Raw genomic sequence first — 122794 nt, 5'->3', positions numbered from 1 at the left:
GTCGGTTTTTGACAGCAGATGATGTGTCATCCTTTATTAATGAGTCGGCTGCAGAGTAAATGTCAATTGCTGAGTAAGTAACCTGAGGAATTTCCGAATTCTTCCGATGAAAATTCAGTCGAAAAAAAGAAATTCTTGCTAGTTATGTTGGGATCTTAGTGCAAGACGCTCCTTTTATTTTCATCGTGGACAAAAGAATATCCTCTTCTAGACCAACTTCCTCATTGAGATTTTCACAATCTCAATGTTTTAATGATCCTTTGTGGGAAACTGCAGGATAAATGAGAAGAGTGGCAAGCTAGATTCAGTTCAGTTCAGTCGCTCAGTCGTGTCCGACTCTTTGCGACCCCATGAATGGCAGCACGCCAGGCTTCCCTGTCCATCACCAACTCCCGGAGTTCACTAGGGATCATTGAATTCTCATAAAGTTAAAATATTTTCATTTTTTTCTTTCGCCAGCATGTATAGACAGTCTGAAATATGAATATCATCTCTGATAAATTGTCCATGATAACAGTAGGTAACACTTTTTTTGTTGTTGTTTTCATTTGTTTCAGACAAAAATGGCTAGTGTCCCAGCAATTTTTTTTAGCTTCATATATTTTTTCAAGAAAACTTGCTTTGGAGAATGTAAGTTGTAGCCATTAAAAAAAATTGTTTTGGGGTACATATTTACATATCATATATTGTCCTGGATAGTGTTAAGAAGATATTCAAAATCATTAACATAGGGACAGAATTTTGCCACAAAGAAAGCATTGCAACTGCTTGACAAAAAAATATCTAAAAATGCATGTGCTTGAAAAAATTATCTATTGTAGGACTTTCCTGATGGTCCAGTGGTTAAGAATCCACCTTCCAATACAGGGGGCACAGGTTCAATCCCTGGGCAGGGAACTAAAATCCCACATGCCACCAGGTACCTAAAACCTGTGCTCTGCAACAAGAGAAAGTCCAAGCAAGACCCAACACAGTCAAAAAAAAAAAAAATTGTGTACACAATAGAAAGCAGTAGAGCTCACAAGATGGTTTCATTCATGCCTTTTTTTTTTATTAAATATATATTACCAGGTAGTGTGTTAGGTGGGTGAGAAAGGCCAAAGAACAAGACACAAATCCTGCTTCCAAGTAGCTTACAGTCTGGAGAACTAGCAAACTGGGGCCTTTTATGCCATGGGATAAACACAAAGCCAAAGTGCTATGGCATTATGTGGGACAGCTAACCCCCTTTTTGATGACCAGGTAAGCCTGTGTGGGGAATGTGACATCAAGAAAGTGAAGCACACAAGATAAAGAGTGCTTTCTAAACAAAGGGAAAAACATACAATATCCCAGGAGATCAAAAAGGCTAAAAGTGTTTTAGTATGACCAGAGCATATTGTGGGGGTGAAGGCAGCAAGTACTGAAAGATGGAATTCCTTCATTATATTGGTACTGTTGTTAGACTAAGAAAATTGCTATATTAAAGCACAAGATATATAGAATAATGCAGTCTTAGATTAGGAAGAAGTTTTAGACTTTAGTCCCAATGTATTAGACATACTTTTGACACATCATTGATAGGGAGGTCACTATCTCTTAGGTAGCTCATTGCATTGCTGGACATCTTACTCATTGATTTAATAAGCATTTCTTTAGGATGTCTATGTGTCAGACCTACGCTAGGTGTTAGAGCTATAAATTCTCAACAAATGAGATGTGTAGTCTATCCACGTGAAGTTTTTAGTTAGAGGTTGTTCTTCAGTTGTCAAGTTGTGGCTGACTCTTTGCAACCCCATGGACTGCAGCACACTAGGCTTCCCTGTCCTTCACTGTCTCCCGGAGTTTGCTTAAACTTAGTTAAAGGTGATACAGACAAATCGTCAAATAACTGTAATACAGAGTGATAAATGCTATTTTAAAATTTATTTAAAAAATTATTTCAGAAACTATTTCATTTTTTTTCTATTGGGGTAAAAAATACATAACATAAAATTTAGCATTTTAACGATTTTTAGTGTAGAATTCGTGGCATTTATGTTCACAGTGTTGTTCACAGAATTATCAGGTGCAATTTTACATGCTCAGAAAGTATCAACTCATTTAAATCATAAAAACCTTAAGAAACACATATTGTTATGTTTAAAAATTTTATTGAAGTATGCTAAGTAACTTCAGTCGTGTCCGACTCTGTGCGACCCCATAGACGGCAGCCCACCAGGCTCCCCCGTCCCTGGGATTCTCCAGGCAAGAACACTGGAGTGGGTTGCCATTGCCTTCTCCATTATTGAAGTATAGGTGATTTGTAATGTGTTTAATTTCTGCTATACAGCAAAGTGATTCAGTCATAAATATTCTTTTTCATATTCTATTCCATTATGGCTTATCACAGAATGTTGACTATAGTTCCCTGTACTATGCAATAGGAACTTGTTTATCCGTCCTGTATATGTTTGCCTCTGCTAATCCCAGGCTCCCAGTCCTTTGCTCGTACACCTCCCTCACCCTTGGCAACCACAAATTTGTTATTGTATCAGGGAGTTTGGTTTTGTTTTGTAGATATTTTTGTTTCTGTAGTATTTTAGATTCCACATATAAGTGATATCATCTGACATTTGTCTCTCTGAAGTACTTCACTTATAGTTTGGTAATCTCTAGGTCCATTCATGTTGCTGTAAATGGCATTATTTCATTCTTTTAATGGTTGGGTAATATTCCATTCATACATATATTGCATACACACACACACACACACACACACACACACACACACCCATCTTCCTTATCCATTCATCTGTTGATGGACAGTTAGATTGAATCCATGTCTTGGCTATTACAGATAGTGCCTCTGTGAACACAGGGGTGCATGTGTCTGCAAATTAAAGTTTTGTCTGGATATATGCCCAAGAGTGGGATTGTTGATCATACTGCAACTCAATTTTTAGTTTTCTGAGGAATCTACATACTGTTTCCCATTGTAGCTGCACCAATACACATTCCCAGTGTAAGAGGGTTCCGTTTTCTCCACACCCTCTCCACCATTTATTAGTTATAGACTTAGTAATGATGGCCATTCCGACTGGTTAAAGATAGGTTAAAGGTACTAATGAGTGTGATTTTGTTTTCTGTATGAATGTTATTGGGAAGATATATGGTTTTTACCTTTGACTCTTTTTCTTACATTTCTTCACTTTTCTATCAGTCCTCATTTGATTGATCTTTCCTATAATTCAGAAATTCAAATGATGCTAATGGTGCATGAGAAGCATTACAAGAGAAAACCAAAAGGATGCTGCAAATAAAATCCAATGTTCAAGAGTGGAAAGATAGACTTTATTAAAATGTAAATAAAGGACAACTGAAAAAGAAACTTGCTACATAAAAATCAAGGGATTAAAAGCACTGATATGCCATTAAGACACGTTATCATTTGAGCTTCCCTGGTAGCTCAGTCGGTAAAGAATCTGCCTGTAGTGCAGGGAACCCAGGTTTGATCTCTGGGTCAGGAAGATCCCCTGGAGAAGGAAATGGCAACCCACTCCAATATTCTTGCCTGGGAAAACCCATGGACAGAGGAACCTGGTGGGCTGCAGTGCATGGGGTCGCAAAGAGTTGGGCATGACTGAGCGACTAACACTTTGGAAGAATCATTTAAAATGTCTAAGAAAATGAACAGCACCATTAGCAAAACGAATGAAGGAGATGAACAGGCAACTGACCACCAAAACCAAACAGACCAAAACACAACAAAAGTGCCAAAACTGTGTAGTAGAAATATTCACACTGCCATCTATTCCTGTCACATATTTGATATGGTGATCTGTATGCAACCAGATCCCAGCATGAATTTGGGTCTCAGGAAGTGTAACTTGCCTCTATCTAAAAGTCAAAGTCTTAAAATTGAGTTTAAACCTGGGAATATTGATATAAAAATTTGACTTCTAAATTGACATTAACTCCTGTATTCTGGAGCTTAATGTTTATTTAGCATGGTTGCATGTGTGCAACAACTCCTAGGAATCCTTCCACTGAAGGACAGCATTCCCCAAGACGGTCTTAATAACTCTCAAAATACATACGTGTCAATCTGAACATTGTTGTGAGAATGTTTAAATCTACTAGCAGTTCACGAATTGAAAATTAATAGCATCTACCTCACAGAATTCCTGAGAGGATTATATAAACTATTACATGTGAGTCGCTAAGTGCTTGGTACATTGTAAACAGTACTTAGCGTTAGTTACTACTATTATTAAATTAATACTGTTAATAAAAATATCTCATTTTCATTTTCACTTGTTATATGGACAAGGACTAAATTATATTTTTAACAGCATTTTACCAGACATAGTGTGCATTCTTAATACATATTTGTAGAATTATTCTTATGCTAGTCGTGTGATAGCTATTCTTAGGATAGCTAGTGTGGTTTCACTAGCTACAAGGAGCAAATTCACTGTATGCAACTCCAGAGGGGTTCCTGCTGGTTTTTGACTAGGGGGAATGTCAAGTGGTCTTGCCTAGAAAATCCCATGGATGGAGGAGCCAGATGGGCTGCAGTCCATGGGGTCGCGAAGAGTCGGACACGACTGAGAGACTTCACTTTCACTTTTCACTTTCCTGCATTGGAGAAGGAAATGGCAACCCACTCCAGTGTTCTTGCCTGGAGAATCCCAGGGATGGGGGAGCCGGGTGGGCTGCCGTCTCTGGGGTCGCACAGAGTCGGACACGACTGAAGTGACTTAGCAGCAGCAGCAGCAATGAAGTGACTTAGCAGCAGCAGCAGCAATGTCAAGTGGTGTGGAGCTTTCTTGAGGGGAAAATGGGAGTTCCTCTGTGAGGGATGGTGATGGAATTTACTTGTTTCTTTCATGCCAGTATGTGAACTGAGGTGAATTTAATTAGAGATTGTTACCTAGTTTTAACCTAGCCAGCCATCACCAGATAATCATATGTCTTGCAAAAATAGCTGAGAAAATATTGCAGATCAGTTACAGTTGTAAAGATACAAGGGCAAGCACACACTGTTGATTGTTGGACTCATCTTCCTAGCCTAAATATCTCCTTAGCAGTTATTTTTATTTATTTATATGACTGCATTGGCATTAGTTGCAGCACGTGGGCTCAGTAGTTATGGCACATAGGCCCATATGCCCCTTAGCCTGTGGGGTCATAGTTCCCTGGCCAGGGATGGAACCCGCATGCCCTGCCTTGCAAGGTGGGTTCTTAACCACTGGACCACCAGGAAAGTCCTCTCTTTAGTAGTTTTTAAAAATTCACTTTTATGTCATCCTTTTCGGGTTCAATTTTTGTATATTTTAAAACACTGGATTGGATTAAAAGCTATAATACTCTATTGTAAAAACACACATGATACATATAATTAAATGATATACTCATACTTTTAGCTCAAGCTTAGGGGCATCAACTCCTGATTTGTAAGGGAATGTCCTGGGTTTATTGTGTTTTCCTATGTCCTAGGGACCCCCCTCAGTCCCAAGGAGAACCAGGAATATTAGTTACTCTACAATATTTTATTTTAATAATAGGGATGCATAATCAAAAAATTACAGAGACTACTGTTTAAACCATCTTTTCACCATCCTTCAAGGGGTAACAATGGGATACAATAGGCCCAGTTAAGACTGATGAGTCTGATCACTTCTGGAAACTTCAAACATAGCCTAGTAGGACAAAACGATCCCCAGAATAATGCACTGTTCAAACCCTGAGTTAACTGCCCTCAGTAATTTGAAAAGACTGAGTACAGAGCTGTTTGTCTAGTAATTCCAAACTGCAAAATTGGAGGGTCACTTATGGTCACTATTAAGAGCAACATCTGCTCAGAGTAAAAGAATTAAAGTGATGCCAGGCCTTTTAAGATATCCTGTCAAGAGCCTATGGTTATGATCACAAGGAAAAGATATCTCAGTCCAGAATTTTCTCTTCTTGCTAATGAGGGGAAGCCCCACTGGTAAGGTACAGAGGCACTTCACCTGCCCAACATTTACTCACAGCTTCAGCATAGATGGAAAGCTCTGCATGTATAAATCCCATTATCTGAGAACTGCCATTACTTACAAGCTCCTGTAGCAGTGCTAAAGTAATACTCCCTGACAAATATTTTTTTTCAAATTCAGAGGGTATAATTCTGTAAAAATTCATTTTTAAGTGTGGCCGGTAGAATTTCAATTCATCTACCTAAGGAAACTTATATGTTCCTGGATAATTAAGGAGTCTAAAGGAGTAATAGAATAATTATATTAAAAATCAAAAGATATTTTAATTATTGAAAAAAGTTTAATTAAAAATCTACAAACAGAATAATAAAACAGAAAAGTATACTATGTATATATGTCAATTTACATTTAGCCTATTCAAACTGCAAGTGTAATTAATTATGAACTCAAATTTAAAAATGCAATAGTTAGGGAAATAGCAATAATTTATTTTACTAAAATGGTAATGACTATCCATACCATGTTGATGCTGAACAACGCTGTGATGGTTAATTTTATGTCTCAGTGTGGCTAGACTGTGGTGGCTGGTATTTGGTCAAACACTAGTCTAGATATTGTTGCAAAGGTGTTTTTTAGATGTGATTAACATTTACAGTCAGTTGACTTTAAGTAAAGCAGATTACCCTCTGCAGTGTGGGTGGGCTACATCCAACCAAAGGCAGACAGATTTTCCAAAGAAGACTGCAATGTAGATATTCTGCCTGATTTCCCAATGTCAGACTTAAGAAGGCAGCAGCAAGTCCTGAACCTCCATCCTGCCAGCAGGCCCTATAGATTTTGGACTTGCTAACCACCAAAATCATGTAAACCAATTCCTTAAATTTCTCCTCTATCTGTCTTTACCCATACCCTACTTCCTTACTTGTTGCTTCTGTTTCTCTGGAAAACCTTGAGTAACACAAGCAGATTTGAAATATAAAATCACTTGGCTTCTCTTTTAAGATCCCTTCACTATGTGGAAATTCCTAGATATTTGGCAGTATATACAGTGTAACTCTCAATCATGTTAAAATACATTTACATTTTACAATCATGTAAAAATACATTTACAGCATAAAAATATTATGTTTTTTAATATTACAGCTGAGGGAAATTGGTGGTTGCTTTAGTTGAGAAGTAAAAGATCTAGATCATTTATTTAGTACATAGAAGTCAACAATTTAACATAAGTGATTTAAAAAACTGAATTAGTTGAATAATCTGTTTTGTTTCTTTTTCTTCTTCTTTTTTTCTGTTTGTCTTCAGACCAAAAAAAAAAAAAAAAGCCAGAATGCACCAGTTCTTTGGTTTGTAGACATGTTGTTAATTACACTACAGATAATTTTGTACAGGACTTTAGAAGGTATACATGCATCCTGTTATGTATACAAGGTATATTTAAAAATAAAATCTCCTAAAAGAGATTAAAATTTCCTAACTCTACCTTTTTAAGTTTAACCGTTCTCATCAATTTCCCCAACTATTGACTATGACCATAATATAACATTACAGGCTATTTGAAACTTTCCTTAATAGCATTTTGTTTCTGAATAATGTTGAGGGAACTCTTAAAGAGAACTACTGGCATTTAAGGAAAATACCTAATATCTGAAATGTTTAATTCTTTAAGTGTACTCTAACTAAAATGACAATCTAGAATATTAGATAACAAGACTCTTGATACATGCAAAATAATTTTTATTTTTTTTTATTTTTTATTTTTTTTCAAAATAATTTTTAAATCACTTAAGTTTTGCTTTTTTTTTATTGCTACCCTTCTATATTATAGTACATCTTTTGAATTAAAAACACATCAAATTTAGATAACAGGTAAAGCATTTAGAAGCCTTAGTAATTAAACAGATAAGAGTTACATTTAACCATAATCTATTTCTTTATTGTCATGTTGGAGAATTTCTCTTGTACATCAAAGACAATTAAAATATTGTCAGAAGAACAGAAATTAGGTACAATGGATTACATGCTATCAGCTGACGTGTCCCTGATGGGTTCCAATTTGGATATCCTGTCAATAAAAACAACATTTAAGAGCTCAATTTAGTTTCAAGGAAAGGAAGTAATTGAATAAATACTGAAAGATTTTGATACGTACTTTGAGATTTATCACGTTCTTTATTACCTAAAATAGAAAAAAAAAAAGTATACATTAAACTCATTCATTTGCTTTTCTGGCTTTCTGAATAAGATAGTCAACTCAGAAAATTTAGCTTGGTTTTTTAATTTAAGAAAACTGAAGCTTCCTCTGAAAATCCCATAGTACTTAAAAATCTGTATGATGCTCCCTGCCAAAGATGTCATGTCAACAAATATTTCAAGAACATCTCACATATTGAAGGCAAAAGGCCTGAAACAGACAAAACTATATACAGTACTGAACTTTATTTTTGACACTGCCATATCCATTTAAAGTCCCTGAAAAATACCATATTTCCTTCATATTGAAGATTTGGATATGAGGATTCTGCAGTTTCTTATGAGTTTATTTCATTTATTTTTATTCATTTATTCACGTTTCTGTGTCTATTATGTATTAACCATGATTCTAGGCTTTGGAAATAATGGTTATTAGAAAAAAGTAAAGGTCTTTTCCTTATAGAAGCATCAGGGGAGAAAGTCTATCATCAACTTTAAAATGGAATAAATGAATATAGGAGATTAAAATATACCATCAGAGAAAGTGATTAGTATGATAAAAAGGGTCAAGAGATAGAAAATAATGAGGAACTTAGTTATGGTCATAGCTAAAATTTATTGAGAGCCTACTTTATTTTGGGAAGATCCCCTGGAGGAGGGCATGGCAATCTACTCCAGTGTTCTTCCCTGGAGAATCCCATGGACAGAGCAGCCTGACTGGCCACAGTCCAGAGGGTCACAAAGAATTGGACACGACTGAAGGAATTTAGCATGCATGTGCTTTATTTTGGTCCCAAATCACTCTGTATGGTTTATCATATTTAATCCTCTTAGTCACCTCCTGTGTTAAGCCATCTGATTCCAAGGCCTATTCATTTAACCATTATGCTGTATATCTGCCCCTCAAAAAGGAAGTAAAAAAGATAGAAGTTGACTTTCTATAGAAATGATGAATAAAAATCAAGTCATAGGACTTAATAAGTGGAACACAACAGATATAGTAGTGTTAAAAATAGAATGTTATTAAAACTTGGATAAAACAAAAGTTTGCAAATCCCCTCAAAACCTGAGTATCATAAAACATTTATTTTTATTTTTTTTGTGTGTGTCTTCCCCTTTATTTATTTATTTTATTTCTAATTTTATTTTATTTTTAAACTTTACATAATTGTATTAGTTTTGCCAAATATCAAAATGAATCTGCCACCGGTATACATGTGTTCCCCATCCTGAACCCTCCTCCCTCCTCCCTCCCCATACCATCCCTCTGGGTTGTCCCAGTGCTCTAGCCCCAAGCATCCAGTATCGTGCATCGAACCTGGACTGTCATCTCGTTTCATACATGATATTTTACATGTTTCAATGCCATTCTCCTAAATCATCCCACCCTCTCCCTCTCCCATAGAGTCCAAAACACTGTTCTATACATCAGTGTCTCTTTTGCTGTCTCGTACACAGGGTTATTGTTACCATCTTTCTACATTCCATATATATGCGTTAGTATACTGTATTGGTGTTTTTCCTTCTGGCTTACTTCACTCTGTATAATAGGCTCCAGGTTCATCCACCTCATTAGAACTGATTCAAATGTATTCTTTTTAATGGCTGAGTAATACTCCATTGTGTATATGTACCACAGCTTTCTTATCCATTCATCTGCTGATGGACATCTAGGTTGCTTCCATGTCCTGGCTATTATAAACAGTGCTGCGATGAACACTGGGGTACACGTGTCTCTTTCCCTTCTGGTTTCCTCAGTGTGTATGCCCAGCAGTGGGATTGCTGGATCATAAGGCAGTTCTATTTCCAGTTTTTTAAGGAATCTCCGCACTCTTCTCCATAGTGGCTGTACTAGTTTGCATTCCCACCAACAGTGTAAGAGGGTTCCCTTTTCTCCACACCCTCTCCAGCATTTATTATTTGTAGACTTTTGGATCGCAGCCATTCTGACTGGTGTGAAATGGTACCTCATAGTGGTTTTGATTTGCATTTCTCTGATAATGAGTGATGTTGAGCATCTTTTCATGTGTTTGTTAGCCATCTGTATGTCTTCTGTGGAGAAATGTCTATTTAGTTCTTTGGCCCATTTTTTGATTGGGTCATTTATTTTTCTGGAATTGAGCTGTAGGAGTTGCTTGTATAGTTTTGAGATTAGTCCTCTGTCAGTTGCTTCATTTGCTATTATTTTCTCCCATTCTGAAGGCTGTCTTTTCACCTTGCTAATAGTTTCCTTTGATGTGCAGAAGCTTTTCAGGTTAATTAGGTCCCATTTGTTTATTTTTGCTTTTATTTCCAATATTCTGGGAGGTGGGTCATAGAGGATCCTGCTGGGATGTATGTCAGAGAGTGTTTTGCCTATGTTCTCCTCTAGGAGTTTTATAGTTTCTGGTCTTACATTTAGATCTTTAATCCATTTTGAGTTTATTTTTGTGTATGGTGTTAGAAAGGGTTCTAGTTTCATTCTTTTACAAGTGGTTGACCAGATTTCCCAGCACCACTTGTTAAAGAGATTGTCTTTAATCCATTGTATATTCTTGCCTCCTTTGTCAAAGATAAGGTGTCCATATGTGCGTGGATTTATCCCTGGGCTTTCCATTTTGTTCCATTGATCTATATTTCTGTCTTTGTGCCAGTACCATACTGTCTTGATAACTGTGGCTTTGTAGTAGAGCCTGAAGTCAGGTAGGTTGATTCCTTCAGTTCCATTCTTCTTTCTCAAGATCGCTTTGGCTATTCGAGGTCTTTTGTATTTCCATACAAATTGTGAAATTATTTGTTCTAGCTCTGTGAAGAATACTGTTGGTAGCTTGATAGGGATTGCATTGAATCTATAAATTGCTTTGGCTAGTATACTCATTTTCACTATATTGATTCTTCCAATCCATGAACATGGTATATTTCTCCATCTATTAGTGTCCTCTTTCATAAAACATTTAAAGAAGTTAGTAAACATCTGTAAACACACACACACCACAACAAAATAGTTTTACAGAAATTTCCCCCAAACATTCAAAAAATAAATAATGAGAATCTTACACAAACTGCAACCAAAATATTAACAGAAGTATCGTTCCCAACTTTTAACTTCTTTTATGAGGTTACTACAAACTTGAAGTCCAAATCATATGAGGATATATGGAGATGGGAAATTATAGGCCAGTCATAAGTCTGAAATTAAATCCAAAAACTATAAGTAAAATGTTAACAAGAATTTAGCCTTCTATAAGGGAAACTTGGGAGCTCCCTGAAAGCTCAGTTGGTAAAGAATCTGCTTGCAATGCAGGAGACCCTGGTTCTATTCTTGGGTTGGGAAGATCCACTGGAGAAGGGATAGGTTACCCACTCCAGTGTTCTTGGGCTTCCCTTGTGGCTCAGCTGGTAATCTGCCTGCAATGAGGGAGACCTGGGTTCGATCCTGGGGTTGGGATGATCCCCTGGAGAAGGGAAAGGCTACCCACTCCAGTATTCTGGCCTAGAGAATTCCATGGACTGTATAGTCCATGGGGTCACAAAGAATCGGACACAACTGAGCAACTTTCACTTTCAAGGGAAACATCATGACTAAGTTGGATTTATCGTTGGAATGAAAGCATAGTTTATAATTGGATTCCTGACCTATCACTTAACTCCCAGAATCTCTATGAAACATAAATTTCACTAGTTAAGTTGTATTTATTAACAGATACACAGCTTTTTGTCTGTCAATCACAGTTGAAAAAAGGTTTAAAAATAACAAAAAGAGAATAAACAAAACGGAAACAGGTTACAAAATATGATAAAAGATCAGATCAGATCAGTCGCTCAGTCATGTCCGACTCTTTGTGACCCCATGAATCGCAGCACGCCAGGCCTCCCTGTCCATCACCAACTCCCAGAGTTCACTGAGACTCACGTCCATCGAGTCAGTGATGCCATCCAGCCATCTCATCCTCTGTCGTCCCCTTTAAATTTAAAAAAAACATATACCTACCTCTTTACAATAACTTGGAAATATTAGTAAAATGGGTCAATTAAAACATAACATTATCCAAAGAGGAATTTGAAGCACATGTAATTTTTCTTTAAGTTACATAATATTATGTCCAAAACAGTTTCCAAAAAGAAAATAAATCATTTGATGTAGTTTATAACATTAAGATATTAAAGGAAAAACATTTGGGATCATTTCAAGAGATGCAGAGAAAAAATATCTGGTAAAATTTAGCATTTATTCAAGATAAAAGCTCACAGTAAAATGAGAAAAATAAAAACTTTTATGATCTGAAATGAGGACTAATTAAAACAATCTCAAATAAATATGCCCCCTGGAGAAGAAAATGGCAACTCACTACAATATTCTTGCCTGAAGAGTTCCATGGACAGAGGAGCCTTTTGGGCTATAGTCCATGGGGTCGCAAGGAATTGGACAAGACTGAGCAACTGACAAATAGCTCTGAAAAGAAGAGAAGCGAAAAGCAAAGGAGAAAAGGAAAGATATAAACTTCTGAATTCAGAGTTCCAAAGAATAGCAAGAAGAGATAAGAAAGCCTTCTTCAGCAATCAATGCAAAGAAATAGAGGAAAACAAGAGAATGGGAAAGATTAGGGATCTCTTCAAGAAAATCAGAGATACCAAAGGAACATTTCATGCAAAGATAAGCTCGATAAAGGACAGAAATGGTATGGACCTAACAGAAGCAGAAGATATTAAGAAGAGATGGCAAGAATACACAGAAGAACTGTACAAAAAAGATCTTCACAACCCAGATAATCACGATGGTGTGATGACTGACCTAGAGCCAGACATCCTGGAATGTGAAGTCAAGTGGGCCTTAGAAAGCATCACTACGAACAAAGCTAGTGGAGGTGATATGGACAATCACAATTCTTATGAGTTTGTTTATTTCATTTATGTTTATTTCATTTATTTTTATTCATTTATTCATGCTTGTGTGTTTATTATGTATTAAGCATGATTCTAGGCTTTGGATATAATGGTTATTAGGAAAAAGTAAAGTTCTTTTCCTTATAGAAGCATCAGGGGAGAAACTCTATCATCAACTTTAAAATGGAATAAATGAATATAGGAGATTAAAATATACCATCAGAGAAAGTGATTAGTATGATAAAAAGGGTCAAGAGATAGAAAATAATGAGGAACTTAGTTATGGTCACAGCTAAAATTTATTGAGAGCCTACTTTATTTTGGGAAGATCCTCTGGAGGAGGGCATGGCAACCTGGAATTCCAGTTGAGCTATTCCAAATCCTGAAAGATGATGCTGTGAAAGTGCTGCACTCAATATATGCCAGCAAATTTGGAAAACTCAGCAGTGGCCACAGGACTGGAAAAGGTCAGTTTTCATTCCAATCCCAAAGAAAGGCAATGCCAAAGATGCTCAAACTACCACACAATTGCACTCATCTCACACGCTAGTAAAGTAATGCTCAAAATTCTCCAAGCCAGGCTTCAGCAATATGTGAACCATGAACTTCCTAATGTTCAAGCTGGTTTTAGAACAGGCAGAGGAACCAGAGATCAAATTGCCAACATCCGCTGGATCGTGGAAAAAGCAAGAGAGTTCCAGGAAAACATCTATTTCTGCTTTCTTGACTATGCCAAAGCCTTTGCCTGTGTGGATCACAATCAACTGTGGAGAATTCTGAAAGAGATGGGAATACCAGAACACCTGATCTGCCTCTTGATAAATCTGTATGCAGGTCAGGAAGCAACAGTTCAAACTGGGCATGGAACAACAGACTGGTTCCAAATAGGAAAAGGAATACGTCAAGGCTGTATATTGTCACCCTGTTTATTTAACTTATATGCAGAGTACATCTTGAGAAACGCTGGACTGGAAGAAACACAAGCTGGAATCAAGATTGCCGGGAGAAATATCAATAACTTCAGATATGCACATGACACCACCCTTATGGCAGAAAGTGAAGAGGAACTCAAAAGCCTCTTGATGAAAGTGAAAGAGGAGAGTGAAAAAGTTGGCTTAAAGCTCAACATTCAGAAAACGAAGATCATGGCATGTGGTCCCACCACTTCATGGGAAATACATGGGGAAATGGTGGAAACAGTGTCAGACTTTATTTTTCAGGGCTCCAAAATCACTACAGATGGTTACTGCAGCCATGAAATTAAAAGACCCTTACTCCTTGGAAGGAAAGTTATGACTAACCTAGATAGCATATTCAAAAGCAGAGACATTACATTGCCAACAAAGGTTCGTCTAGTCAAGGCTATGGTTTTTCCTGTGGTCATGTATGGATGTGAGAGTTGGACTGTGAAGAAGGCTGAGCGCTGAAGAATTGATGCTTTTGAACTGTGGTGTTGGAGAAGACTCTTGAGAGTCCCTTGGACTGCAAGGAGATCCAACCAGTCCATTCTGAAGGAGATCAGCCCTGGGATTTCTTTGGAAGGAAAGATACTAAAGCTGAAACTCCAGTACTTTGGCCACCTCATGTGAAGAGTTGACTCATTGGAAAAGACTCTGATGCTGGGAGGGATTGAGGGCAGGAGGAGAAGGGGATGACAGAGGATGAGATGGCTGGATGGCATTACTGACTCGATGGATGTGAGTCTCAGTGAACTCCGGGAGTTGGTGATGGACAGGGAGGCCTGGCGTGCTGCGATTCATGGGGTTGCAAAGAGTCGGACATGACTAAGCGACTGATCTGATCTGACTGATCTGAGCGACTGACCCTTTCACCTTTTCATCAAAGCAAATATTCATAATTTAAACATTGTTTTTAAAGCGTGGTATAAGAGAATGGTGCTACTGTTACAGCTTATGTGCGACAATGCACTGGAGAATTAACTGTTAATATTGTTACAGCATATAACTTATGTAAAGATTAGAAGAACAAAGCTTGCATTTTTTACAGATAACATGATTGTCATTATGGAAAATCCTAGAGAACCAACTTATTTGAAATAATAATGAGATTCAGTAAGATTCCTGGATAGTACAGTAATATTAAAAAATAATTTATATTTCTATGAATCAGCAAAAAATCAATTAGGAAATATAACTTAAAAATCAATCACCATGATGTGAGAGCCAGACATCCTGGAATGTGAAGTCAAGTGGGCTTTAATAGCATCACTACAAACACAGCTACTGGAGATGATAGAATTGCAGTTGAGCTATTTCAAATCCTAAAAGATGATGCTGTGAAAGTGCTGCACTCAATATGTCAGTAAATTTGGAAAACTCAGCAGTGGCCACAGGACTGGAAAGGGTCAGTTTTCATTCCCTAAGAAAAGCAATGCCAAATGAATGGTCAAACTACCACACAACTGTACTCATCTCACACGCTAGTAAAATAATGCTCAAAATTCTCCAATCCAGGCTTCAACAGAACGTGAACTATGAATTTCCAGATGTTCAAGCTGGATTTAGAAAAGACAGAGGAACCAGAGATCAAATTGCCAACATCTGCTGGATCACTGAAAAAGCAAGAGAGTTCCAGAAAAACATTTATTTCTGCTTTATTGACTATGCCAAAGCCTTTGACTGTGTGGATCACAACAAACTGTGGAAAATTCTTCAAGAGATGGGAATACTAGACCACCTGACCTGCCTCTTGAGAAATCTGTATGCAGGTCAGGAAACAACAGTTAGAACTGGACATGGAACAACAGACTGGTTCCAAATAGGAAAAGAAGTACGTCAAGACTATATATTGTCACCCTGCTTATTTAACATATATGCAGAGTACATCATGAGAAACGCCAGGCTGGAGGAAGCACAAGCTGGAATCAAGATTGCCAGGAGAAATATCAATAACCTCAGATATGCAGATGACACCACCCTTACAGCAGAAAGCAAAGAAGAACTAAAGAGCCTCTTGATGAAAGTCAAAGAGGAAGAGTGCAAAGTTGGCTTAAAGCTCAACATTCAGAAAACTAAGATCATGGTATTCAGTCCCATCACTTCATGGCAAATAGATGGGGAAATAGTGGAAACAGTGGCAGACTTTATTTTGGAGGGCTCCAACATTATTGCAAATGTTGACAGTAGCAATGAAATTAAAAGATGCTTACACCTTGGAAGGAAAGTTATGATCAACCTAGACAGCACATTAAAAAGCAGAGACATCACTTTTCCAACAAAGGTCCATCTAGTCAAGGCTATGGTTTTTCCAGTAGTCATGTATGGATGTGAGAGTTGGACTATAAAGAAAGCTGAGCACCGAAGAATTGATGCTTTTGAACTGTGGTGTTTGAGAAGACTCTTGAGAGTCCCATGGACTGCAAGGAGATCCAACCAATCCATCCTAAAGGAGATCAGTCCTGGGTGCTCATTGGAAGGACTGATGTTGAAGCTGAAACTCCAGTACTTTGGCCACCTCATGCGAAGAGCTGACTCATTTGAAAAGACCCTGATGCTGGGAAGGACTGTAGATGAGGGGAGAGGGGAGAGCAGAGGATGAGATGGTTGGATGGCATCACTCACTCAATGGACATGAATTTGAGTAAGCTCCGGGAATTGGTGATGGACAGGGAGGCCTGGTGCGCTGCAGTCCATGGGGTCCCAAAGAGTTGGACATGATGGAGCGACTGAACTGAACTAAACTTAAAAATTCCATTTATAATATAAACACATATAGAACACCAAGCAATCTAATTTGGGATGTAAGACCTTACTGAGACAATTTCAAAGTATAAAAGATATAAATGAAAGTGAAAGTTGCTCAGTCATGTCTGACTTTTTGTGACCCCATGGACTGTAGACCATCAGACTTCTCTGTCCAAAAATTCTCCAGGCAAGAATACTGGAGTGGGTTGCCATTCTCTTCTTCAGGCCATCTTCCTGACCCAGGGATTAAACCCAGGTCTCCTGCATTGCAGGCAGAATTTTTTATGTGTGAGCCACTAGGGAAGCCTAAAAAAGATATATAAAAAGACCCAAGTAAACAGTCTTTATTAATTGAAAAGTTCAACACTGTAAAGTTACTTCTTTCAATTTATCTATAAACTCAAAGTAACTCCATTCAGAATTTCAAGGTCGTCTGTAGAATTGATAAGCTTATCCTAACATTAATTTCCAAGAGCAAAGGGCCAGGAATAGGCAAATGATTTTTGAACAATTTGGAAATGGAATGAATTGGGGGAATAGCTCCTACCAAGTCTTAAAGCTTATTTATTGTAGACTTGGCAGTTTTTAAGGTGCTATCTTGGAGACCCACAGAATACAGCTGTCTAAATCTCCAGGATGAAATCATGTGTGATGGACAAAATCTCTCATCAAGCATAAAATATAAATAAAATTATCTTTTACTATTCTTATTTTATTATTATTAGGAAAACTATGTGTAAGAGCATGAGACCTTTGCAAAAGGAAAAAAGACCGAAAGGTTCAGATTTCAGAACAGAAGATCCATAAAGAGGAGGGTTGATGTTACGAAGGATGCTCTTTTCTTAGGGCCATTTGTTGATTCTGGGCCCAGGCCTAGGGCTGAAAATCGGCTTTGTCCAGGAAGAAGTCACTTCTTGGTAAACAGAGAAACCAGCAGAGCATTTATTGTCCTTAAAGAACTAGAGAGATAAAATTGGAGAATTGAGTCGTTCAAGATCCAGGTGGGAGGTAGAGGTGGAGGAAATAAGCCCAAGACATGCCCATTTTGTAACTTTGAAACTGTGAGAGGTAAGGGGCTAAAAACCTAGGCTAAATGCCTTTGGAAATCATAGTAGATATTTCAGTAATTTCTGTGTGTTAAAGCAATGGAAAAACAGTGGGGGGAAAAAAAGCAGTAAGAATTGGAATTCAAAAACCACTAGGTAAAGGCAACAGAGCCGTCTCCCACTGCAAAGCCTTGGAAGTCTCTATTCTTGGAACAGAGCAAACAGAGGCAGACCACGCCTTAGGTAAATTCTAAACCAGCTTTGACCAAGTTGTGTTTGGATTAAGAGGAACCACCCTAACTCTATCTGTTCAGTAGAGGAAAAGATAGAACTCTCCTTTTTTTGTTTCATACCATATTATTAGGTATTTAACTTATTAGGCACATCAAGTGTTTCCACAATCTACTGCTGTGGGACAAACTTCCAAAACTTAATGGCTTAAAATGGTTAACAACTTACTATTATTTCTCACAATTACCTGGGTTAGCAGATTCTACTAGGGAATTTCTCTCCTATATTTAGTGTCATCAGGGTTCAAGGATGTGGCTACATTTAGCTATTGCTCACATTTGCGGCTGAAACAGAAGGATGCCCTCTCCTCATCCAAGGCCTGACCTGTTCAGTGGGAAAGCATGGATTTTTAGATATGCTGGATAGCTTTCAAAAGAGCAAAAGCCAAAGCTGCCAGTTTTCTTAAAGGTGTGGCCCAGAAGTGGCACAACATCAAGTCCTTATTCAAGGAGAGGAGAAATAGTCTGGGCTTCTTGATGGGAGGAGTGGTGTGCATCGACAGCAGGGAGGAATCACTTACGGTCATATTTAGGGACATCAAGAAACAGAGCATGTTACCAAAACGAAGAGAAAAAACAATCTTGAAACTAGAAAGAGACTCACAGGTGATCTGGATGCTGGGGTTTTTAAATAGGGAATTTGTGTGTGTAATAATGGAGCTGACTGTGCCAAAAGGGGACTAACCAAAGATACGGTAGAAGAGAAAGGCAAGAGCCAGATCACACTTGGGTTTGTTGGCCTCAATGCATAGAATCTGATTTTCCTTAGTTGCAAAAAAGAAGCAATTGAAGAATTTTAAGAAAAGTGATTTTATCTGATATTTTCTTTTGTTTTCTGTCCCTCGCCCCCCGCCCCGGCCCAGGGGGCAGTGAACCACCTTGGAATAGAGTAGGAAGAGAAGTGGGGAGGCTGCACTAGTTCAGGCAAGAAATGGCAGTAATCTGGATCCTGGTAAGGAAGAGAAAGTGAAAGAAAAAGACGGTATCACTTTATCTTTGAATGTTGTAGACTAGAAAACTTAGCAGTTTACAAATATGAACCACTTTGAATGAAATCTCATTTTAGAGAGACCATGCTTTCAATGTAGTCCTATTTTTTTTCCTTTTAAATTGGAGTATAGTTGCTTTCCTAGCATCAGTCTTTTCCAATGGGTCAGCTCTTTGCATGAGGTGGCCAAAGTATTACAGGTTCAGCTTCAGTTCTTCCAGTGAATATTTAGGGTTGATTTCCTTTAGAATTGAATGGTTTGCTCCTGCAGTCCAAGAGACTCTCAAGAATCTTCTCCATTGTTGTGCAGAAGCTTTTAATTTTAATTAAGTCCCATTTGTTTATTTTTCCTTTTATTTCCAATATTCTGGGAGGTGGGTCATAGAGGATCCTGCTGTGATTTATGTCAGAGAGTGTTTTGCCTATGTTCTCCTCTAAGAGTTTTATAGTTTCTGGTCTTACATTTAGATCTTTAATCCATTTTGAGTTTATTTTTGTGTATAGTGTTAGAAAGTGTTCTAGTTTCATTCTTTTACAAGTGGCTGACCAGTTTTCCCAGCACCACTTGTTAAAGAGATTGTCTTTTCTCCATTGTATATTCTTGCCTCCTTTGTCAAAGATAAGGTGTCCATACTTGCATGGATTTATCTCTGGGCTTTCTATTTTGTTCCATTGATCTATATTTCTGTCTTTGTGCCAGTACCATACTGTCTTGATGACTGTGGCTTTGTAGTAGAGCCTGAAGTCAGGTAGGTTTATTCCTCCAGTTCCATTCTTCTTTCTCAAGATTGCTTTGGCTATTTGAGGTCTTTTGTATTTCCATACAAACTGTGAAATTATTTGTTCTAGCTCTGTGAAAAATGCCATTGGTAAAATTAAAAGCTTCTGCACAAGAAAGGAAACTATAAGCAAGGTGAAAAGGCAGCCTTAAGAATGGGAGAAAATAATAGCAAATGAAGCAACTGACAGAGGACTAATCTCAAAAACATATAAGCAACTCCTGCAGCCCAATTCCAGAAAAATAAATGACCCAATCAAAAAATGGGCCAAAGAACTAAACAGACATTTCTCCAAAGAAGACATACAGATGAAACACATGAAAAGATGCTCAACATCACTCATTATCAGAGAAATGCAAATCAAAACCACAATGAGGTACCATTTCACACCAGTCAGAATGGCTGCGATCCAAAAGTCTACAAGCAATAAATGCTGGAGAGAATGTAGAGAACAGGGAACCCTCTTACACTTTTGGTGGGAATGCAAATTAGTACAGCCACTATGGAGAACAGTGTGGAGATTCCTTAAAAAACTGGAAATAGAACTGCCTTATGACCCAGCAATCCCACTGCTGGGCATACACTTGAGGAAACCAGAAGGGAAAGAGACACGTGTACCCCAGTGTTCATCGCAGCACTGTTTATAATAGCCAGGACATGGAAGCAACCTAGATGTCCATCAGCAAATGAATGGATAAGAAAGGTGTGGTACATATACACAATGGAGTATTACTCAGCCATTAAAAAGAATACATTTGAATCAGTTCTAATGAGGTGGATGAAACTGGAGCCTATTATACAGAGTGAAGTAAGCCAGAAAGAAAAACACCAATACAGTATACTAATGCATATATATTGAATTTAGAAAGATGGTAACAATAACCCTGTATACGAGACAGCAAGAGACATTGTTGTATAGAACAGTTTTTTGGACTCTGTGGGAGAGGGAGAGGGTGGGATGATTTGGGAGAATGGCATTGAAACATGTAAAATATCATATATGAAACGAGTCGCCAGTCCAGGTTCGATGCATGATACTGGATGCTTGGGGCTGGTGCATTGAGACGACCCAGAGGGATGGGATGGGGAGGGAGGAGGGAGGAGGGTTCAGGATGGGGAACACATGTATACCTGTGGTGGATTCATTTTGATATATGGCAAAACCAATACAATATTGTAAAGTTAAAAAATAAAATAAAATTTAAAAAAATAATAAAAAAAAATAAAAAGAATACATTTGAATCAGTTCTAATGAGGTGGATAAAACTGGAGCCTATTATACAGAGTGAAGTAAGCCAGAAAGAAAAACACCAATACAGTATACTAATGCATATATATGGAATTTAGAAAGATGGTAATGATAACCCTGTATGCGAGACAGCAAAAGAGACACAGACGTATAGAACAATCTTTTGGACTCTGTGGGAGAGGGAGAGGGTGGGACGATTTGGGGGAATGACACTGAAACATGTACAATATCATATAAGAAACAAATCACCAGTCCTGGTTCCATACAGGATGCTTGGGGCTGGTACACTGGGATGACCCAGAGGGATGGTACGGGGAGGGAGGTGGGAGTGGGGTTCAGGATGGGGAACACGTGTATACCCATAGCAGATTCATGTTGATGTATGGCAGAACCAATACAATGTTGTCAAATATATATATATATATATATATATATATATATATATATATACACACACACACATAAAATAAATAAATAAAAGATTGGAAAATGTAAAAAAACAAAAAAAAAGTCCATTCTGCCTTGAAAAAAAAAGAAAAAAATTTTAAAAATTAAAAAAAAAAAAAAAAGAATCTTCTCCAGCACCACAATTCAAAAGCATCAATTCTTCAGTGCTCAGTTTTCTTTATTGTGTAACTCTTACATCTGTACATGACTACTGGAAAAAACCATAGCTTTGACTAGATGGAGCTTCGTCGGCAAAGTGATGTCTCTGCTTTTAATATGCTGTCTAGGTTTGTCATTGCTTTCCTTCCAAGGAGCAAGCATCTTTAATTTCATGGCTGCAGTCACTGTCCATAGTGATTCTGCAGGTAAAGAATCCACCTGCCAATGCAGGGGAAGGAGGCAGCAGAGGATGATGGTTACATAGTATCACCAACTCAGTGGACATGAATCCGAGCAAACTCTGGGAGATAGTAGAGGACAGAGGAGCCCTGCATGCCACAGTCCATGGGTTTGCGAAGAGTTGAACACGATGTAGGGGCAAACAACAGCATAGTTGCTTTACGATGTTGTCTTAGTTTCTGCCATACAGCAAGGTGAGTCAGCTGTATGTTTACATATATCTTCTTCTTTTTGGATTTCCTTCCCATTCAGGTCGTCAAAGAGCATTGAGTAGATTCCCCGTGCTGTACAGTAGTTTCTCATGCATTAGCTATTTTGCACACGGTGTCAAGAGTGTATATGTCAGTCCCAATCTCCCAATTCCTCCCACCACTGCCCCTTTCCCCCTTGGTATCCATACACTTGTTCTCTACATCTGTGTCTCTATTTCTGCTTTGCAAATAAGATCATCTATGAAAATAAAGATAAACAAATGGTACCTAATTAAACAAAAGGCTTTTGCACAGCAAAGGAAACTATACACAAGACGAGAAGACAACCCTCAGAATGAAAGAAAATATTTGCAAATGAAGCAACTGATAAGGTATTAATCTCTGAAATATACAAACAGCTCAATATCACAAACCCCAAACAATTTTTTTACTTGCAGTATGACATGAATATGGAATCATACATAGCTCATAATTGGAAAGATTGATGAGCTATTACAAAGTGAATACACCTAGATAACCACAGCATAGGTCCAGAAAGTCCTCTGGTATACTTTTCTAGTGACTAACTCCTCTTTCCTCTCCAAAGGTAACCACTATCCTGACTCTAAGCGTAGATTAGTTTTGTACAGTTTTGAACTTTATAGAAATGGAATAATTTAATATGCATTTTTGTGTCTGTCTTCTTTTGTGGCACCACATCTTTTACAGTTTTTAAATTATCTCTTCTCTTCACCCCCTTCACTCAGTCCTCAAACAGGAATTTATGCTTATCCTTAAAAAGTAACTTTGTACTGGGAACTCGTCTGCTCTGAGAATCAAAAATTTATACTTAAAATAAGTCTTTGTCTTGAGAACCAAAAGACTGATGAAGGAAGGAAAACATGTCGGCTGTAAATCACAATTAGTTTGGACATTGATTCAGGTATTACTTCTGAGTGAGTCACTATTTAATAATAACTAGTAAAAGGAGGTAAAAGGGAAGCAAACACAACTAAGAACAATATGCCAGTCGATAGCATTTTGGGTGTAGCAGCGTACGATCTGTTATACCTTACTCCTTCTAGTCTTTTAGACTGAGAGAAAATAATCAGTGACAAAGGGAGGGATCATCTGGAATGAAATATGATCATTTATGACAAATGCTTTGTATCATCAAACAGCAGCAATCAAATTTTATCTTCTAACATTGAGCCTCCAAATTTAAAATTATAATGAATTTCTGGGAACTTTGTTTTCCAAAGAAAATGCCCTGATTATTTTGTTTCCTGTTTTCTTACGGCAGAGGTTGTTTTCACAAGTATCTCCTTGACACATAGAGCAGGGTGTTCCATTCGTGTAAGGGGACATATTTGGATAGTTTCCTCTGTAAAAAAAGAGACACAGTGATTAGCTAAGTAGTTATTAGTGTCTCTAATTTTGTTATGCATTATGCAAGTTGTTTTGGTCCCTAACCATGAATGTTGACAAGGAAAATAACAACAATGTAGGTCCCAATTTTGTACTTTTTTCTTTACAAAAGAAACTATAAACTATTAAAGTAACTATTAAAATTACTCTTTGGAGGGTGTCCCCAATCCTTCTAGCAGTTATATTCTTGAATATTCTCTAGGACACAAATAAATGTGAATGCAATATAATTATGTATGTAACAGCCATAGAGATTTTGCTATAAACACTAATTATCTCTTGATTTTTTAATGGAATAAGGAAGTTTGAATTGCTCATGAAAACATATGTTTTATAGTTTAATTTAAAAGCACAGTATTATAGTATTTTGAGATACACCAGAAAGATTTGGCAGTTATGTTGCCGAATTTTCAGTAATATAAGCTGAAACACGCTAACAAGGCTCTCTTTTTTCTTTTCCCACTTCCATGTTTGTGGAAGACTTTAGAAAGTGTTACTTATCCAGAGTACACAAAGAAAAACATAAGAACATGAATCGTATTCTTTTAAAGAATATGCCGCAATTTATTTATTCATTCAACTGTTGATGGACATCAGGTTGTCCCAGTTTGGGGAAATTACTAATAAAGTTACTATGAATATTTTGATCATTCAGACATGTCTTTATATGGACATACATTTTCTTGGATTTATACCTAGGAATGGAATGAATAGATCACACAGTAGGTGCATATTTAACTTTTAAAGAAACTGGGACAAAGTTTTTTATAAAACAGTTGTAGCACTTTATATTTACACCAGAAAGTGTGTGAGAATAACAAATGTTTAGCCATTCTGATTATTGTGTAGTGGTATTCACTGTGGTTTTAATTTTGTATTTCTCTAATGATTATTGATTTTTTAGCAATTTTTTTATGTGCTTATTTGCCATCTATGGATCTTATTAATCTTTTGTCCATTTTTCTATTGAGCTTTTGGTTTTCCTAGCTTTTAAATCTTTTTAAAAAAATTAATTTATTATTTTAATTGGAGGCTAATTACTTTACAATATTATAGTGGTTTTTGCCATACATTGACTTGAATCAGCCATGGGTATACATGTGTTCCCCATCCTGAGCCCTCCTCCCACCTCCCTCCCCATCCCATCCTTCAGAGTCATCCCACTGCACCAGCCCTGAGCACCCTGTCTCATGCATCGGATCTGGACTGGTGATCTATTTCACATATGATAATATACATGTTTCAATGCTATTCTCTCAAATCATCCCACCCTCGCCTTCTCCCACAGAGTCCAAAAGTCTATCTTTATATCTGTGTCTCTTCTGCTGTCTTGTATATAGGGTCATCATTACCATCTTTCTAAATTCCATATATATGCATTAGTATACTGTATTGGTGTTTTTCTTTCTGGCTTACTTCACTCTGTATAATAGGCTCCAGTTTCACCCACCTCATTAGAACTGATTCAAATGCATTCTTTTTAATGGCTGAGTAATATTCCATTGTGTATATGTACCAAAGCTTTCTTATCCATTTGTCTGCTGATGGACATCTAGGTTGCTTCCATGTCCTGGCTATTGTAAACAGTGCTGTGATGAACATTGGGGTACACATGTTTCAACTCTGGTTTCCTCGGTGTGTATGCCCAGCAGTAGGTTTACTGGGTCGTATGGCAGTTCTATTTCTAGTTTTTTAAGGAATCCCCACACTGTTCTCCATAGTGGCTGTATCAGTTTGCATTCCCACAATGTAAGAGAGTTCCCTTTTCTCCTCTCTAGCATTTACTGTTTGTAGACTTTTTGATAGCAGCCATTCTGACTGGTGTGAGATGGTTCTAGGTATTAAATCTTAAGAGTTCTTCCTACATACTTCGTACAAGGTCTTTGTTTCACAAAGACTTTCTTCCAGTCTGTGGCTTCTCTTTTCATTTTCTGACCAGTATGTTTGAATAGTGGTCGTTTTTAATTTTAGTGACATTCAAATTACCAAGTTATTCTTTTATGGATCATGCTTTTTATGTGGTAGCTAAAAAATCTTTGGCTATCTGAAGGTCACAAAGGTTTTATGTTTTTTTCAAAAAGTTTCACAGTTTTTGCCTTACAATTGGATCTATGATCCATTTTTAATTAATTTTTGTAGATTGTATGTTTTGTAAATCCAAGTTTACTTTTGTTTTTTATATGTAAGTGACAGAGCACCAGTTATTGAAAAATCTTTCTTATGTTGCATTGCCTTGTACATTTTTGAAAAGTCAGTTGAACATATGTGGTCAACCACGTGTCGGGTTATTTTTGGACTCTATATCCTATTCCACTGATCTATTTGTCTAACTTTACATCAATATAACTATATCATGATTTTAATAATTCATGAAAACAATAGTGTTACCTACTTCAGATTTGTTCTAGTTGTTTTAACTATTCTAAGTCCTTTGTATTGCCTTATGAATTTTATGATCTGTTTGTCAGTTTCTACTACAAAAGCCTGTGGGATTTTTATTGGAATTTTATTGAATGCATAGTTCAATTCAGTGAAAAATTACATCTTTACAATCTTGAGTCTTTTAACCCATTAATTAGGTGTAGTGCTCTAGTTATTGTCTTTGTTGTTAATAATTTCTCTCATGACTATTACATAATTTTTAGTATATTAGGTTTTCATGTCTTCTGCCAGATTTATCCCTAAATAATTCATATTTTTGATGCTATTATAAATGGTATTGTTATTTTAATTCAATTTATGATTGTTCATTGCCAGTATGCACATGTAATTGTTTTGCATATTGATCTTGTACACTGAAAAATTGCTAAACTTACTTATTAGTTGTAGAAGAGTTTTTATAGATTCCACTGAATTTTATATATAGAACTAGAGACCAAGAAGTCAGTAAAGAATGGTCATATCTGGCTTGTGGTCTGATTTTGTGCAGTCAGTGAACTAAGAATTGTTTTTTTAAAATTATTTTTATTTTAAGGGGTTATTTAATTCAAAACAGAACAAAGATGAATATGTAGCAGAATGTATGTATCATGCAAAGCCTAATATATTTACTGTCTAGTACTTTACAGAAAATTTTTTTAGTACTGGTATAATGTTACATATAGGCTTTTCATAGATAAACTTTATTAGATTTAAGACATTCCCTTGTATTTTTAATTTACCAAGAACTTTCATTAAGAATGAATGTTTGACATTTTCTCAGTCTATTGAGATCAAATAATCTTTATTTATAGGTTGATTAATATGGTGAATTACACTGATTTTAGAATATTAAAACAGCCCTATTACTGGAACAAACTCCCTTTGGATAAGATGTATGATTCTTTTATTATATTGGGTTCAGCTGCTAAATTTTGTTTAGAATCTTTGTACCTATGTTCATAAGAGATATTGAATAAGATCTAAATAGATATTTCTCCAATGAAGAATGCAGATGACCAACAGGAACATGAAAAGATGCTTAACATTGCTAATTATTAGAGAAATGCAAATCAAAACTGCAATGAAGTATCACTTCACACCAGTCAGAATGGCTATTATCAAAAATCTGCAAACAATAGAAGCTGGAGAGGGTGTGGAGAAAAGGGAATCTTCCTACAGTGTTGGTGGGAGCAAAAATTGGTACAACCACTACAGAGAGCAGCACAGAAGTTCCTTAGAAAACTAGAAACAGAGCTTTCATATGATCCTACAATCCCACTCCTGGGCATATACCTGGAGAAAACCATAATTCAAAAAGATAAGTGCCCTGCAGTGATTTTTGCAGCACTATTTACAATAGCCAAGACATGGAAGCAATGTAAATGTCCATCAACAGATCCATGCATAAAGAAGATATAATCTATATCTATATCTATCTATCTATTAATGTCTGTCTATCTATATATCTGAATCACTTTGGGGGGCAACTGAAACTAACACAACATTGTAAATCAGCTATACTTTAATAAAAAATTAAATTACTTCTGTACAGATTAGAAAAAAAGAGAGATTTCTCTGTAGTTTTCACTTTATTTCTCCTTTGTAATTTGTGTGTCTTGAAGGACTATTGTTAGCTATAAAATATGCAATATCTGATATTAACATAGATCCTGCTAACTTTCTTTCTATGAATGTTAGCATAGTAAAACTTTTCCCATTCTTTTACTTTTAATCTACTTGTGTCTTTTAATTTAAATATACTTCTTGTAGGCAGAATGTAACTGGTTCTTGATTTTTATCCTATCATCCAGTCTTTTTCTTTTTATTTGGATATTTGTATTTACATTTGATGTGATTATTAACATAGATTTAAGGCTATCAGATCTTATTTATTCTATTTGTCTCATCTGTCCTTTGTTCTTTTTTTTTTCCTTTTTCTGCTTTCCTTTGGATTAATGGAATTTTTTTTTTTTAGATTTAATTTTACCTGCTTTGTTGGCTTATTTGATTTTACTGTTGTTTCGTTATATGAGTAGCTACTTTAGGGTTTATAGTATGCATCTTTTACTTATCACAGTCAAGTTAATTCCTCTTAACATCTCTATTTTCTCCTCTCAGCCTTTATGCCATCATTATCACAGATTTTAACTTTACCTATGTTATAATCTTTACAATACATTTCAATTATCTTTGGTTAAATAATTATCTTTTGAAAGGCAAAAATAAGGAGAAAACATCCTATGTATTTACCTATATAGTTACCATTTCCAGTGGTTCAAACATCTTTATATCACTTTTATTTTTGAAAAAATATCTTCACAGAATATAATGTCCTTAGACAACAGGTTTTTTTTTTTTTTTTTCCTTTCAGTATTTAAAGATATTTCTGTCTTCTCTCTTGCATTGTTTCCAGTGAGAAATCTGGAAATCCTTATCTTTGCTCATCTGTATGTAACACATCTTTATTTTCTGATTGCTTTTAAGATTGTCTCTTTATTATTGGCTTTGAAAGGTTTCATTAGAAAGTGGTCCTTAAGTATGCAAAGTTTTGGGCCATATTTCTTCAAAAATTTTTCTGTCCCTTCCTCATTCAGGAAATCAATTCCCTTTAAAGTTATGTCACAGCTAACTGATGCTCTTTTATATCACTTTTTTTTTTTTTTGCTTTTTCGGATTCTTTTTTCCCTCTGTGTATCCTGCCTTGGGTGGTAAAAATAAGTGTTCTACAATTTCTCTGGTATTTATAAAAACTGTACTCTACCCCAAACTTTTAGGCCATCTATTTGTCATTCTTGTTTTTACTTGTTACTGAGAGGGAATGGGAGAAAATACAAAAAGAGGTATACACATTTGTATCTCTCCATGGCAACTTTCACAAATATTATGACCTTTTTGCCAAACCTGTATATTTATTCTTAGCCTATATTTTAATCTTTTCTGCATTTTATTTTTACATTTTGTTAAAGAGTTGGATTATTAACTGACTTAATCTTATTCCTTGTACAGATATGCTGAATTTGAGGTCCAGAATTTTATTTTTGGATACTCCCATTAGGCTTTTGTTTTATTTTATTTAGATATGCAATTTCCAGCAAGGCAGCCAAAATTTTATGGTACTCTTTTCTTAGAAGAATGTGCCTCTCACTCTCAATCATTTAAATCATTTACTCATTCAAGTTATATTAGCATCTGCCAACCTATTTTGTGTTCAGTATTTAAATATTACTGTGGCAATGTATTTTATAATATCTATTTTCTTACTTAAGAAATGATCTCCATCATTTCCTCTCTCAAGATTAAATCATTCATGATCAGCATAATTTTTCACACATTCTCTTTTATCTCTTTTTTTTGATTAGAATTATAGAGGGAGACTGTGCTTATGAAAAATATACTTGTGTCTTTCATATAGCATCATACTTTTGGAAACAATCATTTAACATATATTTCAACTTAAAATATTTTTAAAGCAAAATAACTTACGCAGGTGCATAGTTACATACAAGTAGTGCACTGTCAGGGCTCCCAAGATTTGGACAAACTGCAACTGCACAACCAACTTTATATGAATAGGCCCAAACTACCTATAAAGAAAGGAATTTTAAAATAAAATATGCAAAACGACTCTACACAATCAGCACATTATGGGAACAGGCGTAATTTTTGCCATGCTACAAAAAAATGAATATACTTAAATATTTATTGTCTGTTTTTTCCTTAATTTCTAAGATTCAATTTAATTTGTTAAAGCTGCATTCATGAGGCTAACTAGGTTTTCCTCACTGACTGTTTTCATAAATCAAAGTGTCATGGCTCACTGATCCAGGATCGCCCAAAGCAGATGATCCTCCTTCTTATGAATTGTCAGAAGGTCAATGGTAGCCTAGCTGCTACATCATAATGCCTATGTTCATTCACTTCACCTCATCACATGATATGCATTTTATCATCTCACGTCATCACAAGAGGAAGAAAGGTAAGTACAGTATAATAAGATATTTTGAAAGAAAGTGAGGTCATAGTCAGGTAACCTTTATTAAAGGATATTATTATCATTGTTCTAATTTATTAATAGTTATTGTTACTCTCTTGAATGCATGTGTGCTAAGTCACTTCAGTAGTGACTCTTTGGACTGCAGCCTGCCATGCGATTTCCCGGGCAAGAATCCTGTAGTTGGTTGCCATGCCCTCCTCCAAGGATCTTCCTGACCCAGAGATTGAACCCACGTTTCTTACATCTCCTGCATTGGCAGGTGTGTTATCACTAGTGCCACCTGGGAAGCCCATTGTTAATCTCTTACTGTGCTTAATTTATACATTAAACTCCACCATAGGTATATATGTGTAGGAAAAACATAGTAGGGTTTGATACTATCTGAAGTTTCAGGCATTTACTGTGTCCTTTACAGATAAGTGGGAAGAACTATTGTATTGAATTCTGCTTCTTAGCAGGATACCTGACATTTGAGTCCATTATCTCAGTTTTCCCATCAGAAGCCAAACCACATTCTTTGCAAACATCGATCCTGAGAAGAATTTCTGCTCTTAAACAGCGTTCTGTTATTGGACAAAGAATGATTAGAAGGGAGGCAGGAAACTGCTAATTTCTCTGTTCTGTGCACCTCTGAGAAAAATGACTTGTTTTAAGACACTATATGTTCATTCAACTTGAGAAGATGAGTCAGTTTGGAGAATAAAGCTGGCTTTTTCTGTTGCCTATAGGGGCCTTTCTAAGAGTTCAGTGCCATGTCTAGGATTAGTTTAGCTAAAAAGTGACTTCCTCTTCTCATCAAAAACTCTCACCCAAAATTACCAAAAGAATTGGAAAATGATAGGAAATAATGTTTTTCGAGATACTGAACATCAGGCAACAATGAGTGATGCCCCTGAGAGTTGGAGGGAAAAGATGGCTCAGCTTATTGTACTGAGTGAGTTTCCAGGCTGTGGCTGGGGGTTAGGGTGGTGGAGAAGCCAGGAGAAGCTTGACTGAGTCACAGAGTTGAACGACAGAGCTGAGTGTCTGGGGAGACCAACAAGCAGGGGTCCAGGGGGGGTGAAAATCTTCTAGGGACACAACTGTGGAGGTCTGTAGGGGGTCCTCACCATCAGTTCATCAGAGCGCTAATCACAGCACACATGTGAAAAAATCACCCCTGGCCTGGAAAGGCATTGCCTATAAAAACTAGAGGGAGGGATACAGAAGCTTACACAGGGCCAGCAATTGGAATAGTGGGCCGGTTCCCACTAGTAAGACTGGAAAATTTCATAATTTCTGGGGCCATCCAGTACAGTGTACAGAAGAAACCTGCCTCACTGATGAGAGAGAATTAGCTCAAGACTAACTACTACTTTAATTCTATCTAACATGTTTCAAAAGCAGAAACCAAAAGGGACAGACAAATTCCAAATAACCATATCCCAGAAGACCGTTAAGAATACTTCTAGGTATATAAATAAATCCAGCATTCAACATTTACAAACTTGGCAAGATTTACAAACTTGGAAATATACCCAGCATGAAAAGAAGCAGGAAAATTTAACCAATAATGAGGAAGGAAAGTCAGTCAACTGTGGGAAAACTTCAACTGGCCTTCTACATGGGCAACTGGGCTCTGGGAAGAGAAGAGTTAAAGATAGATGGACATAGTTTTAAAAGAATGACTACAATGGAATATTACTCATAAAACAGAGTGAATTTGAGTCAACTGTATATTAGCACATATATATGTAATCTAGAAACATGGTGCTGATGAGCCCATTTGCAGGGCAGCAATAGAGATGCAGACATACAGGACAGACTTGCGGACACAGCAGGAAAAGAAGAGGGTGGGACGGATTGAGAGAGCAGCACTGAAACATGCTGCTGCTGCTGCTAAGTTGCGTCAGTCGTGTCCGACTCTGTGCGACCCCATAGACAGCAGCCCACCAGGCTTCCCTGTTCCTGGGATTCTTCAGGCAAGAACACTGGAGTGGGTTGCCATTTCCTTCTCCAATACATGAAAGTGAAAAGGGAAAGTGAAGTCGCTCAGTCGTGTCCGACTCTTCGCGACCCCATGGACTGTAGCCCAGAAGGCTCCTCCGTCCATGGGATTTTCCAGGCAAGAATACTGGAGTAGGGTGCCATTGCCTTCTCCGAGCATTGAAACATATGCATTAGCATATGTAAAATAGTTAGTAGGAAGTTTTGCATAACACAGGGACCTCACCCCGGTGTGCTGTGACAACACAGAGGACTGGGGTGGGGATTGGGGTGGGAGGGAGGATCAAGGGGAAGGCAATTATGCAGACTTATGGCTGATCTATGTTGCACAATGAGACCAACACAACACTGTAAAGCAATTATCCTCCAATTAAAAGATAAATTTTAAAAATGGCTAACATTTTTCCAAATGTAATTTAAACTATAAACCTAAACTGCCAAGAAGCTCAGTAAACTGCAGCACAAGAAACATGAAGAAAACTGAAAATTTTTGAATTTGCTTGAGACTTGTAATAAAGGAAAAAATTTAAGGCAGTCTGGGAAACCAAGACACATTACATACAGAGGAATAAATAAAAGAATTACAGTAGATTTCTTGTTGGAAACAGTGCAAGTGACATGATAATGGAGTAAGATTATTAAAGAAAAAAAACTTATTACATAAAATTCTATTCCCAGTAAAAATATCTTCCAAATGAAGGTAAATTTTCCAGATATTTAACAGAAACTCTAAAGAAAGTGCTAAAAATTTGTCTTATGATTAAAATATGCATATGTAAGAATTAATAAAATCTGAGATATTTACCTGTGTATAATGGCCACAAACTTGGGAACATGATCTTGTATTAAAATCATAAAATTTTCTTTCATCATACCACATATTAATAGCAAATTTTGCTGCAGATATGGTTAATGGACCAAGCCAGAGATTTTCTCCAGCATATTGAAACGTTGGATGGCATTTAAATGATTTTGATGAACAGGAATTGTGGATGAATTTGCACTTTTTTGCCCATGCTTCAGCAGTCTTAGCTAAAGCTTCATCCCAACTCTGAAAGATAAAAATAATTTACATTGAACTGTGTAGATTTGTCTGGGTTAAAGTTATTCTAATGACTATAATAAATTAATTTTTATGTAATTGTTTTTACTGAAACAGAGTTTTTAGTATTTATTATGTTCACAATTATTTCTATTTGGTTCTGTTTCAGAAGCAATTATTTAGTACCCACTGTATGTCAGTTCATTTTTGTACTTGCACCTAGCAGATGGCCTGGTCCAGTGAGACACTCAAAAAATGCAACTGAATGTGATTTAAAGAAGTTGGAGTTCACAGTCTAGTAATTGAAGAAGGTTACACAGACATATCATAAGTAAACTATGAGAATACATAATTAAAAAGAGAAAAAGTCTCTTAGCACACTAAGAATAGAATTTCCTTAATTTGATCAAAAGTATCTACAAAAGAAAACCAAAATCCTACAATAAGCATTAATATATAGTGGTAAAATATTGAAAGCTTTCCCTTAAGATTGAGAATGAAATACAATGTCTCATTATTTCTGCTTAAAATTGTTCTGGGTTTAGGCAGTGTAATAAAAAGGGGGAGATATAAATATATAAGACAAGATATAAAGTGTATAATGATTGAATTTTTGCATTATTTACAGATGGCATGCCTGGGTACATAGAAAATTCAAATGAATATAAAAGCAAACTTATAAGTAGTAAATTTATCAAAGTTGTCAGATACCAGGAGGAGGAATAGATACAAAATTGTATTTTCATATACATTCCAGAATCCAATAGCTTCAAAAATATCAAATATATATAATTAAATCTAATAAATAATATAAATAATTATCTACAAACTGAAAACTACAAAACATTGCTAAGAGAAATATTAATAGACAAATAAACGGAGAGATATTAAATATTCATGGGCTGGAAGATTCCATACATACTTAAAAACATTGAATGTATTTCTAACGAAAATCTAAGTAGGTTTTTGAAGGGGTTGCAAAATGATTATAAATTATTTATGAATTCAAAGAACCTACAATAGTGAGTTCAGTTCAGTTCAGTTCAGTCGCTCAGTTGTGTCCAACTCTTTGTGACCCCATGGACTGCAGCACGCCAGGCCTCCCTGTCCATCACCAACTCCCAGAGTCTACCCAAACCCATGTCCATTGTGTTGGTGATGCCATCCAGCCATCTCATCCAATGTCGTCCCCTTCTCCTCCTGCCCTCAATCCTTCCCAGCATCAGAGTCTTTTCAAATAAGTCAGCTCTCCACATCAGGTGGCCAAAGTATTTGAGTTTCAGCTTCAACATCGGTCCTTCCAATGAACACCCAGGACTGATCTCCTTTAGGATGGACTGGTTGGATCTCCTTGCAGTCCAAGGGACTCTCAAGAGTCTTCTCCAACACCACAGTTCAAAAGCATCAATTCTTCAGTGCTCAGCTTTCTTTATAGTCCAACTCTCACATCCATACATGACTACTGGAAGAACCATAGCCTTGACTAGATGGACCTTTGTTGGCAAAGTAATGTCTCTGCCTTTTAACATGCTCTCTAGGTTGGTCATAACTTTCCTTCCAAGGAGCAAACGTCTTTTAATTTCATGGCTGCAATCACAATCTGCAGTGATTTTGGAGCCCACAAAAAGAAAGTCAGCCACTGTTTCTGCTGTTTCTTCATCTATTTGTCATGAAGTGATAGGACCAGATGCCATGATCTTAGTATTCTGAATGTTGAGCTTTAAGCCAAATTTTTCACTCTTCTCTTTCAGTTTCATCAAGAGGCTTTTTAGTTCTTCTTCACTTTCTGTCATAACGGTGGTGTCATCTGCATATCTGAGGTTATTGATATTTTTCCTGGCAATCTTGATTCCAGCTTGTGCTTCTTCCAGCCCAGCATTTCTCATGATGTACTCTGCATATAAGTTAAATAAGCAGGGTGACAATTTACAGCCTTGACGTACTCCTTTTCCTATCTGGAACCAGTCTGTTGTTCCATGTCCAGTTCTAACTGTTTCTTCCTGACCTGCATACAGGTTTCTCAAGAGGCAGGTCAGGTGGTCTGGTGTTCCCATCTCTTGAAGAATTTCCCACAGCTTATTGTGATCCACACAGTCAAAGGCTGTGGCATAGTGAATAAAGAAGAAATAGATGTTTTTCTGGTACTCTCTTGCTTTTTCAATGTTCCAGTGGATGTTGGCAATTTGATGTCTGGTTCCTCTACCCTTTCTAAATTCAGCTTGAACATCTGGAAATTCATGGTTCACGTACTGTTGAAGCCTGGCTTGGAGAATTTTGAGCATTACTGGCATGTGAGATGAATGCAATTGTGCAGTAGTTTGTGCATTCTTTGGCATTGCCTTTCTTACGGACTGGAATGAAAACTGACCTTTTGAAGATGGCGGAGGGATAGGATGGGGAGACCACTTTCCCCCCCACATATTCATCTACAGATCATTTGAACGCTGAGCTAATTCCACAAAACAACCTCTGAACCCTGGCGGAGGACACAGGGCACCCAGAATGGCAGCCCATTTTATTTGAAAGCAGTAGGACAAAAAATCAAAATAGAGACAAATTAGGGATGGAGACCTGTTCCAGGGAGGGGTAGTGAAGGAGGAAATGTTTCCAAACACCAGGAAACCCTCTCACCAGTGGGTCTGTGGGGAGTTTTGGAATCTCAGACAGCAACATAACCGGGAGGGGGAAAAAAAAACAACACTTCACAGATTAGGTGCCTAACTGCAACTTCCAGCGGAGAAGTAGGCCAGATGCTTGCCAGCAAGTAGGCCAGTCTGCCACCAGCAAGCAGGGGCTGAACAGGGATGCGCGGGCTGCATTGCTTACGGTAAGGACCGGGCCTGAATGCCCTGAGGAACATTTGAGGGAGCTAAGGGAGATAGCAACCCAAACTCTGGGATAGCCAGAGAGAGAGAGAAAAAAAAAGAGAGAAAAAGAGAGAGAACTTTCCCATGAAAAGCTCTAACCTAAGGCACTGCCGGCCCACTCACAGAACAAAGGACTGAGCGAATACCAGGGGAAAGCTAGCTGGCTGTGGACCGGCCCATGCCCCGGCAGAGGCAGAGAGGCAGGCGGGCAACAGCCAGAGCTAGGGGGAGAAGGGCAATCTCAGCCCCAGAGACAGCATCCCCTACCAAACTGCGAGCAGGCTCCCGGTTGCTAACCAAGTCTTCCTGGGATCCTGGACGGTTGGAATCTGCCAGGTGGCTTGCAGCCAGAGATCAGCATCCCAGAAGAGACACACAGAACACCAGAGACGGCACTCCTGCTGCGCACCCAGGAAACCAAGCAGCTGGCACCGGGGAGGTGATAAGACGCACCACCCACCTGGGGAGAGTGGGCTCACCAAGCACCTGGTAGCCTGAGATGCTTGGACCTGGGAAGGGCATAAAACTCAGGTCCAACCGAGTTTGTGCTTTTGTGGAGTACCCAAGAACCTGAACCTGAGCAGTTTACACCTGAGAAGCGTACACAACCCAGGGCCCACTTGAGATAGTTCCCCTGCAGGGAAACCTGGAACCTGGGCAGTTTAGACCAGGAAAGCACACACGCCATGAGCAGGGGCAAATCTAGTGTGGCCCAGACTCTGTGAGCAGTCCCCACACATGCCAGTGATATTTGTTTGCAGTGTTCCGCCCTCCCCACAGCACAACTGAACAAGTGAGCCTAAATAAGTGACCACTTTCACCCCCTTGTGTCAGGGCGGAAATTAGACACTGAAGGGACTTGCAAACAGAGGAAGCCAAAATATAGAAGAGGGAACTGCTTTGGAAGGTGCAACAGATTAAAACACTGTAGTTAACACCGAATACCTAGGAAGGGGCCTATACACCTTGAGAAGAAGTATAAGCTGGAACAAGGAACTATCTGAAAATGAACTGAGCCCCCATAGCCCTCAACAGCTCTAGAGAAATACAGTAAAATAGATATATATTGCTAGTAACATGTTTAATTTAAAAAATTTTTGTTTTATTTTTATGTTATTACTCCTTTAATTTTCATTTTTATAACCAACTACTACCTTGTAAAAAAAAGACCCTATTTTTAAAGCAAATTTCATATATATACTTTTATAATTTTTGTGATTTTGTTTCATTTTTTTAATATTGTATTTTTGAGAGTCTAACCTCTACTCTAGATTTTTTAAGCTTTGCTTTTTTGGTATTGGTTATCAATTTTGTACCTTTAAGAATTCAATCTTCGGTACCCATTTTTACTTAGGAGTGTGATTACTGGCTTGACTATCCTCTCCCCCTTTTGACTCTCCTTTTATCTGCCAGGTCATTTCTATCTCCTCCCTCTCCCTTCTCTACCCAACTCTGTGAATCTCTTTGGGAATTCTGGGCTGTGAAGAACATTTAGGGAACTGACTACTGGCTAGATCTGTCTCTCTCCTTTTGATTCCCCCTCTTCTCCTCCAGGTCACCTCTATCTCCTTCCTCCCTCTTCTCTTCTTTGTGTAACTCTGTGAACCTCTCTGGGTGTTCCAGACTGTGGAGAGCACATAGGGAATTGATTACTGGAAAGATTGCTCTCTCCCCTTTTAATTCCTCCTCTTCTCCTCCTGGTCACCTCTATCTCCCTCCTCCCTCTTCTCTTCTCCATGTAACTCTGTGAACCTCTCCAGGTGTCCCTCACTGTGGAGAAACTTTTCATCATTAACCTAGATGTTTTATCATCAGTGCAGTATGGATGGAGAAGTCTTGAGGCTACTGTAAGAATAAGACTGAAAACCAGAGGCAGGAGGCTTAAATCCAAAACTTGAGTAGTCCAGAAAACTCCTGACTCCAAGGAACATTAATCAAGAGTTCATCCAAAAGCCTCCATACCTATCCTGAAACCAAGCTCCACCCAAGAGCCAACAAGTTTCACAGCAAAAATACCAAGTTGATTCTCCAAATGCAGGAACATAACCCTAAGCATTAAAATACAGGCGGCCAAGTCACACTAAACCCACAGACACCTCAAAACTCACTACTGGACATTTCATTGCACTCCAGAGAGAAGAGATCTAGCTCCACCCACCAGAACACTGATGCAAGCTTCCCCAACCAGGAAACCTTGACAAGCCACTCGTCCAACGCCACCCACAGGGAGGAGCTTCCACAATAAAGAGGTACCACAAACTTCCAGTATAATGAAAATCCACCCAAAACACAGCAATATAAACAAGATGAAAAGGCAGAGAAATATTCAGCAGGTAAAACAACATGATAAATGCCCACCAAACCATACAATAGAGGAGGAGACAGGGAGTCTACCTGAAAAAGAATTCAGAACAATGATAGTAAAATTGATCCAAAATCTTGAAAACAAAATGGAGTTACAGATAAATAGTCTGGAGACAAGGATTGAGAAGATGAAAGAAATGTTTAACAAGGACCCAGAAGAAATAAAAAAGAGTCAATCAATAATGAATAATCCAATAACTGAGATCAAAATCACTCTGGAGGGAACCAACAGTAGAATAACTGAGGCAGAAGATAGGATAAGTGAGGTGGAAGATAGAATGGTAGAAATAAATTAAGCAGAGAGGGAAAAAGAATTAAAAGAAATGAGGACAACCTCAGGACCTCTAGGACAATGTCAAACGGCCCAATATTTGAATCGTAGGAGTCCCAGAAGAAGAAGGCAAAAAGAAAGGCCATGAGAAAATACTTGAGGAGATAATAGTTGAAAACTTCCCTAAAATGGGGAAGGAAATAGCCACCAAAGTCCAAGAAACCCAGAGAGTCTCAAATAGGTTAAACCCAAGGCGAAACACCCAAAGACACATATTAATCAAATTAACAAAGATCAAACACAAAGAACAAATATTAAAAGCGGCAAGAGATAATTAACACACAAGGGGATTCCCATAAGGATAACAGCTGATCTTTCAATAGAAACTCTTAAGGCCAGAAGCGAATGGCAGGACATAATTAAAGCGATGAAAGAAAAACCTCCAACCCAGATTACTGTACCCAGCAAGGATCTATTCAAATATGAAGGAGAAATCAAAAACTTAACAGACAAGCAAAAGCTGAGAGAATTCTGCACCACCAAACCAGCTCTTTAACAAATGCTAAAGGATCTTCTCTAGACAGGAAACACAGAAAGGGTGTATAAACTTGAACCCAAAACAACAAAGTAAATGGCAACGGGATCATACTTATCAATAATTGCCTTAAAGGTAAATGGGTTGAATGCCCCAACAAAAAGACAAAGACTGGCTGAATGGATACAAAAACAAGACCCCTATATATGTTGTCTACAAGAGACCCACTACAAAACAAGGGACACATGCAGACTGAAAGTGAAGGGCTGGAAAAAGATATTTCAGGCAAATGTAGACCAAAAGAAAGCAGGAGTGGCAATACTCATATCAGATAAAATAGACTTTGAAATAAAGCCTGTGAAAAGAGACAAAGGACACTACATGATGATCAAAGGATCAGTCCAAGAAGAAGATATAACAATTATAAATATATATGCACCCAACATAGGAGCACCACAATATGTAAGGTAAATGCTAACAAGTATGAAAGGGGAAATTAACAGTAACACAACAATAGTGGGAGACTTTAATACCTCACTCACAACTATGGATAGATCAACTAAAGAGAAAATTAGCAAGAAAACACAAACTTTAAATGATACAATGGACCAGTTATACCTAATTGATATCTATAGGCCATTTCACTCCAAAACAATGAATTTCACCTTTTTCTCAAGTGTACATGGAACCTTCTCCAAAATAGATCACATCCTGGGCCATAAATGTAGCCTTGGTAAATTTTAAAAAATTGAAATCATTCCAAGCATCTTTTCTGATCCCAAAGCAGTAAGATTAGATGTAAACTACAGGGAAAAAGAAAAAAAAACTTAAAAATACAAACATATAGAGGCTAAACAACACGCTTCTGAATAACCAACAAATCACAGAAGAAATCAAAATATGCACAGAAACAATGAAAATGAAAACACAAAACCCCAAAACCTATGGGACTCAGTAAAAGTAGTGCTAAGGGGAAGGTTCATAGCAACATAAGCGTACCCCAAGAAACAAGACAAAAGTCAAATAAATAACCTAACTCTACCCCTAAAGCAAAAAAAAGAAGATATGAAGAACCCCAGGGTTAGTAGAAGGAAAGAAATAATTAAAAGTAGGGCAGAGATAAATGAAAGAAACAAAGGAGACCATAGCAAAAATCAACAAAGCTAAAAGCTGGTTCTTTGAGAAGATAAATAAAACAGACAAGCATTAGCCTGACTCATCAAGAAAAAAAAGGGAGAAGAATCAAATCAACAAAATTAGAAATGAAAATGGAGAAATCATAACAGACAACACAGAAATACAAAGGATCATAAGAGACTACTATCAGCAACTATATGCCAATAAAATGGACAACTTGGAAGAAATGGACAAATTCTTAGAAAAGTACAGCTTTCCAAAACTGAACCAAGAAGAAACAGAAAATCTTAACAGACCCATCACAAGCACGGAAATTGAAACTGTAATCAGAAATCTTCCAGCAAACAAAAGCCCAGGACCAGATGGCTTCACAGCTGAATTCTACCAAAAATGTAGAGAAGAGCTAACACCTATTCTACTCAAACTCTTCCAGAAAATTGCAGAGGAAGGTAAACTTCCAAACTCATTCTATGAGGCCACCATCACCCTGATACCAAAACCAGACAAAGATGCCACAAAAAAAGAAATCTACAGGCCAATATCCCTGATGAACATGGATGCAAAAATCCTTAACAAAAATCTAGAAAACAGAATCCAACAAGATATTAAAAAGCTCATATTGTGACCAACTGGGCATTATCCCAGGGATGCAAGGTTTCTTCAATATTCACAAATCAATCAATGTGATACACCACATTAACAAATTGAAAGATAAAAACCATATGATTATCTCAATAGATGCAGAGAAAGCCTTTGACAAAATTCAACATCCATTTATGATAAAAACCCTTCAGAAGGTAGGAATAGAAAGAACATCTGTTCAGTTCAGTTCAGTCGCTCAGTTATGTCTGACTCTTTGCGATCCCATGAATCTCAGCATGCCAGGCCTCCCTGTCCATCACCAACTCCCGGAGTCCACCCAAACCCATGTCCATTGAGTCGGTGATGCCATCCAACCATCTCATCGTCTGTTGTCCCCTTCTCCTCCTGCCCTCAATCTTTCGCAGCATCAGGGTCTTTTCCATAGAGTCAGCTCTTCGCATCAGGTAAGCCCACAGCAAACATTATACTCAATGGTGAAAAACTGAAAGCATTTCTCCTTAAATCAGGAACAAGACAAGGCTGCCCACTCTCACCACTACTATTCAACACTCTCACTGTTCGCAGATGACATGATCCTCTACATAGAAAATAAAATAAAAAGTAAAACTCTCACTGTTTGCAGATGACATGATCCTCTACACAGAAAACCCTAAAGACTCCACCAGAAGATTACTAGAGCTAATCAGTGACTATTAAAATTGCAGGATATAAAATAAACACATAGAAATCCCTTGCATTCCTGTAACTAACAATGAGAAAACAGAAAGAGAAATTAAGGAAGCAATTCCATTCACCATTGCAACAATAGAGTGCCTGATGAACTACGGAATGAGGTTCGTGACACTGTACAGCAGACAGGGATCAAGAACATCCCCATGGAAAAGAAATGCAAAAAAGCAAAATGGCTGTCTGGGGAGGCCTTACAAATAGCTGTGAAAAGAAGAGAAGTGAAAAGCAAAGGAGAAAAGGAAAGATATAAACATCTGAATGCAGAGTTCCAAAGAATAGCAAAAAGAGATAAGAAAGCCTTCCTCAGCGAACAGTGCAAAGAAATAGAGGAAAACAACAGAATGGGAAAGACCAGGGATCTCTTCAAGAAAATTAGAGATACCAAGGGAATATTTCATGCAAAGATGGGCTCGATAAAGGACAGAAATGGTATGGGCCTAACAGAAGTAGATGATATTAAGAAGAGGTGGCAAGAATACACAGAACTGTACAAAAAAGATCTTCATGCCCCAGATAATCACGATGGTGTGATCACCGACCTAGAGCCAGACATCCTGGAATGTGAAGTCAGGTGGGCCTTAGAAAGCATCACTACGAACAAAGCTAGTGGAGGTGATGGAATTCCAGTTGAGCTATTTCAAATCCTGAAAGATGATGCTGTGAAAGTGCTGCACTCAATATGCCAGCAAATTTGGAAAACTCAGCAGTGGCCACAAGACTGGAAAAGGTCAGTTTTCATTCCAATCCCAAAGAAAGGCAATGCCAAAGAATGCTCAAACTACCGCACAATTGCACTCATCTCACACGCTAGTAAAGTCATGCTCAAAATTCTCCAAGCCAGGCTTCAGCAATATGTGAACTGTGAACTTCCTGATGTTCAAGCTGGTTTTAGAAAAGGCAGAGAAACCAGAGATCAAATTGCCAACATCCGCTGGATTATGGCAAAAGCAAGAGAGTTCCAGAAAAACATCTATTTCTGCTTTATTGACTATGCCAAAGCCTTTGACTGTGTGGATCACAATAAACTGTGGAAAATTCTGAAAGAGATGGGATTACCAGACCACCTGACCTGCCTCTTGAGAAATTTGTATGCAGGTCAGGAAGCAACGGTTCGAACTGGACATGGAACAACAAACTGGTTCCAAATAGTAAAAGGAGTACGTCAAGGCTGTATATTGTCATCCTGCTTATTTAACTTATATGAAAGTACATCATGAGAAACGCTGGGCTGGAAGAAGCACAAGCTGGAATCAAGATTGCTGAGAGAAATATCAATAACCTCAGATATGCAGATGACACCACCCTTATGGCAGAAAGTGAAGAGGAACTCAAAAGCCTCTTGATGAAAGTGAAAGAGGAGAGTGAAAAAGTTGGCTTAAAGCTCAACATTCAGAAAACGAAGATCATGGCATCTGGTCCCATCACTTCATGGGAAATAGATGGGGAAACAGTGGAAACAGTGTCAGACTTTATTTTTTTGGGCTCCAAAATCACTGCAGATGGTGACTGCAGCCATGAAATTAAAAGACGCTTACTCCTTGGAAGGAAAGTTATGACCAACCTAGATAGCATATTCAAAAGCAGAGACATTACTTTGCCAAGAAAAGTCCATCTAGTCAAGGCTATGGTTATTCCAGTGGTCATGTATGGATGTGAGAGTTGGACTGTGAAGAAGGCTGAGCGCTGAAGAATTGATGCTTTTGAACTGTGGGTGTTGGAGAAGACTCTTGAGAGTCCCTTGGACTGCAAGGAGATCCAACCAGTCCATTCTGAAGGAGATCAGCCCTGGGATTTCTTTGGAAGGAATGATGCTAACGCTGAAACTCCAGTACTTTGGCCACCTCATGCGAAGAGTTGACTCATTGGAAAATACTCTGATGCTGGGAGGGATTGAGGGCAGGAGGAGAAGGGGATGACAGAGGATGAGATGGCTGTATGGCATCACTGACTCAATGGACGTGGGAGTTCACCCAGATGGACAGGGAGGCCTGGCATCCTGCAATTCATGGGGTCACAAAGAGTTGGACACGACTGAGCGACTGAACTGACTGAAAGAAACAAAAGACCTATATATAGAAAACTACAAAACACTGATGAAAGAAATTAAGGACACAAATAGATGGAGAAATATACCATGTTCATAGATCAGAAGAATCAATATAGTGAAAACGAGTATGTATCCAAAGCAATCTATAGATTCAATGCAATTCCTATCAAGCTACCACTGGTATTTTTCAGAGAACTAGAACAAATAATTTCACAATTTTTATGGAAATACAAAAAACCTCAAATAGCCAAAGCAATATTGAGAAAGAAGAATGGAACTGGGGGAATCAACTTGCCTGACTTCAGACGAAACTACAAAGCTACAGTCATCAAGACAGTATGGCACTGGCACAAAGACAGAAGTATAGATCAATGGAACAAAATAGAAAGCCCAGAGATAAATCCACACACCTAGGGACACCCTATCTTTGACAAAGGAAGCAAGAATATACAATGAAGAAAAGACAATCTCTTTAACAAGTCGTGCTGGGAAAACTGGTCAACGACTTATAAAACAAACTAGGACACTTTCTAACACCATACATAAAAATAAACTCAAAATGGATTAAAGATTTAAATGGAAGACCAGAAACTAAAAACTCCTAGAGGAAAATATAGGCAAAACACTCTCTGACATAAATTATAGCAGGATCCTCTATGACCCACCTCCCAGAGTAATGGAAATAAAAGCAAAAATAAACAAATGGGACCTAATTAAACTTAAAAGCTTTTGCACAATGAAGGAAACTATAAGCAAGGTGAAAAGACAGCCTTCAGAAAAAGAGAAAGTAACAGCAAATGAAGCAAATGACAAAGAGTTAATCTCAAAAGTATACAAGCAGCTCATGCAGCTCAATTCCAGAAAAATAAATGACTCAATCCAAAAATGGGCCAAAGAACTGAACAGACATTTCTCCAAAGAAGACATGCAGATGGCTAACAAACACATGAAAAGATGCTCAACGTTACTCATTATCAGAGAAATGCAAATCAAAACCACAATGAGGTACCATCTTAAGCCTGTCAGAACGGCTGCTATCAAAAAGTATACAAACAATGAATGCTGGAGAGGGTGAGGAGAAAGGGGAACCCTCTTACATTGTTGGTGGGAATGCAAACTAGTACAGCCACTATGGAGAACAGTGTGGAGATTCCTTAAAAAAATGGAAATAGAACTGCCATATGACCCAGCAATCCCACTGCTGGGTATACACACTGAGCAAACCAGAGTTGAAAGAGACACGTGTACCCCAATGTTCATCGCAGCACTGTTTACAATAGCCAGGACATGGAAGCAACCTAGATGTCCATCAGCAGAAGAATGGATAAGAAAGCTGTGGTACATACACACAATGGAATACTACTCAACCATTAAAAAGAATGCACTTGAAGCAGTTCTAATGAGGTGGATGAAACTGGAGCCTAGTATACAGAATGAAGTAAGTCAGAAAGAAAAACCCCAATACAGTATACTAATGCATATATATAGAATTTAGAAAGATGGTAATGATGACCCTATATGCAAGGTATCAAAAGAGACACAGATGTAAGGAACAGTCTTTCAGGCTTTGTGGGAGAAGGCATGGCTGGGATGATTTAAGAGAATAGCATTGAAAAGTGTATATTATCTTATGTGAAACAGATCGCCAGCCCAGGTTCAATGCATGAGACAGGGTGCTCAGGGCTGTTGCACTGGGATGACCCTGAGGGATGGGATGGGGAGGGCGGTGGGAGTGGGGTTCAGGATGGGGAACAAATTTACACCCATGGCTGATTCCTGTCAATGTATGGCAAAAACCACTACAATATTGTAAACTAATTTGCCTTCAACTAAAATAAATAAATTAAAAAAAATAGAAAACTGACTTTTTCCAGTCCTGTGGCCACTGCTGAGTTTTTCAAATTTGCTAGCATATTGAGTGCAGCACTTTCACAGCATCATCTTTTAGGATTTGAAATAGCTCAACTGGAATTCCATCACCTCCGCTAGCTTTGTTCATAGTGATGCTTCCTAAGGCCCATGTGACTTCATATTCCAGGATGTCTGGCTTAGGTGAGTGATCACACCATTGTGATTATCTGTGTTGTGAAGATCTTTTTCATATAGTTCTATGTATTGCCATCTCTTCTTAATATCTTAATATCACTTGGCATAACGTCCTGCAGATTCTTCCATGCTGTCACAATTGGCATGATTTTCTTCTTAGTTTTTTTTAAGGCTGAATAATATTCCATTCTTTGTGTATATAGGCTTCGCTAATAGCTCAGTTGGGAAAGAACCTGCCTGCAATGCAGGAGACCTTGGTTTGATTCCTGGGTTGGGAAGATCTGCTGGAGAAGGGATAGGCTACCCACTCCAGCATTCTTAGGCTTCCTGGTGCCTCAGCTGGTAAAAAATACACCAGAAATGCGGATTTTTCTTTATCCAGTCATTTGTTGATGAACTCTTTGTTGTGTCCATCTCTTTGTGACCCCATGAACTGCAACATGCCAGGCTTCTCTGTCCTTCACCATCTCCCAGAGCTTGCTCAACTCATGTCCACTGAGTCAGGAATGCCATCCAACCATCTTGCATCACGTGGCCAAAGTGTTGGAGCTTCAGCTTTAGCATCAGCCCTTCCAATGAATATTCAGGACTGATTTCCTTTAAGATTGACTGGTTTAATCTCCTTTCTGTCAAGGAGACTCTCAAGAGTCTTCTCCAGAATCACAGTTCAAAAGCATAAATTCTTTGGCTCTCAGTCTTCTTTATGGTCCAACTCTCACATCCATACATGACTACTGGAAAAACCATAGCTTTGAATAGACTGACCTTTGTCAGCAAAGTAACGTTTCTGCTTTTTAATGTGCTGTGTAGATTTGTCATAGCTTTTCTTCCAAGGAGCTGCTGCTGCTGCTAAGTCACTTCAGTTGTGTCCGACTCTGTGTGACCCCATAGACGGCAGCTCACTAGGCTCCTCTGTCCCTGGGATTCTCCAGGCAAGAATACTGGAGTGGGTTGCCATTTCCTTCTCCAATGCATGAAAGTGAAAAGTGAAAGTATAGTCGCTCAGTCGTGCAGGACTCTTAGTGACCCCATGGACTGCAGCCCACCAGGCTCCTCTGTCCATGGCTGCAGTCACCATCTGCAGTGATATTGGAGCCCAGAAAAATAAAGTCTGTCACTGTTTTCATTGTTTCCCCATGTATTTGCCATGAAGTGATGGGACTGGATGCCATGATCTTAGTTTTTTGAATGTTGAGCTTTAAGCCAACTTTTTCACTCTCTTCTTTCACTTTCATCAAGAGGCTCTTGGGTTGTTTTTATATCTTGGGTTGTTTCTATATCTTGGTTATTGTGAATCAATGAATATGGACATGCAGCTATCTCTTCAAGATCGTGACTTTTTTTTTTTTTTCGATTTTTTGGGGGAAGAAACCCAGAAGTTGGATTTTGGACCATATGGTAGTTTTATTTTTAATTTTTTGAGGAACCTCCATACTTATCTCCATAGCTGCAGCACAATTTTAAATTCCCATGAACAGGGTACTGTGATTCAAATTGTTTTACAACCTCACCAAAACATATCATAAAATTTATTTGTGTTATTATTAATTATCAGCATAACAAATGTTTGTAGGTAAGAAGAACAATAATCTGAATATAAAAGCCATTAATTCAACAAAAAATAGGGATGAAAAGATAGCAAAAGGATGCTAAATCTATTTATAATAGCAAGAGCATCAGTAGATATCCTCTTATTCTTCACACTAGTAAAGCAATTATCAGATGAATGACTTTGGGAGCTCTTGTTCTAATGCCTGTCAGTGAGCTAACTGAGTTTGGGGGAACCCCTTTGCCCAGAGAGACAGGCTGAATCCTAATTCATTTTCTCTACAACCTGTGTGAGTATGAAATTAAACGTTTTGTTTCACTAAGCCACTGAGATTTCAGGGTTTATTTCGTACCAAAGCCCAGCCTAGCCTCTTATAAAACTTACTGCTGGAAGTGGGGTGCAGCCATTATAAAAATCCAAATTCATACCACTTGAGACCTAGGTAGGAGGGATCCCTGCTCTTGGTCCAAACTTAATAGGACATTGCATATTACACACACACACACACACACTTTTCCTCATTTTAACCATAGCACAGGTTTAATGTGACCCACAACACTGAATATCTGCCTCTTTTGCCACATGTTTTAAAGCAAAAGGCTTCTGTATCTGAATGGTAAAAGGCTTGTGAATATTGTTGCTGATGACACTAGAGACAGACACCACTTCAGAGTCCAAGAAAGAGTTGAACCATGGAAGTGCTTAGGTTAAAAGATTAACTTGTCAAATCTTTCATTTCAGCATGAAAGCAGTAAATCCATGAATAATATAATATTGCTTGGAAGTACTACTGAAGATCTGTTTCATCACTTCTCCATATTCCCTGATTTCAGTTATAAAGGAGATATTTTGCAATGGTAACAAATTTCTATTACTGTTGAGTAGGGATATGTGTAGTTCTTTTTGTCACCTAAGTGAAGAATGACATCAGTTCTTCACATTGGCCACTAGATGGGCATAAGCACCAGAATGGTAAATAATCTTGTATTTATAAAAATATTTAAGAAGACAATTAAATTTCCAAAAACATTAAAAAATATTTAAAATACTTAAAATTGAAGACCATTTATTATAACTTTAACCCAAACCCTATATATTATATCTATAAAATTATAATTTTAATAGAAAGTTTTGATGATTTCAGAAGAAATGAAAATTTAAATAACATCAATGAAAATGAGCAAAATTATTCTGACCAAATCCAAATCTGAGCAGATTAGATGAAATCTCTGAAACCACATATTCTTTACTAAATGAAAATTTAACTACTGAGCCACCAATGACATGTGGGCTTCCATTTTTATACTTCTTCTAGGTCACAAATGTTAGTGGTGAGTTTGCCTGAACTATGTTGGCAACTACAGTTAGTTGGCAAGCAGTGAGACTATTAATGGCAGGGGAATGATGGCAATCCATGTGATTCAGAAACAAAATATCTGAAAAAAATGTGATCTATTATTCAGGAGGCAGATCATAAGTTGAAGCTGACGCTGAGGTCAGTAAACTGAACATTGATAGTATTTGGCGGTTGTTCTGTAGGTTCAACAAGTTATCAGAAAACACTGGCAAGTTTGGAAGAAGAAAGAGAGAGTCAGGAAATGTGGGGCTTTTGAGGAATGGAAAAGAAACTGCTTCTATATAGTATATATAATAAGATTTTAAAAAGACTTTGAGAGACCAATTCTGTAAAACTTTCATATGATTAAAAAGCCTCAGGGCAAAAAGCAGTCTATGACTCCCAGGAAATCCTCTTAAGTTTTTAAAAATTGCTTTAGCAAATGGAACAGGTTCAGACTGTAGCAATTTCCCCAAAATTCATGTTTCAAGGATATTGCCATTAAGATGAAAAATAAAAGCACCAGGGTGAGAAACCAAAGAAAGATTCAAAAACTTCTCCAAGCTGCACTTTAAGCATGAGTATTGGTACTTGGAACTGATTGGAGGAATAAGGCCAAAAGACCTTCAGAGTTCTGGAGACAGATGTATTCCCAAAGATATTGTGAACCTGTTATGAAAAAGCAAACGAATGCAAGGTATCTTAAATGACACTCAGACCTTACTGTGGGCAGAAAGCAGTCTGAGAAGGCTATATAGCCCTCAAAAGAGCAGAATTCCCAAAGTCCACTTCAGATTGGTTCAAGGAGAATGATGGATAAGGAAGGATATTTTCAAAGAAGATAGAGACCACAGAAAACAATGGGCAAGGGAACTCCTACCACCTCTAATCAAATAACTTTTCTGGCTTCCTGTATAGCAGATCTTCTAACACCTGCTCTAAAGATTTCAGAATTGCTCTGAACCAGTGTTTGCTGTGTGGTTCCCACTTGTTCGTTTTCTGAATGGATAAATGTTAGCTATAGTCTGGTCTATGTGTTATCATTGCATACTGTTTATGTGCGGGACAGACAGTCACTAGGCCAAGAGTATCCACAACGATCCACCACCCGCCTTGGCCCCACCAAACCTGCGTAAAAGGGAACTAAGTCTAGGCAAGCGACAGCTTCAAGTTTCCTTTCTCATGCACCTTGGAAGAGACAGCTCGGTCAAGGCGTAATTTTTAGATGCATGCTGAAAGTTCCAGATTGAGTTCATACAAATGAGTCCATGAAACTCATTGCCCAGATACCTTGGGATGAACCAGAGAAGAAAGATCCTAGCCTAGATTCTTCCTCACCATGTATTTCATGTCGGCTGCTGGGGGCGAGACGTTGGTCCGCGCTTCATTGTGCAATCTGAGGCACTCCTCTATAAACCTATCATTCGTGATGGAGGGAGCTTTGGGTGGCGATTTACTGGCTACCAGACAGAGACCTAAGGTCCACAAATAGCTCAGTTTCTTCCTGAGAATCATGGTGCGACTCAGAAAACGCTCTGCTTCGCAGACTCGTAACGGCTCAGTCTATCCGACTTTCCCAGCCCCTGGCTTCCTGCCTCTTCCGCCGGCTCTGACTTCCGGCGAGGGCTTGAGACCGGTGTGCGCATGCGCGCAATAGGGGGCTCCACGCAGAGGGGCGCGACAGACGGCCAGTTCGCCTGTACAGAAAGTCCTAGGCTGCAGGATAAAGCCTTGAGTCGCTTTGTGGTGCAGTTTTACCCATTCAAGCACCCATTCAAGGTGCTTTCTGGGGATCCAATCCGGAATCACTGCAGAGGGGGCCTGGATTGTAAACCAGATTGCAACACGCAGGCAACACATCTATGGAAAGGGGCAACATGTATAGGATGCCGACAGTGGACCGGGCCTGTGCAAGCAAGGCCCTGTAGAGTGGTCGATTCACAGATTCAGCTTCGGTGTGGCTTTAAAAAAGTTCATTGTTTGGTATAAACTTCAGCATTTTATTGTGCGTTTCCTTAGAGACTGGCAACAAAACTCGAATAGGCATTTTAAATACTTGATGACATACAGATCCTAATTACCATGTCAAACACTTAATTATTTAATAATTTGCTTCTGTTTTCTCAGCTGAAGAGACTCACTGCCTCAAACGATGAACATAGGCATGTGGAACAGTGGACAAAATCGTTCCTTTTTTATACGTAAATGTGGAACAGAGCTACCGTTTAGAGGCTAGCAAACTTAAGTTAAAGGACTGCTTTGGTTGGGATGCTGAAGACTAGGACAGAATACAACTGATTGCTTGTTTTATCTACGTTGTAATAGGAATCAACTTCATTTGGCATAGTGTTTTAAATCCATTATATGTCATACTGTTATTCAATAAGAAACCAGCATTTTATACCGTGGCCTTAGATGATATTTAACAATATTTCTGTGTTTCAAACAAGTGTCTTTATTTGATTATTTGAGGTTGTTTATAATGCCATTTAATTCAAGTGAACACATATATTTACATTTACTGATATTGTAGTCAGTTGACTTTGCCACTGAAAGAAAAAAATTGGTACAACTAGTTATTTGTTAAAATAGAAAGCAGAAAATTAAATTATAAAATAGGGGAAAAGAAAGGATTCTAATGAAAATTTAACAGAGCAATAGGTGGGTTTTTAAGCTTTTTTTTTTTTTGGTTATTGATTACATTACATTTGTGGTCAGAGAATATGAACTATGTGATATAAAGCCTTTGCTGTTGGAACACAGATGAAAAAATAGATAAAGAGAATAACAAGTCAAGAAGTATCCGCATATACGTCCCAGAACTTGTGTATAACAGAGGTGGCATTTCTGATGAGTTTCGTGATAAGGACTTAAAAAATTTCTCATATAATTACTCATCCCAGGTGGTGCCCGTGGTAAAGAAACTGCCTGCCAATGCAGGAGACATAAGAGACACAGGTTCAATCCCTGGGTCAGGAAGATCCCCTGGAGGAGGAAATGGTAACCTACTCCAGTGTTCTTGCCTGGAGAATTCCATGGACAGAGGAGCCTGGTAGGCTACAGTCTATAGGATCCATAGGGTCGCAAAGAGTTGGACATGACTGAAGCGACTTGTTATGCAGTGTGTGTATATTGAAAAATATAAGACTTAATCTCTTCCTTACACAAAAACAAATTCCATATTAAGCCTTAAATGTGAGAAAAACCTCTACAGGAAATAAGAGAGTATTTCTGAATATTTCTAGAATCTTATATCATGCCTCTGTGTATATTTATCTTCATATTCAAACACTTAAATAATATTCTTAACACAGCATCCAGAGTGATTCTGTTAAATGTAAATCAGATTATGTCACCCCACTGCCCAAAACCTTCCACTTTATGACTCCCATGGCACTCAAAGCAAAATCCCAAGTCCTTACATTAACCATCAAGATCCTGAACAATGCATCCCAGCTCTGATCTCATCTCCTACTTCTCTCCCCTTCGCTGTCTCTATTTCACACAGTTTGGCTCCTTTGTTGTTTCTGGAAAAAGCTAAGATGCTCCTGTACCGGGGCATTTGCTCTTGTTTCTTTTGCCTAAATTCTTTCCCCAGAAAGTTACATGACTCGTTTATAACCTCTATTAAATATTTGCTCAAAGAAAGTGAAAGTGAAGTCGCTCAGTTACGTCCGACACTTTACGACTCCTTGGGCTATAGCCTACCAGGCTCCTCAGTCCATGGAATTTTCCAGGCAAGAGTACTGGAGTGGGTTGCCATTTCCTTCTCCAGGGGATCTTCCCAACCCAGGGATTGAACCCAGGTCTCCCACATTGCGGGCAGATGCTTTATCATCTGAGCCACCAGGGAAGCCCCAAAGTATATCTTATCAAAATATACTTTAGAAGGTAGTTTTGCATTACCCATTCTATACCTATCACTTCCTATTGGTCTTTTTTTCTGCTTTATATTTCTTCATAATCCATATCCTCACATTTTATGATGTAATTTATTTATGAATATATTATTATCATCAGTTCAGTTACTCAGTCGTGTCCGATTCTTTGCAACCCCATGGACTGCAGCATGCCAGGCTTCCCTGTCCATCACCAACTCCCAGATGATGTCATCCAACCATCTCATCCTCTGTCCTCCCCTTCTCTGCCTGGCTTCAATCTTTCCCAGCATCAGGGTATTTTCCAGAGTCAGTTTTTCACATCAGGTGGCCAAAGTATTATTATCATGAAAGTGAAAGTGAAAGTGAAGTCGCTCAGTCGTGTCTGACTCTTTGCGACCCCGTGGACTGTAGCCCACCAGGTTCCTCTGTCCATGAGATTCTCCAGGCAAGAATACTGGGTTGCTGTTTCCTTCTCCAATTATTATCATATTCCCCCTCAATTGAATGGGTAGGGATTGCTTGTTATTATTTTGTAACTACTGTATGCCCAGCATTTCAACAGAGGAGTTCAATATTTCATGAGAAAATTAATAAATGAATCCTTTAAGACTCAAATTAAATATTAGCTACTTTTATGAAGTCCTCTAGTTAGAAGGAATCTCCTGTTATTAAAACAGGTAAGCTTCCTGTATCTTATTACTTTATTTCTCTTTTCCCCTCTGCATTAGTCAGAGTTGTCCAGAAAAAACAGAACCAATAGGACAACCTCTCTTTACACATACACATACACACAGAGATTTTAAAGAACTTCTCTTTACACACACACATACACACAGAGATTTTAAAGAACTGGCTTACACAATTATTGGGGCTGGCAAGACCCAAATCTGTAGGGCAAGCAGACACGCTTAAGATTCAGTAAGAGTTGATGTTGCAGTCTTCAGTCTGCTAGAAACTCAGGCTGAATTTTCATACTGAGCTCTGGAGGCAAAATCCAATCATCTTTGGGAAACTAGGTGTTTGCTTTTAAGGCCTTCAACAGGTTGGATGAGGCCCATCCATACCATGAAGAGTAATCACTGTACTCAGAGTCTATTAAATGTTAATCACATCTAAATGCTATCCTCATGAAACATCTATATTCATGTTTGACCAAACAACTGGTCACCACTGTCTAGCCAGGCTGACACATAAAATCAACCATCATACTTTCTTATTCTTCTAAACACTTCATGTGCCTATCTTATTACTTTATTCTTCTTTCTTCCTCACATACTGGATTCAATCAATTTACAAATCCTGTTGGCTCTACGTTTAAAATAATCCAAAAAAAAAAAAAAAGCTCAATATTCAGAAAATAAAAAAAAAAATAATCCAAACACTTCTTCCCATGCTATGGACACCCAACACCTTGGTTAGAACCACAATCATCTCTTACTGGAATAAAGGTAGCAGTATCCTTTTTCTCGGCATCTGTGTATTCATTCTTGCTTCATCAAAATTTATTTTCCATAGAAAAGCCAAATTACTCCTTTTAAAACATAAGTAACTAAGTAAGTGTTAGTCGCTCAGTCGTGTCCAACTCTGTGACCCCATGGACTGTACAGGCTTCTCTGTCCATGAGATTCTCCAGGCAAGAATACGGGAGTGGGTTGCCACTCCCTTCTCCAGTCATCTGTTGATGGACTCATTGTTGTGTCCTTCTCTTTGTGACCTTGGACTGCAGCATACTAAGCTTCTCCATCCTTTACCATCTCCTAGAGCTTGCTCAACTCGTGCCCATTGAGTCAGGAATGCCATCCAACTATCTTGCATCATGTGGCCAAAGTGTTGGAGCTTCAGCTTTAGCATCAGCCCTTCCAATGAATATTCAGGACTGATTTCCTGTAGGATTGACTGGTTTAATCTCCTTGCTGTCAAGAAGACTCTCAAGAGTCTTCTCCAGAACCACAGTTCAAAAGCATCAGTTCTTTGGCTCTCAGTCTTCTTTATGGCCCAACTCTCACATCCATACATGACTACTGGAAAAACCATTGCTTTGTCAGACCCCTTAGACTCTAGCCTACCAGGCTCCTCAGTCCATGGAATTTTCCAGGCAAGAGTACTGGAGCGGGTTGCCATTCCCTTCTCCAGGGTATCTCCCCAACCTAGGGATTGAACCTGGATCTCCTGAATTGCAGGCAGATTCTTTACTGTCTGAGCCACCAGGGAATCCCAAACATAAGCACCCTCTTTTCAAAACCCTCTAATGACTTCCTGTCACACAAATCAAATTCAAAATCTAGATATGATCCACAAGGCTATGCTGAATCTAACCATGGCTGTTCTCCAGCCCCCAACCTCCATTCTCCCCTGGCTCACTCTGCTTCAGCTCCATCCATCAGCTTGAAAGGATGCCCTCTCCTCATGCCTTTTGCACTGACTGTTCCCTTTGCCCGAGAATTCCCCTCAGTGAAACCATACTTGATCATACAGCATCTCCTACTCTTAATGTCTATCTCATTGACCTCTTATATTTTTCTTCACTGTATTAGTTGTTATCTGACATTATTTATTTATTTTTGTTGCGTCTATGAGATTGTAACCCTCACTAAAAGAGTGGCTTTTTTCTTCACTGCTATATACATAAATATATATATATATATATATATATATATATATATATATAGCACCTAGAATAGGTACTGAATCCTTATGCCCTCAGTAAATATTGTTTAATGAATTAATGAAGAAATGATCACTCTTTAGCTTACTAAACATGTTGTATATAATTGTAAGCTTCTTTAGAAACCATATCTTATTTGTCAAACACATACTAGGGGCTGTAAATACTTTAGACTCAATAAATAATTTAAAAGGCAATCCTGGATAGACATATATACACTACTTTTTCTAACATTGGGTATATATAATTGCAGATTGTAGTTCAATGGATGCTTTCTGAGTTTCAAATACATTCTATTTTGGATCTGCAAACTATTGAGGTTAACATGTGACTAATTTTATTTTGTGTAAAAAGAAATTAATTGGCAGTAATAACGAAAGAGCTTTTGTAATGAATTGTTTTGAAAACTGGCAAAAAGTACAATTTATATGATCAACCCATCATCCAAAGTTCTTGCTTCTATACTAGATGTTTTCTGTGTCAGAAATACTAAAGTAGTTTAGGTGTACTAAACCGAAGTGTTCAGAGCTGGAAAGAGACATCTTAATGTTATTTGCTGAATATCTATTTGTGGAATAGGCAGTTAGGGACCAGAAGTTTTGGTCTTTGATAATGTTTTGAAAGTTTTTTGTTCTTTTTTTTCTTTTTCCCCAGTTTATTTTTGTTTTTCTTTTTCTATGGGAGTAATAGGTGGATGAATTTTTATAGATCGGGAAGAAACAGGAGTGATTACCTCATACCTATTGATTTCACTCATTTCATGCTTTAAAAATGCATTTGTATTTTCTCTTACAAAATGATTCTAACTTGCAAAGTTAGACACATACATTTGGAGGGGAGCAAATTTTGAAAAGATAGCAGATTAGAAAAACAACTCCATTTTATGGGAAGAACTGGATTAAGTTTAAAAAGATTTTAGTTCTGATTTGGGTATCTGACACTTGGAAGTTTAACTCAGGAGAGTTACAGCATGTTAGAGTAGATTGAAATCTTAGACATATCTCAAACCAGACCTGTCGTTTTACCGATGAGGAGCCGATGCCTAAAGACATTGTGTGCAGAGCAAAGAATAAAAAGAAAGCTTCCTGATTCCTAGGCTTTCATCAGTATTTTAATTTTGTAATTATATATATATATATATAATTATGTAGTGATCATATATGTATATGTGCGCTGCTGCTAAGTCACTTCAGTCGTGTCCGACTCTGTGCGACCCCATAGACGGCAGCCCCACTAGGCTCCTCTGTCCCTGGGATTCTCTAGGCAAGAATACTGGAGTGGGTTGCCATTTCCCTCTCCAATGCATGAAAGTGAAAAGTGAAAATGAAGTCTCTCAGTCGTCCCCGACTCTTAGCGACACCAAGGACTGCAGCCTACCAGGCTCCTCCATCCATGGGATTTTCCAGGCAAGAGTACAATGGGGTGCCATTGCCTTCTCCTGTATATGTGTAAATGTCCACATATTGAAAGTAGTATCTTTGTCTCTCTCTTATACTGCAGTCTTGTCTTTTTAAATAATTGCAAGCTCCTGGAAAGCAGACATTCCAGAATACGCTTAAATTTCTTTCCTTCTCAAAACATCAACCGGGGAGCTGAACCCTCGGTCTGTGCCCTATAAAATATGTTAAACAGAATTCACTTTAAAGAAGAATTGCACAAACCGCCGCCGGGCCGACTTTGGCCCTCTTCCGGCGCAGTACAAGAGCAAAGAAGTGCGTCCGCGCAGCTCTCTGCCAAGGCTAGAAACGCGCCGGAACTGGTCTCCTAGGATGCCTGGACGCAGAACAGCTCTGCTGCTTTTGCGCGAGTCCCACTAGGGGTCCGGAGCTCCTGTGGCACATGCCAGGCAGAGGAAGCAAGGGCAGAAACAGCTGGGGGCCGGTAGGTGGGGCCAGCGGAGCCGGGGCCTTGGCCAAAGATCTATCTCCTTGTCCCCGGAAGTGAGAGGGGTCCCGGCCCGGCGCGCAGAGGCCTGTTGTCAAGGCAACCTACAGACGCGGGTCTGAGTTGGCCAGAGCCTTTGCTGAGAGCTGTCTCTTTTGTGGCTCCTCCCCTCTGAAACGGCCTCAAGGGAGTTCTCTCGGTGGAATTGCTTTAGTATATACCTTTTCCAGCTCTCCCATCTTGGACTTGCTCTTTCCCTGGATTGGTTGCGTCATGTCAGGTTGGTTGCCGCTTGAGTCCTGCCCTAGTCCATGAATCTCAGGTAGGAAGAGGGTGCTAGTACATTGCAGGTGCTCTTAAGTATAATCTCAGCTTTCTGGGGAGTGATGTGAAGACAGTTACTCTGCTGTGTTTGAAATTAGGAATGATCCTAGGTTCCATCAGACACCTGGATCTTTATCCCCTGGGCTCTGAGGTGGACTTGATCCTCACCTGCGTGGAGTTTAAATATGAAATTGTATTTACACATCTCTTTTCCTCTCTCCTTGCTTATGGACTGGATTTGATCAATTTATCCTTTGCTTTTCACTATGTTCTGATTTGATATAAGCAGCCTTATAGCCCCTAATACCAAAAGAGAAGTGATGATAATTGGAGCTGGACAAAATCATCTTTAAAAATGAGGGAAGTGGTGGGGGGGCGGTGAGTTCAGTTCGTTCTGGTAGCACAAAAGCTAACATGGAAAGACATGGTTCTATTAGTTAACAACCCATCATTCATTACATGCTAGAAATAACATCTCATGACTTGGCAGCTGTTTGGGTGGAGACAGAAGCCATCAGACCTTGCTCTTCTCTCCTCTTGCTACCCTATCCCCAGCATACCCCAACTACATATTCAGCGCTTAGGGCAAAGACAGCCCTTGGTATGCAATCCAGGATTTAGCTCCAAGCCACTTGTTTGAAATGCTGATTCTTTTACCACCAAGTTTAGGTTTCTGGGCTTCCCTGGTGGCTCAGATGGTACAGCCTCTGCCTGCAATGCTGGAGACCGGGCTTCGATCCCGGGTCTGGAAGATCCCCTGTAGAAGGAAATGGCAACCCACTCCAGTACTCTTGCCTGAAGCCTGAAAAATTCCACGGACTGAGGAGCCTGGTACATTACAGTCCATGGGGTCACAAAGAGTTGGACATGAATGAACCACTTCACTTCACTTTAGGTTTCTGGTTTTCCTTAGTCTGTGCAGCTAATTCCCATCCCCTTCCCTATTGCTTGTACCGGAAATGGTGTTGAAGTGAAATTCAGGTCTGAAACCTGTGTGACTTCAAACTCTGCAATAACTAGCAAATAATTTGGCAAAGTAAAATTCATTTTTCTGGGTCTGATAGTCAGAAGATTGAGCTGTTTTATCAATGCTGCTGCTGCTGCTCTAAGTTGCTTCAGTCGTGTGCGACTCTGTGCGACCCCATAGACAGCAGCCCACCAGGCTCCCCCGTCCCTGGGATTCTCCAGGCAAGAACACTGGAGTAGGTTGCCATTTCCTTCTCCAATGCATGAAAGTGAAAAGTGAAAGTGAAGTCGCTCAGTCGTGTCCAACTCTTAGCTACCCTATGGACTGCAGCCCTCCAGGCTCCTCCATCCATGGGATTTTACAGCTAGTAATTGTTATTCTGAAATAACACATATCTGAATTGACTGAATTCACTTTAACAAATATTTAAGCTCCTACTATTTTCCTGTTAAGTGCTGAGCTATAGGGTGAGGAAAACCAGTAGTAATCTTTGCCTTTTTGAGGATTATAGTTAGAGTGGTGAAGAATCATAGCTACTCTTCTTTATGCTTAATACACTTTGAACACCTTATCTAATTTTTTGAAGACAGAATTTGTAGAGGGGCATTATGATCATGTCATAATTAAGTGCAGAGGTGTGAAACTAAGGATATGTTTCAAATGTATTCAGGTATTTGATTATGCATTAGTTTATTTATTGACTTTAGTAAGCATCTGCTATATTAAAGGCATCAGATACTAACCTTCGTGGTCTTGATTGTTTATTTGGGAGATAAAAAAGAGCTAATTACAGTGAAGAATGATGACTGTCATGCCTGGGGAAAGGAACAAGGAGACCATGGGCATTTAGGGTATAAATTTTGTTGTTTTTATTATTTTCACGTACAGCACGGTGACTTAAAGTGGCCTATAGTGATATAATGTTGTGCTGTGCTTCAGTCGTGTCCGGCTCTTTGCAACCCTATGGACTGTAGCCTGCCAGGCTCCTCTGTCCATGCGTTTCTCCCGACAAGCATACTGGAGTAGGTTGCCAGGGAATCTTCCCCATCTAGGAATAGAACCTGCGTCTCTTGTGTCTCCTTCATTGGCAGGAGTGTTCTTTACCACGAGTGCCACGTGGGAAGCTGGACAATAATGTTACTAAGGTGTAAATAATGTGAGGCTGATGTATGGAGTTAGTCAGGTAGCTGATTGTTTAGCATCTCTGTTTTAACTCGGTTTGATGGTCCCTATCATCCTGGCAAATACAATAGCGCTTGCGAAGTGACTGAAAGTGCTGGGTCTTCTTTGCTGCTCAGGCTTTTCTCTGGTTCTGGTGAGTGGGGGCTGCTGTCTGGTTGAGGTGCACAGGCTTCTGTCTGTGGCGGCTTCTCTTTTGTGGAACATGGGCTCTAAGGCATCTGGATTCAACAGCTGTGGCATGTGGGCTCAGTAGTTGTGGCTCCTGTGCCCTAGAGCATAGGCTCAATATTTGTGGTGCATGGGCTTCATTGCTCCATGGCATTTGGGATCTTCCTGGATCAGGAATTGAACCTGAGTCTCCTGCATTGGCAGGCAGACTCTTCACCACTGAGTCACCAGAGGAGCCACAAAGTTTCTTCCTTCTGAAAGCTATCTCTGAAAAGAAAGCCATTTGCTAGTGCTGTCAGGGTGTTCTCAAATCTAATGATCTGGGATGCTTTCAGAATAAGTCTGCTGTTGATTGGTAAATCTTCCTGACTTTGCTCATGCAGCAGAACCCCAGGCTTAGGGCAAGGGAGTTTTTGGAGAGAGGGCTATGGAAATGGGTGTCAATGGGGAAGATAAACAGCCAAGAGTCGGATGTGACTCAGCAACTAAACAACAACAACAACAGCAACATGAATAGAAGAGAGTTTTATTTGAGTCAAAACTGAGGACTATAGTAGGTGGGGCTTCTTGGGTGGTGCTAGTGGTAAAGAACCTATGCGCCAATGCAGGAGACCTAAGAGGCATGGGTTCAGTCCCTGGGCCAGGAAGATTCCCTGGAGGAGAGCATGGCAACCCACTCCAATTTCTTATCTGGAGAATCCCATGGACAGAGCAGCCTGGCCGGCTATAGTCCATAGGGTCACACACAGTCAAACACAACTGAAGTGACTAGCATGCACGCAGGAGGACTATAGCCTAGAAAACATCCTCTCAGATAGCTCTGAGGAAATGCTCTGGAGCAGATGGGTTTTCAACACAGTTTTATATCTTGTCATAACAAAGAACATCATAACAGGAGTACATTTACATTCCTTCAAGGTTTCAAAAAGTCATCTACACAGTGAGTATCACCTGGAATGGGAGCTTAATTGTTGAAAGTACAAGTCAACGCTGCTTAAAATCTTAGCTCCTATCTGACCTGCACATCCATCTTCAGATCTTTCTTCCTTTTATAAGGTGATTAATTGGGTCCCCTGGATAATTCAGGATAATCTCCATATTTTGAAATCCTAACTTAATCATATCTGGAAAGCTTTTCACCGTTTAAGGTAACATACTCACAGAGTCTGATGATTAGGACATGAATGTCTTCAGGGGGGCCATTGCTCAGACTAATATTTACCCCATAAATGTTGTCCCACATAATGTAGTTGCCTCACAGAAAGTTGATTTTGGTGAAAGACGGAAAAGTGATTAACCACCTGACTTCTTTCCATGTAATATTATTATGCAATTTGTATGACTTATTTAAAATTAGAATAAGAATTATAATTTTATATTGTTTTACCTTTTTCAAAGTATGCTGCTTGGTAAAGACATGAACTTGAATGGATTTGTAGGTTAAAGGAGTTGCTGCTTCTCCTATAACTCAAACTCAGCCATTCTCTGGAAGAAAGAAGCTACTACAAGTATGTATGCTATATAATTTTCCTCTTGTAGGAAGAGTCATTAAATAGTTTTCTGACTCCTTACTTCGTGTTTTTATGATAATTCATCCCCCCAAATATTTAGAATTAATACTTAGATTTGAATAACAGAAAAAATTGAAGATAATCATTACTTGAAAATTGATCATTACTTGAATGTTTTATTTTTAATTAAGCTTAATATCAATGTTTTCTTATTATTATTTAAGAATTGTCTATGTATGTCTGCATACATATACAATATAAAAATTAAAAAAGGAGAAAGAAGAAGAAAATAATCAATATATATTTTGTGTTAGGTAGGTAGGAAAAGAATCTGGGCTTCTATTGTTAGGACTTTCACTCTTTTCAACCTTCATAATATCACTACTGTATATTATTGATTAGGTGTAAGTGTAAAGCTACTTTGTCCCTGTAATCACCACAGAATTGAGCAAACATAAAATTTAGTTTAGAAATACATAACATTGATATATATTTCCTTGCTATTCTTACTGTTTCAAATATTGAATGCCTACTTACTGTTTATCAGCAAACACAATAAATGTTTCAGCAGTTTACTTTATTCTTCAACAAACCTTTGAGTTAGGTATTATTATTAACCAACCCTTCTGTATTTTTATCTATCTATTTACTTGGGAAAAGGAAGGATTTATTACTTGCAGCAAGTAAGGAGAAGAGTAGGGACCTTTTCCCAAAGCAGAGTCTCCCTGAACTGCAAAACTGGGGAAGTTTTAAGCTCAGGGTCCATGCATGTTCATGATGGGGCTTGAGCAGAGGAGAATTAAGCATAGACTCAAAGGTTGACAGAGTCCAGGCGTTACTTGACTAAAGTCAGAAGGGTCAACAGCATCATTCCATCCTCCACCTCGGTGGGGGCCTTAGTTCCAAATAAACCTGATTAGTTTAACATTCCTCTCTGAGATGTTTCAGGGTTCCTTCCAAGCATCCAGAGTTAATTGGAGGCTGGTGTCAGGACTCGCTAAAGCTCAGGTTCTTTATTTCTGGTTGCAGAAAGAGTTTAGGGAGAGACAGAGTGATAGGTAAGACGTTGATTTATTTAGAGGTACGCATTCCATAGAGAGAATGTGGTCCATCCCCACAGGTAAGGGTGGCCCAGGGAGAAGCACATTCCACAGAGTGTGGATCATCTCCCAAGGGGACAGGCCTCACCTGCTTTCAAATATGGAAGAGCTGAGGCTCCTAGAGATTAAGTGACTCATCAGGATTTTGAACTCAGTTCTGACTTCAGTATCTGAGCTCCTTCCTTTGTGTTCAGCCATCTCCCTTATATACATGAGTGACAGCTTTGAGGTTTTTATGGTTCACAATATTATGAGTTAAATCTGAACTATTTGATAATTTTAATCAAAGCAGCCCTTCTTGGGAGAGGCTATACAGGTGTAAGTTCAGAGAATATGTGGCAAATCTCTGTACATTTTATGCAGTTTTGCTGTGAACCTAGAACTCCTCTAAAAAAATAAAATGCATTAAAAACGAATTGGATAAAAAAAAATGTTGGTTACAAAAATATCCAACTTTTAAAATAAAAATATTTTTGGCTTTATGGGCTGCACAGTGTCTCCATTTTGCAGTTTTTTTGAGAAAACATAGGCAATTTGTAAATAAATGAGCGTGGCTGTGTGCCAATGAAACTTTAGCATAAAAACAAAGCTGAGTCTAGATTGCTGATCTCTGGCCTAGGGATTTGCAAACTATAATTTATCTTTATTCTGGATTGGCTAGCACAATTTTATTGTAACTAGACAGGAAAGATAACTGCCATTCTGAAATATTTATCCCTACACAAGAGAAGACACTATACATGGACATCACCAGATGGTCAACATTGAAATCAGATTGATTATATTCTTTGCAGCCAAAGATGGAGGAGCTCTATACAGTCAACAAAAACAAGACCAGGAGCTGACTGTGGCTCAGATCATGAACTCCTTATTGTCAAATTCAGACTTAAATTGAAGTAGGGAAAACCACTAGACCATTCAGGGATGACCTAAATCAAATCCCTTATGATTATACAGTGGAAGTGAGAAATAGATTTAAGGGCATAGATCTGATAGATAGAGTGCCTGATGAACTATGGAATGAGGTTCGTGACACTGTACAGGAGACAGGGATCAAGAACATCCCCATGGAAAAGAAATGCAAAAAAGCAAAATGGCTGTCTGGGGAGGCCTTACAAATAGCTGTGAAAAGAAGAGAAGCGAAAAGCAAAGGAGAAAAGGAAAGATATAAGCATCTGAATGCAGAGTTCCAAAGAATAACAAGAAGAGATAAGAAAGCCTTCTTCAGCGATCAATGCAAAGAAATAGAGGAAAACAACAGAATGGGAAAGACTAGAGATCTCTTGAAGAAAATTAGAGATACCAAGGGAACATTTCACACAAAGATGGGCTCGATAAAGGACAGAAATGGTATGGACCTAACAGAAGCAGAAGATATTAAGAAGAGATGGCAAGAATACACAGAAGAACTGTACAAAAAAGATCTTCACGCCCCAGATAATCATGATGGCGTGATCACTGACCTAGAGCCAGACATCCTGGAATGTGAAGTCAAGTGGTCCTTAGAAAGCATCACTACGAACAAAGCTAGGAGAGGTGATGGAATTCCAGTTGAGCTATTTCAAATCCTGAAAGATGATGCTGTGAAAGTGCTCCACTCAATATGCCAGCAAATTTGGAAAACTCAGCAGTGGCCACAGGACTGGAAAAGGTCAGTTTTCATTCCAATCCCAAAGAAAGGCAATGCCAAAGAACGCTCAAACTACCGCACAACTGCACTCATCTCACACACTAGTAAAGTAATGCTCAAAATTCTCCAAGCCAGACTTCAGCAATATGTGAACTGTGAACTTCCTGATGTTTAAGCTGGTTTTAGAAAAGGCAGAGGAACCAGAGATCAAATTGCCACCATCCGCTGGATCATGGAAAAAGCAAGAGAATTCCAGAAATACATCTATTTTTGCTTTATTGACTATGCCAAAGCCTTTGACTGTGTGGATCACAATAAACTGTGGAAAATTCTGAAAGAGATGGGAATACCAGACCACCTGACCTGCCTCTTGAGAAACCTGTATGCAGGTCAGGAAGCAACGGTACGAACTGGACATGGAACAACAAACTGGTTCCAAATAGGAAAAGGAGCACGTCAAGGCTGTATATTGTCACCCCGTTTATTTAACTTATATGCAGAGTACATCATGAGAAACTCTGGGCTGGAAGAAGCACAAGCTGGAATCAAGATTGCTGGGAGAAATATCAATAACCTCAGATATGCAGATGACACCACCCTTATGGCAGAAAGTGAAGAGAAACTCAAAAGCCTCTTGATGAAAGTGAAAGTGGAGAGTGAAATAGTTGGCTTAAAGCTCAACATTCAGAAAACAAAGATCATGGCATCTGGTCCCATCACTTCATGGGAAATAGACGGGGAAACAGTGGAAACTGTGTCAGACTTTATTATTTGGGGCTCCAAAATCACTACAGATGGTGACTGCAGCCATGAAATTAAAAGACGCTTACTCCTTGGAAGGAAAGTTATGACCAACCTAGATAGCATATTCAAAAGCAGAGACATTACTTTGCCAACAAAGGTCAGTCTAGTCAAGGCTATGGTTTTTCCTGTGGTCATGTATGGATGTGAGAGTTGGACTGTGAAGGCTGAGCACCAAAGAATTGATGCTTTTGAACTGTGGTGTTGGAGAAGACTCTTGAGAGTCCCTTGGACTGCAAGGAGATCCAACCAGTCCATTCTGAAGGAGATCAGTCCTGGGTGTTCTTTGGAAGGAATGATGCTAAAGCTGAAACTCCAGTACTTTGGCCACCTCATGCGAAGAGTTGACTCATTGGAAAAGACTCTGATGCTGGGAGGGATTGGGGGCAGGAGGAGAAGGGGACGACAGAGGATGAGATGGCTGGATGGCATCACTGACTCGATGGACGTGAGTCTGAGTGAACTCCGGGAGCTGGTGATGGACAGGGAGGCTTGGCATGCTGTGATTCATGGGGTCGCAAAGAGTTGGACAAGACTGAGCGACTGAAATGAACTGAACTGAACTGAACTGATGGCCTCATTATTAGATAGATTTTAATATGTCTGTTAAAACATTTTCTTGGGAATAATAATGATCATGATGACAATGAAAACTACAGCTATATTCTATTTAGATAATCTGTCCACAGAGAACCCCATGGACAGAGGAGTCTGGCAGGCTACAGTCCATGGTGTCACAAAGGGGCAGAGACAACTGATCAACAAACACTCACTTTTCAGTCTTTCCTATATATGAAATTATATTTTAAATTTATTATTAATTAAATAGAATCAATATATTATATTCATTTGTTTTAATTTTATTATTATATATTAAATATATATATACATCCCATTAGATGATCATCTTGTGACTTTACATTCCTACATTTTAACTATTTATTGGGACAGTACTTAATACAATGCCATATTAAAGTTGATACTGAGCTGAATTTTTCTCTGAGTTTTTCTCATAGTCTGAGTGATGAAGCCAAGTCTTGAATATAATTTCTGTACTTGCTAACAATATAAAAATGATCTATTAGATAATATTTCACAAGTAAGCTGTAAGTGCTTATAAATAAATTATTTCCTGCTTTTATTAACTTTAGCTTTCCCTAAGATTCCTACATAGTTCTTATTCCATGGTGGCTAAGCTCACTCTAATATTCTGGTCTTTGCTTATTTTTTCCCCCCACAGGTGCATAAAGATGAAATTTTATTGTCAATATATTGAGACATATTAGTTTTTTTAAAATTTATTTATTTTTAATTGAAGGATAATTACTTTACAGAATTTTGTTGTTTTCTTTCAAACCTCAACATGAATCAGCCATAGATATCCATATATCCCCTCCCTTTGAACCCATTTTTTAGCAATAAAATCAAATATTTACAAACATATACCTGTATATATTTGTCATTTTTTACTTAAATCCTATACTGTCTTCCCATTTCCTTTGGGATAAAGTCCAGGCTCCTTAATTTGCATTATAATTTAACAGCTCTGTCCACTGCCTCCTCACACTCTGGATTTCAGTCTTTTCTGTCAGCTCTTGCCTGTGGGCATGTGCAGTACAAGTTGTTCCTCCTGGCTGGAGCAGTTTTCTCCCTTCTGTCTTGGTCTGGCTAACTAACTCCTATCTATCCTTCAGAGCTCCATTTAAAGTTTCCTTTTTTTATTTTGAAAAAAGCTGCCTCAATTCCCTAGACTAGGTTGGGTGCACACGCTCTGTGCAGCTGCTCTGTCTCAGTATGTATTTTCCACACTGTCTGAGTGAATGTCTTCCCGAGCAGAGTCCTATGCCGGTTATGGTCCTATCTCTGCATATCAAGCACAGTAGGGATGGGGCGTCCTAAATATTTCTTATGTAAGCTTACTGAGAAAAATTATAATTGGTCTTGTTGCATTGGCACATTGGTTATCTTTTAAAGTATAAATAAATGACACATGCATACTGATTCTAATTTTTTTAATTAAAGCAAAGATGGACCTCAAATCATGTGCTATGGAGGATCCTTGCCTACCTGTGTAAGTTACACTTCTTCACATTTGAACTGTTTTTTGAGTAAAGATGTAAATATACATTGACAAGCAAAAAAAGAAAGAAAAATTACATATATAGCTATGACTATGAACTACAGAAAAGTTTATAAAAATGTTGATGCCCTGAAAATTATTCTGTCCAAACTGAAGTATTTCCTGTGATAGGATGGTAGGACTAAGGCTAATACTTCTCTTGTTGTTTAATTTTCTTTAGTATTATTTTTATATTTTCCTGAAAAAGTTAAAATATTGTTTTATTTAGAAAATTCAGCTAAGAGCACTTATTAAAAAATGTATATAAAATATTGCACTTTTATTGGGATGGTCAAAATGGATTTAATGGGAGGTTATCTGTTCTTTAATCTTATCTTGAGGAATATGATGATTTTATCAGTCTTATTAAAGTGATTTAATTTTGGACTGGAATACATTAATTGTTATATATTTAAAATTTTTGCTTTTTAAAATTTGGAAGGATATGACTTTTATATTCTTTCAAATATTGGGTTGGCCAAAATGTTCATCTGGGTTTTTCTATAACATCTTATGGAAAAGTCCAAATGAACTTTTTGGTCAATCCAATATATTAGACTACAGGGCTTCTTGGAAAATAGAAATTAAAAAGTAATATGTTAACCTGAACTATATAAAAATGACATTTTTATAGATTAACAATGGGCAAATATCAGCAATTTCACGTGTTCCACAAAACAGATACCTGTTTGCTCATCCAGACAAAGAACAGAGCTAGGTGTACATGCTAGATACAGTATTGAGTATGTGATGACAGTCAGTTGTTCGCTGGAAAATGGCTAACAACTGGTTTTCTAGACATGTACTATAAGGTTATCATATATTTTACTTGCTAATTATAAATAAAGTTAAGCATATTTTAAGTTGATTATACATTTTCTGTGAAAATATCCATCAGGGGGAATATTGGTTGATACTTTCATTAATTGTAGTATGACATGAGTGATTTCTTTGCTGAATCAAGTAATAGTTTTGAATACTAGAATAATACGTTCTCAGTTTTTTGTTATTCGCCATGTGACAGTTACAGGGAATACTTTAAGTTTAATATGCACTAGTAACATTTTCTCCACCACGTTTATCAGCCTTGGACATCAACAAAATAATATATCAAGGCCTGATTCATAACATCTGCCCATATTTGTGTAAATAATCCCACTGTGGCTGATTTCAGTCTATCACTGAACACAGAGTTGGAAAGATATGCCAGCCCTGTATTGCCATTCAGATATGATAGCTATAAATAACCTCTATAAAGCAAGAAATAGTGACGTACAGTAAAGCTATTAGGAAGTGAGGAGTTTTGAATATTTATTACCTTTGTTTTTCATATAATTGATGTAATTATAAGTTTACATAATTTTAGTCTTAATAATTCTGTGTTAACAACCTGTGCAAAATATTACTGAATATTTAACAAAAGCCTCTCACAGCTGGTAAGAGCCAGCACACCACTGGCTTCAGTTTACCTGTTTATATAGTAAGATATAGCATATATGACTTGCAACTATTAAAGACTCAGTTAAAAAAATTATGGGATACATAACTATTTCTTTCAGGGTCCCACAACTTGATCTGGGAAGCCTTGTTGACTCTGATGAGGAGGTAATTTTTACTTGGTATTTCATATTATAAACATTTGAACACAGTGCTATAGGTAGCATTTCACTAGGGTCATTTAATTTTAGTTTTTAGGATGATTTACCATATATGCCACTTAGTACAGAACATATTCATTTTAACCCAACAAATTCATCTTTTGGTTTTGGTTGGGTAACACCATGTCACAAACTGTATACTCAGCATCATCTATATGACCTGGTTAGTATTTACTTCCTATTACCAACTTTCAGAAGTACAGCATGCACTTGTCACTCTATTTAATCCATAAATTTCATTACGTTCAATCTCTGTTTTGTTTAGTTTAAATATAGTTAGTGTCTATTAGGATTTCCCTGGTGGCCCAGATGGTACAGAATCTGCCTGCAATACAGGAGACCTGTGTTCGATCCCTGGGTGAGGAAGATCCCCTGGAGAAGGGAATGGCTACCCACTCCAGTGTTCTTGCCTGGAGGATTCCATGGACAGAGGAGCCTGGCAGTCTACAGTCCACGGGGTCCAAAGAGTCAGACACAACTGAATGACTAACACACACGCATAGTGTATATTAGTATCTCAGACAATACTGTTGATGAATTTTACTTTGTTTTACATTTTTGCCTCACATAAGAATGGCATTTTTAAAATGCCTTACAAAACTGGTAAGCTACAGGTTTATACTAATGGCAGAAAATTAGATCAGATGTTGCTAGTTTAACAATGTAAAACTGGTCTCTTGAAACTTGTATGTCTCTTGACATACTTTAGGCTATGAGGATACTATGAAGTAAATAATAACTATTTATTCCAAGCTGTCTCCTTGGGACATATTTATACTTGAAACAATATTAAGGGTTTTATTTCATATCAGAGCACAAGTTCTGACTAGCAGTCTTTGACCAGGTGGGCTCACTTTTCTGTCTTTGTTAATCTTTTTCCATTTGTGATCTCTGCCATCTTGTCTTGGTTAAATTACATGAAAGTACCTTAATCGGCATCATTTTACAGTTTCCACCCAAAGCTTCTTCTCATTCTTCTCCTGGGGTATAGACTTGGATACAAAATGTTTCAAATAGAAAATGTTGTACTGGCTTTATCCTCCTGTTAGAGTTACTGTCCCTCTCTGGGACAGTATATATTTTCTTACTATTCTTTGTAGGTTTCTCTTATCTCTTGGCTGTGCTACCTTTCATTCCATGGACATGTGAAAGGAAGCCAGATAACACCATAAGACAGAATATTTCAATATTCTAGAAATGGCAACCAGAGCTTCTCAATATGAGTGACCTCCAATTCCAATGACTATTCTGGAAAAAATGTTTTGCAATGGAGGTTTTCTGAGGCAGGAGTAAAATAATCTATCTAAAACTCCTAAGTAGAGAGAAAAGTCTTTCTTTCTTCTCTCTGTTTTAGAACTAGGACTGATCTCCAGCTGTGAAACAAGATACAGGCTTAGGGTATTTGAGGCCAGTGCCCACTCAGGCATGCTGCACCAGCTAAATATTTTAAATATTACCTCTCCTTAGAAAATAGATCATAGTGATCTGTTTCTTAAGCATAACTGCTAAGGTAAATGGTAAATTTGTTTAATGTTAATAAGGAAAATTAATAGTAATTTTGAATTTTTTATTACAATAGCATTCTTTTTCTTTTTACTTCTTGGAGCAGGACAGAATACCTGAAAATTTGCCAGCACCAACAGACAAATATAAACTAAAACATCAGCAATACAAAACTGAAATGACAGGGGGATATAAACAATACAGTCAGAGAAATGCCGAAAAGGCAAAGTCAAGTATCACACATCAACAGACTCCAAGGAACAAGACAGATGACAAGGTAATGTGCGAGGCTTTACAAAATTGTAATGGAATTTAAAGGAAACAGTGTTTTTATTATAGAAACATCTTTTTGCCTGATTTATCTTGCCGTTAATCATAATAAAGTATAATGCTACTGCTGCTAAGTCACTTCAGTCATGTCCAACTCTGTGCAACCCCATAGATGGCAGCCCACCAGGTGCCCCCGTCCCTGGGATTCTCCAGGCAAGAACACTGGAGTGGGTTGCCATTTCCTTCTCCAATGCATGAAAGTGAAAAGTGAAAGTGAAGTCGCTCAGTTGTATCCTACTATTCGTGACCCCATGGACTGCAGCCTACCAGGCTCCTCCATCCATGGGATTTTCCAGGCAAGAGTACTGGAGTGGGGTGCCATTGCCTTCTCTGAATAAAGTATAATAGGTAACACTTATTTCTGTGTGCCAGGGACACTCTTTAAGGACTTTACTTAAATTAACTAGTTTATTCTTCACAACAACTTTGGTGGGTTATTATCACCATTTTCAGATGTGAAAAATTTAGTCATATGACCTAATCGTCTTTTCTCTGTAGTTTTTCACTTGCCTTGGGTTGGAAATAAGGCAGTATTACATATCTGTTTCTGATGTAGCTGTCTTGAACTCTATTTGTCTCACTTTAAAGACTAAACTTTAAAGTTGAAAAGTGGTTTCAGACTTTCAAGTGACCTTGTTTTATTTTAAAACTGTCATCACTCCATGATTGTTTTCTAGTTGAGTTAGGGAGGTATTTTTAATATCATGAATCGCTAAAGCTGTTATATTTTAATTTAATCTTAATTAAATATAAACTCACCATTCATGAATATAAGAGCAAAGTAAACATAATAAATTTAATGGTGTTTCACAAGCATATCAAAAAGGTGAACCGTGAATTTTAGAAAGGCTTGAAAACATAGTTTATGATACTACTGGTCATAAATAAAGAACACTTAGATACAATTCTTCATTCAGTTAATTTTTAATAAGAATAATGTATTTTCAGGGAAGGTTGATAGTTGTATTACTTAGCATTTACTGTTGAGTAAAAAGAATAAGTTGTAAAACCTTTCTAAAATTCAACTTTGACCTTTCTGGTATGCTTGTAAAAGCCATTAAATTTATATATTTACTTTGCTCCTATATTTATGAATCGTCAGTTTATACCTAAATAAGTTGTAAGTAGATGTGCCATATCAGCTTTTTTTTTTCTAATCCATGTAGGGACTATCTGGAACTCACTAAAACCCATGGTATTTAACTAAAAGAGAAACAAAAGTTATGGGACTATTTGGTCTTTTTTATTTTAAAGCTAATTTTCCAGATTCAAACAGATGTACATAAATATAGTATTCTAGTGTCTGTAATAGCAGGTAGGACAATTTCATAACTGTTTAGCATCTGGGTGTGTAGTATCTGTAGGATCTACCATGTGATATTTAGATCACTGTAATAATGTTGGGAAAACAGAATGAAAGTTTCTGTAAGTGCATGCTTTCCTTTTCATGGCAAAACAATTCAAATAGTTTTAAAGAAAAACCTTGATACCCTTGAACACAAGTTCAAACGAGGATGCTTTGTTTACTTTTGGTTTAAGAGAAGATAAATATTGTTTGTAAATCTTCCCATATAAATAAGGGTTTTATAAATAAAAGCCAGCATTTGCATATGTTCTTTTGGAGAAGATCTTGTTTTACTTTTTTGATTCTTTTAACTTACATATTAGAAGTTTACTATGTCTTTGGTAGTCTTACAAAAAATCCCTGGTTTCTATATATTCTATATATAATAATCTTGTACTTATGGAGTTTGAGCAACTTATCTGATGTCATTTAAAAGTATACTCTTATTAGAACCAAAACTGCTGTATAAATTTGTTGTTAATAAATCCTATTATAATTACATGAATTACCACTGGGATAGTAAATCTCTAGAAATAAAAGAGGTCCCTGATATCTGAAACATAGCCCCTCTTTAAAGCAGGAAGTCACATGCAGATTGATTCTCTTTGCTGATAAAAAAAAAAAAGCTAAAGTTAGATGAATTTAGAATCCAAGACAATAATTAAAGGCTATAGCTACTAATTAAATAGGCTGATACATCAATCAACTGATAATATCAAACAGTAAAATAGTTCCACTCTGCTTGATTCTAAAGGCAAAATTCCTGTGTTGAGTTTTCCTTCCATTTAGTATAAAAGGTGATGAATCTCACCATCAAATTGTTTTACCACCTAAAATGTAAATTTATATATATTTGTGTGGGTACATATCTATATTTTTAGAGTAATGAAATACCTTTAAATAAAACACTGAAAATCAAACTTCAATTTTACAGGAAATAATATTAATTCCAAAATTAATATTAATTAATTCGACTTATGTTCAGTTCTGTTCAGTTCAGTTCAGTCTCTCAGTCGTGTCTGACTCTTTGTGACCTCATGAACCACAGCATGCCAGGCATCTCTGTCCATCACCAACTCCCAGAGTCCACCCAAACCCATGTCCATTGAGTCGGTGATGCCATCCAGCCATCTCATCCTCTGTTGTCCCCTTCTCCTCCTGCCCTCAATCTTTCCCAGCATCAGGGTCTTCTCAAATGAGTCAGCTCTTCACATCAGGTGGCAAAAGGATTGGAGTTTCAGCTTCAACATCAGTCCTTCCAATGAACACCCTGGACTGATCTCCTTTAGGATGGACTAGTTGAATGTCCTTGCAGTCCAAGGGACTCTCAAGAGTCTTCTCCAACACCACAGTTCAAAAGCATCAATTCTTCTGCGCTCAGATTTCTTTATAGACCAACTGTCACATCCATACATGACTACTGGAAAAACCGTAGGCTTGACGAGATGGACCTTTGTTGACAAAGTAATGTCTCTGCTTTTTAATATGCTGTCTAAGTTGATCATAACTTTTCTTCCAAGGAGTAAGTGTCTTTTAATTTCCTGGCTGCAATCACCATCTACAGTGATTTTGGAGCCCAGAAAAATAAAGTCAGCCAAACTGTTTCCCCATCTATTTGCCATGAAGTGATGGGACCAGATGCCATGATCTTCGTTTTATGAATGTTGAGTTTTAAGCCAACTTTTTCACTCTCTTCTTTCACCTTCATCAAGATGCTCTTCAGTTCCTTTTCACTTTCTGTCATAAGGCTGGTGTCATCTACATATCTGAGGTATTGATATTTCTCCCGGCAATCTTGATTCCAGCTTGGGCTTCTTCCAGCCCAGCATTTCTCAAGATAAACTCTGCATCTAAGTTAAATAAGCAGGGTGACAATATACAGCCTTAATGTACTCCTTTTCCTATTTGGAACCAGTCTGTTGTTCCATGTTCAGTTCTAACTGTTTCTTCCTGACCTGCATACAGGTTTCTCAAGAGGCAGGTCAAATGGTCTGGAATTCCCATCTCTTGAAGAATTTTCCACAGCTTATTGTGATCCACACAGTCAAAGGCTTTGGCATAGTCAATAAAGCAGAAATAGATGTTTCTCTGGAACTCTCTTGCTTTTTTGATGATCCAGTGGATTTTTGCAATTTGATCTCTGGTTCCTCTGCCTTTTCTAAAACCAGCTTGAAAAAAAAAAAAAAAAAATAAATAAATAAAACCAGCTTGAATCTCTGGAAGTTCACGGTTCACGTATTGCTGAAGCCTGGCTTGGAGAATTTTGAACATTACTAGCATGTGATCGTTGCACGTATACCTTTTTTCACCAACTCTATAAAAAGACAAAACACCTACTAATTCATTCATTGTTCATTCTTTCAAAAATAGTTCTCTAATGTTTCATGATATGCAAGGTACCTTTCCAGGCACTGATGATAAGTCAGTGACTAAAACAGACAAGTATCCCTGCTCTTGCAGAAAAAAAAAAAAGAATAAATGAATGAATCAGTTGGGTAGCCATTCCCTTCTGCAGAGGATCTTCCTGACCCAGAGATGGAACCCGGATCTCCTGCATTGCAGGCAGATTCTTTATCTTCTGAGCCACCAGGAAGTCCTCTAATATGATAGATGATGATAAAAACTATGAGTAAAGGAAACTTGGAAAGCCAAGGTTGGGGTTGTAGTTTGTACAGGATCATCAGAGAAGATCTTTTCCATAAGGTAGCATTTTAGGGCACATTCAAAAGGGGTAAGAGGTAAGCCAGTTAGAAGAAACTCTTAGTGTCATGAAGTAGGAGTGGGCATGGAGTATTTAAGAAATATTAAGAGCAGTGTGATGAGGGAGAAGAGCAAGGGAGAGGTGGGAGGAGATTTTTTCAGTGAGTTAAAGGGAAGCAGAGGCTGGGAGGCAGATCAGAGAGGTCTTGTAGACCACTTCAGGACTTTACTTTCTATTCCGTTTTGTTGAGAATGGGTTTTACTGTGGAGGCTATCCCAATAATCCAGGCAAGAGATAAGGATGCCTGCTTGGACCCAGGTGGTTGCAGCAGATTTAGATAAGAACTGGTCACAACGAGAACTTCGATTCTAGACAGTTTCTGAAGGTAAGGCTCAGAATATTTGGTGATGGATTGGTTTTAGGCTTGAGAGAAAGGAAAGATGAAAGATGACGCTAAGGCTTTTTGAGTTGAGCAATTCAAAGGGTGCATTTTTCATTAACTGGAGTGGGGGATATCACAATGAAGTCTGATTTGGGGAGGTTAAATCTGAGATGCCAAGTGGAAATGCCACAGTTTCCCTTGGGTAAAAGACTGAAAACAAGTTGAAACAAAGTAAGATGCTTTTGAAAGTTTCCTCCAACCTGTACTTAATGCAGAACCTGGCTTATACTGAAACATGTCTGTTAATTTAATCTTTCTTAAATTTACCTTATGTAATGTTAAACATCTTTTTGGTGAGTGTCAAATCACTACTTAGGAAAAACAGATATTAGTGGGTAAATAAATAAAATTATAAAGTATCCTCATAAATTTATTTCCCAATAGTACACACTTACGATTCATTATTCACTCATTGGATACAGTGCCAACCTCATGTGGTCCTGCTCTGGCACCAGGGATCCTGCAATGAAAAAGACAGACAAGGTTGCTGCCCTCATGGAACTTACAACAGGAGAGGCAGGCAACAGATCATAAACAAATGTATAATAAAGTTTCATGTAGCAATCGAAGGTCATGGAGACAGTGAAGACTATGAAGATGAAATGTGACCTTTCAAGGAAAATCTGAAGTAAGAACAAGCCCTGGGGAGATACACTTGTAATCTATTACATTTTTGATAAGTTGTCATCCTATTGGAGCATTATATTTTCTTAAGCTCATATAAACACATCTAGTATTCAGAGAAAAATTTATCATTTACCTCTTTAGAATGTTGTTAAAAGTTCAGAAATAGCAGACATAAAACCGATGAATCACCAAAGCAGTAATTAGTAAAAGTTTTGTGTACACACCAAACGGTCAGTTCTTGAACTGGAAGTACTCAAATTACACATGGAAAGAGACCCAGGGAGCTATTGTTATAAAGCAGCTTACATAGTGTGGCGGCAGTGCCTGTTGATGCCTCACAGTGATTGGTTTTAATACCAGAATTTTCTTAAATGATAAGGGATGGGTTAGTGGTTACTTCATATCAGTTTGGGGGAACAGTGTAAGTTTCACTTATGATTTCTAGAGACATAAGCAGGAAGTAACCCTGGTCAAGTTAGTCTCACTTGTCTCGTAAAATAAGCTAAATTAAGCTTTGCTTGTATGACTAAACTGGTATTGTCTGCTCAGGGAATTTTTAAGGCTGGTTTCTGTTTGTGTTTGATTTTAACAATCTCAAAGGATACATCCATATATTAGTATCATTTTACTTGTGAACTTAGCTTTATAAATGAATGACATGCCCATATTTATAAACTTTACAAAGACTCAAATGGACAATTATAGTTATAATAGTTGCTATTTTTTTTGTAATGCTTACTATATGTCAGGTACTTCTGAAATGTGTTGCCCATATATCACCTCATTTAATCATTTTTTGGAGTACAAAACAGTTACCAATTAATTGCCATTTTACTTATGAGTAAACTGAGGCACAGAGATGTCATCTAGCTACAAAGTGGGAGAGCTGGATTCAATAGGCGGTCTGATTATCAGAGCCTATACTCTTAATCTGATGTATCCAGTCATTGTTTTATTCTTTATATTGTTAAAAGCAAATGTTCTAAGCATGCATATGAGGGCTCACTCATTGCTTCACATCCAGTGTGTACAAGGTGCAGAAGCCATCACAGATGATCTGACAACTCTGGACAGGAAAGCCCTGCTACAGCTGGGTTATGCAGCCAACCCTCACATTCTCCAACGGAGTACAGGAAAATCTGATGCTGTAAGTTATTGGTACTTTTACTGATTTGATAAACCGTTTAAGATAATTTGCCCTCCGAAGTTTTGCAGCCTTAAATTTGAAGAAATGATTCCAACAGTTGAAGTTGGACTGAGGTGAATAGTCATTAATACGCCAGGTTCAGCCCTCACTTCTACCATGGATTGACGTTTGGTATGTTTACTGTGGAAAAGTCATCTTCCATCTTTGGAAGTTTGTAAAAATTTGGTTTACACTGTTCAGAATGTTAACTGACCACGATGACAGTGGGCTAATCCGGTATCACCCCTTTCCCCACAAAGAAGTAGCTGGATAATCTTTTTGTTTTGAAAATCATAAGCTAATAAAACTGAAGGGCAGGGATAATGTAATTTTTCTTTAGGAAAAGAGAAACAAAGCCCTAGTCTCAATGTTAACTTTATACTTTTTACAAAATGAATGAGATTTCTTAATGAGTATTACTTAGACTAGTTATTGTACAAATAGATAATTATAGCATTTCTATAGTGTCCTGGAGTATGCAGACCAAGCTGCTTGGAGTTGGAGGCCATTGGCTCCCTAGACACCCCCAGGTGATTAATACCTCAGGTACACCTGTAATTGATTGATGGGCTATCAATGTGTGTTGGCTTAAAATTGAGAAAATTCTGCTTTAGATAGCCTAAATAATAATAAAGCAATGTGGATTTAGCTAGATACATTATCATTGAGTGGATATTCAAAATAGATTTTATTTGGATAGCAATCATTCTGAATCAATCCATTCTGAACTGACAGCAAGATGTAATCAATCTCTGGGCCAGGTGGACTGATTTTCTGCAGGTGTCCCAAGTTGGTAATTTGTTTGTTTATTAAAAATCACATGTACATTATTTTATATGCATTATTATATAGATGTTTATGCTTATTATATAGATGTTTATGCTTAATAGAAAAAGGAGTATTACCAGGGTTATAGAAAAATTAAAAAATGTTCCTTGCAAAGTTGTGTCCCAGATAAGGCTTATTTTGGTATATTTCTAAAGTATACTTTTTTGGGGCTTCCCTGGTGGCTCAGACAGTACAGAATCTGCCTGCAATGCAGGAGTCCCTGGTTTGATCCCTGGGTTGAGAAGATCCCCTAAAAAGGTAATGGCAACCCACTCCAGTATTTTTGCTTGGAGAATTGCATGGATGGAAGAGACTGGCAGTTTACAGTTCACAGTGTCGCAGAGAGTCAGATGTGACCGAGCAACTTTCATTTTTCACTAAAGTTGTACTTGATTGGATATTACTAAATACATAAGGCCTTTGGCTACTGCTCTTAGGATAATCCAGAGCCATATAGGTGTTTGTGGATTTCTTTTCCCATTCAATTACTTTCTAAGTGGCATCATATCTTAATTCACCATTAAGCACATTTTACTCTATTGTGGTAGCACCCCTGTATCAATCTTTTAAAGGAGATATTTTACATGAGTAAATTTTGAATGCATGTGAAATTAGTACCAATTTACTTTTTAAATGTGGGTGGAAACTTTTCAACTTAGTTTTTAACTAAATGAACAACAGAAGCAGTGAACCTGTGGTTTTTATGTCCATCTCTTCTACTTTGTCATTTTTCAGTTGCATTTGTGTGATTTCTGCTTCTAATCTGCCTTCTGTTTACACAGCTCTCTAAGTCAACGTGCCTGAGGGTGGTTCTGACTTTTCCTCCAAAGTATAAGTCACGGTAAATGTCAGCACCCAGGGTGCATGTTCTCCATGGACTCTATACTCATCAATGTCACCTCTCTCGCTTGCTTTTGGGTTTTACATCCATTGTCTGACTGATATGGAAATCACTGATGATTTCCACCAAACTTTAATGGCATTACATTTTAGCAAATAAATGTATTTTTAGATTAAATAATTGGAATTCAAATTTATTAATGATGATATGAATGTGCTTAGTCTCTCAGTCATGTCCAACTCTTTGCAGCCCCATAGACAGTAGCCTGCAAGGCTCCTCTGTCACGGGATTTCTCAGGCAAGAATACTGGAGCAGGTTGCCATTTCCTTCTCCATGGGATCTTCTGACCCAGGGATCAAAGCCGCATCTCCTGTGTCTCCTGTGTTGCAGGCAGATTTTTTCCCGGCTGAGCCACTGGGGAAGCCATTGGGAAAAGATGATATGGTAATCTCTAAGAAAGAAATTGGAAATGTTTAATTTATGTTTTAGGACTCTTGTGTTAACTATAGTATTGTTCTGCTTTATGGACAATGGCGTTTTCTTCATTTTCTCTTCTCAGGATGTTGTGGCTGCAGAGAAGAAGAAACAGATGGTTGCAGAGCAAGTGATGATAGACCACTTATCCAGGCAAGCGTTAATAGAGATCCATTCAGAAAACATTCACTACATTTCCTTTTTATTTTATTTTTTTATCTTTATTTTTTAAAATTTTATTTTATTTTTAAACTTTACAATATTGTATTGGTTTTGCCAAATATCAAAATGAATCCGCCACAGGTCTCCCTCCTCCCTCCCCTACATTTCCTTTTTATACATGACATCTGCATTGGAATGGTCAACTCAGAGGTTTCCATACTTTCTCTGTTTACTGCACTTTTTTTTCCCACCAGACTCCTTGCCCAACAGAAATACTTCACAGTTCTATTTACTAAGTATTTTTTGTCTAAATAGCTTAGTAAATATTTTCTTCCTAATAACTTAATGGTCATCTGAAAAAATAATACAAATTGAAAAAATGTTTTTATTTCCTTCATAAATATGCAGCTACTCACTATGCACTTCTTGGATGACAAATCATCTCTCAAATCTTAGAATTGGATGGAATGCTGCCACTCTCACTTTCTAGCCCACCTGGCCCCTGCTTTTTATCACAGCAACTGTAGAAAAGCCAGTTTTGCAAAGATGTAATATCATTCATTGACGGCGTGTAATGTGGTGTTTTGCTGAAGCTGTGAATTACTTGGAGCTCGTAGTTTTTGTGGTATGCCACAATAATGAAGTATCACTATTTCCCTCAAAAACTAAACATGTCCAGCGGTGTTCCTTTGACTTCCCTGTGGCACCCGAGTGTGACTCAGTGCACTTTGGGAACTGTGGGATTGTCAAGAGTTCTAAAGCCTAACGTAAAGTTTCACAACCCTTAGAAAACTAGATAAAGTTTCAATACCTGCTGTGCTAAATTGCATGAATATGTAAGTAATGCAGGATTTCAGAAGAGGCTGGGATAGTCTAGGAAGTCTTCACAGCAGAGGTAAGACTCAAATTTAGCTTTGAAAAAGTTAACTACTTAGTTGGTTGGCAGAGAGAAAGAATGATAGTCTATATACCTGTTTCTTAGTTAATTTTTTGACACAGTTTTGTTACAGTCTTCAGTATTTGCCCTTTATCACCTCATGAACTGACTTTACATTTTTACTCCCAAAATGCCACCGCAGTGTCTCTTCATAAGATAACTGCTGCTGCTGCTGCTGACTCGCTTCACTTGTGTCCGACTCTGTGTGACCCCATAGATGGCAACCCACTAGGCTCCCCCGTCCCGCGGATTCTCCAGGCAAGAACACTGGAGTACATTGCATTTCCTTCTAGTGGCGTCCATATTGCCGGGTTAATGGCAATTACCTATTTCTCAGTTACTCAACCCATCAGTGCCATATACAGGGTTGAGTACTTTCTTCCCTGTAAAGCACTTTTTTTTTCCCTCCCTTGGCTTCTGGCATACCACACATGGCTGGTTTACCCTCCTACTTTCCAATCCTCAGCCTCCTGTCTTCGTTCGTCTTCACCTCTCCTATCTTTATACACAGGAATACACAAGGACTTCTACTTCTTGGACTTCTCCTTTTACTTTCTAGGTGATTTCATCCAGTATCGGGTCTTCAGTAACCATCTATATGCTGATGCAGCCCTAATCCAAATCCCAAAGTAACGTTGGAAAATGTTACTTTGGTTTCTGCAAGTTGTTCTTTTTCATTCCGTTATTATGAAATCCTCTTTAGTTTTCTTCCATGGCAACAATATTCTTCAAGTTCAGTCCGTCAGTTCAGTCACTCATTCATGTCCAACTCTTTGCAACCCCACGGACTGCAGCACGCCAGGCTTCCCTATCCATCATCAACTCCCAGAGCTTACTCAAACTCATGTCCATCGAGTCAGTGATGCCACCCAACATTCTGATCCTCTGTCGTCCCCTTCTCCTCCTGCCTTCGATCTTTACCAGCATCAGAGTCTTTTCTAAGCAGTCAGTTCTTCACATCAAGGGGCTAAAGTATTGGAGTTTCAGCTTCAGCATCAGTCCTTCCAGTGAATATTCAGGACTGATTTCCTTTAGAATTGACTGATTTGATTTCCTTGCAGTCCTAGGGACTCTCAAGAGTCTTCTCCAACATCACAGTTCAAAAGCATCAATTCTTTGGCACTCAGCTTTCTTTATAGTCCAACTCACATCCATACATGACTACTGGAAAAACCATAGCTTTGACTACACAGATGTTTGTTGGCAAAGTAATGTCTCTGCTTTTTAATATGCTGTCTAGGTTGTCATAGCTTTTCTTCCAAGGAGAAGTGTCTTTTAATTTCATGGCTGGGTCACCATCTGCAGTGATTTTCGAGCCCCCCAAAATAAAGTCTTTCACTGTTTCCATTGTTGCCCCATCTATTTGCCATGAAGTGATGGGACTGGATGCCATGATCTTAGTTTTTTGAATGTTGAAGTTTAAGCCAACTTTTTCACACTACTCTTTCACTATCATCAAGAGGCTCTTCAGTTCTTCTTTGCTCTCTGCCATAAGGGTGGTGTCATCTGCATATCTGAGGTGGTTGATATTTCTTCTGGCAATCTTGATTCCATCGTGTGCTTCATCCAGCCCAGCATTTCTCATAATGTACTATGCATCTAAGTTAAATAAGCACGGTGACAATATATAGCCTTGATGTACTCCTTTCCCAATTTGGAACTAGTCTGTTGTTCTGTGGCCAGTTCTAACTGTTGCTTCTTGACCTGCATACAGGTTTCTCAGGAGACAGGTCAGGTGGTCTGGTATTCCCATCTCTTTCAGAATTTTCTGCAGTTTATTGTTATCCACACAGTCAAAGGCTTTGGCATAGTCAATAAAGCAGAAGTAGATTTTTTTCTGGAATTCTCTTGCTTTTTCGATGATCTATCAAATGTTGGCAATTTGATCTCTGGATCCTCTGCCTTTTCTAAAACCAGCTTGAGTATCTGGAAGTTCACGGTTCACGTATTGCTGAAGCCTGGCTTGGAGAATTTTGAGCATGACTTTACTAGTGTGTGAGATGAGTGCAACTGTGCGGTAGTTTGAGCATTCTTTGGCATTGCCTTTCTTTGGGATTGGTGAAAACTGACCTTCTCCAGTCCTATGGCCACTGCTGAGTTTTCCAAATTTGCTGGCATATTGAGTGCAGCACTTTCATAGCATCATCTTTCAGGATTTGAAATAGCTCAACTGGAATTCCGTCACCTCCACTAGCTTTGTTCATAGTGATGCTTCCTCTGGTCCACTTGCCTTCACATTCCAGGATGTCTGGCTCTAGGTTAGTGATCACACCATCCTAGTTATCTGGGTCATGAAGATCTTTTTTGTATAGTTCTTCTGTGTATTCTTGCCACCTCTTCTTAATGTCTTCTGCTTCTGTTAGGTCCATATACATTTCTGTCCTTTATTGTGCCCATCCTTGCATGAGAAGTTGCCTTGGTATCTCTAATTTTCTTGAAGAGATTTCTAGTCTTTCCTATTCTAGTGTTTCCCTCTGTTTCTTTGCACTGATCGCTGAGGAAGGCTTTCTTATCTCTCCTTTCTATTCTTTGAACTCTACATTCAGATGGGTATGTCTTTTTCTCCTTTGCCTTTTGCATCTTTTCTTTTCTCAGCTATTTGTAATAATTCTTCAAGTTATTTAGGCTTAAAATCTTGTTAATGCCTTTAATCCTTCTCTTTCACTCAAATCCTATATGCAGTTCATTGGCAAACTCAGGTCTACCATCAAAATAAATTTATCCCCCTCTGCTGCCACCCTCCCTGTTCACCCTGTCATTTCCTGTCTCCTGGATTATTTCAGACACTTTCTAATTGGACTCATTGTACCTGCATTTGCCCCTAATTGGTCTATTCTCAACCTAGCAGCCAGTGAGTCCATTAAAAACATAAGCCACATCAAACCTTCCAGTAACATCCATGTCAATCAGAATAAAATCTGTAAGACCTATGTATCGGTTGCTTCCCAGGTGGCTCAGTGGGTGAAGAATCTGTTGCCGTGCGGGAGACGGAGGACACAAGGGTTCAGTCCCTGGGTCGGGAAGATCCACTGGAAGAGAAAAAGGCAACCCATGCCAGTATTCTTGCCAGGAGACCCCTATGCACAGAGGAGCCTTGTGGGCTACAGTCCGTGGGGTTGCAGAGTCAGACATGACTGAAGTGACCGAGTATGCACATGTATTGGTTACCTATCACTATAAAACCTAGTAGCTTAAAACAGTAGTCATTAATTAATGCTCATGTGTCTTCAGGTCAGCTGTCCAGGCTAGACTTGGCTGAGTAGCTATTACTTTTCACTTAGTTTGGCCCATTATATATGACCAAAAGCAGTGGGCTTAATTCTGAGTTTAATCCTTAAAAAACCTCATGTTTCCATTTGCTTTTTTGTGCTTCTGCCATCTTTGTTAGCTTGGTTAACCCACTTGTTCTCAAAAGGAAAGTCCTTCCCTACATGCAGCTGGACCACTTAGCCACAATTAACCTAGATGAACAGATTCCCAAACCACCCACACTTGCACGAATTAGTTCAGGTCAGATCAGCAGAGCCACCCACTGCCAAAGCATTTCCAATGGCTAAACTTAAAGCCAAAGAAAGTATACTACCATTATAATGAGGGCACGCCAAGGGTGTGAATCAGGAGTGCTAAAAAACTGGGGTCAGTAGCACATTCTCCCCAATCCCTGCATGTTTTGCCCACCATTAGACCCTGGACCCCTTTTCCTACTTCTCTCGTTTACTCTGCTTTGCCATCTGGCTTCCTCCCTTCTAAAACATACCAGAGTCACTGATGTCTCAGGTACTTTGCATTTATTTTCCCTTTCACTTGGAATGCTTCCTCCCCACCCCAGAAATCCATATGGTTGGTTACATACTTCCTTTTATTCAGAAGTCGTCGGCACAGTGTCTTTTTGTTTAAAGAATAGTAAGAGGAAGACCTGAAGCTCCAAATCCTCTCAGAAATTTCGATTTATTTTTAGATAATACTTATGGAAAAAGAGATAGATAAGAATATTCACTTGTATGATGTTTTTAATTATTAAATTTGTTCATTTAATATCTGATAGATCATTCATTCTGCCAGTAGTATAAATTGGCATTTGTATATGGATTTTTCCAACTGCTTATAAATATGTGAATACTAGAGCATTTCATTATAATATTTAATTGTCAGACTGTTGTGTTTTCCTGTATAGGGCTGTAATCAGTGATCCAGAGCAAAATTTAACCTCTGAGAAGCCAGAAATTTCTCATATCCTTCCAGATTCAAAGCTGGCACCTATTCGATTTAGGAAAAGAACACTGCATGAAACAAAGTAAGAAGGCTTTTATATAAAATAAGGATGTAGTATGTTATATTTTTCAAATGTACTTTTGTATCTAATGGAAATTTTTTCCTTTGTGTTTTTATCTTTTCTGTATAAAGGAAAGTGGAATTTTTGGAGTTCAGATCCCAGTTCTGTCACTTTAAGATACTGGGATAAACTTTGCCCTCCAGATCTTCTATTTATAATTTAGGAGTGACAGCCAGAAACTCAGGCAGCAATACATGTGAAAAGACACAATGTAGTAACTGAGACATCTGTATATGCACAATATATACTGGCTGAATTTCTATGACATAATTCAAAATTAGTATTTTTTAAAAAATATTACTTTTTGCCTTTTACTTTGTACTTTATGAAGTACAAAGTACCAAGTACTTTATGAAGTACAAAGTACTTGGTTTGGTATGGATTTTTATAGTTCGCTGGTGCAGTCCACTGAAAGTTCTCACCAACTTCACCGATAATTGACATTTAGCCTCAGATTTAATAGAATAGAGAACCCACCAGTTCTTAGAGCAGTTTTTTAATATTTTCAGATTGGTATAATTGTCAGTACTTTCTTATAACTTCCCTGGTGACTCAGAGGTTAAAGCGTCTGCCTGCAAGGCCGGAGACCCGGGTTCAATCCCTGGGTCAGGAAGATCCCCTAGAGAAGGAAATGGCAACCCACTCCAGTATTCTTGCCTGGAGAATCCCATGGATGGAGGAGCCTGGTAGATTACAGTCCACGGGGTTGCAAAGAGTCGGACACGACTGAGCGACTTCACTTTCACTTTCACTTTCTTATAACTTAGGTCTTTTTGTCTCATTCTTATTTCTAGAAGCCTTATCTTATTTTCTAGAAGTTTCCATACCTTTAAATATTTGAAGGTATCATGCGTTAATTTCCTATTGCTGCTGTAACAGATTATCACAAATAGTATTTTTGAAACGACACACATTTATTCTCTTCCACTTCTGGAGTTCAGAAATCTACAATCAAGGTGCTGACAGGACTGCATTCCTTCCGGAGGCTTTGGGGAAGAATCGCTTCTTTGCCTTTTTCAGTGTCTAGGGGCTGCCTTTGTTCCTTGGCTTGTGGTCCCTCCACCATCTTCAAAGCAGAGGAGTGTTATTACTCTGCTGTTCCTCTTCTGTAGGTATCACATATCCTTCTGCTCTCCTTTTATAAAACACTTGTGATTGCACTGAACCTACCTGTATAATCCTGGTTAATCTTCTCATCTCCAGATCTTTAACTTAATCACATTTGCAAAGTCCCTGTTATCATGTGTAAATTAATTAATGTGACCTGAAGATTAGGATATGAGTATCTTTCAGGGACCATCACTCAGCTACCATATGTCTAAACTTGTCTTTCTTAAAGTAAACTTTTATAGAAATAAAACATTCATTCACAAAGTGTACACATTTTAAATGTACAGCATAGGAATTTTCACAAACTGAACAAAACGTATGCCTTATTCCTAGACCAAGAAACAGGTCAGCACCCCAGAAACCATTGCTGCCCCTCAGTTACTTCCCAGCTCCTCTGCCGCCCCAGGTTAGCCTCTCCATCCTAACATTGTAGATTGCTATTGTCTGGTTATGAATTTACATGAACTCACAAAACTTGGACTCTGAGTCTGAATTCTTTTGCTTAACGTTAAGTTTGCAAGTTTAATCTGTGTTATTTGTAGTTGTCCCTTATCCTCCTTACTGTACAGTATTTTATTGTATAAATATACCACGGTTTGTTTACTCACAGCTGTTGGTGGACATTTGGCAGTTTGTGGATAGTGCTGCCATAAACTTTAGTGCATGCCTTTTGATGAGCATATGTACTCATTTCTGCTCAGTACTCACTTTGAAGTGGAATTGCTGGCCCATCTACTATGCATATGTTCAGCTTTAAAGAATACTGTCAAATAGTCTTCCAAAGTGGTTGCTACAATTAAAACTCCCACCAGTAGCAGTAAGAAGGTGCTAGTGGCACTGTATCTTTACAAGATACTGGTAACTATCTATATTTTTCATTTTAGTTCCTCTTATGGGTATCAGTCAGTTCAGTCACTCAGTCCTGTCCGACTGTTTGTGACCCCATGGACTGCAGCATGTTAGGCTTCCCTCTCCATCACAACTCCTGGAGCTTGCTCAAATCCATGCTCATTGGGTTGGTGATGCCATCCAACCATCTCATCCTCCGTTGTCCCCTTCTCCTCCCGCCTTTGATCTTTACCAGCATCAGGATCTTTTCTAAGCATTCAGTTCTTCACATCAGGTGGCCAGAGTATCGGAGTTTCAGCCTCAGCATTAGTCCTTAGTGAATATTCAGGACTGATTTCCTTTAGGATGGACTGGTTGGATCTCCTTGCAGTCCAAGGGACTCTCAAGAGTCTTCTCCAACACCACAATTCAAAAGCATCAATTCTTAAGTGCTCAGCTTTCTTTATAGTCCAGGTCTCACATCTATACATGACTACTGGAAAAACCATAGATTTGACTAGATGGACCTTTGTTGGCAAAGTAATGTCTCTGCTTTTTAATATGCTGTCTAGGTGGGTCATAGCTTTTCTTCCAAGGAGCAAAAGCGTCTTTTAATTTCATGGCTGCGGTCACCATCTGCAGTGATTTTGGAGTCCTCCAAAATAAATTCTGTCACTGTTTCCATTGTTTCCCCATCTACTTGCTATAAAGAGATGGCACCAGGTGCCATGATCTTAGTTTTCTGAATGTTGAGTTTTAAGCCAACTTTTTCACTCTCCTCTTTCACTTTCATCAAGAGGATCTTTAGTTCTTCACTTTCTGCCATAAGGTTGGTGTCATCTGCATATCTGAGATTATTGATATTTCTCCCAGCAATCTTGATTCCAGCTTGTGCTTCTTCCAGCCCAGCATTTGTCATGATGTACTCTACATATAAGTTAAATAAGCAGGGTGACAATATACAGCCTTGACGTACTCCTTTTCCTATTTGGAACCAGTCTGTTGTTCCATGTCCAGTTCTAACTGTTGCTTCTTGACCTGCGTACAGATTTCTCAGGAGACAGGTCAGGTGGTCTGGTATTCCCATCTCTTTTTTAATTAATTAATTTTTATTGGTTTTGCCATATATCAACATGAATCAACCACAGGTATACACGTGTTCCCCATCCTGAACCCCCCCACCCCCCACCTCCCTCCCCGTACCATCCCTCTGGGTCATACCAGTGCACCAGCCCCAAGCATCCTGTATCCTGCATAGAACCTGGACTGGCAATTCATTTCTTATATTATACATGTTTCAATGCCATTCTCCCAAATCATCCCACCCTCTCCCTCTCCCACAGAGTCCAAAAGACTATTCTATGCATCTGTGTCTCTTTTGCTCTCTCGCATACAGGGTTATCGTTACTGTCTAAATCCCATATATATGCATTAGTATACTGTATTGGTGTTTTTCTTTCTGGCTTACTTCACTCTGTATAATAGGCTCCAGTTTCATCCACCTCATTAGAACTGATTCAAATGTATTCTTTTTAATGGCTGAGTAATACTCCATTGTGTATATGTACCACAGCTTTCTTATCCATTCGTCTGCTGATGGACATCTAGGTTGCTTCCATGTCCTGGCTATTATAAACAGTGCTGCGATGAACACTGGGGTACATGTGTCTCTTTCAATTCTGGTTTCCTTGATGTGTATGCCCAGCAGTGGGATTGCTGGATCATAAGGCAGTTCTATTTCCAGTTTTTTAAGGAATCTCCAGATTGTTCGCCATAGTGGCTATACTAGTTTGCATTCCTACCAACAGTGTAAGAGGGTTCCCTTTTCTCCACACCGTCTCCAGCATTTATTGCTTATAGACTTTTGGATCTCAGCCTTTCTGACTGGCGTGAAATGGTACCTCATTTTGGTTTTGATTTGCATTTCTCTGATAATGAGTGATGTTGAGCATCTTTTCATGTGTTTGTTAGCCATCTGTATGTCTTCTTTGGAGAAATGTCTGTTTAGTTCTTTGGCCCATTTTTTGATTGGGTCGTTTATTTTTCTTGTATTGAGCTGCAGGAGTTGCTTGTATATTTTTGGTATTAGTTGTTTGTCAGTTGCTTCATTTGCTATTATTTTCTCCCATTCTGAAGGCTGTCTTTTCACCTTGCTTATAGTTTCCTTTGTTGTGCAGAAGCTTTTAATTTTAATTAGGTCCCATTTGTTTATTTTTGCTTTTATTTCCAGTATTCTGGGAGGTTAGTCATAGAGGATCCTGCTGTGATTTATGTTGGAGAGTGTTTTGCTTATGTTTTCCTCTAGGAGTTTTATAGTTTCTGGTCTTACGTTTAGATCTTTAATCCGTCTTGAGTTTATTTTTGTGTATAGTGTTAGAAAGTGTTCTAGTTTCATTCTTTTACAAGTGGCTGACCAGTTTTCCCAGCACCACTTGTTAAAGAGATTGTCTTTTCTCCATTGTATATTCTTGCCTCCTTTGTCAAAGATAAGGTGTCCATATGTGCATGGATTTATCTCTGGGCTTTCTATTTTGTTCCATTGATCTATATTTCTGTCTTTGTGCCAGTACCATACTGTCTTGATAACTGTGGCTTTGTAGTAGAGCCTGAAGTCAGGCAGGTTGATTTCCCCAGTTCCATTCTTCTTTCTCAAGATTGCTTTGGCTATTTGAGTTTTTTTTGCATTTCCATACAAATTGTGAAATTATTTGTTTTAGCTCTGTGAAATATACCATTGGTAGCTTGATAGGGATTGCATTGAATCTATAAATTGCTTTGGGTAGTATACTCATTTTCACTATATTGATTCTTCCCATCTCTAAGAATTTTCCACAGTCTGTTCTGATCCACACAGTCAAAGGCTTTGCCATGGTCAATAAAGCAGACATAGATGTTTCCTGGAACTCTCTTGCTTTTTTGATGATCCAACGGATGTTGGCAATTTGATCTCTGGTTCTTCTGCCTTTTCTAAATCTAGCTTGAACATCTGGAAGTTCATGGTTTATGTACCGTTGAAGCCTGGCTTGGAGAATTTTGAGCATTACTTTGCTAGCTTGTGAGATGAGTGCAATTGTGCAGTAGTTTGAACATAGGTATATATTGGTGATTTTATGGGTATATATTGGTGATTTTCCCTTACATTTCACTAAAGACTAATGATGTTGAGCACTTTTGCATAGGTACGTTCATCATCTGGGTATCCTCTTATAGGATAGTCTATATAGTCCCTTCCAGTCTATTGGGTTATCTTTTCATATTGATTTGTCGAACTTACTTACATACTCTAGTTATAAGTCCTTTTTCAGCTATATTTGTTGGACGTGTCTTTTCCTATCCTCTGGTCACCTTTTCATTCTCTTGATCATGTTTTTTGATGAACAAAAGTTGCTAAATTTATTGTAGACCAGTTTACCAATCTCTCCATTTATTGTTAGTGTCCCTTGTATCTTCTTTATGAAACCTCTCCCTACCACCAACTTGTTATCTCTCTGACTTGTATTGCCACTTATGTCATATATGAAGTTGTTAGAAATGTATGGTTGGTTTCTAGGTTGTTGTTCTTGTTGTTGTTTTCAGTCTCATCTACCTGTTACACATCCCTGTACCAGAATTATCCTGTCTTAATTAGTACTGTTATATATTAAATATTTAAAGCTTGTTTAGCTTTAGTATTGTCTTGGCACACTTTAGCTGCTTCCTCTTCGATATAAGTTTTAGATTTAGCTAGTCTGGTTCTACAAAAAATCCTGTGGGGGCTTGATCAGAATTATTGGACTTAACTGCCCTTAGTCTTATTCCCAAAGGAAGAAGAGGAGAAAATTCTGCTCCATAGAGTGGGAAGCAGGCATTGGCACGTATAGTATAGGCCTTCCTCCCCTCTTGTTCCTTGACCCAGATGTCTGCAGAAGTACACATTCTGTCCTGTGCACTGAGCTTTACAGGGTACTTCCCCAGTGGGAATGAGTGGGTTAGTCTGTTTAATTCTAGTGTTAAGGAATTAGCTTGTTGTTGCTACATTTCTAAACCATGGTTTCCAACTGCTTTAGCAATAAGAAAATTTATATGTGAGTCTTCATCCGCCTGATTCTTATTCCTCTATTGGTTAAGAACTTGGAGAAGTATTGGTGCTATGTATCGGATACTGAAAACTCCAACATGGAACTTCCCATTTTGTAATATAAATGCCTATTTTTTTTTTTTTTTTTGTATTTTCAAGAAAACTAGAATCCTTAAAACTGTTATTTCAATCTATCACTGTTAAACTGAGTTCTGTTTACCTTGAGAAGCAATATAATGTAATGGTTATGAGCAATTTTTTTTTCTTTTTTTGGCTATGCCATGTGCTAACTGTTTAACTGTATAAACCTTATTTTTAGAACGGGGATAATAACACTTACTTCATTGAGTTACTACAAGCATTAAATGAACCAATACACATTAAAAAGATTTTAACACAGACTAGTGTCTAGGAAGTTCTTAATAAATAGTAGCTAGTATTATTATTGCTTTTATTTTCTCAGCATTTAGAACTGTTTCAGGCACGTAGTGGGCATTCAATGAACACATTATTACTAATGGATTAAATTGAAATGAGATGACCAAACTCTCATGGCTACACTCTGTGTTCAGAACTCTCATTTGATTTACAAGTTCTTATTTGCTATATGTTGCTCACCTTTCATTGAGACCTAGATTTTTATAAAGGTATAACGTTTCAAGATCTCAGTGAGCTACATTATTGCAATTTCATTATAGCTGCAGTTTTATGGGAATATCATAAAATTACTTAGGAAGGGACATAAAGAGACATCACTGAATCTTCAGAGGAGAATATTGGTAGTAGGGTGCCAAAGTGTGTGTCATTGGATTTTGCTTCATATTATTAAACAGAATTTTAGGACTGGCAGTCTTTGTGAGGTCATTCAATGCCATTTAAAAGCCATAAAGATTAAATAACTGATTTGAGGTCTCACAGCTAGAACTATGGCCAAGACTGGAACCTCACCCAGCACTCTTTGTCTCTACTCTGTTTTGGCAAGGAATGTTTTCGGCTACCCGTAACTGAAAACCTGACTGACAGTGGCTGAAACGAATCAGGATTTATTTTCGTTATACAACTGGCTGCTTGGAGGTGGCCAGTTTTTGGCTTTAGTTGAGTGGCTCAGCGAGGCACAGCTCTGGGCTGGCTTCCCTGAGATCTTTTTGGTTGCCTGATGGCTGCTGTGGCTGCTGGCATCGTATCCCCACCGTGTTCACAGGCTGGAGCTCTTTCCGTGCTGTTCTCTCATCAGGAAAAAAGCAAGTCTTTCCTGGAAGTTTACTGGAAGAACTGGGTCCCTTAGTCGCTTCTAGTTGTAAGAGGCTAAGAATGCAAATTCTGTGGTGGGAGAGAGGCAAAGAAGAGGGTTAGAAATGGCTATTGGTTAGCCTTGCAACAGTGCCAGGCACAAACGTGCTATCTCTGTTTCACACTGACTTTCTTAGCACTTTGATATGGTAAGTTCTAGCATAGAAGTTATTTGCATATTATATACAGTTTGTTGTTTTTGTTTAGTTGCTAAGTCATGTCCGACTCTTTTGTAACCTCATGGACTGTGCCCACCAGGCTCCTCTGTTTATGGAATTTTCCACTGGAGTGGGCTGCCATTTCCTGCTCCAGGGTATCTTCCGATCCAGGAATCAAAACTACGTCTCCTACATTGGCAGGTAGATTCTTTACCACCGAGCCACCAGGGAAGCCCATTATATACCACAGCTCAGGGTTCTTTCTTCTGCGTCTGCAATAGCAATAGCAGTCTGGAATAAAAAGAGGTTTAAACCTCATCTTTATCTAGTATGTGCATTTGAAAATATTGACATAACTTTTAGGTACTTTTGTTATCTAATGTAGGTATTTTAAAAATAATTATTAACAATTGTATTTCTTGCCAGGATAAGAACACAGTCTACATTAACTGAAAATATCCTTTCTCATAAAGTGCAGTTTGATGGTAGGATCATATCAAGGTAATTGTGACTTTATTAAATTTTTTAATCCTATGATTATTAAAAGGTATTTTCTTTTCAAATAGAGGTAGCAATAATGAAATTAGTTAAATTCGTTACATTTAAGTTAATTTACCACAAACATTTTTAGGTAATAATATATACTTAATCTCTTATAAAAATTATGGGGAGTATGAGTCTAAAAGAAAAACATCTTGATTAGAAATTATTTAAAATGTGATTTTAAAATGTCGTTCAAAAAGAAATAAAATGAATTTTTTAAAGATATATGTTACTACTAAAAGATTCTAAACTACTTAAAAATTAACCTTTATGTAATTTATTTAATTTCACTTTAATGGCTTAAAGTAACAGTAGATATAGTAAAGTGACAAGGAAGGTGGTTCTTCAATCTGGTATCTAGTCTTACAAACTGCCAGTAACACATAATGCTACTCGATGTTCTTCATGAATGTTAAAGATAAGGTGGCTTTTTAAAAATTAGCATATTTGTTCAGTGATTTTAAAATTTCCATGACAAAAGGTAATAAATGTATATCTTTCTTGTGGCTTCTTGCAAGCTCAACATTTTTTTAAGGTCTTTCACTATCTTAAAGTCTAAGCCAAATTAGTAATCTACATTGTAATATATCCATATTCATATTAGTATAAGGTAAAGCTTTTTTCTCCATCCACATTAGAATTAAGTTGACACTTCAGCCAGCTCTGTCATTGTTCCCTTGTGGTTCCCATAACCACATATTTGAGCAAATCCTGGCATCTCTGTTTGACACATAAGCATCCATATATCATTAAATATGAAAAGTATCCTATTTGAAAATCTTTGATACCATTTTCTTTTTCTAGAAATGGACGTGATGCTTGCAGAGAGCTGGTTGGATTCTTTTTCACTCATGACCAGTCCCTTACAATTTATGAATATCGGCAATTTGGGAAAAATAGGTATGCCGTTAAAGATCGTTACAGCTCTCAAGATGACTATTTCCCAGAGAAGCTGAATAATTTCACATTTTTGTCATTTAACTTCTAGAACAAATGTGCTTCCTTTTATTCAAAAAAACATTTATTGTCATCAGCGTGGACGAAGGAAAGGAAAGCAGTACCGACTTGCTGATCTTTATGTTGTAAGTTGAGTGTGTGTGTGCTCATGTTTTACTACCTGGTGTTGGACTTTGAGGGATCCTGTGGGGCTAGGGGAGCAGGGTTTCTAGTTTCCAGTTTATTCTTTTCCCTGTTTGCTGAGCAGGGGCATTTATATTGGCTAATGGTTGATGTTTCTCTAGGAGAGGGGGTGCCTCTCAGGTCCAGATCCCAGTGGTTTGAATCTAAGCGTAGCATTTATTCCTTGTGACCCTACTCAGCTCCACCACCCTCCTCCCGCACCCCAACTTATCCTGCAATGGAAGCCCCAGAGAGCTGGTGTTCTGGTGCTTTTAAAGCCTGTACCACTGGGTCGGTGGCTACTTCAATAGAACCAGGAGTAATTCTCCACCTAATGCAGGCTTATCTTCTGGGGACACACATTTTTCTCCACACAGAGTGGTGCTTGGCTTCTGGAGCTGTCATAGATCTCCTGGTTAGCTCATCTTCCTTGTGATTTCCCTGCTTGGCACAACTCCTGGTGTATGGCATATCATGAGGATTCCTTAGTGTGAAATGATCTTAGGTAATGTTAGAAGTTGTATAGTGCTCTGAAATTTGAAATGATCACAGTCATGTTATCTCACTACCCACAATGATCATTCATATAAAACATATACTCATAGGCTAAGCATTGGAAATAGAACTGTAAATAACTTGAAAAGAATCCTTGCTTTTGTGGGAATTATATTCTAACGGGAAAGAGATCAGAGGGCCACATAGGCGGGGCAGTGACCCAGTTTTGTAGAGTCGAAGGAGGCTTCTTCAGGGCGTGCCACCCAACCCGGACGTAGGCAGGCGCAGATGTGTAGATGGAAGAGGGGAGGCAAGGCTTTCAGGCGAGGAGACAGGTCGTGCACAGAACAGAAGCTCCAAAGACATGGCCGTTTTTGAGAACTGAAAGGAGTTCAGTCCTACTGATCTTGACTTCAAGGTGGGGATTGGCAAGAGACAAATGAGAACTTACTAAGAGTGGCCTTGTGATAAAGACTTATCTAAAACGTCTTGGGGAGTCACTGAAAGGTAAGAAGGTGGATGGAATGAAAGGAGGTAGCATCAGTAGGTTTGTGATTTAGACAGATTTTTCTGGTTGCGGTCTGGGGAATGGATTGAAGACTAGTAAAGGACCAGATTGGATTGAATTACATTACACATATCAAATAGTCTCTATTGTTTAAATAATAATTTCAAGAGAACTTATATACATATCAAAGAGTGGAGAAAGTACTTATAGTTTTCTAAAGTAAATGCTCTAGGAAAAAGGAGAGAAATCTCTTCCCTGATTTTCAAAAGACATAATTAAGCATATTATTTGAAATTTGTGTTTATTTATATTTGACTATATTTGAGAAGACTTTCCTGGTGGCTCAGATGGTAAAGCATTTGAGAAACTCAGAAATTAAAATAACAACAATTTTCTAAGTTTGGATGAAGGACTTTTGAGGGGAATTTTTTCACCAAAGCTTTGATGCTCCAAACAGGTTAAGCTTAGTTTTACATTTATGTAATATTTGTTATCAAAATACCAGGTGAAAGAGGACTTCCCTGGTGGAGCAGTGGATAAGAATCCACCTGCCAGTGTAGGGGCCATGGGTTGGATCCCTGGTCTGGGAAGATTCCACTTGCCATGGAGCAACTAAGCCCTTGCACCACAACTCCCGAGCCTGCACTGTAGAGCCCACAGGCCACAGCCACTGAAGCCCACGTGACTGGAGTCTGCGCTCCCCGCAACAAGAGAAGCCCCTGCAGTGAGCAGCCTGCACACTGTGACAAAGAGTAGCCCCCACTCTGCAGCCAGAGAAAGCCTACACAAAGCAACGAAGGCCCTACACAGCCGTAAATAAATACACACAACCATATTAAAAATACCAGGGGAAAGAGGGTAATGAATCTCTCATAGTTCATCAGTTTGCAGCACATCTTTCTGCAGATCAATAGCTCTATTTCTGTATTCTGGAGTGTCATAATTTCCATGGAGATAATTTGTTCTTTTTTCCTCTAATTCTTAAAAAAAAAAAAACAAACTGGAATTCTTTTTTTTTTTTCACATCAATTGTTACATCTAAGATTGTTCTAATTGGGAGATTGTGAAATTAGTTCTATTTTCCTATATTATTTGCTGAAGCCTGTGTGGTTTCTAAATATACTCTCAATATACTTATTTTTAGAATAAAAGTATACTATATTAGATGTAATCAAAATTGAATATTTAAAATTACTATTAGTTCTATTTTACTTCTTACATACTTCATAGTTAAAATAATTCATTTGTTAATTTCCTTAGGGTGCAAACTTGACATTTTTGAGCTCTGATCATCCCAGACTTCCAGAAAGTGTAAAAGAAAACACAGTGCTTACACTTCGAATCACAAATGTTGACTGGAGAGCTTTGGATTCTCTCAAGTAAGTCACACATGCATTTGTCATTTTAGAGGTATTATTATTTGTTATTAAAGTGAGATTCTATATCAAAATGTTTTGATTTTAGTTAAGATTTACATTAAAGAAAAATAAAGCATAGCTACACATGTCTATTTTATGTGCTATATCTTGTACTCAAATATACTCCATGTGTGGGAACAGTTACAATCAAATGGAGATTTAAGATGTCCCATTTTAAGTTTGTTAAAGTACTTTATTAATTTGCCTATACTATAACATTTTAATTTTAGTAAATGCTACCAAACTAATACATTTTAAAAGATGAGATACAGTATAATATAATAACTTTTCCCATGTTTTTAGAGCAGTGCTTTTTCTAAGCACAAAAAAAAATCTTGGTCCCACATGCTTGTAGACCATTGACTGATAATATACATAGTGAAAAAATAATGCTATGAATCAAAAGCTTTTAAATGAATTTGAGTTTTTTTTTTTTAATTGCAGAAAATATTTATGCTATTCTTGTGGAGTGCTTTTTTGGCCAAGATTACAGTAACTGGTGTGCTATCAGTACATTAGAGGCCATCTGCCATAAATTGGCTAAGTCTTTGCTTGTCTTTTATTGTCTTTTACTGTATTGTTCAATAGGATTGTATTTTTTTTTTTTTTGCTTTTTAAAATACCGTATTTACATTTAAAGGTAAAACTGCTTTTAAATAATAGTTTTAATTAAGTTTTTAAAAAGAAGATTGAAATAAGTATAAAACTGAACATAATGCTTAAAGGTAGTTCTTGGGAGATGTAAGGATTTTTGTTTTGATTTAGCATATTCAGGATTAAAGCCGCAAGCAAGGGTGGAAGAGTTGATTAATCTCTAAGTACTCTTCTATCTTTCTTTGAGAATTTTTTGGGTCTAAAGCAGGGAAATCTTAGCGTTCCTATACTAAGACTGCAAAACAGTATATTTGTATTACAATGAACATGTCAATTGCAGAACTGATTCTGAGGAACATGATGATGTAACCAGTGAAGAAGCTAACGATAGGAAGATTCTCAAGGCCATTCAAGGTGTGTACCATTACTATACTCTCAAATAGTTGTAATTTTCAACCATTTTCTTTGTAAGGAGTAAAGCAGTATTTTCCAGATATTACTTAGTTTTATGACACTTCTTTTATATTGCCTATTTGCTTCCTATCTTTTTATTTTATACACAAATACATATTTGAAAATATTTTTAGGATCTCTCCTACTTCAATGAGTCTAACTGAATAACTAGTATTATATCATTTATGAACTTAAACATTTTAGAAAGCACTAGATAGTGTGGTTTTTATCTATGAAATGGATATGTGATTTTTACTATGTAGTACTCATTTTATATATTATGGTATCATAAAGAAATTGGTGGTGGCCTAGGAGAAGGCAATGGCACCCCACTCCAGTACTCTTGCCTGGAAAATCCCATGGATGGAGGAGTCTAGTGGGCTGCAGTCCATGGGGTCACTAAGAGTCGGACATTCACTTTCACTTTTCACTTTCATGCATTGGAGAAGGAATTAGCAACCCACTCCAGTGTTCTTGCCTGGAGAATCCCGGGGATAGGGGAGCCTGGTGGGCTGCCGTCTATGGGGTCGTACAGAGTCGGACACGACTGAAGAGACTTAGCAGCAGCAGCAGTGTAGGAAAAAAATACTAGACTGGAAGCCATGTTTGGACTCTCCATTCAGTAGACATATGACTTTGTGTATATCTCTTGCACCTCTTTCTTTATGTCTAAAATGGGTATAATAACCTCATATTAATTTCAGAGTTGTTGTAGGTAATATGTGAAATACATGTAGGTTTGTACACTAAAATATTTTAAAGGTTTGTTTCTAGAGTCTACTCTTGTAATTAGTACAGTTTATGAGGCTCAAATAGACAAGTCCTTTGTTGACTCTCATAGTCAAGAAGGCAGGAAGGCATTAAACCAGTCATCACAGAAGTCAACATATAATTTATAAATTTTGGTAAGTCCTGATTTATCATATAAAGATGATATGGGAGTAACAAGGCTAAAAGGAGATTTAAAAGTTGTCTGTGAAATCGCTCAGTCGTGTCCGACTCTTTGTGACCCCACAGACTGTAGCCTACCAGGCCCCTCTGTCCATGGGATTTTCCAGGCAATAGTACAGGAGTGGATTGACGTTTCCTAGGATTGGTATTTGATCTCTGAAATATCCCTGATGCTATTGTTAATAAAGTTTATTCTAGCATGATCAGTATGATTTGTCACCCTTATATCTAGTGACATGTTTCCCCTCTAATGCACTATATTTAATAACTGCTTTGGTAAAGTTACCTATATTTTCTTAAGTGAAGATGGTACAGACTGCATCAAATGAAATCTGTCCCACAAAGAGAATGGGCCTAGGGATAAAACTTGTTATAAATCCCGAGCAAAAAGGGTTACTTTAAGTGTAAAAGTATAGGGTAGCATTCTAAAGCCTTGATGTTATTAAATATGTGCTACAATTTGAAGATTCCAAACGATTTTAGAAATTTTGAACTGATAAGCTGTCAGGCAGATCACTCAAAAATTTGTAATTCAGTTGGTACCAACAAAGAAAGAGGAAAAAGATTAAAAATATAGGCTCATCAGGTGAAGTGGAAGCCTAGAAGATTTTTTAAGCATGACGATTTTATTTGTAACGCTGAGGTTATTTTCATGCTGATAAAGTGAACCATTATTTTCCCATATTAAAAATATAACAGTCTCACCACACAGTGGCGCTATAGCTCTGATATACTTTACGTGGGATTTTGTGTATAACCCACTTTACTAAAAGCATTCTGTTTTCCAAAGCCTTTTGTCAGCCATACACATGATCTGGTTGCCTATTCACATCCCTTATATCAGCTGTGTCAACTTTTTTTTTCTTACCAGAGGGACAATTGCAGTTTGATTCAGGTATGCATAGGGATAATTAGTTTCCATCACTTCTTCCTAAACAGACCTGCTAAAAGAACAACTGCGTAGAAGAGGCGTTCGTATATTGACTGGATTGGGAAAACACCTTCAACAACTGGACAAGGAAGGAAACGGGCTTTTAGATAAGGCAGATTTTAAGCAAGCTCTAAAATTATTTCGCTTAGAAGTGTCCGAAAACGTAGGTACCACAGATAATTCTCCGCAGTGAGTGACTATTATTCTTAAGTGGCCTTATTCACTTTTCTACTGAACTTTTTGTAGTTCATTTGTCTCCTTCTTTATGCCTCATTATCAGTATTAAGCCGTCAGGAAAATCCTGTTGATTTTTTAAATGTCAGCATTCATCCCTCCTCCCTATGCTTATTCAGAACCTAATAAGCAGGCATTGTTCTAACTCTGAGAAGACATACTTTGTACTCTTAAAGTCTTTATAATCAAAAGAAAGATATAAATGATTACAGAAAAAGCATGGTAAGTGTTAAAGAGAGAATGCTTTCAGAACATGTGAGATAAATTGCAAGCCAGGTTATGGAGAAGGAGAAGGAAGTTCATGGGATTTCTGGAGTGGGTATGTATCAGAACTGAGATTTGAAGGATGAGGAGGAATTAGGCAAACAAGAGGGGAGGAGGAGCATGGATCAGACAGTGGCTGCTTGAGGAAAGGGAGAAGTCTATGTGAAGGCTTCAAGAGGAGATGTGATGTGACCATTCCAGGAATTGCCCCAAAGCCTTTACAGCCACGGGTCCCTCCACTGTGAGTGGAGGTCCAGCAGACCTCTGAGTCTGCTGGCTGGATTTTCTCACCATTCAGTTTTTCTCTACTCAGAGCACTTCACTGACACCTCCACCTAAAGGATCATCCCATCCGAACCCTGATCCTCTCTATACCATTTACCCAAAATGTAAATGTTTTCTTTATGCCACTTCATATATATTCTCTTATTATTAGCGGTCCTCATCCTATTGGAGGCATTCCAGTAGGTGAAGTGACTTCTTAATTGTCACAGATACAATACATTACAAATAATTAAGTGGTCAAATTCAAGTAAATGGTAGCATTTTTACTGAAAGGAATAAATTTAAAATGATATACTTGATTTATTACCACTCTTAAATGTTTCTTAACTTTATGGAACTATCCCCATTACAGAGTTCCTCTCAATAAGCTTTCTTAGTACCTTTGATTGGATTTATATGTGACTTTTTGGAATTTCCTTATTAAGTCTACTACCTTGTCTAGGGCTAGGTATAGCCCTAAACATGAGATGTAACAAAATACTATGATGATTATAGTCGTGGCCATATGTAACTTAAAGGTGTAACAGTAGTCTCTCTCTGGTTATTTCTAGGATTTTGAGTCTTTTTGGCTAATCCTAAATAGCAGTGGCAATGGCAGGGCTGATTATGGAGAATTCAAACGTGCCATAATTGGTGAAATGAATGAATACAGGAAATCATTTGTTCGAAAGGTAACTTTGTAAAGTAACCTTTCAAATAGTAACTTTTAATAGATTGTTAGATTCATTCTTAAATCTTTAATGAATTACCATTGAAGAAGTTTTAAATCCCTTTCCCTGCAGTGTACTGTGGGTTTAGTAAAGCACAAAAACACACATACATGTACAAATCTACCCATTATACAGCAAGGCAGCCTATGTTTAAGGAAAATACTGTAAAAAGAAAATAAAATCTGAAATTAAATTTCAGTTTACAAATTGTTAATTCCATATATTTCTGGCTCCATATAAGCTGTATGTCTATATCAGTTAATAAATATCCCCCGAACCTCAGCTTCTTACCTCACAGATCCGGTCTAAGACGACACGTTTAAATGACTAGCATCATAGCGGCCCAAGGGTCCGAGCTCAATGCATGTGACCCTCGCATGATGACTAAAAGATGTTTCTCTACTTTCAGAATACGCTTGCTAAACGTTAAAATGAAGATGAAAATGACCATGTTAAACAATAATTTTAAAAAAGAGCCCTGAGTTTTTGGAGAGAACATAATACTTTGGTTCTAGCAGCCATTTTTAGAGCATACTTTTGAAAATGAAGTTTTTCTTTTGTATATGTACTTAATATGAAATGTATATATATCCCATTACGAAACAAAGATATCGTGTATTGAGTAGTCTGAACAATTACATTGGGCACAAATGGAAAATATAAAAATCTGTATCTTTACTGGTCAAAAGGCAAGATAAAAACCTTATGTTAAATTCACCACATTATACTTATAAATTTGCATTCATGTTTACCTTACATGTCCTGGTGATGGGTGTGAATATCAAGAACAGAGAATGAAGGGCTGTCTCCTTCATAAGCCTTGGTCCTGGGAATCAGTTCAGCTCAGCCGCTCAGTCCTGTCTGACTCTTTGTGACCTCATGGACTGCAGCACACCAGACCTCCCTACTCCTAGAGCCTACTCAAATTGTGTCGGTGATGCCATCCAACCATCTCATCCTCTGTCATCCCTTCTCCTCCCGCCTTCAATCTTTCCCAGCATTGGAGTCTTTTTCAATGAGTCGGTTCTTTGCATCGGGTGGCCAAAGTATTGGAGTTTCAGGTTCAGCATTAGTCTGTCCAGTGAATATTCAGGACTGATCTCCTTTAGGATGGACTGGTTTGATCCCCTTGCAGTCCAAGGGACTCTAATAGTCTTCTCCAACACCACAGTTCAAAAGCATCAATTCTTCGGTGCTCAGCTTTCTTTATAGTCCAACTCTCACATCCATACATGACCACTGGAAAAACCATAGCCTTGACTAGACGAACCTTTGTTGGCAAAGTAATGTCTCTGATTTTGAATATGCTGTCTAGGTTGATCATAACTTTCCTTCCAAGGAGCAAGAGTCTTTTAATTTCATGGCTGCAGTCACATCTGCAGTGATTTTCAGATCAGATCAGATCAGATCAGTCACTCAGTCATGTCCGACTCTTTGCGACCCCATGAATCGCAGCATGCCAGACCTCCCTGTCCATCACCATCTCCCGGAGTTCACCCAGACTCACGTCCATCGAGTCAGTGATGCCATCCAGCCATCTCATCCTCTGTCGTCCCCTTCTCCTCCTGCCCCCAATCCCTCCCAGCATCAGAGTCTTTTCCATCAGAGTCAACTCTTCGCATGAGGTGGCCAAAGTACTGGAGTTTCAGCTTTAGCATCATTCCTCCAAAGAACACCCAGGGCTGATCTCCTTCAGAATGGACTGGTTGGATCTCCCAGAGCCCCCCAAAATGAAGTTTTTCACTGTTTCCATTGTTTCCCCATCTATTTGCCATGAAGTGATGAGACCAGATGCCATGATCTTAGTTTTTTGAATGTTGAGTCTTAAGCCAACTTTTTCACTCTCCTCTTTCACTTTCATCAAGAGGCTCTTTAGTTCTTCTTCACTTTCTGCCATAAGAGTGGTGTCATCTGCATATCTGAGGTTACTGATATTTCTCCCTGCAATCTTGATTCCAGCTTGTGCTTCATTCAGCCTGCATTTTGCATGATGTACTCTGCATATAAGTTAAATAAACAGGGTGACAGTATACAGCCTTGACGTACTCCTTTCCTGATTTGGAACCAGTCTGTTCTTCCGTGTCCAGTTCTCACTGTTGCTTCTTGACCTGCTTACAGATTTCTCAGGAGCCAGGTCATGTGGTCTGGTATTCCCATCTCTTGAAGAATTTTCCACAGTTTGTTGTGATCCACACAGTCAAAGGCTTTGACGTAGTCAATAAAGCAGAAGTAGACATTTTCCTGGAACTCTCTTGCTTTGTCAGTGATCCAGCAGATGCTGGCAATTTGATCAGTCATTCCTCTGCCTTTTCTAAATCCAGGGAATAGGCAAAAGTAAATTTAGTTTGCTAGGGTTACCATAACAAATACCGTACACTGGATGACTTATATAGCAGAAAATTATTGTCTCACAATTCTGGAGACGAGAAGTCCACAATCAAGGTGTCAGCAGGTTTGGTTTCTTCTGAAGCTACTGTCCTTGGCTTGTAATTAGTTGGCTGTCTTCTCACTGTGTGTCCTCATGGTCAGTCCCTCAGTCTGTGTTGTCTGTATCCTAATCTCCTCTTCTTATGAGGATACCAGAAATACTGGATTAGGGTCTGCTCTAATGATTTCATTCTAACTTAGTCACCTATTTAAAGACTCTATCTTCTGCAGTCACACTCTGAAGTACTTGGGTTTAGGGCTTCAACAAATGAATTTTGGGGAGGATGCAATTTATCCTATAAGAGGTACCATATATGTGTGACATTATTGTAAATAAACTTCATTCTAGTTTTGATTCATCTGCAGATGTGGGATGTTGCTTTGGGTCTGTTGTGTGTTTCTATGGATCCACTCCTTTTCTCAATAAAATACATTTTATGATCCACAGGATTGCATTGAATTAAAGGAGCAGTAAAGCAACTAGCATTTCAAAAGGTAGTGTTAAGTTTCAGGAAATAGAGTGACAAAATCCATTTAAAAAATCGTTTCCTCTTCTCATTGATTTTAGTGATAGGATATTTTGAGTTTACTTTTTGAATCAAAACAGTCCCAGCCATTTATCAACTTCATGTGACTCCTAGTGTGTAGGCATGCCCAAGCCGCTAGTCATGTCTGACTCTGCATCTCTATGGACTGTAGCCTGCCAGGCTCTTCTGTCCATGGGATTCTCCAGGCAAGAATACTGGAATGGGTTGCCATTCCCTTCTCTAGGAGATATTCTAGACCCAGGGATCAAACCCTCATCTCCTGCATTGAAGGCAGATTCTTTACTGTGAGGTTTTTACCCAACTTCTCAGTGTTAAAAAGAGTAAAGCCAGGGTAACAGAGGTTAAGTTACTTTCTCAAGGTCAGGGTGCTAGAAAGGGTAGAACTAATGCTTAAGTGCAGGTCACCTAATATCTTGCTCCAGTATCTTTCTCCCTGCATTCATGATGCTCCCTTCATATTCTAGTTTAGTATTTTAAATTGCTTTGTTTAGAGCTCAAAAATAGCCTACTGCAGAATGGAAAATTAGGTTCTAAGGATTTCATAGGAAAAAATAACACTTTTCTCTTTATTTAGGCCTTTATGAAACTGGATTTTAACAAAACAGGCAGTGTGTCTATTATAGACATAAGAAAATGTTATTGTGCAAAGATGCATCCTCGAGTAATTTCAGGTAAGTACTACAAGTCAAAATGCATTAGACAGATGTAAACAATAGACTTTTGGACTCTGCGGGAGAAGACAAGGTGGGATGATTTGAGAGAATAGCATTGAAACATATATATTGTCATACGTGAAATAGATGACCAGGCTAAGTTCGATGCATGAAACGGCAGTCAAAGCTGGTGCACGGGGACAACCCAGAGGGATGGGATGGGGAGGAAGGTGGGAGGGGGTTCGGGATGGGGGATACATGTACACTTGTGACTGATTCATGTCAATGTATGGCAAAAACCACCACAATATTTTAATATAATTAGCCTCCAATTAAATAAATTAAAAAAAAGAAAAAATGCATTAGATTTCAAAAATGTGAGTTAATAATAGTATATCTATAAGGTATATTAATTTATAGCATGGACTTGAGGCCAATAACAGAGGAAATAGATTTTTTTTTAAAACCAGAAATGTGAGAGCTTCTTCATTTAAAAATTCATAGGTCTGATATTTATACTTGTTTTTTTCACTTACGTTTATAATTGAGGTTAACTATTTCCTGTTGAGATAGTGGCAAACTTGAGTTAGAGCACAATAGATTGAGAGAACAGATAATTACATGAGCAAGTCCTCTGAGTTTTATTGTCTCTTATGGTTGAAGATTTAAGGCAGAATAAGGGAATAAACCATAGAAGGCAATGGCACCCCACTCCAGTACTCTTGCCTGGAAAATCCCATGGACGGAAGAGCCTGGTAGGCTGCAGTCCATGGGGTCGCTAAGAGTCGGACACGACTGAGTGACTTCACTTTCACTTTTCACTTTCATGCATTGGAGAAGGAAATGGCAACCCACTCCAGTGTTCTTGCCTGGAGAATCCCAGGGACGGGGGAGCCTGATGGGCTGCCATCTCAGGGATTACACAGAGTCGGACACAACTGAAGCGAATTAGCAGCAGCAGTAGCAGCAAGGGAATAAACATACATATGTCTATCAAAATTTGAAAATACAAAAATTGCCTAAAGAAAAAGGTAGTTAAACTGAAATCACTCCTTCCCTTTAACCAGTCATAATACAATCAGAGATACTTATTTAAATAGCTTATTGTTCTAAGTTAAAAAATCAAATGAATTTTAAGAAAGGATGACTTAGATATTCTTTGCTCTCACTTTAAATAGCAAACTAAAGAATTACTATTTTTTTACATATGTGATTCTCAATAGCATCTTCCTATAGTTTAAAATTCGGAGAAGGCAATGGCACCCCACTCCAGTACTCTTGCCTGGAAAACCCCATGGACGGAGGAGCCTGGTGGGCTGCAGTCCATGGGGTCACTAAGAGTCAGACACAACTGAGCGACTTTACTTTCACTTTTCACTTTCATGCATTGGAGAAGGAAATGGCAACCCACTCCAGTGGTCTTGCCTGGAGAATCCCAGGGACGGGGGAGCCTGGTGGGCTGCCATCTATGGGGTCGCACAGAGTCGGACACACTGAAGCAATTTAGCAGCAGCATAGTTTAAAATTAAACATGTTCAATATAACCCGCCAGTAGAAATAGCCTACTTAATTTTAGAGATTAAACTAGAATGATTTAATCAACTGAAAGTTCTTCCAGCAAAGATGTTCATAGGCCTCTGAATCATGAATCCTAGTAATATTTTCTAGTTGCAGTTAGAGTAACTGCTTCATAAAGTAACTAATGTCTTTCACACATTGCATTACTATGTTAACAGCCTATATATCATAGAAATTGTTTTCTTCTTTCCTTACTTCTAATGGGAATGAAACTGAGTTCTCTAAAATATGAACAAATACAAAAATATCTACAGTAGTAACTGTTATTTTGCCCATACATATATAGGATACACCCTATCAGACTGTTTTAAAAGATGCATCAAATATATACTTAAGTCTCCATCATTAAATTCTAGTTCATGCAAGTAAATGTTTAAATAAATTGATGGGTAGTTTGACCTAAGATTTCAAATTGCTGAAAAGATTTCATCAGGTGACTTAAGTATTTATCATCAGCCATTTTACTGGAATTTTAAGGACATGGTTTCATAGTCAGTACTATTTTACAGGACACTCCACAGAGGAAGAAATCAAATCATCTTTTCTAGAGACGTTAAAAGATGCCTGCAGCAAGTCTGATGAGGTGTCATATGGTGAATTTGAAGATTACTATGAAGGTCTAAGTATAGGGATAGTAGATGATGAAGATTTTGTCAATGTCTTATGTACTCCTTGGGGGATTTAGGTTTTTAAATGAATATGTCACCAGCACTAAGCATGGAGAGATGAATGTGAAGTATCAAACACCAGAATGTATATCTCTATGATTCTTTTTATTCTGTTTGTTGTGCTCTTAAAAAAGCTGAGCCTGGAAGGAGAAGCATTCAGAAAGACAGATGGAAGAGTATATGTGTAGTCACACACATATGCATGCCCGTGCTCACCTGTTTATAATTTATAATGATCTGTCTTTTTGACTTCCCTGGTGGCTCAGACGGTAAAGCGTCTGTCTGCAATACAGGAGACCCAGGTTTGATCCCTGGGTTGGGAAGATCCCCTGGAGAAGGAAATGGCAGCCCACTCCAGTATTCTTTCCTGGAAAATCCCATGGATGGTGGAGCCTGGTAGGCTACTGTCCACGGGGTCAAAAAGAGTCGGACACGACTAAGGAACTTCACTTCATTGATCTGTCTTTTTGATTTATTACTTATCTTCAATATATTTTAGAGGTCATTTTTATTAGCCTTCATAGGAAAGTAACATCTGTCTCAAACAATAGGAGAGCAGGTATGTGAAACCAAGTTTCTTGCCCATTGATTTTTTTGCTACCTATTCCCCAAAATGTAATTGACACCATTCTCAATTTGATGAACGAGACTTAGGCCCAAAGCCTATGAGATTGGATTAGATCAGCTTGCTTCAAACATCTGAAAATGTTAAATGAATTGCTGCTGCCTGCCAAGTCACTTCAGTCGTGTCCGACTCTGTACGACCCCATTGACTGCAGCCTACCAGGATTCTCTGTCCATGTATTCTCCTGTATCCTGTATTCTCCAGGCAAGAACACTGGAGTGGGTTGCCATTTCCTTCTCGAATGCATGAAAGTGGAAAGTGAAAGTGAAGTCACTCAGTCGTGTTTGACTCTTAGCGACCCCATGGACTGCAGCTCACCAGGCTCCTCCATCCATGGGATTTTCCGGGCAACAGTACTGGAGTGGGGTGCCATTGCCTTCTCCCTAAATGAATTGAAGGATATGCAAAAGAAATTTTCCATGCAGTGTGATTATGGGTATTTTCTGTAACATGAATATTTAGAATGATGGAGGTTTACATCAAAAATGCTTATTTAAGCACTTACTTGTCTCCCAAATAATGTACTATTGTTTGTTCAATAGAGCACAATGTAATTATTGTAGTGTCCAGTTCTATCTGTTCTTTTATTCTGTTTTTAAGTGTGCAGGTTTTAATCTGTGTAATTCTTATTATCTGCATACAGTTATTATTTAACTAGAAGCAACACATAGTGGGAAGATAAATATTTTCCTTGAATATCAAATAAAGATTTTAAAAAGTATGTTATCACTTATATGGACTAAGGGATAATTTAATAATCCTTAACCAAATTGTAAAAAGTTCATTTGTGTCCTAAAATGAATGTATGCTATTATAAATAGTACCTCTTTTGGTATACTAAACAACTGAGACATTTCTTTTTCTAAATAAATATTTAAAAGTTAGATGCAATCATTCTTTCTGAATTCTTCTATGTTTCTCACTTCTTGGATATACAGAGAGAAGAAGAACTTTATAGAGTTGTTTTCAAGTTTATAATTTAAAATTTTATATATTATGATAACAGATTAAAAAAAACAGTGTCAAGCTAAATAAGAAGTGGTTCAAAATGAAAATACATACTTTATAAAAAATAAATTTTGGCATATAACTGCATTCATCTATACCCTTGGCAACATTATCAGAAGTGTGATGTGTGTGAACTCCATAAATTTAAAGTAGTACTTTTTCAGGATTCAAGGAGGTATTAAAACTTTCTACTGAATAATCAGAAACAAAGTATGCATGAGTATTTCAGTGCTATTTTCACTAGCTAAATTATTTATTCCTTGGACTTTTTTTCAATTAGGGTATTTCAATTAAAACAATATGCTGGAAGATGTTTTGACAGAAATAAGTCTGTAACACTATTTTTGAGTCACATGCTTTATCTTGGAAAAATTTCTCCAACTGTAGTCATTTAAAACCCTATAGATTAGGATTCTCCTAGGGTTTAACATACTAATAGGACAGCCTATTCTTAAATAAACCTCCAGACTCTTAATATAAATATTCATGTGATTCTCTGAATATTTGTGATTCCTGTATTTTAGGGATGTAACTTTTTTATAGTTAATTTCTTACTATTTTACACTGTCATTTTCCTATTAAAGCTATAAAATACGTATTCAATATGTTATTTGACATATCTTGTTAAATTATAATTGGTGGCACAATAGATCATTCTGCTTTTGTCCCATTGTCTACATTCTTCTTTGGCTTTGGTATAGTAAAATCTACTATTCAGTATTCAGTTTCATAGAAGAGCATTTAATAGAAACTACATTTTCAAACATCCATAGCATAATAACTGACTTCTGACATTATATTTAAAAATACAGGCTTCATATTCTAAAAAAATCTCTTGATAAGCTTTAAAATAGTTATATGTTGTGATGATTTTACATGAAGTTTATAGTTACATGCATTTCACTGTTCTCAAGATCTTTAAAAGGTTAGTTACTTGTTTATGGTATAGAATTGCTTTTCCAGTTAACCATACTGTTTATTGAATTCTATATCTTGATTTTACTGTTTCTATTCTTACACTTAAAGTTTTATAGAATTTTCAGGGAAAATTTACATTTTATTAGAAAAGAGATATTATTTAGGAACGTTTAGCTATATTTAATTAGGAAAGAATATACATTTGTATGATAGAGCAACTGGAATATAGATAAAAGTTTATGTTCTTATTTTAAATATATGAATATATGTGCTTAATGAACCAGTGATTCTGCACAGGGAGAGTCACTTAGAATAATTCATAATATTGATGCAGCTGTAAAACACATCTTAGTTTATTAATTACTTTCGATTTCTAAATCTAACCTGTCCATTACTTCAAGAGCTGCTGCTGCTAAGTCGCGTCAGTCGTGTCCGACTCTGTGCGACCCCATAGACGGCAGCCCACGAGGCTCCGCCATCCCTGGGATTCTCCAGGCAAGAACACTGGAGTGGGTTGCCATTTCCTTTTCCAATGTATGAAAGTGAAAAGTGAAAGTGAAGTCGCTCAGTGGTGCCTGACTCTTAGCGACCCCATGGACTGCAGCTCACCAGGCTCCTCCATCCATGGGATTTTCCAGGCAAGAGTACTGGAGTGGGGTGCCATTGCCTTTTCCGTTACTTCAAGAGAGAATTGTGTAAAGTAAGCTATGCTAACTACAGATTATTTAACATGTACTTATGAGATTATAGAGCTTGCAAAATAAAATATATACTGTAACAAGTTATAATCACTACTAAGTTGACCAGCAAGAATAAACATTGACAGTGAAAGTGCTTAAAGAATTACAAGGACCTGAGCCTGTAAAACCAGAAGCCATGCAAGAGAAGGAGAATCCAGTGGATTGTATTAGTAACTGATAAGACAGAAAGCTCTCATCGTTGCCTTCCACTTTGATGTTTCTATAACTCCTAAGGACAACTTATTTATTGGATGTCTTCATCCGTCCATGCTAAGTCACTTCAGTTGTGCCCGAATCTTTGTGACCCCCTGTACTGCAGCCTGCCAGGCTCCTCTGTCCATGGAATTCTCCAGGAAAGAATACTGGAGTGGGTTGCCGTGCCCTCCTCCAGGGATCTTCCCAACTGAGGGATTGAACCCACATCTCTTATGTCTCCAGAACTGGCAGGCGGGTTCTTTACCACTGGTGCCATGTGGGAAGCCCTGGATGTCATTCTAAAGTCAAGAATAAATGCTTCATATTGGAGTCACTGTTCATTTGATCATTTCTTCATTCAGTCATTTACACCTATTGTGTAACACCATCCATACAGTTGCCCGAGGCAGAGATCGTCTATGTTTTTCTCGCACTTTATATCCACTCAGTCTCGAGTCCTCTGGTTTCCTTCTTTTGAATCTGCCTTTTACTATTCTCAGTTGCTTATGCCTTTGCTCGAGCTTTTACCACATACCCCTCATCAACTGTCCCTTCCCAATCCTACTTCCATCCATCCTACGCATTACTATTGGAATGGTCTTTCTAAACTAAACATGATTAAAACCCTCCCCTGTACTCCGTATCTTTCAGGAAAGTTCAAACTCCTTACCTTAACATATAAACCTCACTGACCTTATCCCCCGAGTTCCTCTCTTTCCACTCCGCTCACTCTCCATGACCCTCCAGCCATTCTGAACTATGTACAGTTTTAAAACGGGCTGTGAGATTTCAAACTTCTCTTCCTTCAGAACTGTTCTGCTATAATACTTTTGTCCAAAATTATTTATTCCACTCAGTGCATCCCAATTAGCTCATAGACTACCTCGAGAACCATTTCTTGTAGAAGCTACAATCAGACAAACTTTTGAGTCTGATTTGGTCGCTCTTCTTTGGGATCCCGTTGGCCCCTGGTGCCTTTAATCTGGCATTTATCACTTTATACTATAGTGATTACTTTGCTTGTGTTTCTCCCACTAGTTTGTAAGATCCTTGAGGATAAAAACCATATCTTAATCAGCATTATGACTCTGGTGTCTAGCACGGTGTCTGACCTGTGGTTGGTGTTAAATCAAAATCTCTTGACAGGATACATGTGAGATTTAGTAAGCAGCAACTGTTAATGGAGAATAAATGTGGAAATGATGGAAACCTCAAAAGGCTTTATTTTCTTGGGCTCCAGATTCACTGCAGATGGTGACTGCAGTCATGAAATTAAAAGACGCTTGCTGCTTGGAAGAAAAGCTATGACCAATCTAGACAGCATATTAGAAAGCACAGGCATCACTTTGCCAACAAAGATCTATTTAATCAAAGCTATGGTTTTTCCAGTAGTCATTTATGGATGTGAGAGTTGGACTATAAAGAAAGCTGAGTGCTGAAGAACTGATGCTTTTTGAGCTGTGGTGTTGGAGAAGACTTTTGAGAGTCCCTTGGACTGCAAGGAGATTAAACCAGTCCATCGTAAAGGAGATTAGTCCTGGGTGTTCATTGGAAGGAATGATGTTGAAGATGAAGCTCCAATACTTTGGCAACCTGATGCAAAGAACTGACTCACTGGAAAAGACCCTGATGCTGGGAAAGACTGAAGGCAGGAAGAGACAAGGACAAAAGAGGATGAAATGGGTGGATGGCATCACCGACTCGATGGACATGAGTTTGAGCAAGCTCTGGGAGTTGGTGGACAGGGAGGCATGGCGTGCTGCACTCTATGGGGATGCAAAGAGTTGGACATGACTGAGTGACTGAACTGAGCTAAACGTTTAATGGTTCTTATTTTTGAATAGTTTTGCATTAACATTTTAGCACAGACCATGTAAATAGTATGAATGTGCAGTTTCCTGAAAAATTCAGTTATTGGAGCAGTAAGTTTCCCTAATAAAGAATGCACAGACTGCACTTCATCAACAAGGCCTCACTGCTCAGAAGCTATTATATTCACTAGATAATTAGCCTCCTAAATACAGTGGGTTTTATTCATGAAAGCACCTTCTTATGAGAGGCCTAAATAGTCTTGTGTCCACCTGGGGATCAGAACAACTTTAGACTAACCGGTTGTTAAAGATCCAGTAACCAGATCCCTTCCCTGGAGTGTTGCTGCAGCTTCCTCTGGTGAGCCATTCAGGTATAACATTGACTGGAGTTCCCAAAAGGGCAGGCTGCTGCAATTTCACTGAGTTTACAGAAGAGGCTGTGGAATCTATCTGTGCCTCCTTGCTAAGATGTGCTCATTAATAAATGTCTGTACATGTGGCAGAATTTACTCTGAAATTTATTTCATTGTAACTAGATAGTGAGGACAGAAGGAATAGCTAGTTTTCACTAACCTCAAAGATTTGAGGGAGGGAGGGGATGTCAGAATTACTACAAAGAATCTATTACTTGTTGCAACTAAACTAGCTACTCCTAAATTAGCTGTCAGTTGACAGCTGCAGTTCTTGGTCAGACATTGCAGTAGGCACCCAGACACAAATATGGCATGGCATAATGCCGAAAACAGAGTTAAAAATTCGAATTCATGATTACTATCACAAGCATAAACTAGGCGCAGTAGAGCATGGAAGAGCTGTCTGTGTCATTCCAGGGGAATAATATTAATAATAACACACCGTTCTGAAAATACTCGATTATTAGGTATTGAGATGGCAATTAAAAGGTTCTACATATCAGTAAAAACTGAAACAGCAAAGGTTTTGGAAATTCGGTCATGGAGATTTTAGGAAAGCATTAGTGGATACACATTGTCAGATTTCTCTCTTTAATAACTCATATAAGCTGATTTGTATAGTTTTTGGGTACACAAAATTATCTGGAAGGATTTGAATGAAAAAATTACCTCTCTGTGAAAAATTTTATGCAAGGAGAAAACAATCACGGTCCCTGTTGTGTTTAAGGATTCTTTTCATCAAGTTAGAATGGGATTTCTGAACCATGGTTGAATGCATTTATATATAAATGAAGATTCCTCACCTTTGTAACTGTTGAGTTTTTTGAGAGTTTTAGTGATGAGAAAGCCAATGTGAAACAAATGATTGCAATTCAAGGAAATCACTTATCAAAGTTGCACATTTATCCAGTAGTTGAAGAGATTCTTGTAGAATTTTTAAGTTGTCAAGGAACAGTAATTTGGGAGAAGTATTCAGATGACCACTAAATTAAGGAAAAGTATGTGCTTACAGTAATATTGTAATACAAATGATGTGGAAAGAGCACAAGCTTTAAAGTCACAATACGGCCTTCAAACTTGAGCCCTGGTCTAAATCAGCTATAGGACTTTGGGAAGCAATTTAGTATCACTGAGTCTCTACTTCTTCATCTGAAGGTTGAATATACGTGTACAATTGGATATAATTAAAGATGTAAATGTAAATACATATCTAGATACAGTGTTTAGCACAATCTAGCAGAAAAATGTAAGATATAATTCCTTTGTTTTCTTGCTTGAAATAATCAAAATTTTTCTTATTTTTTTCTGATTAATCCCTGATGGCAATCTTAAAAACTGTTTTTTTTTCACCTTTTTTAAAAGAGCTATTCTTTTAAAGAGATGTACATCATGGGTAGAAATAATTTGTATGTCACCATTTACTCCTGCATCTAATAAACTTCTCATTATTATCAATTCTCTTCCTTTATCAAATCAATGAATGAAATTAAAAATCTTGTATTAAGGCTATCAATTATTTAGTGATCAGTAATAAAATACCCTGGTGGTTCAAATGGTAAAATAATCTGTCTTCAATGCAAGAGACCTGGGTTCAATCCCTGGGTTGGGAGGAGCCCCTGGAAAAGGAAATGGCAGCCCACTCCAGTATCCTTGCTTGGAGAATACCATGGACAGAAGAGCCTGGAGGGCTACAGTCCATGGGATCACAAAGAGTTGGACATGACTGAGAGACTAATACACACACATATGGAAGACTAATTTTATATCCATAGAGACTTTAGGCAACATTCCTAATATGCTTGATGTGTTACATTAAGACAATTGTTTGTCTGTAATTCTATAAGTGATTTTTCCCAAAGATGGCTGCAATAATATGTCACCCCATATAGTGTTCTTATGTAGTGAATTTGGCTTCACATCAGGAAGTGGGATCCATTTCCCCTCTGCTTGGTTCTGGATAACTTGTTACTTGTTTCTAACAATGGTTTTGGCTGCATTAATGCTGTGTTACTTTTCAGATTAGGCAAGAAACAGTCACCTAATTTCTGCCATGTTTGTTGATACTTTTAAGCCACAAGGTAAAAAGTCAGACTACATGACTGAAAAATTGCAGAGGCCAAATGCAGATGCTGTAATCAATAGCCAGATCTGCATTCGCAGCCAGGAGCAGGTATCAATTATCTGCCAGGTGAGTGAGTCATTTTGGGTTGATTTCAGGCCCATCTCACTATATTTATATGATGGACTCCAAATGAGAACCACCCAGCTGAACTCTTAGTGCTTCCATATTCTTTTTTTTTTTTTTTCTAAATTTCAGATTTTTTGAGGTATAATTGATCCATAACTTTGTGAACAAAATAAAATGGTTGCTTTAAGCTGCTAAGTTTTGGGGTTAATTTTTTGGCTTCCCTGGTAGCTCAGCTGGTAAAGAATCTGCCTGCAATGCAGGAGACCCCAGTTCAATTCCTGGGTCAGGAAGATACCTGGAGAAGGGATAGGCTACCCACTCCAGTATTCTTGGGCTCCCCTGGTAGCTTAGCTGGTAAAGAATCCGCTTGCAATGCCAGAGACCTGGGTTCGATCCCTGGGTTGGGAAGAGCCCCTGGAGAAGGGAACGGCTACCCACTCCAGTATTCTGGCCTAGAGAATTCCATGGACTGTATAGTCTTGGGGTCACAAAGAGTCAGACACGACTGAGTGACTTTCACCTTCACTTTCATGTCAAACTTTGAATAAAGCAAGGATACTAAAAACATTTTGTCAAGTATTCAGGGGATTTAATTAATATGGCAACAGTTTATAAAATTCTTTGGAGACACTAAAGGAGGAAACAGAGATGATATGCCTGTGATTTCAGTTGTGTGGTAGAAAGTTATCTGATAGAATGTGTGATACATAGACTCTAAAATGTTATACTTTATGAAAGATCACCAAATTGAAGAGTAATGTAAAACCTCGCAGAACATGTATTTTACCACTGTAGCCGTTACTCTTTATATTATGTTAGTTCTGGCAACTACGGAGTTTATTTATTATGGTCTTAGATTAAGTATCATGTAATTTTCTTGCTGAAAGTATTTTATTTCCTCTAACAGTTTCACCAATGACTCAGATAAATATAACATAATTTGTGAAGATAATAATTTATGCTTGGTTCTTATTCCTATAAGATACAGAAAAGAATAGACGAGATCCCTCCAGTCCTACTCCAAGAAGAGAAGCAAGCTTTGTTTTTATTGTTCCAAGATCTGAAGTAGAAATGCCAACAACTCCATTCAGGATCTAAACTTCTTCTATCTGGAGTGGTGTGTGTGTGTGTGTGTGTGTTAGTTGCTCTGTCATGTCTGACTCTTTGTAACCCCATGGACTTTAGCCTGCTATGCTCCTCTGTCCATGGAATTCTCCAGGCCAGAATACTGGAGTGGGTAGCCATTCCCTTCTCCAGAGGATCTTCCCTATCCAGGAATTGAACCCCAGTCTCCTGTACTGCAGGCAGATTCTTTACTGCCTGAACAACCAGGGAAGTCCAGGGGGAGTCTAAGGAGATTATAATGGATATGGGCCCACCTGGGGTGGAAGAGTAAATGTTGAGTTTCTACTGAGACTGAGAAGGAAGGGTTTTCCTATGCTAGATCTTCATGGTACAAACTGGACTAAAAAATGCTCTCTGAGCTGTGGTACATATACACAATGGAATATTACTCAGCCATTAAAAAGAATACATTTGAATCAGTTCTAATGAGGTGGATGAAACTGGAGCTTATTATATAGAGTGAAGTAAGTCAGAAAGAAAAACACCAATACAGTATACTAATGCATATATATGGAATTTAGAAAGGTGGTAATGATAACCCCACGTGTGAGACAGCAAAAGAGACACAGATGTATAGAATAGTCTTTTGGACTCTGTGGGAGAGGGCAAGGGTGGGATGATTTGGGAGAATGGCATTGAAACATGTATATTATCATATGTGAAACGAATTGCTAGTCCAGGTTTGATGATGCATGAGATGGTGCTCAGGGCTGGTGCACTGGGATGACCCAGAGGGATGTCAGAAATATTAGGACTCCTTTTTTTTAATACTGTCCATAACATTCTCTTCAGAGAAGGCAATGGCACCCCACTCCAGTACACTTGCCTGGAAACTCCCATGGACAGAGGAGCCTGGTAGGCTGCAGTCCATGGGGTTGCAGAGTCGGACACGGGACACGACTGAGTGACTTCACTTTTCAGTTTCATGCATTGGAGAAGGAAATGGCAACCCGCTCCAGTGTTCTTGCCTGGAGAATCACAGGGATGGGGGAGCCTGGTGGGCTGCCGTCTATGGGGTTGCACAGAGTCGGACACGACTGAAGCGACTTAGCAGCAGCAGCAACATTCTCTTTACCCTTTATATCACTTTGCCACTGGTATTGTCTAAATCAATTATTATCTTCCTTGAGAAGACAATTGACATTTTTAATTGTTCATTACTATATTCTCATTGGCACAGTTCCTGGCTTTGTGTCTGGAACATAAATACAAAATAAATATGTGTTCATTGACATAATACTAAAATTGTATCTACCTCAATAATCCCAATATTTTCAGATCACTTTTATATCATATATTTATCTTGTCTATCCTGTCATATTTCTTATGAATCCTTTGTGAAGAACTGACATTTTTGTAAGTTATGTTACCAAAATTACTAGAGTTACTTAAATTCCACACCAACTTCTCCTTCTGAATATTTCCTTCTCGCCCTTTTAAATGATCACTTTTATCTTCTCCTCTCTATTATTTAGGAATCACTAAAGTGAGTAGTCAGTTTATAAGACACCTACAGATTTACTTTTTGAGTTTTCCTGTAACATTTTAGTCCTCAGTGTTCTAAGTGGCCTCTTTCAGCATGGCTCCCTGCTCTCTCTTTAGACTTCTGGAGACATCCGTCCACTGTCTTTGGTAGTCCAAAGCACTCTTCAATGTGGTTTCCTGGTAGGAAGCTGTTTACTGTTCTCCTGCTTTTGATTATCAATTTTGCTCTACTATTCAGGAGTTTTCTTTGCATGTTTTAAGGCTGGACTGCAATGTTATAATATCCATATTCCTTATATTAAATATTTGCTGTTCTTCACATTTTTCTTGACTATCTCTGTTTTATAAACAGCATGTTTATATGAGGCTCTGTCCTTTCCTTGGCTTAAAGATATTTCTCAGTGAAGTCAGATTATTGTTTCCCAGTTTTCCTCTGTTACTTTGAAAGCTCCACTGTCCCATTCCCAAGTTAGGACCTATCAATCGTATCTTCTGAGCAAGCTTTTCCTCAGGACTCAGTCAGAAGAAGTCATCTGTTAGAAAAATGGAATAAAAATATATGCCTCATGTGTATGTTTACACACACATTTATTTTGTCCAAGCCCTGTAGAGCATTATTTTCCAACTAAATCATTGAATTCTAGTTTCTTCATCAAGAGTCTCACTGGTGTTCCTTATGGTTGGCTAATTCTGAAGCTATAGATAAACACTAATCTTAATTCAAAGTGTTTAGCCTAATTGCTTTTTACCCATAAGCAGGCCCATAGTTCTTTGTTACTTCCTTCAGCAAGTTTATACTGAGTACTTACTGTATGTCAGGCCCTGTGCCGTGCACTGAGAGTGTGCAAACACAAACCACAGAGTTACTACACTTGTGTGACTATCTCACGTGGGAAACAGCTGTGTTGTATAATATAAACCAAACTATGAAATATCAGGAACTATGGAAGCCCCAGCCATGTGATGGTGGTGGCTAACCAGAGGAAAATGCTTACAGGAACTGAACCCAGAGATACTTCTTAAAGGACGAGGGGAGTCAGTGAGTGTCAGGGACGGGGATGGGAGAAGCGTGGAGGAGAAAGGCAAGAGCAAATGCACAGAAGTAAAGGCCCGCCTAGGAGGTGGGGTGTGTGTGTGTGGGTGTGGGTGTGGGTGTGGGTGTTCCCATAGTTTACTTTGGCTGGAATTTGACTAGTCCAACAAGGAGTGATGGAAGGCCAGAGGGATGGGTAAGAGCAGGTCCTGGATCGTCTTGCATGCCTTATAAAGGTACTTGGATTTTATGCTAAAGGTGAGTGATTTTTAATCTTTCAATAACATCCCCCTTTGAGAATCTGTTGACAGCACTGGAACTCCTCCGAATAGTGGGGAGAGACTTACACATGTTCGTAGATTAAAGGGCTTCCACTCAAAGACAGTTCATATCTTCTGCTCCAAATGCAAGCAAATGACAAAATATTAAAATAACTTAATGGATGATAAAAAGTTATTTTGTATGTGTATTTAAAATAAAGAATAAAATGAAAACTCTAAACAACAATAACATTGTGTGAGAAGGGATTGTGAAAGATGACATGATTGGTTGGGGGCAGAGGTAAAAATACCGTTAAATTTTGCTAAAAATTACAGTGAAATACTCATGTCAACATTTTAGTTGACGTCACCAAAAAGAATAAAAATGCAATCTACAGCTTTAAAAACCATCACAGAAAAAAGAAAACATAAAAATGGACATATACACGTTGCTATATTTCAGATGGATAACCAACAAGGGCCTACTGAAGAGCACACGGAACTCTGCTCAGTGTTGTGCGGCGGCCCGGAGGGGAGGGGAGATTGGGGGAGAATGGATACGTGTATATGTATGGCTAAGTCACTTTGCTATCCAGCTGAAACTATCACAAAATTGTTTGTTAATCAGGTGTACCCCAATAAAAAATAAAACAGGTAAACAATAGTTATCAAATGGAAGATAAGTAGGGAAGGAATCTAAGAAAAACTCTGGATAAACAGAAACCACAAAATAGGATTGTAAAAAAATCATAATATAGTAGTAACCATAATAAATACAACTGGGCTAATTTTACCAGGCAGATTTTTATCACATGGAATAACAAGAATAAAAATTTTAGGCACATTCTGCTTATAAGGGACACCCAAATTAAATAACTAATCACCTAAGTCAAAACTACACAGAAATGGGTGAGGAAATATATACCATTCAAAAATATATATACCATTCAAAAAAGTTAATCTGGCCGAATTAATATTGGGCAAAATAAAGTAAGGCAAAAAGCATTTATGAGAATAAAGCAAGGGTACTACATAAGAATGATAAGGTAAAAGAGAAGATTAAAAAATATGAGGTGCTGATGGAGTAGTAGGTAGCTTGGGACAAGATGGGGTCCATGGTATACATGATAAATTTTAAGATTTTTGGAAAAAGAGTGCAGGTGGTTGAGAATGGGCATAACCTAATTGTTGGCAGGTCTCGTGGTTAGAAAAATTAGGGGTAAAAGTGGAGGGGGGCGTGCATTTTCACTCGTGTCCATTGGTTTTCAGAAAAGCTCCCTAGACTTCCCTGGTGGTGCAGAGAATAGGAATTTGCCAGTCAATGCAGGAGACATGGGTTTGATCTCTGGTTCGGGAGGATCCCACATGCCACAGGGCAACTAAGCCCAGGTGCCCCAACTACTGAACCTGTGCTCTAGAGCCTGCTGCCACAACTCCCAAGCCTGCAGTGCTGTGGATACTGAAGCCCCAGCGTCTAGAGCCCATGCTGCTCGACAAGAGAAGCCCCTGCAAGGAGAAGCCACGCACACGGTGAAGAGCAGCGCCTGCTCGCCCACAACCAGAGAAAGCCCCTGCACAGCAACGAAGACCCAGCGCAGTCAAAACTAAACAACTAAATTAAATAAGTAAAATCATATAAATATAAATATATATTAAAAAAAATATATATATAAGCTCACTTTGAAGCATTCCCAAATTATTCTGGCAGGCTTGAAAGTGGTATTTCATATGCTCCCAGGACCATTCTGCCAGCTGCATTAACTGAACTTGTGGTCAACTGTTCAAGGCTAAGTTCCTAACCTTAGTACTGGAGCAACTACCTCCTCTCAGGACCACGTGATTCACATCTTTCTTTATGGGTTTGCTGAGGAATGGTATTTACACAATCAGCAAGAGAAGGCTGGTTACTCAATGAAAGTTTACTGCATGTATTTTGACAAAACTACAAAACATCAACCGAGATTGTTCTTGTCAGTGAAGGCTCATGTATTACAGATCTTTTCTTGCATTAAAGAGATTTTTTCTACTTTATATTCCACACTCTTTCTCTTGCCATAGAATACACGGTTGTCAATGGTCTATATCCCTTCTATAGAAGGCAGAAATGAAAGGGAGTTAAGGGGCTGGTGAGCACATATTAAGGCAGGAAATGAATGTTAGGTCAGATTTAAATCTGGGGGGAAATTGAAAGCCTATTCTGTGAAACGACTGCTAGGCATTGTACTCATTGAACAGTTCAAGCCTTAGCTAGGACCTCTCCTCTGAAGGCTAGCAGGCATAACTTGGAGCTGAAGTCAGCTATTGGACTGATTTCAGGCAGTCAGAATAAATCCAGATTGGCTTTTCTCATTTGCTACATTGTTTTAGTCCACATGACAGATGGTGGTGTCCTGGTTTAAAATGACATCACTGGATTAGGATGACAGCTTCTGGAGTGTTCAAATTTTGATCATACTTTGAAGGTAGAGTCATAAATAATATTCTAATGCTGCAAATGATATATAACAATATGTATGACCTCCAACCCATCCATATGCATGCTGTCATACTGTCCAATGTTTCAGAAATATTGACTGCTAACTACTGAGCCCTTCCAGTTAAGTTTAGCGGATTGCCCACTCTTGTCCATTAGCTCTCCCTCCAAAAACTTCACTAAAATACCAGTGAAGAATCAAAAAAGGATTAACCACAAGGATAAAGACAACATAAGGAGAAAACTATGGATGAAAGATTTCGAAAAATGTTTAGATAACAAAATGATGGGGAAGATTTGATGGACTTGGGTAGAAGAAATAGAAATCCAAATGCCTACAGGAGGTGAAGTACCTACAAGAATTGATCTAATTTGCCTTGCAGAACGCCTAGAACAAGACCTGATTGGTTTAGTACCTGTACGTCAATTGGTTGAACTTGCCTGCTCCCCTGCACTTCCCTGAGAAGTCAGGGAACTACCTCAACATATCCATCCTTCGGGGCAACAGGTGCAGTCTGGAGAAACTACGCCACAGAGCTCTGGATTCAGCGACAACAGATACAGGATAAAGTATCTGTTGGTGCTAAGAGCAGTGGTGTTATATAAACATCTACATATTAAAATGCTGGACTAGGAAGCTGCTTCTGCTTTGTTAGACAGCCGGGTTTATACCTTCCACCAACCCACACCTAGGCACGTCCTCCAATCAGCTTCTCATTTTCACACTTGAACGAGTGCTGATAATAACTGGACATTTGAGAAAAGACAACTCAAAATGCAGAGCCAAAAATAAATAGAAAAAAAGAAATGTGGACAAAAGCAATCAATGGAACAGAGAACCAAAAGAAAGTCATAGTTTATATCATCAAGGGTAGAAAAAAAATGGGACAAAAATGGGATCTTATGAAAAAAAAATCAAAGAGCAATTTTTCACCTTGGAAATTAAAAATATGATGAACACGGAGAGGTTTGCTCCAGCTTCTGCTGAAGAGTTGCTGGGAGAGCAGAGTCTGCAGGAGGAGCTGCTGCCAGCGGGAGGGTGGGCGTGGGCAGTAGCACTGAGCTCCACTATGAGGCTGAGGAGGGGACGCAGAGGTGGGGGAGGAGTGGGTGCTTGCCGGGGGACTGCTGCACTGGCGGGTCGCTGACCCAGGGAAGGGTCCGTATGCTCCTCTGTGCCCACCCCTCTCCAGACCACATGCTCCGTCTCCCACCTGATGAAGGGTGTGGCAGCACAGGTCTTGGAAGTCTGGAAGAAGGTCAGCTCTCTCTCTCTGGAGCAGGAACAGGAATTCCAAGCACAAAAAAATGACTGAGCCTGATGAAGGCTACTTCTGAGAACAATAACAAGTTGTGTTGAAGATAGAGACATGTTGAGATTTAAGGGCTTTAAGCACCTTTTAAAATTTTCAATCTTGCACATAAACTTTTATCCTGGCTGTCAATATTTTGGACAGATTCTTGGCTTTTATGAAGGTAGACCCTAAAATTTGTCTTTCACTGGAGTCTGTTGTTTTTGCTGGCTGCCAGAATAGTTAAAAAAGAATGCAATGTTTCATCTACTCAAAAAGTAATCTGGATTAGTCAATGTAAATGCATTGCTTCTGACAGAAAACAAAGGAAAAAATAATTTTGGAAAAAAAAATCAGGACTATGAAATGGAACATACTGCTTATTAAACTTTTTTTTTTTGCTTACCCAAGACTATTATACTTCATATTTCAGAGAGGAAAGAAATATTGAGCCTTGATAAATTGGAAGCTTCGCTTAAAGCTTGCAATTTTCTGGTAGTCTTTTCAAAAGCAAAGCCATCTGTATTAGTTCTGTGCCTTTTCAATCCGTAAGTAGAAACATAATTCATTACTGCAACTTCTCTAGCTTGTTATAAAGTATTCAAAAATTAATGATACTGAGTGCTTTTACTGGAGGGAAATAGCTTCTAAAGACTAGCTGAATATTTTCTCTTGAATGTTGCAAGGAACTGGTTTGGATTACTTCCAGGTACAGAGCCCAGACCATCCAAGACAGCAAATACAATGTTCCCGAGTTGTCAACAATACCTGAGGATTGTTGTCTTGATGAAAGTGAAAGTGAAGCCTTGGAAGACATGTGTTTCAGAGAATCAGGTCTCAGCAGTTCTCTCCCCAGCTCAGTGATCAAAGACATGCTGTCTTTTTCAACTTAAAAGTGGCGCCATCTCTGTGCTGTCCGTCTTAGAAATCTAATTGCACTGGGTCAGACTTTGAAGTATACATATAGCTTATGAGTAATAAATACGAAAGTAGGTAGTTTTTGGTCCAGTCCCTATCTAGGCAGGAATACAAAGATGGAAACACCTGTTGTCAATAATTATTTGAATCAGATCTGGTTTATTTTCATATTTTGAGCTATCAAATGGGTTGTTGGTGGTGGTTTACTTGTTAAGTTGTGTTCAACTCTTTGCAACTCCATAGACTTTAGCCTGCCAGGCTACTCTGTCCATGGGGATTCTCCGGGCAAGAATACTGGAGTGGGTTGCCAATTTCTTCTCCAGGGGATCTTCCTGACCCAGGGATCAAACCCACATCTCTTACATCTCCTGCACTGGCAGGCAGGTTCTTTACCACTAGCGCCACCTGGGAAGCCCCCCATTAAATGGTTTAGGACCCTACTCCTC

At 38.2% G+C, this 122794-nt stretch overlaps 2 protein-coding genes and 1 pseudogene across 10 annotated transcripts; 2 read left to right on the top strand and 1 right to left on the bottom strand.

Annotated features, from left to right (window-relative positions):
- Nucleotides 1-7290: 7290 nt before the first annotated feature.
- GLIPR1L1 (GLIPR1 like 1) lies at nucleotides 7291-50051 on the bottom strand. Its single transcript, XM_019960000.2, has 6 exons — nucleotides 49782-50051; nucleotides 32723-32968; nucleotides 29421-29521; nucleotides 23387-23472; nucleotides 8092-8118; nucleotides 7291-8004 (listed from the first exon to the last, which is right to left on the bottom strand). Exons 1-6 carry the CDS (start codon nucleotides 49956-49958, stop codon nucleotides 7916-7918), a joined length of 726 nt encoding a protein of 241 aa, XP_019815559.1. The 5' UTR covers nucleotides 49959-50051; the 3' UTR covers nucleotides 7291-7915.
- A 6685-nt stretch (nucleotides 50052-56736) lies between these two features.
- CAPS2 (calcyphosine 2) lies at nucleotides 56737-107396 on the top strand. 9 transcript variants are annotated; one of them, XM_019960188.2, is made up of 17 exons: nucleotides 56878-57153; nucleotides 60954-61022; nucleotides 66579-66627; nucleotides 68235-68280; nucleotides 69943-70113; nucleotides 76306-76428; nucleotides 78696-78763; nucleotides 83884-84003; nucleotides 91912-91986; nucleotides 92833-92928; nucleotides 93017-93110; nucleotides 95411-95529; nucleotides 96503-96576; nucleotides 98506-98660; nucleotides 99832-99951; nucleotides 103540-103636; nucleotides 105706-107395. In XM_019960188.2, the coding sequence occupies exons 3-17, from the start codon at nucleotides 66584-66586 to the stop codon at nucleotides 105879-105881; spliced, it is 1578 nt and encodes a 525-aa protein (XP_019815747.2). In that variant the 5' UTR covers nucleotides 56878-57153; nucleotides 60954-61022; nucleotides 66579-66583; the 3' UTR covers nucleotides 105882-107395. The 9 variants fall into 9 exon arrangements, with proteins under 9 accessions (XP_019815751.2, XP_019815748.2, XP_019815747.2 ...); XM_019960187.2 differs by having other exon boundaries at nucleotides 60913-61022; XM_019960189.2 differs by lacking the exons at nucleotides 56878-57153; nucleotides 60954-61022 and adding an exon at nucleotides 56738-56870.
- Nucleotides 107397-121316: 13920 nt separating this feature from the next.
- Nucleotides 121317-122323, top strand: LOC109558310 (cyclin-G2 pseudogene; annotated as a pseudogene).
- The last annotated feature ends 471 nt before the right edge of the window (nucleotides 122324-122794 follow it).

This window comes from Bos indicus, chromosome 5, assembly GCF_029378745.1.
Source record: "Bos indicus isolate NIAB-ARS_2022 breed Sahiwal x Tharparkar chromosome 5, NIAB-ARS_B.indTharparkar_mat_pri_1.0, whole genome shotgun sequence".
NCBI lineage: Eukaryota > Metazoa > Chordata > Mammalia > Artiodactyla > Bovidae > Bos > Bos indicus.
The sequence above is the reverse complement of the archived record's forward strand: the minus strand, read 5'-3'. Positions and strand labels throughout refer to the sequence as shown.

Excerpts from the sequence above, each read along its gene's own strand:
- CAPS2 (XM_019960186.2), top strand. Across the intron at positions 66,628-68,234 it reads GAGGATCCTTGCCTACCTGT|GGTCCCACAACTTGATCTGG; the intron begins GTAAGTTACACT and ends TATTTCTTTCAG. Across the intron at positions 95,530-96,502 it reads AGAGCTTTGGATTCTCTCAA|AACTGATTCTGAGGAACATG; the intron begins GTAAGTCACACA and ends TGTCAATTGCAG.
- GLIPR1L1 (XM_019960000.2), bottom strand. The coding sequence starts at position 49,958 with ATGATTCTCAGGAAGAAACTGAGCTATTTGTGGACCTTAGGTCTCTGT. Across the intron at positions 23,473-29,420 it reads GTATGTAACTATGCACCTGC|AGGAAACTATCCAAATATGT; the intron begins GTAAGTTATTTT and ends CTTTTTTTACAG. Across the intron at positions 8,005-8,091 it reads AGAACGTGATAAATCTCAAA|GATATCCAAATTGGAACCCA; the intron begins GTACGTATCAAA and ends TTTTATTGACAG.